Genomic DNA, 144,179 nt, shown 5'->3' with positions numbered 1-144,179 from the left:
ATGTGGGATTATTTTATTTTTTGTCTGTATAAGCGTATACTAATAGTACCTACGATTATTACCACAATTATTATAGTATATAGAGGAACGATAAAATGATTTATGTTCTTATACTTGAGCTTGACTAATGTAGACTGATGTATATGATACATATATCATAAAAGTGTGAATTTCTCAATTGTTTAGTGCATATAACCGAATGAAAATTCCATCGTTTTTAGCCCCGCTTATACAATATTGTTATTTATTAATCCTTTGCCCAATTTCGAAATCACCAATTTATAACCCCTTATAGAACCACACGACGCTGTTGTGACTGGTTCGGTTCCTATGTATTGTGTAATGTACATTGTTCGTAATATGATATAATATCATCGCCGTTGTCATGGCCACATTTAGGGGGGGGGGGGAGCAATAGTGACAGTTGCCCCGGGTGCCAACACTTTGAGCAAGGCTCCAGTGGCATCATACACTTAATTTTATCTTCGGAAAGGAGGAGATAAAATAATATTTTAAAAAATGGTTCTTGTAAAACCAATAGATTCTTTTCTTTGCTTAAGATCTAAAAAGTTCATGAGGATCTCCCCGTGGGTTGGTCCCTCTTTGGGGGGCCAATTTTTTTTAACACCGGCGTGCAAAATGTCTAAACGTGGCACTGACCATCGCTATAATAAAACGAGACTTATCCTTATTACAAATCGCATACTATAACAGTAGGACGGTAGGTATCTGGTATACGCACAGAATAATTATTTAATAATAATAAATAGTTATTCTGTGGTAGGTATACGCCTAAAATAATATTATCTAGAATAATTTGTTTTCATATATTTTCAGATTTCCGATAATTTAGGAAATGTTATGCTTATGATAAACTGATAACTATTTTCAACTTAACCTGATAATATAACATTACACAAAGGAGATTGTACAGTTGGTATTGACGCATTACTTAATATTATAAATAGATAGGATGTATATGTAATAATTATTAAATGAAACAATTCCGTTGTTAAATATATTGTGATTATACTAATGGAGAGATCATTTAAAAGCACATTCAAATCATTTAATATTAAAGGTGACAAAAATTGAGCTCAAATAAATACATTTTAAAAATATTTTAACATGTAATAATAGGTAGTAGGTAATAGGTAAACTAATAAATTTGTTTTATCAAGCATAGTTCGGTCTTTATAATAATCATTATATTATTAAGTTTTAATCTGATAAATAATTAGAAATTTTTTTACTATCTATAATATTCATAAAAAACAAATTAGTACTGGTAATTAAAATTAATAGTAGGTAATTAGTAACATAAAGTTAAAAAATTACAATTCTATGTACATTGTACCTATTATTATTTTTTTTTTTAATGTCAAGTTCATATAGGGTATTGTCAACACTCGAAATTCCGGAACACGTATAAAAATAAATTGATTAAATTCAATAAAAATAAAAAATAATAATTAAGGGTTCTTAAAAAATAAAAATATGATATTTTAGATCTAGGCCAAAATAGTGAAACTAATGTTAGCAAAGTCGTAATAATTGCAAGGTACAAAGAACAAATTCCAAAACAAAAAAAAACTGTCATATTAAAATACATATATTTATTAATATTATAATATCGAAAGAAGTAATGTATTATGACTAGAGTTATAATATTATTAATTTTAATATTTAAATTATGTTTTTAAAAATGAAATAATATAATAATATATTCTTCGAATACTATGGAGCCAACTTACAATTTTATTTTCAAACTTTCATTTATCCACTGTACCTAAGTTATATTTTCTTTGGATTTCACTACTATTACATTTCTATTGTTACTTTCGCTGTTTTTACTTTGATATTATTACTTTCGCTATTTTAGACGAATACCTGATATTTTAAAGGATTATCTAAGGCATAATTTAATATTATACGACTTTCGATTTTATAGTGCTAAGCCAATCATTAAATGTATATTTTTTAATTATTATATAGTAGCGTTCAACGGAAAAGCTCAACATTTTGTTATTTATATTTGGGAGCTTATATACATAATAGTTGGACGAATAAATTCTACCATAATTTATCAAGTAAAAATAAATAATTTAATCTCTTACACAGCGAGAGATGTGGAGCCAAATTAAAAATCATATACAAACAAATAAACATAAACAGGCAATACAAAAAAAAAAAATAATAATAACTACTTAGCTACCGTTTCAAAGTTAAATACTCCATAAATTTAATCTAAATAAAAAAATAGTGCAAAATAATTAAGCCTGAAAAAGTTTTCATATAAAATAACTTAAGTTGTTTATGTCACGATTAGAATAGAATCTACACAAAACCATCTGACAGCTTAAATAATATACTCTTTATTAAATTATTTCAGTTTTACTTTTAACTGTTTAATATTACCAGAATAATAAGTCCACCGAAAAAACTAAAAAATAAAATTTTTTCTACAAACAATAAATTTAATTTCTAAATGTCTATTTACATAAAAAAAGATCTTATATTATATTAATGTTTCTAAATCATTCATTATTCTCATTAAAATGTGTTATACACGAGTACCATTTATTATTCCTACGCCAACATTAATTTCTTAATGTTTGATAAAAAAAATATATATTTTTTAAATGATAATCATAGTATAATATTTGTTAATAGGTATAACGTTATTACGATAAAATATATGAATACTCAAAGTCATTTCAAGGTCCACACGAATAGTGTTCAATATTTTAGACTTGATTAGGTATGTCTTTTAGTTTTTTTTTTTTTTTTAATTGATCATTAAGCCCGGCAACTATTGGCTATTAGCTGTTTGTTTGTTTGTTTGTAGGGGAGGATACTGTTGGTTGGTAAACACGTGTGTGTAGTTTTTGGCAGATTTTCAAGTGGGCACCCGTAGGTATCTGCCATGCCCGGGTGGGGGATGGCGGCACTTGTTCTCCGGACACCGTGACTTGCCCGTGAACCGAGGTTTGAACCAGCGACGGTGTGCGTCACAACCGACGCCTTAGTCCGCTCGGCCACCCCGTCCCCCTCTTTTAGTTTTTATATCGTGTGCAAGTAGTGATTACTCAAGTCGTACATGGTACCCACATAGGTACTGAATGGTTATATTATTTTAAATATCACACTTGCATTTTAAAAAATAATAACAACAACCCTTATAAATTATTATACCTAAGTCAATAAACATTATCGACTAGGACCATTCCACGCGTGGGTAAAACATAAAACGAAATACATAATACATAATAATAAAAATATAAGTTTATTACTTAAATATTATGTACCTATAAATCTATAATATATAGTGTTCACTGTTCGTGCGTGAAAATTAAACACAAACAACAAACTATCAATTTATTATCAACTACAAATATCTTACTTTTGAATAATTTAATACAATATAGGTTCCTATACTGTCATGGTAGGTACAATACATATACATGCTATGCTTAAAATCTGTTCGCAAAACTCATAGATAATGGCGGGACGCAGTTTGAAGACTCCTGCTCTAACACACTGTACACTACTGCAGCTAGGGATATTACAAATCAGAATTCAATTAAATATTCAAACCACGTGGTATAAATGTTATAATTAAAATTATATTCATACAAATATACGAGTATAATAAATTGAAATATTAAATGACCTATATTGTAATAATATTATTTATATTTTTCAATGTTTTATTACTTTTAGATAATTATAACAACGTTATGTTTACGGGCTATAATAATATTGGTATCACTATTTTTTAATGATGCCGTGTTGAGTCAAAATTTTTTATCATCTAATTGCAGATTATCGTAGTTGTAATAATCGATTAATTAATTTACAAAAAAGAAAAACACGTAAATACGAATATAATAATATTATACTGCAGCAATAGCCGAGGACGTATAATAGTATTCAGTGTTCATAATTATTAAAGGGACGGGACATCATTTCTCTTTAAAAACGACACGACCTCACACTTACCTCGCGTAAGAGTATTACCACACTGTAAAAGAATAATGAAAAATATAACCCCTCCAATATAATAATAATAATATACACAACGTTTTGTGACTTTGTGAGGACATAGTAGGTATGCCACAAAAAAGAGTTGGTTGAATGTTGCACCATAATATTATACGATACCTTAATGTCCTGAGTATCCTGTTTTGTATAATAATATATATATTATATATAATGTATGGCTGAATAGCTGACCATTGTGCTCCTTCAGTGTGCAAGGCTGTGGAATAAAGATCATATTGCTAGGTGAGGTCGTGCTGCAAGTTATTTAATATACGCATTTACATTACGAATTTTCAAAGTGTCAATTCAATTTGTAAAAATATATTATCATATATGTAATATTATGTTCTACTGTAATCACGCTGGTTCTTTAATGCCTGCATATTACTTAATTGCATATATATTTATGTACTGTTAAGTACTATTATAGTGTATACTTCTACCTACCGTCCGAAGTTCCGTGAATCGTGTAAATCGTTGGTACACAATTTTTTTTTTACACAGAAGAAAACTGTTTTGAAGCTGTGGCTGTAATGAAAGTTAAGAATAGTCATCCATTTCATTATATCACGATTCCTTAATGTCGTCTTTAATGTTATGTATACAGTAGATAATATTATATTATATATATATAACAGGGCTGAATGGCTGGCCGTTGTTTTGTTTCTGTCATGGCAAGCTTGGATAAATGAGAGCTGCTATTGGTGGACTAGTTCAATCAATTGTCAATTTAAATTTTAAAAACTTATTCAATTTCACTGTACCGTGTTAGTCGTAGGCGATATTATAATGCTAAACAAAATATAGGTACCTACCTATATATTATAATATATATGCATGCGTACTGTTATAGTTCTAGGAATCGTATAAACCATACATATTAATATATTATATGTAAGTTATATAACCTTATATATTTTTTTACAGAAAAATATATTCTATAGATGTGATTGAAATATTTAAGTACATGTGGATATGAATAAAAACGTATATTGAAAAGGCTTAGGTACACCTATTATAATTGCATACAAGGCGGAACTCGTTCTATGAGAATTAATTTCTATGAGAAAATAAAAATATTCACATACGACCTAACACTATAACATTATAGAAAAGTGATGATGAGAAACGTTATTCATAATTTTATATTGTATGGGCCATGGGGTAATAAAAAGTTAGTACTTATTCATAAAAGCTTATTGCTTATACCTATGATATTCCATGTAACTCTTCAACCCGTCACCGTATATTATACCATGATTCATGATACCCTACATTCTATTATATTAGGCAGTGTCTCAAAGCATAAAGTATTAATCAAGTAATAGTACCTACCTTTTAGGTAAACTATTTTACAGGTAGCTACTATATATTTCTATCGCGTCAAATATTCCGATAAAACATTTATTTCTCAACTGTTGCTTACAAAAAATTACGTTCTTATATTATATAATGAAATAATGAATTACTGCAGAAAATAGCGTGATCAAAATTTAAGGTTAATTTTTGACAGTTGTATTAACTTTACGACGATATTGTAAATCGTATGTATAATAATATGCCCTTTCAGTTTTCTCGGCTAATATGTTTAGTCAATATTATTATTAATTATGTAAAATTGTACAACAATTTAAAAAAACATTTTAAATTGTATTATTTCATAGGGTGTGACCACTGAGTATCATCTCTAATCTCATGATTTCATGTTAACCTTTTTTATTTGTCACTTATCAAACCTACTCATTGTACAAAAAAAAATGTATAGATTGTAGATTTATTTCAATATAATAAAAATAGAAAAAAAAATTGTATTATTTAAGATTATCAATATGACCAACAAAAAGTAAACAACTAAAGCAAACAACACATTGTAGTAATGTAGTTATACTACCTACTTGGTACAACATTAATAGCTTACCTTTACTGAATTTAAAATAATATTTTTATTTAATATATTGTATTATATTATACTGGATACTGATTAATAGTAGATATTATTGGATAGTATTCTTCTATTAAATACAGTAATTTATCGATTAGTCAATCTTTCCGATAGACTATCGGAATAAATGTGTTATAATACGTTTAAAGGTACCTACTTTTATAATAATTAACTTAGACGATTGTATTAAAAATGTGTATTAGATATATGTATCTATTTAATTTTGGATATTTTCTAGCTTCTATCTATTTTAGACAAACATCTGGTTGAAAAATTGTATATAAAGATAATAGGTATAAGAACATTTATGGTAGGCATAGTAAATATTATAGTATATTCTATAAATTGTAATAATAAATATAAAATTGTATAAAAATCCAAGCTCCACTTTTAAGTTTGTTTGAATAAAATTGTAATTATTGATGATAATATGTTATGCCTATATATAACACCAGTTAAAAAAGTTAAATCGTAGACTTTAACGTCTTACTTTTCAATATATATTTCATAACAAATTTATAATATTCATAATATTGTAACCATAAGTAAAACAATGTTTTATAAATAAAGGAAGGGTGCAGTTTGTAGCCTTAGTCTCCCAATGCCCATGGACTCACACGTCTAAAGTGCTATTCTTCAGTTGTACATACTCCGCCAACATCATCGATCGATTTCGTCAGCACGTGTCTCCTGCTCTCGTGGTCATTAAATTACTGTCTTTTTTTATTATTTAATATTTTTTTTATTTCTTTAATCCATTTCTTAATATATAAAAAATATAGTCTTGTGCTCTAGCTTTTAACAAGGTGGTATGAATACCTAGTCTGCAACGACGGAGGGCATAAAGACTATATAACGCTCTCACAGACGTGTGAAGGAAAGTTACAATATTATAGACGCAATATTGTATACATTTAGGTATAGATATCGTTAGTTTTTGAATAATTTAATTGGAATAGGGTGTCTGATTCGTCGATTAATAAAAAAAACATGTATATAATATATTACCTATATGAGATATATTTTAAATTTTTATAGTAGGTATATTATGCAATTAAGTTTTGTATTAACATACAATAATTATACAATTATAGACGAAATATTATGTCTTCGTTTATAATATAATTAGGTAGGTACCTAACTACCTAAGTATATCATTCGATTTTAAATAACCGTGATGAAATATGTATCCGATTCAGTGACTGATAAGAAAAACATATACTTAGGTACCTATATATATATTGTGTTATGACTTATGATATCAGTTAGGTACCTAATTAATCAATAAAAAGAAAATAAGGCATGTGCTCGAGCTTTTAACGAGGTAGTGAATACCAAGTCAACGTCGGAGGGCATCTGGGCATATAGATACTAACGCTCTCACATACATGGGAAGATAAGTTGTAATTATAAACGAAGTATTATATTCGTTTATACCATTTGATATTGAATAGCCGAATTGAAATACGTTATCGAATTCGATGACTGATAAAAAACATAAATATTATATAAACGTGATATGTATTATTACCTATATAAATTAATTATTTTCTTAGTTTTATTATATAGGTAGGTATTAATTAATGTAATGATATGAGACGGTCCCTATAAATTTCTAGATCTACGATCCAGAAACTTCTTTGACAAAGTTAAGGATAAGATAATATCGTAGAAAACCACCCCTACCTACAGATTTCCTCAACAACCTCGAGTCCTCAAATTTACCATAATCCTATAATTTTACTTTTATTTTAACTATTGATTTTTATATTTCTTACTTTTTTATGGTTTTATAAAATTAAAAAAAAAGTTTATCTTAAAAACAAACATTTTTTATGAATTTCAAATTTTGAAAATTGAATATTTAAATAAAAAAATAACGATTTTAGTTATTTTGTCATAATTCAAAAATATTCTTAGTGACTTGAAACTTTTACGTACTTACCTTTATGACTATATATTATTTTCAGTGGCGTATTTTTCAATTTTTTGTGGGGGGGGAGGAGGTCTAAAAAATAAGTAAGTGTATAACATTATTATAATAATTATATTATTCCATAATATAATTCTATTCTTGGAGGGTCAAGACCCAGGCCACCCCCCTCCAAAAATATGTCACTGATAATTATATTTTACTTTACGAGCAATAGCCAATAACATAGGAAGATGGGTTAAACGAACGAAGAAGTACGAACCTATTATTAAACGGTAAGTCGGTATTGACTCAAAGCCTTTGATAATATATTATCGTTATTAACTTTTGAGTCAAAAGGTCACAAGGTAAAATTAATATATACTTTTATAATAATATTGTTATAGTTATTAATCATGTAATAAATGAGATATTTTAGGTAAACATTAATTCAACCTACAGTATTTCTAATAATATGTAGTAAAATAAATTACTATGCCTACCCAATAGGTAGGTAGCAAATAAATATGTAGGTATATATATAATAATACTTTATACTTATATTATATTTGTGACGGGATGAGTGAGCAATCACTTTTAAAAGTTTAACGAATCATTAGAAAGCTTAAGGTCCCTTGAACATGATTGTGTGGACGGTGATTGGTCCATTACATTTTATTGAACCATTGTCCATTAATAATTAGTACATAATTTATGCAACCCGACATTAGTAATATAGGCTGAATGCTGACTACCGTCTCAGAATTATTTTTCACATGATTCATCATTAAATTCAAGTATAACACACCCATTATACAGTCTCCTATCACCTACTCGACACCTATACTGTATATAAAATGTTTATTTTTCATTTTCTGTGACCTCTGTGGAATTGCAAAGAGGAACGAAAGAAGAAGAGGGATTTACATAATGTACAGAGAAATGTGAACAGTGCACTGGCGTAATTTCGGAATGGGATAATAGGGTGTCGTCTCCACCTCTTGTAACCTTTTTTTATGTTGTAATTTTGTAAAATGAATAATGCAAATGTACAACTATATTATTGTTGTGTACTCACTGAAATGTATATATTCTGTTGAATGAAGGTTATACTCATAAAACGTCATACGTTTGGAATCGAAAAACGATATTATATGACGTATACCTAACCTATACGAGTTGTTATACCTACCTATGTAACTAAAAAAACTTTTTCCATTTTCATGAATTTTGTGTGACAAATATACGTCATAATGTGCGTACATAACGTATGCCTACTAATATCATGTATAAGAATACTATAAAAGTGTCAATGCTGTAGAAGCGATAACTTTTTATGTTAACCTATGTTTGTTGTTTATATACACAATACACGCTTATATATTATATATTTTAGGTATATGTATATACCTAGTTATATAATATAATATATTATACACTATAGGTGGGTTTATTATTAAAATCTCGATAACGATGGAAATTAAATTATTATATTAACCAATGGACTTAACAAAGTAGGTACCTACTTAAATTTTTTTGATTCAACTCCGAATATAACATTCCAAATTTTAATTTCTAAATTGTAACACTAAAAATTCCAAAATACAATTTCAAATACGTAGGTATTTATTAAAATATTCGAGTAACAAATTAATATAAAATGTATTTTAAATGTCCATTAGTTGATTGGTTAATTATAATTTATAACTTATAAATAATACTCAAATGTGAAACACTCCTTTTATACAATTTATTAACGGTTTACTTAGCAATATGGTTTTAATAATAAAATATACCTACCTATTTCGATTTAATTACTTATCATATTTTGTATAACATTGTATTTAATAACTTTCTAGTTAGTATACTAGTTAGTAACTACCTATAGGTAGTGTCTACTTAATTTTTTCATGCATTTACCTACTTTTACATATTCACACATAATTTGAAATGGTAAAAAATACAAGTTTAAAAAATAGTATATATTATTACGATATTAATTACAAAACTAAACTACTAAGCATAGCTAAGTACCTACCTACTCAATTTCAACTTTAGGTACCTAATATTAATTTTATACGCAAGTATTTACAATATAAACATTTTTGTTTAAAAATTGGTTGCAATATCAGTACCTATATTCTAGAGTGTTTTCCATATTATTTCAACGTAGAAAATAGTTAGCCAGTTGTGTATAAAAATCGTAAAAATAAATAGGTATCGAACCGGTAGAAAAATATAAACATACCTAATCATCAAAGTCATCTAAAACTGATTGCAAGCTATTGGGAAAAACGAATTGATCGATGGTCGATGTATTATTGTTGGGCATTTTAGTTCTAAATAATAATTTACAATAAGTTCCTACAATCGATTGTATTGCCAAAAGAACGGGGCACATTCAGTATATTCTGTCTGGGATAGTGGGATCGAATGCGACTATACTACTATTATAGGAAGGAGTTTTTAAAATAATAACACCATTCGAATTTTAATCTACGCGATGGTTCTCGAAATTCGAATTTATATTAATATCATTTTTTATTTATCTAAATATCTTTGATTACAATGATTTGGTTATTTAATTTTTTTTTTATGCTCTAGACAAGTGAGAGTTATTCGCACCACTAAATAGTCAGATTTTTTTAATGAAAAATGGACACAGGACCGAAATGAAATAAAATAATATTCTGATCCACAGTAATAAATTGTCAATTAGGTACTGCAGAGTGCAGAGCAACTAAAAATAATTAACTATAATATTTTGGAAACTCCTTTGCACATTACAGGCCTCCTCTCCTAATTCCGTTCATTAATTCCATCACTCGTATTATTCGACGTTTATTCGTCGGCGTTTGTTATTTTACACAACACTCAAGTACTCAACTACAGTCTATGCGACTATGCCCACTAGGCAAAAAATATTATCATTTTGACGAAGTAGCTGTTCGGTCACTGGCTAGTCGCTACGCATTATTAATTATTATACAGTGGTTGTAGCAGTAGGTAATGTATATAGTACCAAATACCAATAATAATTACAATATATACACGCATACGCACTCAAACGTCGTCGACGTTCGGCCCGACCCGGTTGTCCGACTGCCAGTGCCTACCACCTGTTGCTCGTCCCACCACCTCCCGTAAACGAAACCCATCACGCAGACGCGCAGTGTGCACCGCATGCACTTTGGAGTTTGTTCCTGAACGAATGTGAAGACAGATAACTATTCAAATATTATAATAAAAAAAATATATTTAATAATAATATATCATGTGGTATTGCAATCGTTGACCGCTGTTATCGAATACCTACATAATAAATTATTATTTGTTATCGACGAAATCGTGTTTCACCGGCTTTCCATCACCCAAAAGCCGAGAACGGTTTTACGGCATTAATTTGATATTTTTTTGTTCCTTATCGTTCACGTTCTCCGGACGCGTTTCCGCCGCCGCTGCGCCGCCGTCACTGCACTCTCAGATAACCTTAATAACTCCGTCCGCTGCCGTTCGATCGCACCGGTTTCATTTTCGTCACGTCCGTTCTCCTGGCCGGTCGTTCTAATCGTTCACCACCGCCTCCGTCGCACGACAAAAACACGTGTAACGTACGTAATATTATTCGTCACTGAACAGAAAAACCTCATCGAAAAATGGCAAACTACCACAAAATGGAAGCGTCATCCGTGCAAACGCTCAAGGATTTGGCCAACAAGCTAAGGATCGACTCGATCGTGGCGACTAATGCTTCGAAATCCGGGTAAGACGCCGACGGCTGTTTTTTTAATTCTTATTACCAATTCCGATGGCGATCCGTCGAACTTATTGCCAATAGTATTTTCCAATCTCGAAATTATGAATTTAATTTTCGCGGGTTTCGTATTATTATAAATTATAATATCTTTACTAGTCGAAGATCGCGTTTTCCTTTCACTTCCCCGCCGCCTGTTGTCGTGATCTCCTACGGGAGGCCGCAGGTGTTCTATAATATATAACTATGGCTCACCTAGGCCGCGTCGACGGTGAAAGTGAAACATTGTGTTTATAGCCTTCACTTTTCTGGTCAACAGCTTTTTTCGTCGTCTTACATCACGAGCTTGTTATTGTATAGACTATACAGCCAAAGATAAACGAACAATTATTTTGTGTTCTTATGCCCAAACAAATAGTGTTCTCACTATTTATATTGATGTTTTTCAAACTAGAAAAACCACTCGAGTTGCATAATCAACCTTAATTATGTATCACTAGAAAATTATTTATTTTTTTAATAAAAACACTTACCTGAGCATACCTATACCAAGATACCCAGTATTCAATTAAAATTTATCTGGAAATTTACTTTTAATAAATAATAATCACTAAAACTTTCCAGCCATGTGAGATAATATATTTATTGAAGACTCCGGGCTGTTATACTTTAATACCTAACTAGTTTATACAGAGGGGTCTGTTTATTTATTTGGGAATACATGTATATTAATAACTCATAAGTATATAATATAGGTCCTATATATCTGTCCTACCTATCCCTACTTGATGGTTTTAAATGTATCTAGTTTTTAAATTACTTAAAGTAGGTATTATTTTTACAGTATTTTTGTTATTTTTTGAATTATTTACTTCATAATAATTGTATATAATATTATGTACAAAAAACAAAAATAGTACCTACCTATTGGTACTGTAGGTCAGTAATAAGCCATATTAGAATATATTAAGTAGTTTAACAGTTATTTTAAATATTCCTTACAATTGAAGAATAGATAAGTACTCAATTTTGAGAAATTTTGCTAAAAATAATTAATAAGGAAATAATCTTTCCTGAATAAAATTATGTTAGTTAATTATGAATATGTTTACCAATTACCTATAGTACAAGTGTCTTATGCTATCTACCAAAAAAAAAAAGTACCTACAAAGAATGACTATACTACTTGTAGCATATCATTATCTATGCACCATGGTTGACGGGCCCCTTTTTTGATATCCTAAGTATTTAGTTTGATTAAATTAATTGGTTAATTTTGCTACCACCCATTTCATCCACAGCGTTTATTTTGTAAATCGTTTAAATTTGGTAATAATTCACAAGGTTTTTAAAAACTTGGATACAACAAGGTTAATTATTTAAAAAAAAAATGATCTACATAATTCTTAATTCACTTAAATTAGATAAGTACTCATTTTCAAATCCAAAAAAATTAATAAAATAACACTCATTTGTTGAATTCTCACACTTAGTCTAGCATGAAACAAATAGGTACCTACTAATTTAAAATACAATCATTGCATATTGTCAGTGTTAAAATAGTATGGGGAAATATGTAAATATCTTTATCAAACGTACCTAAATGATAACATATTAAGAAGACGCTACCTAGATATTTGTTGTCTCCGCCTAACAAGCGCGTAGTATAGCAAATTTTGCTCAGCAGTTTAACTCCATTAGTTTAAAAACTAGAGTGAATCGACCTATTATGAAACTTGACGGTAAGAACATTATCTTTGGTTTTTTTTTACGAAAACTCAGTTTTTAAGTGAGTTATGAGCATTTTAAATTTACACTATATTATATACAAACAATTTGTTAAAAAATTGAACTATCGTACAAAAAACCCACATACAAACACAAATAATGTTCTTAACATCAAGATTCATAATAGGTTGATTCACTCTAATTTTTAAACTAACAGAGCTAAATGTAATCTGCTGAGTGTAAATTTGCTATGTTATGCATTTCTAAGACAGAGACAACAAATGGCTTTGTAGACACAGATAAATCTTCTGTAAACATAAACCATACGACACATCTACCTTCTATTTTCTAATACCTTCTTTTTCTTGTGTTTTCTAAGACCTCAGGAGGTATTGCATTATTTCTTCTAAACTTACCTTTTTATACCTAAATAAGTATAAATTAATTATATATCTACATACAATGAATTTAATTTTGAAAAAACAATGTAATACCCATATTATATCTATTTTGTTCTTTCTTGGATAGAGGTACAAAATAACTTAGTTAAAAGTGTAACTATGTAAGTAGATTATCTATCTACTTATTTTAAACACCATTTTTAACTTTTACATTTTAATGGAGTAATAAATATTATTTATAATATTATGTACTACAGTATAAAGTTGAACTTTAACAACAATTTGAAAAATTTAAAACTAAGTAACTATCTAAACAATTCAATTTTGTTTCAACTTTCAAATTATTGAAGCTCAACTGTATTTACATAATTTGTAATAATCAACATAATATTATGATATTATACGAGTTATAAATAAAACAGATTATTAATTTTTTTAAATCTTTACAGCCATCCTACATCATGTGCTTCAATGGCAGAAATCATGTCCGTACTATTTTTCCATACAATGCGTTACAAAGTGTCATCACCAAAAGATGCCGCTAATGACAGATTTATATTGTCTAAAGGACATGCTGCTCCTATTTTGTATGCAGGTAATAATATTCATCAAATAACCATAAATGCCATTAAAAAATATGATTTACTAATGTAATATTCTTACCTTTCTTTTTAGCTTGGGCTGAAGCCGGTTTATTCCCAGTTTCTGATTTAACAAACTTAAGGAAAATTGATAGTGATTTGGAAGGACACCCTACACCACGTTTGAATTTTATTGATGTTGGTACTGGCTCTCTTGGACAAGGTCTTTCAGTTGCCTGTGGAATGGCCTATGTAGGAAAATATTTTGACAAATCGTCATACCGGTAATATTTTTACTATCCTCAATAACATGGATATTTTTACCTAACCCTTTCGAAGAGTAAACACGTCAATTAATGTTTTTCCTGTTTTTTCTTATTCTTAATAATTGCTGTCGGTAAATCGGTAGACATTTGATAATTTTAAATTTTTTAACAAATATGTCCAATGGTATATTGTTATGTAATTGTATTATATTTAAACATTTTAATAAGACTACGTGACGTTAAAAATATATTATCATATTATAATATGAGGCCGCTCCCATATGGGTTTGTGTATAAGACGAAAAATTACAACAAAAAATTTCCCATTAAAATAGAAGTAATGTTCAGCCATCCCAGTGCAATATCATATAATTATAGGAGCCGATGCCCGATAATATACATCAGGATAATATCGCATTACTCTAGTGTGCACTTTATGTTGCCTATATCAAACTCCTTAAAAGCGGACCATTTTGCAATCCATCTTACGCATCGATATGCCAAATAATAATAATTAAGGCGCCCGGTGCCACTGTAATTTTATCCACAAAAATACGCTCTACGAGAATAGTGATCCTGTTATGTAGAATCGACCAAATTTGATAAATTATTTTCTAAACAATAGAGGGTACTATTCTACAGGTCGAATTTATTCAACGTCTTTTTCTTTCAGAAGAGTAAACACGTCAACTAATGTTTTTCCTGTTTTTTCTTATGTCCTATAGCAGGGGTCACCAATTGGTAACCTGCTGAGAAATGGTATCTGGCCCACAGATAAGACATTTTTTTATGGTGAATTAAATGAGGTTTCATTAGTTTTCATTACATTTTTATTTTGCCTCTAATTTTTTTAGGTAATCATGTACATTTATTTTTCAAGGCTCTGAAAACTTACGAGATTCTTAATGTGTCCCTACAAAAATATGAATTAGTAACCCCTGTCTTATAGAGTTAACATAATTTACTATAACTATGTGTAAATGGGAATAAAATATGTCCTGCCATCTATTGGCTTCTTTCCATAAGAAAAATAAATAACTAATACCATTGCACTATAAAACATAAATTGTAATTAATAATGCTTATCTATACTGGTTGTGTTAACTGCCAAAAAGGGTTAAGGTTAAAATTTACAATTTACAAACTATGCCTATTTACTTATAAATGTACTTTAAAAACTTACATTATTGATTTTCAACAGGACTTTTTGTTTGTTGGGTGATGGTGAGAGTGCAGAAGGTTCAGTTTGGGAAGCTTTGAACTTTGCATCAGTTTACAACTTAGATAACTTAGTGGTAATATTCGACATCAATCGCCTGGGTCAATCAGGACCAACGCCTTTACAGCATGACATGGAAGTCTATAGACAAAGATTGACAGCTTTTGGTCTTAATGCTATTGTTGTTGACGGACATGACATTGAAGAACTAACCAAAGTAATTTAATTATATTTATTGTTGTAATTTTTTTTATCTTCTTTTTTTACATAGGCTTTCCATGAAGCTTCAATAACAAAAGGAAAACCTACAGCTATTTTGGCAAAAACATACAAAGGCAAAGGTTTTGTCAATATTGAAGATGCTGAAAAATGGCATGGCACTCCATTGAATGACAAAACTGTTAAAGTTCTAGAAGTATGTATTTATAAATTTTTATTTTTATGTGCTATAAAGTACTTAACATTTTTCATGAACAAATATTTATAAATTTCATGATAAATATAAGTATTTTAAAGTTGAACAATCTTTCAAAATATATATTTTTTGTTCTTTGGCAAGATTAAAAATAATTTATTATAATAAATCACTTATGATAAATTATTATTATTATATTTTTAAGTACAGTATTCTATAAGACTTATCTTTGTTTATAGGAAATCAATGGCCAGATCAGAAACAAAAAAATGCCAGTTAATATACCAAAGCCTATTGCTGATGTGCCTGCCATAAATATTACCAATGTTCAGTTATCAACTCCACCCAACTACACCCTTGGTGAAAAGATTGCAACACGTGTATCATATGGTACAGCTTTGGCCAAAATCGCTGAAAACAACGATAGAGTTGTTGCATTAGATGCAGACACAAAAAACTCAACATACTCTGACAAAATCAAAGTGGTATGTTTTTGAAAATAAACAATTTGATCGAAACTCTATTAAAATTTTTCTTTTTATATTTGTACAGAAATACCCAGAGAGACATATTGAATGTTTTATTGCTGAACAAAACATGGTTGGAATTGCCATTGGAACTGCATGCAGAGACCGAACAATTGCATTTGTTTCTACATTCGCTACATTCTTCACCAGAGCTTTTGATCAAGTGTGTATTTACTTTTTTACATTAAGAAATAATGAACTGACAAATAAAATTTTTATTCGATTAATCATAGATTCGTATGGGTGCAATTTCTCAGACCAATGTTAACTTTGTTGGTTCACATTGTGGAATTAGTATTGGTGAAGATGGACCAAGTCAAATGGGTCTTGAAGATATTGCGTTGTTCAGAAGTGTCCCAGGTAAAATAACAAATAAATTAAAAAAATTATCTATACTCTATTCAGGTTAAGATTGAACCACTAGTCCAACCAAAACTCATCTTGTTAGCGCATCCCTACCACTAAACGCCTGTACACGGCAGCACCGAAGATGGCAAGTTCCAATGATAAAGCACGTGGTGATCTCCTGGAGGTCAGAATGTGGTTGACGGCAGAGTCTACTTACGCCTAAGAGGTTCAATCTTAACATGAATAGATTATACAAATAGAAATTTACAATACACCGTGTATGGATAGTTCTGTGCTCCGGGCATGCTCAAATAATTTTGGTATAAAGGGTTGATTGAAAATATTTTTTCATTATTAAAGAATTCATATTTAAATATTTAATATTTATATGAGGGCCATGTGTTAACGGTGAGGTAAACAAACAAATTATAAAATGTGAGTTTTAAAAGTTTTCTTTATTATCCTATGCATATACCTACCAAACCAAATGAAAAATATGGAACTTACACATTTTAACAAGTGTCATGTATAACATAACTGAATTGTCTATTTTCACATAATTGTGGTTACTGATGCTTATTTAGTGTTATTCTCTATGGTTATAAAAAAAAACCTCACTTAAATTATTTTTGTGTTCCTACTGTTCCTAGTGATAAAACTGAGGATAAAACGTTCCTTAGCGTAAAATAAGCTCTTCTGAAGCATATAAAAAATCTATTTAAAAAAATGCATAATATTAAAAAATGTAATTGGTATATTTTTTCAGGCACTACCGTGTTTTATCCTGCTGATGCCGTAAGCTGCGAACGTTCCATTGAATTAGCAGCAAATACAAAAGGCATTTGTTTCATCCGAACATCCAGACCAGCCACAGCTGTTATTTACAAAAATGATGAAGTTTTTGAAGTAATTATAATTATATATCTTTATAATATTTTTAATATATTTTTAGTTGTATACTACATTTAATGTTGATGAATTTATTAACTATAAAATTATTAATTTCAGATTGGAAAAGCTAAAGTTGTCAAGAGTTCCCCTTCAGACAAAGTATTAGTAATTGGCGCTGGTGTAACACTCTATGAAGCATTAAGCGCTGCTGAAGATTTGGAAAAATCTGGCATTAGTGTCCGTGTTCTTGATCCATTCACTATTAAACCAATTGATGGTGCTACAATCATAAAGAACGCTAAAGAATGTGGTGGAAGAATTGTCACTGTAGAAGATCATTACGCAGAAGGTATGTATTTAATTCATAGATAATAAATAATGGATGGGCGATAGTCCTTATCGAGTGTTCCCAAATTGTTTGTCTCACTCAGATAGTATTTTTATACTTCTTGATATTAACAACAATAAAATAATGGAAGAAAAATTATTTTTTTGCCGAGTAGAATGAAATTTTGCATTTTATGCTGCTATCTCTTTTCTTTGTTTGGGAACGCTACCAGTTATGTTATTGATATACTCATGGCCTACACATTATATTATCTATGATTTAAATTATATATAGATATTTGGCTTACTGATTATTTTAATAACTATTATTTATGTAACTGTATTATTATTATTTTGTATGTGCCATCTAGGTGGTTTGGGTGAAGCAGTTTTGTCTGCTGTTGCTGAAGAAAGAGACATTGTTGTCAGAAAACTTGCAGTTACTGCCATTCCTCGCTCTGGCCCATCTAATGTTTTGTTGGACCTGTTTGGCATTAGTGCCAAAAATATTGTTGCGGCAGTCAAGAAATTCGTCAACTGATTTTATAACTGCAAAATTAATTTATAATTTTAAAATTATTTTAATTTTGGCCAATTGGGTACTTTTTGTTTTAAATTTTAGTAAGATAAAAATAATTTTTCTACAAGAAGCAATTTCTATACATTTATGTGTTTATACAAATAAGTAAATTATTATATTTTTTGAGATGCACCTTGGAAATATTTTATAAATCATTTGTTAAAAAAAAAGAAAAATTAAAAGATGAATTATTTATATTAGTGTTTTTGTGTTCATAAAATAAATATTAGGTTATCATAAGCATGTGATGTAAATTATGATGGAAAATAACTAGTACAATTTAGTGTTGATTAAATAACATTTAATGTTTATTTTCTGGAAATACTAAACATTTTTATATTAGAATAGATAGATTTTACTGCATTTTTTTAGAACGTATTTTTGGAAATCACTAATCAATACATGAAAAAAATCAAAACATTCGGGTTTATTTAACAATATAAGACATATTTATTCAAAATACCTACTGAAAATATTGTGATTCTGAACTTAAACTATCAAATGGTTGTAGTAGTCAAGGTTTCAACAGCATTGCAATAATATTGAACTCTTTTTAAAAAATCCTGTATTGTATTGTGCTACCTCAATACCTTGTGTATTCTAATTTAAAATTTACTCCCTTATACATACAATAGTTAATATTAAAAAAAAAATATAGGGATGTACGAATTTTATTATAATTGATATCTATATTATGAAGAATATCTCAATTCTATCTCAGTTTAATTTATACTATATAAGTATTAATAAATTTAATATTATTATTATTAATTACGTTTATTTAGAATATTGTTATATTTTTTTTAACAATATTTTCAAAAAGTATATTGAGTATAATAATGATTATTATATATTATTATAAATAATAACTTTTTTCGTATTGTCGATATTCAAAAAACATCATTGCATCGTCAAAGATCTTCTCTTTAATATTTCATAGTGAAAATTTGGTTTTTTGAAAAAATTCTAACCCAAATGATTCTTGGCCGCGTGAGGTGATTTAAAAAAATAATTTTCAGGTATGAAAGAATATTTTAATTATCTAACTACCAAGTAAAAAGTTATTCCATAAAACTTTGAATTCAACTATTTTTAATTTTAAGATGTGAACAAATATGCTAATTACCTAAATGTTATTGTATGGTCAAATTTATTGTAGATAAAATATTTATATAGCAAACTGCTTAGCTGCAAGCATTATTTTTGTGTGTAATAGGTACATTTTTTATGGGTTGTAAGAAACTATAATATTAGTGTGTTACAATTAAAACTTTAAATCTAAGTTTTTTTTAACTTGCATTACCTATTTTAATTAATAACAAATTATAATATGTAAATATTATTTTTTAATCCGATATCAAATAATATTTTTTAAGTTTTTTCAATGGCAGAGAAAATAATTTATCTATTGTTGACCTATGGCCGTCTGTAGATCGGTAGATATTTGATAATTTTTAATTTTGAACAAATATGTCTAATGGCATATTGTTATATAACATTGTATTATATTTAAACATTTTAACAAGACTACGTGAGGTACAAATATATTATATAATATGAGGCTGCTCCCATATGGGTTTGTGTATAAGACGAAAAATTACACCAACAATTATCCCTCTTAAAATAGAAGTAATGTTCCGTTTAATTTTTGCATCATTTAATCCCAGTGCAATATTATAATATAATAATTATATTATCCTATAATTATTATAGGAGCCGATGCCCGATAATATACATCACGATAATCGGATAATATCGCATTACTCTAGTGTGCACTTTATGTTGCCTATATCAAACTCCTTAAAAGCGGACCATTTTGCAATCCATCTTACGCATCGATATGCCAAATAATAATAATTAAGGCGCCCGGTGCCACTGTAATTTTGTCCACAAAAATACGCTCTACGAGAATAGTGATCCTGTTATGTAGAATCGACCAAATTTGATAAATTATTTTCTAAACAATAGAGGGTACTATTCTACAGGTCGAATTTATTTCAAACTTTATAACATGCTTTCAAATTTTTTTTACAAATTATACTACACCATTGTTTGAAATAAAATTAATAATCGAAGTTCAATGTGGTCTGTAGGAAGTCTTATTCTTTCAGATAAAAAAATAGTTATCGATATCCGACAATGCTACAAAGCCTGAGAATTATTCCTGTGAAGTCATTTTTTCTCTCGATATAATACACCATTTCACCCCTCCCCCTCATAAATAGATACATATCGGGCCGTAGATTAGTGGAAAAGTATTATAATTTAGGTGGCCACTGAAATATAAATAAAAGTTGAAAATTTGATAGAATGGTGGAAAATTTGAAAAACCGTCATCCAGCCCCTTAATATTATAGTCGCATGGGTTTTTCCGTCCGTCCGTATAATATAGTTACGGAGTTACGAAAGTTAGTTTTGTTTACATAATAATATAAAATAAATACTGTTATATTATGATAATAGGAAGCTGTGAGGTTATGTTAAAAAAAAATGTGCAACAAACATGATTGATTTCAATTAAGTAACATTTAATATTAATTGAAAGAAATTATATTATAGGTAAATGCAGTAAAACCATTATGCACGCCGTTGCCAAGTTCGTCCATTATTTAATAATATTAATAATTAATTAATCATATTTTACTTAATTATGTAAAATTTTTTAGTGTTCATTTAAACACATTTTAACACATTCGCATAACACATAAAAACAGAAAAACTAAAATAATTTTGACTATGAGTGCATGTAAAAAATATGTTTGAACAATTCATCAGTATTCAGGTCAGTACTGTTATTTTAACTTATCGCTGCTTATTTTTGAACTTTAGTGTAATTAATTCGGACACGTTTAGGTATTGTTTTTTTATTATTATTATTATTTACTTAATATTTTTGATTAATAACAAATTAAACTAAACGAATTGTTTTTTTTTTGTTTTCTCATAAAATGTGGGTATTGTTATAATATTATATACGACTATACTCAATAGTCTACCTATCTAAATAATTATTATTGTCTGTATTAGAAATGATAAATAAATGGCATCTGTAGTATATATAAAAATATATATTATTATTTTTAAAAAATGCAATCATTAGTCATTACTATTATTCTGATATGAAAAAATTGTTCGTTAAAAAAATGGTCAAAATGGTTAACATTTTGTTCACACATTCTTTGAGATGCCCAAATTAAAAAAATTAACCAATATGGACGTTTCTTTTAACCCAAGTATTGCATACAGGTATAATTTACCAGTAAAAATGTTTCAAGACTTGTTTGTGTAATCGCCGACTACAAATGTGTGCACTATGCAGTGCGTTTCTAATTTCTTATTATACACTTTGATAATTGGTTCGTATCAATATCGTATGCTATTGTAATAATTACTACCTAGTACCTACTTTAACATTATAAAGTACTTGAAACGTTGAAAAAATAATAAACAGGAATAGGTACTCATGAGAATGTTGAGTACCTAGGAATCGAATACTGACACTGTAATGTATAATATATACCTAAGTACCCGGGTACTTAGAATATATTATAATAATATAAGGCTGACGGCTGTTTCTAAAATGAAAGGAACATTTTTAAATGCAAAATGCAAAATCGTACGCGCTGTCTACGAATGTGTTAAATTACAAAATATTTACTATATTATTATAATATTATTATACTTAATAGTGTCTCACTATGTTTGACCCTTTTTTTGGGTAGGTAATGTCTTTTTGGTTATTGTGGTCTTGAAATTGTCTTGGCGTATTTGAGACCTATGTATAATGTATACAGGTATTCTATAAAACTCTTTATAATAATTTTCAGGACTCAGAAGTGTATGAATTTATATATTATTTGAAATATCTTTAGGTATATTTAGTTTGATACGAAATATGTGTCTTATGATATTTATTGATACAATGACCTATTTCCTAACATTTCAATATTAACGTTTTCAATATTGTATATTTTTTAAACTTGTATTCGAATCATAAAAACTATGAACTATGAAGATAAAATTAATTTTTTCGTTGTATTCACTTAATTGTTGTAAAATAAAATATGGGTACCTACGTAATGCGTATATGTACTATGTATAATAAGTATATAGGTACATGGAGTCCAGTGTTTGGAAGGAACGAATTCTAAAAGGAACGGATTCCTGGAACGGATTCCTGGAACGAATTCCTTTTGAAAAAAAAAGAACGAGAAAATGAACGAGTCCTTTTTTTCAAGGAAAATTAACAACATTTTTCGATCCTTTCTAGTTCCAATAATTTACACTGATATGTAAATAATTGAAATTAAGATAAATATTTTTTAATGCGTACAACGTATATTGCCAATTAGTGATCGTTATCGAGTATCGTTAATCGTTACTCATTAGTCATTAGTCACTTTATTAATATTTCTCATAAGTTATAAGTTTTAATTTATATAGAAATGACTAATGAGTACCTATATTAAATATAATTATAACAATAAACGATAAGACAGTCGACATACGTCTGTCAACAATTTAATTTTGAAGAAAATCTCAAAATAGAATTATAAAATATGTACCTATACCTACTTGTAGTTATATATTATAATTTATAATTAAAAATTAAAGAAGCATGCATATGAAAAAAAAACATTAATGATTAAATAAGAAATTTTTATTTTATTTGGAACTAAAAGAGGAACTTGTCCATTTTCCAAAGGACTGACAGAGGAACGAATTCCTTTTTTTAAAAAAAAGAACGAGGAACGGAACGAATTCCTTTTTTTTTAAAAAAGAACGAGGAACGGAACGAATTCCTTTTTATAAGGAACTTGCCAAACACTGACACGGACGCACAGCGGAGGCAAGCCTCCGCTGTGCGTTTGTCATTATTAATAATACCAGAAATGGCAATATTATATTACATCCATTTTTGGTACTCACCTACTTACGACCTACACCTACCTAAATTACAGTTTCGTGTATTTGTTTAACTACATTATTTTTAATTTTTGATTTTTTTTTCTTTGGTTTTGACGTTATTCATATTATTTTATTGTGTTATATTTGAATTTGTACCTATTTATGAGCAGGTACCTATATTTTACTACATAAATTTACCAACACTGTTTTAATTTTTTTTTAACGTAATCTCAAAAATAAAACCATTAGAGTTATCTTGATCCTTAAAATGTATTACTATCATTTATTTAAATATTTTCAACGTTTAATATTTATTGTAGGTTTTCATCAGGTGTTCTAATAATGCCGAATATGCCTATGCAGGTGTATGACGCACTCAAGCAGCTTTATTATTAGTGAATACGGGTAAGCATGAGGGTAAACGCAAAGCGAGACACTTTATAATTATATATAACTATTAACTACCTTATCTCTAAACTATAATATACCTAATACTATAAGTACTATTTTTTAAATACTAAACTAGTCTACTGCTAAAGGTACTTTTCGGTGACATAAGTACTAACTATACGGGGCCATAAGCCACCAAGTCGAATGTTAGAAAAAATATCTATTTATCTATCTAGGGTATAATGAGACAAGTCATGTGGGATTCTGTTAAAGTATTACCAAAGTCTGGGTATAAAATAAAATATGTTTGTTTAGAATTTGTGCTTTTTTTAAATTCTTAAAAATAAGTTCCCGTGTTGATATATTTGAAAAATATATCTATTTGGCATTTATATGTCTCATCTTACCCCATGGTGTGAGTAAGATTGTACAAATTCCATTTTTTTTTTTATATTATAATATGTTTGATTTTAATAATATTTTAAAATATTTTTAAGTGAACAATTTTAGAACTAGGGAAAATTGACTTGTAAATGATACATAAATTCAGAATTTTTCTGAAAAATGTAATATATTACAACGAGTTAAACATTTAGTGTCTCGTCTTGTCCCGTGTTCCCTCTATTATTATCCACCTAATCTGCCGAGAGAGACTTTCTGTCCATAGTTATACGTCACCAAATAAGTACCATACAATATTAATTATACTACTAACTTCTTACACTCCTAAATAATAATTATTACCAATTTTACAATAATTAATATAGCTACTACCTACAACAACTGTCTCTATACTACTATTTCCTAAAACAATTATGCGTTTTGATTATTATTAACTATATGGGCAGGTACTATACTATTATATAAGAGTAAATTGTTTAGCTATTTAATGAAAAATGTAGACATGCTTGGCTTGTTGACTGGGTTACAAGTCACAAGAACCAGAACGAGTACCGTTTGAGTAGAATATAATATGTGACTGGAGTATAATATTATTGTTATACTGTAGGCTGCAGCAGTCGCTACAGCTCCTACAATGTTGAAAATTCGTTTCTGCGTCGTCCATGCGGTATTCCATAGTATAAAATATCTGGATCATCATTTAGTAACCTAAAATACAATAATAGTAATATGTCATTAAAAGGTTACGAACATAATACTCGGTAGTCAGCTAAGAGTACACCATTTTCTATTTTTTACTTAAAATAAACAGGTAACCTACCTAGTATAATACAGATATTATAGGTTTATTTTTGTACTAATTACGTGAAGATGGAACGAAAAAGAAAATACTTTTTTCACCTTTTGATGATATTTAAATTTCAAAAGTATAGGTATCTACATTCATTAGTTTAGATAGTTAATTTCCGAGCCCTGACTTCAAATAATTACCTATCATATTTTATTAATTATTACCTACTAGATTTTACTACCTATTTAATATTTTCTTGTATTGGAGAATTATTCTTATTTTTATTTTCAAATTTATATCCTAAAATAGAATATTGTTTTTAAAATCAAATTATATACATAAGTTATTAATTAGTTAAATATGAAAATGACTGTAATTTAAAAATAGTAAGATCGTCATAAAACTGTTATAACAACTAAAAAGTAATACTATTTTATACTTTATTGGAGTGGTTTCAATGGGTATAAACGACTTTGGCACCGGATACAGACGATGACTTTTCTTGAATTCGATTATATCCTTAATTTTCTGGACCTGGAAGAAGATTATTAACGTTAGTTCCCCATCAAATATCAAAACGATTTTATGACGGGAAAATAAAAATGTATTATACAATACAACATTGCTTACGTTCATAATCGCTAGTGAGTATTTGTCCGCTGGCAAATTGCTGGTGGATTTAAGTTTATCGATCGCGTCATTCATTGATGATTTGATGTGTACAGCCAACTTGCGCCTTTTCGACCCGGTGCGACTGATTTTTTCCTATAATCAAATTTACATACATAGTCACACGCAGCTGCAAGTAGAATAGCCCAAATAGGCATTATGAAATTAAATTATTGCGCTGCAGGCACGCCTCACGTTGTAAAAGTCGATAATATCGCTTTTGGTAATCGATCTTAACTCTTCTACTTCGATTTTCGCTCGATTGAAATTGTAGTAATGATTTTTGATTTCCGACCTGAAGATGGCCGCCTGCTCGCTCTGGCTCTTCGGCTTCTCTGCCAGTTTTATGGATAGCGAGTCTTTGTTCTTGGAAAAATCGTCTTCGGAAAGATCGTTCAATAATTCCTGTACAGAACCACGGACGCATTTTAAGATTAGTAGTTACTCATCAGAAAATAAATTGATATTTAGGTAAAATCAGTCTGGTCAGCTTACCTCGACGGTGCTCAAATAATTCTCTATCCGGGTGTGAACGAATGTAGGGCTGTGGCTCGACTGTACAAGGATACCCACATACAGTACCCCGTTCGATTTTCCACTAAGGCTCATGACCACATATCCAAGTTGTTCCTATAAATGATTAATAGAAATATAATATCAAACAGACATCACACGTCCATAAATGATTGTTTGATAAAAACAGTTTCTCGCGGGCAGGAACCAATATAATGATCCTAGCTGAGAAACCAATTTGTCGCCATAAAAAGAGAATAACTCCAATATTGTTTGGATTTGACCATTATATTATGAACAAATAAAAATTATAATTTTTTTAAATTTGTAATGTTTATGCTTTTCCAACTTGAATAACTTTTTTTGTTATCGAAGTTATATCGATCACGTTAAATAATTTATACTAAGTCAAACTTTTCCTCATGTCACAGTATAATAAATAGTACTAATTAGTATTTAAAACTATTTTCTATATAAAATTGTAATAATAAGGTACACAACGAATAACAGTGGCACTGATGTGAACACTTGTAAGTTACTTGAAATATTCACATACATAGATACATTTGTTAAATTATATATTAAATGTATTATATAACATTATTTAAATTTTGATTATTCAATCAAATTGTTTATATAGTGTGGCATCCTATGATCTTCTTATAGATTCTTACTGTACCAGTGCATTGCGCATCCATTGATTAAAATAGGTAGGTATATATTTTAATTTGTTTTATTGTATACGTTGTATATCGCTATAAATCAAAATCTCTTTTTTACCTGTGTACGCAAAATGTTATAGCACGACTCTTCGATAATTTGCTTAAACAGGCTGACTACCATGTTATCTTTCGTACTCTGAATACCGCATTGCAGATTAACATAAACACACGAGCTGCTGTGAAAATAGCTCACACGTTCGTACAACTTGCTCTCACCTGAAATATTATTGTAAGAAATCAAAATACACAGCATACCATAATAGTATTAAAGAGATGTAATGTTAGGTCTTGGTTTTATATAGGTACCTACAGTAAAATCTATGAAATGTGTTCGTAACATACATTTATAATTTAAGTAAGCAAAACCAAAATTAATCAAAAATTCTAAAAAGATTTCGTAAAAACCACATATTTTATTAGAAAAAAAATATCATTAAAATGCAGAAAAATACTGATACGCTAATTCAAAAGAATAATCACTAATCAGCATTCATCACTAACGACAAACTTTCTTCTTTAAATACCTATTTTATTTTAAAAGTTTAAAATAAAAAGTTTAAATATATAGGGCAGTTGCTAGTCACATAATATAGGTGCGTTCACCGTGTTTAAAATTTAAAGGTAAGAAATTGTTATCGTATAGATTTTTGTTAATCTATTATTTATCGAAGTATTGACTCTCAGGTCAAAGTTTTATATTGTTCTAATCGAATTTCGTCATAACGCATTTATTAAAATACACAGGTACACGATTAAACCCAAATAAAGTATAGTATAATATATGTTTAGAGTTTAGACACCCAAACAGATTACTGGTAATATTACATAACTTATTTATCTCCACGATTAGGTTAGAAACTGTAATATTACCTATAGTTATAATAATTATAACTTTTATCATAATTATTATGAACGAATAATAAAAATAATGACTAGTCATTTAGACATCAAAGATGAAAATAAACCATTGTTATGAAATGTGCTAAAAACGACATTGGAAAAAATATTTACCTCAACATAAATATTAATCATTAGCACTTCGAGTTAGGTATTAAAGAATAAAGAATACATATATTTGTATATGGCTAAGTTAGGAATTGATAAAAACTGTTATTAACCATCGTCCATTTCGACTTCTCTTGATCTGATCATTTCTTGTGGCAATAATGGGCGAAATCCTACACATGTCAAACATGCTCTCTTCAATTCATAGATAAGGATTGATGCCATCTAAAATAAATAAATCGTAATAAATTAATACATTAACTAATAAAATAGTAGGTATGATATAAATTTTAATTAGTAAATCATAATATTGTAAATTATAAGAGGTATGTGCTTACTTGCTTGTCTACGTTACCGTACAACATTGCTTCAATAAACATGTGCGATAAAAACTTATCGATAAAGTGTCGAACGTCGTTGGCATTAATATCTACATTAATTAAGTTTCATAAATTATTCTACTACTCCAATTTAGCAAATAATGTTGGTATGTACTTACTGTCAATAAATCTTAATAATTCAAAAGGACTCCATGCGACTTCTGACAGAATCAGAGAACTGTACCGCATTGCACTAAGGTACGGCTGTTCCATCTTGATATTATTCAATTCTCGTATTTTCTATAAACCAATAATTTTTAATCAAAGTATTTAAAACACAGGTTATTTCAAATGGATTAATTTACTTCTTCTTTAATAATTTCAAGACGTTTTGGATCAATCTTGAACGCCAACAGTTTTGCAATTGTTCTTCTCACTAAATGATGCATCTTGTGATTGAAACCGTCAAATTTAATCTAAAAATGTATTGTTTGAAAATTATAAAATTAATACATTTTTACTTCTCTAGTTTTCTATAATATTACGTTAAATCCGAAAATTCTTGATTTAATTTTTGAATGAAGTATAGCTCTATTTGCAACGCACGTGTGTTGAGAAAAATCTTCATTAAATAGTCTCACAAAAATATCCATAATATTACAATTTAATGGATCAATCGCAACGATAGGACTACATGAAAAATCCAATAATTTATCAATAAGTTAAAATTATTCAAAGAAATGTATACAGTAATAAGCATCGAAAACCAAAAGTAAAACGCCAATAAATGAAATAAAAATAAAAATAGTATAATTGTATGGAAAACAAATGTTATAGATTTTGTTTTTTTTTTTGTATGGAGGGAGGACTTTTTAAATTTTGTATTTATGTGATTAACGAGTTTCTAAAATTACATATTTTATAAAAAATTGTTAATTATTTTTTGTCAGATTTAAAGAAAAAAAGGTGAGAAAGTGGGTCACTGTAATGAATGTGTCAAATTTGGATGATCCCCTTTTCAGCCAAAATGTACCCTTCCCTTATCAGCCAGTATCACTTTTCGGCCCACACTTACCGTTTCTTATTTTACCGGTATAGTTTTCTTTCAAATGAACAATTACAAAACAAATTAACCTAACATTTTTTGTGTTTAATAAAATATGATTGTATTCAAAAATTTAACTTTTTGATAAAAATTAGTATCCACGACTGCGTGAAAAAATAATGGGCAGTAAAATGATTAATTTTTGTTTGACAAATTTTACTATTTTTATAGTGTTCAATTAAAGTTTAATTTCGATCATAATATTGGTTCATTGGAAAAAAATATAAACGAGTGTTGTTCCTTGTTTGACATAATATAATGTAGGTAAAATATCTTAATTTTCGACATATTATTATTTTATTATTTATTATTATATATAATATAGTGTACTAGTATAGCTATTATAAGACTATATTAATTTTTATTTAACTAATGTAATATTATGTTCTTTACAGGCTAGATGTTGGTGAGCCACTCCTATCGTAAATGAGTTTCTATCTTAGTGAGACTTGCCACTAAGTCTTTTCGGCAAGTCATCCGATATTTTCAGAGTATAATCTGGAGTCCCACTTAGGACCCTTATTTTTGAATATTTTTAAACGAATATTTTTTATCCATATTATAGGAAAAAAAACTAAAAAAAATGGAAAATTACTATAAATAGGTAGGTAGGTACCTCAAAAAATGTCAATATATTTTTTAAATTATAATATGTATGGATAATTTTAATATTAACATTTGGTAAAAATGTAAAGTATTTACAGTTATTTATACTTTAGTTGCTGCAAAAAACATACATATTTTGCATATAAATGTGTTTTTTCTTAATGGTTTTTTCTTGTTTTTCCAGACGCGTTTTAAAACTACTGAGAATTTTCAATGTTAACCTCTTAGAAGTACCTAGTATTTTCTACCAGAACTCAACCACAAAGTTGAAAATTGTAGCATTTTTTTTATTGCTTTTTGTGTAAATACACAAAATATAAAACAAAAACACACAATGTAAAATCAATTCATTCATCGCTCTGCTCAGACTCTAAAAGTTAGAAAGTAGAAGTAGTTAGAAGTATTTTTTGAATTGCAGGAATTGTATGATTATAATACGACTTTACTTAGATTTATTGATAAACTGTGTGAGTTTGTGTGTGTGTGTGTGTGTGTGTGTGTGTGTGTGTGTGTGTGTGTGTGTGTGTGTGTGTGTGTGTGTGTGTAAATATCTTATCAGTTTTAATATTATTCAGAACATTTATATAGCTGGAGTTCTTTACCTGTAAAATTCTACTGAAATATATGCTTTGGGAAGTCTGAAAACTGTATCTGTGTTTAACCAACATCTTATAATCGAAGAACTATAAAATATTTGTGGGATTTTTGATTTCTGTAATATAAAAGAAAAACGTTATAATAAAAAGAAAAAATTATAGTTAATAATACATTGCATAATATTATAAATAATATAGCATTACGTTATATCCAATTGGCACTATCGAAAACTTATTAGCTATGTATTCGTTCCTTGATGGTATTTTAAAATCTTCGCTAACTTTAGCATTACGCCAATTCTGAAAAAATAGAGTATTGAGTATTAATATTGTATCTAAATAAATTCTAAATGTAAATTCTAAGTTGAATAATTTGTTACAATAAATAAATTTACATTTAGAGTTTTCTCTGGTATTTTAAGTACAGAGTACCGTGTCCCGTAATATGGGTCTACTGCATAAGTCTGGTTTTGATATGTTTTGGAAACAACTGTGATTCTGAAAAAGTATGACTATATTTAAATACAAAATTATCAATAATTATTTTATTGGAACGTGTGCGAATTTGGAGATCACACAATTCTAGGTAGTATTGTGAATTAAATCATTTCTCCCACACTAATATAGTGCCAACTGTCAATTAAATTGTTCTATTTATGTTTTTCTCTCTGTTATTGTAATAGGAAGTTATACAAAATTATAGCTGGGTATAATAACAGTTCTAATTTTATATGAAACAATTATAATTTGCCAATTTTGTGGGAACCATTCTACTATGAAAATACCCTTCATACAATTATACCTATCAATTAAGTATCAATTATATAATTCTCATTCATACCTCATATTGTCTGGTGTAAAATAAGTCATAAGTTCTGTTATTAATTCTGGTTTCCATTCTTCGATCAAATGTTCAGCTATCAAACAATCTCTTATTTTATATCTCTAAACATGACGAATAAAGGATTAAATAATAGGTATTTGGATCACATTATATTGAATTAAAACCATGACTCACTATCATCCGAGGAGTAATTGTACATACATAAGGTAATGGTGATTCTTTATCTTTAAAATAGAATTCTATTGCTTTAATAACTTTAGTTTCTTCGTGGAACCAGGGTTCAGGGCCATTTCGTTTTAACATAATCACATACTACATCGCATTAATTATGCAAAATATACAAATTTAAACTTGAATCAATTTAAATAAATTTATCGAAATATTAATTAACTGATTAAAGTTAACATTACCTGAAATATTAACTTGACTATATCATCGACATGATCCAATCCAACTTCTGTTAACTCAACGTAAATCTCATAATACTCAATACCTCTAGCTTCGACTATGTTATTGGCCAACACTCCGGTAGACCATCCCTTTTTCATTAAAATAGCCGAAATACTAGTTGGACCCTTGTCACCGAATAGCGCGTTCAAATAATCAATAGGCTAATATTATCATTAAAACAAAATATGTTAAGCTCCACACTGTTTTTATAGTTTAACAAAAATATGTTTACCATGGCCTTATAGAATGGTTGCTGATCTTTAAGAAGAAAGTTAACAATTAGTTGTCTGATATCTTTTATTGGAACTACAATGGTTTTAGTTGCAAGCTGTTCTTTTTTATAAATTGGGTCAGTCCATGTCGGCAAATTTATATTTTTCTTTTTGATATGTTTAAATAATGATACAACCATATCTTCTAACGTGGTTAAATCCTCTATAAAAGTAATTTTAAAAAAAAATACAAATTTAAATCTCATGACGTTAAAAAAATCATTTAATTAATGACATTAGGTAGTACCTTTTCCGAGTACAGCTAGATTCATTAAATGTGAAGAATACCATTTTGAATAAAACTTCAATAGTTTACGACAAATTTTTATTTTCTTTTTCTTTGGAATATCCCACAATGTCTGCTTTGTACCTAAACACACACATAGTATGTATTTCTTTCCTATTATAATAAATTGGTAGGTTGGTACTACCAATAATATTTTATTTAATACCCATACCTAATAAATTTGATAAAATAATCAATTATCTCATGTTATTTATTTATTTTACCTAACAACTTGTTTATAACATATACAATCAATTGAACTATATTAACATTTTGTTAAAAACTAATTTAAATGAAAATAAAGAATAAATAAAGCCTAATAGAAATATTATGTCTCATTAAATTATATAGTATGGGTAGGTTATTAGTAGTATTACTAATTAGATATATAAGTATATTTCACGTGTTTTGTTTTCTGTAAATGTACCTATAAACCATGAACTAATAAATAAATCTTATTCTATTGTATATACTTTATGATACATTTTGAGCCTCTCAAATCACATTAAAATTGTCACTTGGGGAAGTATTACATCCTAATACCCTAATTCATCACCAGATAATGTAAGTACTAAAGGAGTAATGTAATACTTTCTGACCGAATGATACGACTTCGTATCCAGTCCTGTATATCTTAGTTAATGGTATAAACTATAAATTTAATTTTTGTTAACAAATAAGAACGCTGAAAAAGTTTTTGGAGACAAATACCCCTGGAAAAATAACTTAACATATCTAGGTAGGTATAATAATAAAATATAATAAGTTCATAAAAATAATACTATTTTCATAATAGACATTTTTTCAATTAGGGTTTTATATTTCAAAACAAAACTAGTGATAAAAATATTGTTAAAATAAAAAAATAATATAGGTACAAAATATATTATTATACAGTTTAAAAATGAACAACAGCTAAACGCGTTACACTTATGAGTCATTAGTAATTACAATACCTACCACGTAAGTACGTAAGACGTAACTGAGTAACTGATATTTTGTAAAAAAATAAGTATTGTACATAATAAAATTGTTGTCTCCTAATGCACATATTTTATTAATAACTTTTATCATATACCTACCAACGTAATCATGCAATGATTATTTACCTCCAAAATAACGTTTACTAACTCGTAACTGCACAATATTTACCAATTACCATTGTGTTTTCATCCGTCAGCATCAAGAATATTAACAAAAACGTCAAAAACAATATTACATAAACTCGGGTAAGTAATTAATTATTTTTTAACTAAAAAATCTTGTGTGTATATTAAGTGCAAAGTATTTTTAAAAAAAAACAAATAAATACTGGGGTCTATAGTCGTTAACATAAAGATACTAATTGATAATAATTCAGATAGGTACGCATATTAATTCCAATTAGCAATTTATGTGCAGTAGTAAAACACTTGTAGATGAAGATTTACGTCGATTTACGATATTTACTCACAATGATTTATAATATTATTTTATACTTTTATAGTAATCAAAATTACATCAAAAACTAGAATGAAACAAATGTTTATAGTCTAGTATAACTGTTAACAATAAAACAAATTAAAGCAAAGTGACTGGTTAGGTATAAAATATATTCATTGTAACATTGGATTATTGTAATGTGTTTATGTAATTATTTGTATTTGATTCAGAGTGGAGCGATGTATTGATTTTACAATGATGTGTGTTTTTTTATTTCTTGTATCTGTGTACACTGTACATAAGACCGGCTCAAGCAAAAATAGTGAACTAGGCAAAATCAAATTTTGCCGCTCTAATAATATAATATTATCAGTATTTTGAAAATGCCACCATCTTACTAAATAAGTGCCGCCCTAGGTGTGAGCTTATGTCGCCTACCTCTAGAGCCGGGCCTGACTGTACACGATAAGTAGTCGAAATAATCCTTCAATTTTCCACTTCAGTATCTTGTCTGTTGGAAAGTGAATCTAACTAGAGCAACTGCTGCATTCGAGAGTTCAAAATGTAATATTCCTTATAGTTTTTATTAGCGCCGGTAAAAACAAATAAAAAATAAAGGAAAAATGGGAATTTCTACGTAAAATCTGTTTTTGAAAAAATCAATTTTGGTTTTTTGCGTACCTAATTCAAAAACAAATAACAAATGATAGCATGACATTTTCACTCAATTTTTATATTAGAATTTGCTATACACCATAAAAATATCAAAATATTTTGACTTGTTTTGAACTGTTTACGGACATTTTAAGTTAAATTAAAGTTAAGTTAAAATTTTTTTAGTTTTTTTCGATAGTTGTTAATAATATTTTATTCTTGCGTCAAAAAGCTTGAAAATTTAATACAAGACTGTCGTATTTCGGTGATAAACCTTTATCGACACTTGAGTTAGGTACCAAAAGACCATAAATTAACCGGTTACAGACCACAGTTTGGCTCTCTAGAAGTCGATATCGCTACCTTACTGTTTAGACCTTCAATATTCAACGACCATAAGTTAACCGATTACAGATCAGATTCAAGGAGTAGGTAGGTACGGTAGAATTGTGTGACCACTCTAACAAAACATATAATTTTACAGGTCGGACACCTTTTATTAAAATGTAAAACAAACATAAATAAATCACTTATTTCGACACACTTAGCCAGTCCTCGCCGTATCACTCAGCGACAACGGCACTGCACGTGCCTGCGCGTACGGCGGTGTTATAAAGAAAAATATTATTACTGCCTCAGCACATCTTGCTTCACTGGCCGGGCCTATGTAAATAATTTACAGTTTAAAATATTCCCACCTATATTACATTATATATATTAAATAATATTAGATTGACGACTGTCTACAATATACGGCAACTCCAAATATATTGTTACAATGGCAGTTGAAAAATATTAAAAATACTAAGTCACAATTTTTTTATAAACATTTAAAGTTAGAATTTTGAAAAGGTCACGAAAATTGTGCAAATTATTTTGTGTTAGATTATCATAAAATGTCAAACAAATAAATACGGCCAATTTTAATGATGGAAAAATAAATAGTACCTACACAATTTTCTGAACCCACTTTTAATACTAAACTTGCAAGACAAGATAATATTATTTTTTATCATTGTAATTTTTAAGTTTTTTAATTTTTTAAAACAACACATTTTCAATTTTATATTTCAAAGCTGAATATTTTTTGAGAATTTCTATGCATTATAAAAATAAAATATCAAACCAGTATAATTAATGTCAAATTATGTGATTGAAAAATGTTTTTAACACACATAATATGTATTATACCGAGAAAATTACTGTTAAGTAAGAGATAAGAAATCCCCCTGTATTTATATAAATATTTACTGAACCAATCAGGCAGCGGATTTCCACACAAGCTAATCGTTTTTATATATTATGAAAATAATTTTGGATGAGACATATATTGGAACTTATTCAATAAAACGAAAGACCGTTTCACGCCTTGGTGAAACGAATCGGGTAGTCGTGCCTAATTGGGTATTAACAAATTAGGATTGACTATCAACCCTACTATATTAAATATTTATACCTGAACTAAGTAATTGTATTGATGAATTACCTGTGCCGAACATATTAAAGGGATGATTTGGAACGGATAAACTTCTTTTTAGTTGTTCCAAACGCCAATTGTCGTCAGCTTTATTTTTTTCATGTTCAGAGTTAATAGCATTAATTTCTTTTTCAGCCGAACTTGCAGTGAACAATGGTTCGAAGAAAAATCTAGAAAATCTAAACACAAATTTATTACTATATATTTGAAGTGTATAGTTATTGCCAAACTAGTTTTGACAAACTATTTACCAACCTGTCCAATAGTGGTCTGAGTTCATCTGTCTTAGAGGAACAATAATAGTTTGTATGATCGATTGCTGTGTACGCACTATAATATCCACCATTTTTTGCTATGAACTGTGAAAATTCATTTTCTCCCGGATATTTTTTTGTGCCCATGATAAGCATGTGCTCACATAAATGTGCTAAACCTGGAAGATCTTTCGGATCGTTTAGACTACCTATATTAATATAAGGAATATATTATTTTGATAATGTTATAGGCACGTATTTCACAAATGAATAATGTAAAAATAGGTACTGTTATAAATAAACAATTGGTTTAAATGGTATAGTCATACCAAATATTATGACTCTATAATATACTATAATATTATATTATAATTACCTATTATTAATAATATATTATTTAAAGTAACTTGCCAACTGCGACAGCTAAAGACGCGGCCGACTTGTCGGTGTCAGGATCGCTGATCAACAGAACTTTGAGACCGTTCTTCAACTTTAAGGCACGGTAGTCTCGCAAATCCTTCACCGACTTTCTGACGACATTGGTACGCAAGATTATATCTGAATCCGGCATGATGGTAAAGATTTTTCAGAGCTGAAAACACAAGCTGCACGTATTCATCGAACGTATTCTAAATAACATAGGCAGGCCCGGATTGAGCAAACGAGCTGCCGAGAAAATCTCGGTGTCTAACTTGAAATATGTGCCAGTTATATGTTGGGTTTTAATTTTATTTTTATATGAAGACAATGCGATATTAGAAGAAAATATAATTGAATCGGAATGAATAAACCTTGCAGTAGCTGCAAACGTATAGTCAAATGTTAGTCAAACGTTAGAAATCCTAAAACTCGGTGGCCCGATACCTTACTTAACCAGCCCGGCGCTGTGAAGAGGAACAGTACCTATTTCGTCTATAGGTACATAGTTTTAGCGTTGAATCTACAGTCATGATCGGGCCGGTGTAAAATACATTGCTTCACAACGCAGCACGTGTCGACACGCGGTCGTTGGTTGGTATACCACAATAGTATTTACAAAACAAAATATTTATTTGTTACTTGGTCTAAGGCTGTAAAAAGTGGTGATTTGAAAGTTTTTTGGCTATACGAACATAAAATTATAGCTGTAAGAATATGCTTTATGTTTATAAACCATTTTCGTGTACGGTATTTAATGGTAAACATTAAAAAATGTTTGATACCAGTTTTCGGTCCTGTCGTTAGTGGTAGACTTGTCGTAGCTTATTACTGTTACTATGAGGAAATTCTTTAGCGGAAAATGTTTTGCAATAGATACGTCTGAAACGTTGAAAAAGTTGAAATTCGTAAGCGCTTGGTGTGGTATGTAAATTAACCATGGTACCAATAATTTATAAATAATTATATCATTACAAGACGTACTCCGTGATATAAGTCCATGATAACACAGATTATATAGTAAATAATTGTGATAGTAACACATAATAGACCTTATACTGATAGACGGAGCAAGAGTGTATTACGCGTGGTCTTTCCAGGCTGCGCTGATCAACAGAACCCAGTGTACTACGCACATGCGCAGAAAATGATACAATAAACCATGTATAACTGTATGTATTATATCTATCTATCTAACTATCTATATATATAAAATGACTTGTCCTTAGTGATTCATCGTCGCCTAGCCGAGACCGCTGAAGCTATGAGTATGCCATTTGGACAGTGGTTTTGTTTTGTGATGTAGACACCTACTAAGAAAGTATTTTTCAAAATTCAACCCATACAGGCGTTAAAAGGGTTGAACGTAATAAAAATAAAATAATCATCTAGCCAGAACCACTGAAGCTATGAGTATGAAATTTAGTCAGTAGTTTTATTTTACGATGCAAAAAACCCCTAAGAAAGGATCCCTAAGAATAATCAATTTAATTTTGCCCTCTTGACATAATATGGCTGCCAGACTTCAGGTATTATGATGTATGAGGTTGTATCACTAGTCGGCTATCTAGTTGTTTTATAAATCTATGGTACTTGGTATCTATAAATATCGATATTTTTTAACCAGTTAAAAAAGCCTCACGGTAATCGGTAACTAATAGGTTTAATATAAGAGGTTCACAATTGCTTGTGTCGTGTCATGTTATGTATTCAATTCGTTCTTCGGGTACGTTCCGAATCAAGACGTTACCAATTTAGCAATCATAAATTCTACCATGTTTATCTTAATTTCACATAGTTCATGTTGTAGACACGTTTATACTATGATAATGAATATTAATATAATGATATTGCAATAATTTACCAACAGATCAAAATTACTTATACCACTTATATAATTTGAAACCAAAAATTACATAGAAAATTACATTTAAAATGTTGCCATATTTAAATAGCAATTTCACAGGATTTATAATATCTCAACAGACAACATACAATAATATTATATTCGTCAGACTATCGGATGTCTTTACTTCGTTCACAGAATGATTAAGTATACAATATTATTATAATTTTATAAAAACATACATCTACATTAACGAAATGAATTTATAATTTTACAATAATTTACATAATATTATAATGAATTTTATTAGATGAATATGAATATAACATTTTGTAGTTAAGCACTTACCTAAAAGTTTGACCCTCGTTACGAATTTTGTAGACGCTCTTTGTAGCCGCAAGACGACAATCTATTAAGCTTCAGAGTTGGGACACAAATCAATAAACTGTTGCCCGGAGTCATTGGGTTAGCAGCAACACGGTCGGTGGGTGGTTGCCGCGTTCCCAGTGTTGTGCAGCTGCGTAAACCATAAACCCCAAATTCCCGGTCGAGCTCGAGAAATCAACTTTCACGGGGGTCGTAATTTTACGGTTGTCAATTATTGATCGTGGGTGAAGGGAACTTCTATTTGTTGAATTTATTTTACTTAGTTAAAATAAATGCCCATTCTGTTGAAAATATTGTATACAAACTAAAATAATCTAATATTAATGCTTGACTATCTGGCACATATACAATTTATTTGAACGGTTTTTCTTAATCTAATAAATTAAAATAACGAATATTAGTTGGTTTTAAAAAATTATTATTTATATTCATATTATGCTAACCCTACCCACTAATCTAGTAATCGGACACAGCTTTTTAAAACATATTTGAATTCGTCATGAAGTTTACTTGGAAATTACTATTCCACTATTTTGAAATTCTACCCTAAAATCCATCAAAAACAGTTTTAAAATGTTGAATAGGTAATAAATTGTCAAAAATATATTGATATTTTTAGATAAGAATAAATAATTAAGGTTAGTGTACTGTATTATTGAAATGAGCGTGTACCTGTAGGAGCGCATCCGCTACTTCTTTTACACTACTACAGTCGTACCCAGTTTTGTATTTAATGGTAACGATTAGAAAAGGTAGGTACTTATTATTATTATGAAGCGTATTCTGAACAATATCAAATTGGCCAATAATTACCAATAATTGTAACAAACACAAGTAGGTATTTACTAATAATATTAATATCATCCACCAATAAAAAACTGAACACTTAACAAGAATTTCCGATATTAAACTTTTTAAAAAGAGTGCGTGTTCTCTTAAAAAAACGAATAAGTTTAACAGAGTTAAATAGTGGACGCTGCTTACAAGATTCATGAATATAATGTTCAGTCAGTCGCTTATTAGACTCAAAACACTCATAACGAACCAGATGTATCCAAATATATTAAACACGCAAAGTCTGTTATAACTAGGGAACGGATTTAAATGCTCTAAAAAACAAGAAAAATGCCCTAAAAACTTTAAAAATGGGTTTATATTCAATAAAAACAAAATTTTAAATTTAAAACTTATAAAAATCACATTATTATGAAAAATCTAATAAAAAATATTTAAATACAATACAACCTTAATTAATTAATTTTCAATTATCTTCTGTCCATCTTCTTTTTACCCTAAAAAATAAAAAATTTAATATGTATACCATTTAGATAGGTATATTCGTTATACTTTTACCTTTTGTTTCATAGCATTGTATTATACACGTGTCAACAATAATTTCGTAATTTCGTAACATAATACATATTTAGGTATTTTAATTTTTTTTAGAATGAATGTGGAAAAAATGTTGAAAAAATGATTTAAAAACCACAAATTGCACTAAAAATTTCAAAAAATGCTCTAAAAATGCATTAAAGTCTTAAAAATTCAAAAAAATGCAAAATAAAAGTTACATTTTTTAATTCTTTGATGTATGAAATGAACTTCTTGTTGGAAACCAATGTTTTCGGTTATTCAGAAAAAAATGCATTTTGCATTCAAATCCGTTCCCTAGTTATAACTTATAAGACTCAAGTTTCGGTAAGAGACCATACCAATTTTGAAAAAAAAAAAATTGGTTGAAAATGTAGGTAGGTACATTTTTGGTAAAATTTCGAAATAAATTAGTTTTTAGTTTATGCCTAGTATGCATACGAAAATCGTCATCGCTTTCGCATCATCGAGGTGCCGCGGCAATTATTTTAATAAGCAATATGAGACACAATTACGAGCAATATATTTCTAAAATGGTCGAAAGTAACAAAACTAACACATTTTTTTAATAAAATACGAATAAATAAGTAGGTAATAATATGTAAAAGTAAAATTGCAAAATAAAGTTAATAGGTAATTAATATTATCTAAAGGTACTTAATAATTTAAAATGTTTTTTTTTTGTTTTTTCCAACTCCGCCTATCGCCCGGTCCATTTGGTTATATGACTCAGTTTGCGCTGATCCCAAAATGAGCCTTATAAATGTTGTTCACTCTATTTTGGCTGAAACCAAGAACCATATAATTATTAAACAATTAATATTTTTTGTTGCCATCCTGTTTTACTTTGAAACGGTATTCTAATAGATTGGTATTCCAGTAATCGCTGATAAAGTGGTACCACCGTACACGCCGATCGTTAACATCGCGACGTAGTCTCGCCCGCGGCGGCCACCACGCTTTGGTTCGGTCGTGCCCGATGGTGGTGAGGGTGTCTGTGGTGCGGTGGTGGGAGTGGAGAGGATGATGCAGCGTTCCTGAACGATGTTCTCTCCCCCCTCCCACCCAAAGAGACACCATACCCTTCACCCCTCCTCAATGTGAAAACTTGCTCACCATCATCCGAATAGGGTGGAAAATGCGCGGCAGCAGAACAAGGCACGAAAGGCCTTTATTGCGTCGGCGCCGCGCACTTGACGTTCACAAACGGCCGACAACTTTCGTAAAACCACCATTTGTGAGGACGCCCGATTCGCTGATTGCTCCTTCTTACAATCGTACAACCAAATCAATAGTGTTTTGTTACTTTTAATATTACAGTAAATAATAAATTAAATACATATCATCAAATTTCAAGGTATTTAAACTTATATAATATTTTCATGTTTTATATTATTTTAATTTTAATTGTTCTATAGCTAGTATAATATAAGATGAAACTTAGGTATTAACATCTTTGCGTCTTAATGCACTGCTCCTCTTTAGCATCCTTACATAAGATATTACAAATTTATAACTGAAGTGTGGAGTAGGAAGAAAGAAAAGCTTTCAAGTTATATTTCCAATATAGATGTATATATTTTGATAAATTTACGTACATTTATGGTGTTAAATAGGGACGTTAAAAAATTATATTTTTCTATATGCATTTTGTTTTGCAAATATGAATTGTTGCATTAGCTATAGGTACCTATACTAGTGTAAGACGTAAGTGCAGTACAATATAATAAGGAAGCTTGGTGGTTTACAATACTGTTTATTATTTTTATTTATTTTTATCCTGCATACAAAATTTTTACCAGAAGAAAAGCTTTGATTTCAACGTAATATTATAGTATCTTATTTTTTAGAAAATTTTATCAGGATGGTACTTAAGAGACGTTTTTTTTTTGATTTTATCAATAGTTATTTAATCTTATGGGAAAAACCACTGACATATTACGAAAAACCGCTAAAAACGAGATTTTGATTTCTAACGCTTTGTTTATCACCATAGAAACAAATAAAAATTAATAATGCTTACAGGCTATAATTAAGAATAACAATATAATATATCCAGACTGACAAACCGTCTCCGCTCAGAATCGTTTTTCTTTTACAATGATATTATATCATTGAATTCAAGTTTAATACAATACATCATACATTGACCCACTTGTAACCTACTGTACAACAGAGCGACATCCACTTACTCACTTTTTTTATATTTATTTTTTTTCGTTTCTAGCTTTGATGATAAGGCGTTAGAAATTAAAATCCCAGTTATAGCACTTTTTGGTAATTTGCCGGTGGTTTTTCCCATGAGATTAAATAACTATTGAGAAAATCGAAAAATTACCTGTATAAAATACCATCTTGAGCCAATTTGGTAGAAGATAAGATACTATACGTTAAAATCGAAGCACTCCTTCAGGTAAAAATTTTGTATAAAGGATAAAAAAAAATAAAAAAATAAACATCAATGTAGAAACCACTAGCTTTCTTGCTCCACCCAGAATCTAAAATACTTATTTTATAATACATGTATACAATATTATCAAACTTACGAGGAATCTTGTATTACGGAATATTTTTATGAATTTCGATCTCTTAGTAATTTGCACAGTTTCGTGATTTTTACGTATTTTGTAAAGATTTGAACTTAAATAATTTTATAAAAACTTATGATTGGATTTATAATAAAACATATAATGTTATAAAACATATTATGTAACAATATATTATGAGCTTTGTATTACACTTTTAAGCTATTTGACCCACAGAATACAATTTTATGGACGTTCATAGAAAAAAAAACTAAAAAAATCGTATGGTGTATAAGAAATGCTAATATAATTCAGTGAAAATGTCATGTGTCACGGTAATTTGTTTTAGAGTTACACCAATAACCAAAATTGATTTTGTCAAAAACTGGTTATGCGTAAAAATGGCCATTTTTCTTAAATTTATTTATTGTTTTCCCCGACGCTTTTGAAAACTACTTGGAATTCAAAAAAAATAACCTGTCGTAAAACCAATACATTCATCGCTCTGCTTAGAATCTAAAATATAATTATCTCATTTGCTGCAGATATTTATATGTGACATGAAGTGAAATGTTTAGATTATTCAATTATCAATAATGGAAGGAATAATCAAATTTACTTTTATGACACAAATAGATAATTATAAATTATAATAGATATTTATGAAGCGTATTTTATATTATTATATTAGCTGTTACCCGGGCTAAATATTTGTATTTTTAATAAACATATTTAATATTTGTAAAAATATGTTTACGCTTATTTTTTTTTGTAATCTGAAAAAAAGCGCTGTCCACCCTTTAGCTACCCTACCTATACGAGTTGAAAACATCATATATAAACCCCCCTCGCAACAAATCGATTGAAATAACTTTTATTAAGAACGGTCCAGTAGTTTTTGAGTCTATTATCATAGAATCAACCAACATCCATTTTTAATTGTATAAACCTACATGGCCCGTGAAAAAATTAAAAACTTAAAATATAGTGCTATATAGGTGTAGGTACCCATCTTGGTTTTGATGTACCTCAGTGCACGGGAAAATTTGCGTCAGTGTACCTCATTTTGTTAACTAATTTGACCGAGATTGACAATGCGGTGGGTTGGTTATAACACTTGATATAAATCGAAAGTGTTCAAACTACTCTCTAAATTTCCCTGATACTTCCAAGAACGATAATAGTTAAGTTAAAATTAAGTTAATTAAAACACCTAACTAGTAAGTTAAGTTAATACGTTAACTTAACTTCTAACTTATTAACTCGTTAATGCTCAGCTTTGGGTAACTATACTTACGTATTAATGTATCGAATGTTTGTGGTGGTGGAGGTCGATGCGCATTATCCATTTAACAAACGATCCTTCAGCGTCGAGATTCGTATTAGACTGCCACGATAAAAAACTGCGGGAGAAAATAAATATCAATAAAATAGACGTTCACTCGGAAGCATACCTAAAAACCACATGAGTGGGCAGCGCTCCGTTATTGTATACATTTATTGTATAAGTTGTTATAGGTAAGTATTAACAGTGTTAGACACTGCAGCTCACACATTTGCTATACAGGGTGTCCCACGAGGATTTACCCATTGCAATATCTCCTGAGATAATAAATAAATCATATATATTTTTTATTAGAATCACAGAGACAAGGGCTACACATCTTTTATTTTTTAATTTAATTAAATTTGTTGGTAACATTTAAAGGTAGCCATTTTATAAATTTTATTTTTGTGAAAATTTTTACTCTTCAAGGGTAGACGATTATTTTAAAAGGCATATAAATAGTCTGAGACAACACTGGACTTTCAGTTCCTAAATTCGACTGGTGGTAAATGATATAGCGATATGGACTTTTTTTTTAAATTTACTGTGAGCAGTTCTCAATATTTGAAGGCCTTTTAATAATGCCACGTGACCTTTGTAGTTGGAAACAGATAGCTATAATAGTTTGGGATACCCATATATTTATAGGTCATTCGTGCTTCGTAGACCATTGATATACACGGGCAGCATAGCGGCATAGAACCAACCTGAGTAGATAACCGTGGTTAACAGTGATCAATTTATAAAAAATATCTTTATCCTATTCTGCGTAAATGAAAATAAATCCAGCATAATATTATATATTTATATACTATGGTCATAGGGTCAATGACTCAAACTTATACAGTGAAAAAAAAATAAGATAAATTAATTATAGTTATACTACACATTATTAAAATACCGAAAGTATAAATTCCAATTTCTACTTCAAGTTATAACACGGGTCTAATTAATCTCAATCTGCACTATACATTTATATCCACGTCTAATATTTTTAAAAAAATCTAATTATAATTATAAAATGTTATTAGGGAATTTTCGTTACAACAATTTTTTTTTTTTTAAAGCATTTTTAGGATAATTAAATAAAAAACTATTACCTACTAATAAACAACGTCTTGTCCAAAAATTTATTTTACAAGAATGTGTTTTATTTCGTGTATTCTAACACCTTTTGAAGAAGTAAAAATGATTCAAGTTTCATACTTAAGCATCTTTTTTGGTAGGAAAGTGAATCTAGTTGATATTTTTGAGGGTGAAAACTAAAAAATGTCCAGTAATTTTCAAAAACGTAGGTAAAACCAAAATAAAAAACATTAATAAACGGACATTTTTGCGATATACAAGATATCGACCAAATATAACTAATAATAATTATAGGTACATTACATTACATTCAATTGTGATAAAATGTTTATATTACCATTTTCTATACAATATGATAACATTTTAAAAATATTTTGACTCTTTTTTTAATTTATAGGCATGAACTATTTTCGATTTTTTTTTTAGTTTTTTTCAATTACCTACTATCTGTAAATTATTTTTTGCTCGATCAAAAACTCAAAAATGTATTCAAGATTTTTCATACGTTTATTGTTATTAGTATAAATAAAAAAAAAATAACCATAAATTCACAATAAGTTTTTATGAGCGCAAAAATTCGTCAAAATCACAAAACATTTTAAATTTTATTATTTTGCGTTAGATGTTAATCAACATTTTTTTTACATCTAAAATTTAAAAATGTAATACAAGATTCCTTATACATTTTTCTACCTTAAATGAAAGAAAGGTGGGCAAGTGGGTGTCTCTCTGCTGTACAGTAGGTTACAAGTGGGTCACTGTAATGGATTGTGTTAAATTTGAATTCAATGACATGATAATATAAAGTATAAGAAAAACCGATTCTGAGTAAAGACGGTCAGTCTATGATATTACTAAGTATATTTGAGGATATTATTGTGAATAAAGTAATTTATATATTATAAGCTATTTACGTGGAACCTTGTTTTAAATTTTCAATCCTTAGCTATAAAAGTTGAACATTTTATAAAGTTTCGACTACAAAATAATTTTTAAAGTTTAAATTTTATAAATTTTGTCAAAATTTGAACTTTAAATGCTTATAAATCAAAAATGTGACAATGTATTTTTAATATTGTAACAAAATATTACATGTTTGCATTAAATTTTCAAGTTTTTTACCCAACCAAAATGTTTTTTTATCATGAGTAGAAATAAAAACTAAAAAAAATTGAAACAGAAAATGTCCGTAGACAGTTCAAAACAAATCAAAATTTTTTTAAAACTGTATCGTGTATAGAGAATATTTTATACTAATAAAAACAACTAGTGTTGTAGTTGAACCAAAATATAAAATCGATTTTGTTGAAAACCGATTTTGCGTAAAAATGACTGTTTTTACTTAATTTTTAATTTGTTTTTCCTGGCTTTTTTGGAACCTATTGGGAATTGGACCCCCTTAAAGTACCAACTAGATTCACTTTCCTATTAGAACTTATACTGTTGAAGAAAATCTAAGCACTTTTACTGTCCTAAAAGGTAATGGCAGACATAAATTTTTTTTTAAAAAAACCACACATCATTGTAAAATCAATACATTCATTGCTCCGTTCAAAATCTAAAAAAGTTTGCCGGAAAGTCAGATTTTTTTATGAGTGTTTGTAGTTTTTTATGACATTGGATATTCAACCGTAAAATAACGATTTCTCCTCGAACGATTTTCTTATTTTGTTACAGATTTTGCAGCTACTAATGTTTATTTTTTTATTTTATATATAGGATAACATTTTCAAAATATTTTGTCTCTTTTTTAGTTATTTATAGACTATAGTCATAAACAACTCTTCCATCTATAAAGGTGTAAATTCTGCTTTTGAATAGGAAATTAAAAATGTATGTTGTCTTTCAAAAGATTAATAACTGTAAAAAATATAACGAAAAAAATAGTAAAATATATAATTTTGTTATGACTTGAAATTATGTTAAATAATTGTTTTCAAAAAAGTTATTATTTTCTGAAATAATATGAGGTTCTTAAGTTAAATGGTTCATCCTGTATGTCATAGTCGTTTAGGTATATATCATAGGTATAGGTGTTAACGGAAAAATAATAAAATCATCAACAGCAAACATCCATTTATTTATAGATTCTACATTCGTTCTGATATTATAACTGTATATTATAATATTGATTATTAATATTATTAGCAATCTTTTTTTATGTTAATTTATGTTACAGACATTAATAATATAACTTTTTGAAAGTTATTTAAATTACTTTATTAATTATATTTATACGTTTATACGCCAGAAAATTAAACTCAAAATAAGATTTTAAAATGATGTTAAGAAATTTGTTAACATAGTTAGTGAAATTTAATAGTGCCAACAAATAAAAATAAATTATCGATTGGGTGGAGGCAAATCGGTTAGGAAGTACTAATAGGTACACTAATTTAGTAACAAAGTATAATATATACACTGTATTTATTACAAGTTGTAAAATTATAAGTTATAACGCTCATAATATAAAACATAATATCGATGTATATGAATTATAAGTATATTATAATATTACCTATGAATATTGATTATGATATATTATTATCTCTCGATTCAATTGAAATTGACTGAGTCAATTTTCATATATATATTCTAATATAAGTTAACGACTATATCATGACAACAAGTATTCAATAGTGAATAAACTCAATTCTATTTTGCCATGGTCTATAAATATAAATGTTAAGTTTTGTGTTGATGTTTCAAATTTAAACCTGACCAAATAATTCTCCTCTTAGATAAGTAATATCAGTTTTAATATCTATTATTTTGTTATAGAAACAGAGTCAGCTATCAAGTCAACGAATTCAGCCTTCATATTCTACTGCGTGGTTGTAGTGCTTGTTTGCAATTCAAACGAGCTTGTTTTCTTCGTCGATACAATATAATATTCGACTAAATATAATATAGCAATCGACTAGTTATCAAACTTCCAATACACCAGCACTACAATACTAATATTGTTCACACCATAATATAACTCTTTCGTAACAATCAGAAAAAGTATTTTGATTGCAGGAATGGAGCCCTCGTTGTGTAACGCCATCATAGAGGACTCTGAAACCAGCGAAAGGCTGTGCCCATCGCTCTCCTCAATTGTCTCTATCACCGTCACACCTGAAGATAACAGCTTGCTAATCGCGCGTGGGAGGTCCATCCAAACAGAGTACAAGCTGGAAGAACTCGTCGGGCTCTACACGGACGATGCATACCCAGACCGGGTGGCGCTGAAATTCAGATCGCACAAGCACAACGTGGTACTGCTGTGCAGTGTTCACACTCACATTCAGAACATTTTGTCTTTCATCCACGAGTACATAGCCTTGAACGATCAAGACCATATTATTAACAACGGGTACAAGCTAGACATGGGCTCGTTCTCGTGTATGAAACGCTATACGTTAGAATTCGACTTTGAAATTTTGTCAAACCTCGTATTAGAAAATGTCGGTGTGCGATGCTTAGTAGGGCTGGAGAACATGCCACACCTCCGGAGTATCAGCTTGTCGGGCAGCGAACTAGGGAAGACACGGCGTGAAAAGGATACATTCTGGAACTGGATGTCGTTGAAGAACATCGGAAAATCATTGACTGTTCTGTTGATAGATAATGTTGATCTGAGGGTGGTACCGTTTGAAATGCAGAACCTGACCAAACTAGAAACTTTGTCTATGGCACATAATAAACTGGTGAGTTTAATTTATTTTAATCTATTAATACTTAATTGTTAGTTGTCATTTGTCAAATTCGTGTAGAGTGATTGGGGTTAAGTAAATGAGTAATTCATTACCGTTAAACTGATGATATTTTATATGGTTTCTGAACAAATACGAAGCATCCACTAACTATTATCACTATAATACAACAATAAAATATTTAGGTTTTGTAATAATTGTCTTATTCCAATCTCAATTTATGATACATTTTCTTTCTCTATACTGATCAAATAACCTTATTTAAATTTTAAGTAACTATTTCTTATTGAACTTAATGAGGTACAGTAATCTATTCAATAGTAAGGTATCCATTGACCAGGGCCCCACACGAACCTGTTCAGTGGGTCCCATCATATTTTTGAATAAATATAACAATAATTATAATAATACACAACAGAATGCATGTCCAACCATGCTGCAGAGCGACTTTCCCGGTTTTTTAATTTTTTTAATCTGTATGAAGTATACATATGGAACAGCACTGATAACTATGTAACTTTTAGATAAAAGAGCATCGCACAAGAAAAGTATCTAAGAGATAGAAATAAATGTTTTAAATTGGGTCTAAGGGATGAAAGAGCAGAGTAAAATTGATAAATAAATTATGGAAGTCACATGGTTTTCCCATCTAAGCTTCCAACGTTTATGGATGAATTTGCAGTGTGGCAGAAATAATAGCACATAGATGCAGTAGTTAGTATGCTCTTATCAAATAATATCAATATGCTCAGGAACCGGTAGTATAGAGATGAAAATAGTTAAGAGACAAAAGTTAAAAGTGGCTTTTTAATATGATGAGGAACACTTGGGAAAGAAAGCGTTACTGACTTATCTAAATACTATCTTGTGAATTAGACGTTTTATGGTTGTTCCAAGACAACTAATACCTACTGATGAAAGCTTCCAATATACCACTGCACTCAGCAGTGAAAGAAGATTTATAATAAGAAAGATTGGAAGCAGCTTGAATTTGATGTTCAGGAATAAAATAAGTTGGTGGTGAAATAGAATCGTTAGTAAAAACCAAAATAATTGAGGGAAAATTATAACCAACGTGTTAACTGTTGATTAAAGAGATTGTTAGTTATATATAGAGACAATGAATGTAACTCCATTGGAATGTAGGTATCCAAGGAAGGTTGGAGCCACCAGCATTAAAGATATTAACGCAAGTGTATTTTAAGGACTTTAAGAGTGTCATAAAGGGAAAAGACAGCTTTAAATATAAATATAATTTTAAATTTACTATAGTTACTTTAATATTATTTAATTTATATCAAAGCCAAAATAATTAGCATTTCTATGTTAAAATATAATTGTTTTTGTTCGTGTCAGGCGAATAGTATAACAGTGATAATTATACAATTAACAATACATAATAAGATAAAATAAAGTAAAATACACTAAGTAACATGTAATATAAATTATAAAAATTTTAAACAAAATATAGGATAATACTTAGTAACATGGATAGGTGTTTTCATAACGTTATCTATGGATTTATGGATTTGAATTGTTTCGGCCCAAAAGCGGGCCACGTTAATTCCTCGGCTTGTTCCTTTTTGGATGTCTCCTAGAGTGCAGGTGTAAAGGCAAGCTGTGCATGAGATTATGTGTTGGATTGTCTGTTCTTCACCACAGAGGCACAAGGTATCTGTACTATCTAGAAGTCCCCATTTTATTAGGTTATCTATCGTTCGTCCTATTCCTGTCCTGAGACGGTTTAGTGTGCGCCAAACTAGCCATGCTTCATTTTGATCCGGTGGAAGCGACTAGTCTGGCACCCAGCCAGAGGTACTGCTTATCTGATATATCCATCTGGTTGTGCTTTCTGCTTCAGGATGTGTCGATGAGATGACTTTCATATGGTTCACGAAACTTTTCCTGGACTTGAGACGGGATAGTTGTGGAGTTTCTCTATACATAGGGTGTCGTGGGTCTGATGTTATATTCGTTATTTCCCAGTTCACGTGTGTAGATCTTCTTATTGGTGGGGGAGCTATTTCTGAAAATATGTATAGTTGTTCAACCAGTGAATTTTTTAGGCAACCAGTTATAAGACGACAAGACTCGTTTTAGTGCAACATCGAAATTTTTAGTGTGTGAAGACCTACCCCATACTAGTATAGCATATTCTCCTGATGAAAAACATAATGCTAGTGCCGAAGCTCTTAAGACGTGAGGATGACAACCCCATGTCGAGCCGCTGAGTTTTCGCACTATACCATTTCTTGTCATTATTTTATTCTTGATATTTTCGCAGTGGAATTTGTAGTCGAGGGATCTGTCTAGCGTTATTTTGAGATATTTTGGATGTTGTATGTTGGTTCGTTTTACCCGTCCTTAGGACGTTTAGAGTGCGGATGGCACATTCGATTCCTCAGGTGAAAAGCACAGACTTGTGTTTTACCTGGATTAGGTTTTAGGTTATCGTGCCTATTATATTTCCCAAGGACGTCCAAAGTAGCCGCTAGTTTTTCCTCTTAATTTTCAAAATGTTCATGTGCTACTATTGCTGTTTCATCTGCGTAAATGCAGTGTTTTACATCGCTATCTGTGGATATTGGTTGGTCGTTTATGTAAATGTTAAACATAGTGGGGGCTAGCACACTTCCTTGATGGAGACCGTTTTTTGAGATTCTCCAACTACTATTTTTACCCTGATGATTTACGGAGAATCTTCTGTTACTAAGAAGGTCTTCGAAAATTCTTACAAACTCGTAATCCATACTGGTATCATATAGTTTCTTTAGCATTAGTCTGTGGTTTACCGTGTCGTATGCTGCCGTTAGATCTACGAGCGCCACACCTGTGACTTTCTTGTTTTCGAAACCATTCTCGATTGTTTAGGTCAAATTAAGTACCAGTTTGGTGCATGATTTTCCTAGGTGGAAACCAGCTTGTTCTTTGATTAGTGTACTGTCCACAAAGGGTACTAGGTGATTAAGCAGCATTCTTTCAAAAAGTTTGTATGTGTGGCACAGAAGGGATACTGGCCATATATATAAGGCAAGTATCCAATGTTTGGCTTTCGGCCCAAAATGGCGGATCTGTTTGACGAAAATATTATCTAGTCCAGCTGCTTCCTAATTGTCATTGTATCTATAGCTGTGTTCATTTCATCCTCGTCGAAAGCCCGGCTGAGGTGGTTCTCTTCCTTTTCTATGTTTCGTGTTATTCATTTATCGGGTTAATCTTCCTGTTTGGATTTTTGAGTTTTTGTCGTTCGATAATAGTTGGTGAGCGAATTGACAGGGAGTGACGTTCGACAGTCCTTTCACATTAGCAGGGTCACTATTTAGTTAAAGTTCTACTGTACTTTCATGAAATTGTATCTCCTTTGGAATGGGACAATATTGGGTTTTACCACAGTCTCAATCCGGCAAATTATAGGTCAGTGGTGTGTGCTTGGAATGGGGTCTCCCATCTTTTTTGTACAGAGTTGACTGATGGATGCATTGCCAAATATAAGGTCAGGGTTGTATCCTTTCTTCCAATGACCGCTATTGGAGGAATAGGGTAGTTTGTTATCGTGGATCAGTACCATGTCTTCGCTTTGTGCCCAGATTTCTGCTGCTTCACCATCATCGTTTGTCTCCAACTTGAACTATGGCTATATTACGATTGTGTTGAAGGCCGCATTTGGATTTGAGAATGGGAGATATGAAAGGGGAATTTAGTGGTTTATAAATCGATAAGACTGAGATATTCGGTAGATGCACTGTGATGAATTCAATGTCGTGTTGTTCATATATCTTGACTGACTGCATAATCTATTAGGTTTTGCAAAAATAGAACTACCATATGGTGCCTTATCGCTACTAGCTTCATTCCGCATAGACTTGGCGTATTAATAGTCTGGTCTCGATGGGTCTCTTGGACACATATCATATCGCATGCAGTAGATTTTCAGATGGCAGATAAAATTTCTTCATTGACTCCTGTGATACTTTCAATATTTATTTATACGGTTGTTAATACTGGCCGTGAAAAGGTCCGTTTCAGACGCCGCGTTTTAGACCCACCAGATATTATAATTATACTGAGAGATATATAGTTGCACCTGGAGCGTAAGAATTAGCCGGTGTTTGAGGACACCGTTACTAGGAGACACCGCGTAGAGGTTTTTCCTTGTCCCCCATTGAAATATAATCAAAAATTTCAGTTACTAGTTGATGGTATTTATTAAAAAACGATGTGAAAATATAATAATTTATTTTAATTTGTTAAATACATAATAATAATATTGTTATATTTTTAACTAAGTACCTAATTTATTTTGTGTACCTTAATATTGTTTTAATAAGAAATACTTAATGATTTAACTTACATACTTAGTTATATAAACTGATCAGTATAATCTCTTTAAATGTTAACCAAAAATCAATATTCAGTTTTTAATAGTTAATATTAATCAATGAATCAGTATAAATTATATTTTAGCATAGATATTTCTTAAAAAAAATTTTTAGAGCATATTTAGTGCACATTTTAATGTATTTTTTTAATGTATCTACGTTATTTTAAGATGTTATAGTGAATATAAATCCAGAAATTTATATTACTTTGAAGTAAACAAAAAATGGGTTTTATCATAGAAGTATTATTTCATTATAACTTATTTTTTCAGAAATGTTTACCTCATTACTTTGGTGATCTGACTGCTATGAGCCGATTATTTATTAACAACAACAGTATATCATACTTTCCATTTGTGCTACAGGATAGGACATTTATAGATATAAATATTGAAGATAATTTGTTGAGATTACCGCGAGAGGGTGAGACACCGCCAGCTTATAGACAAAAACCCCCCGTAGAAAAAAGAGCTCCAGAAAAATTAGCACATTTAGCTCTGTTTTCGATACTCAATAATAAAGTTCAATTTGAAAGAAAAGATATAAATCGTCCACTATGGAAGTACTTTAATAATATCAGTCGTTGTAGAGAATGTAATAAATGGATAGTAGTTTATTTAAAAAATGCATTTTATGAAATTGGTTTCTTGAGTACAGCGAATTATCAATGTGTTGCAAATATTATATTATGGCAGTATGCTGAGTGTCTTTATCCTTGCAAGAAGGAGTCACACAGATAAATGTTCATATAAAATTATGAAATTTAAGTATTTATGTTTATATGTAAGATTATGATATAACTTATATTACAAAATTAATTGTACCTATATATAGAATTTATATAACTTCGTTGTAAACAAAAACAAAGTATAACAAATAATTTAATTTATATATTTATTAAGTACCTAAGCTAATCTTTGTAATTTAACAATGTAAAATTAAGCTCTAAAATTAAACACAATAGTCAATATTTAATAATTATTATTAAATCATAAAGCAATTTTTTTTAACTTTTTTAAAAACGTATAATTTTGGTGAATCAAATGTTATATGTATTCTTATAACAAATAAGGTGTTAGTATCTTAACATTATTATTTTTTTTATTACATTGTAAAATAAGTTATTTTAATTTCCCTTTAATTTATATTAAAACTATACTTTACATCAAGGGGCTTCAAATGTTTTAAGCGGCGGGTCACTTATTTTTTGTAAGCGGGTTGAAGACCTCTACTTTATATTACCTAAGTACCTATATAAAAAAAATTATATTTCAACAAAATGTGTATACCATTTTTACACAAGTCAAACCTAAATGTATATTTTAATATGTTTTTTGTTTTCAATGTCTCAATGTCTGTATGTTATAATTTTAAGGAATCATAATATATTGTCCTAGTTATTGTATTATGTTAAGACAAGGTACATTATCTTATATTTTATACATAACAAACATTTCTAATTATGTCCAATATTTTATTAAATGAAAAACTACAAACTCAATAGTAACCAACAGGAAGTGGACAAAACTTATCACTTGTAAAATATTTCTTGTCATTTTTGTATGTAGGTACCTATTTTTATAAGGGGCTCACTAATATTTATGAATATTAAAATGAATTTAACCAAGTAGGTACTACAACAAATTAGTTTTCTCTCATTAATATTATATTATATAATTTAATATAATGTGTATAATACATATATTCTTATTAAAACTACAAAATGTTTAATATCTAGATATTTAAATACACGGCAATTACACAAAAAGGTGACAATCTCATAAACATTAAAAAAAATCACAATGTGTTATTGAGAAACTACTAAGCAAAAAGATGAAAACTTATTTTTAATAATTTAACTAACTTAACGTCTGTGAATTCAGCCTTTGGATCATGTACCAATCTAAGATCCTGTATGTATCTATATTATAGTATCTACGATTCATCGTATGCACGTCGTTTTACTGTATTTTGCCCACACACGTCCTTTGGCTACAAGTGAGATCATTATAATACTTTTAATATCAAATTCTGAAACATCTCTGTTGTCACGAGTATTTTCTCTGGTACTGCTCAATAATAGTTACATTGATGACTGATTAAAGGTTAACAATGTCCCATTAATTGATTCATGTATATAGTTAGGTAAGTAACTCGTATTTGTTTTATGTAAAATTATGAGAATACCAGACTCTTTTTGTTTTTGGCCGATTAAAATCAAATAGGTAGGTACTTCATGTCACATATATTTCTGGGGCTTGGGTCAAAAAGGGCCAATCTCAGTTTTTGGCAAAAATGAGTTATATGGCCAATCTTATAAAACTTTATACGCTTTTTCCAGTGGTAAAAGGGCGTATCTCAATAATCATTAGTGCGAGATATGAGAAGACCGATGTCATAAAAATTGCAAAATCTTTGGGGCATATGTGAACATTGTCCCTTTTACAAATTAAATAAAATTATGACTTTATAGTTCCAATGTAAATAGAAAACCTTCAATATTTAACTAAAAAATTCACACCATATTCTAAAATGTAGGATAAACTATATTTACATCAATCATAAAAACAAAAACATGAACATAAAAAAAAAATTGCTATGAATTTTCAAAAAAAAAGATGTTTTATTCTTGATTACTACAAAGTGATTAAAAGTGAGATTGGCCCAAGCCCCAGATTTAGTTGACAAGGACCTATAATCAAAAACAATTTATATGATTTCTTACTTTTATGTCTTAAAAACAACGTAAACAAATAACAATTCAACGAAATATTTTCAAATGCTAGAGTATAGGTATTTTATAATTCAAAATTTAAAAATGAATACAACTGTACCACAATTCGTGCTTGAATGTTTACGTTTAATTTTAACATTGTATATTTACTACATAAATTAGGTAATTAAGTGTAGTTATTATAGACTAGATTTATGACATAATAAATTGATTGATGTTTGATTTTCTAACGATATCTCATTAGGGGTAGAAAAATTTCAAAGCGTTTATTATTATTATTATAAGTGAAAATTAAGATACAACTGATACATTAAGACATTAAGTGTTTAATCTTCTATTTAAATATGATATATCAGTGCCTGAGCAGTAGCACACCTATTGATTACTATTTATTTGGTAAAAAGACATCTATCTATTTTAAATTTTAAAATATATAAGTAGTACCTAAGTTATGAACTATTTTTAAATTATATGGAACTTTATATGTACATAATTAATTTTGATTTTCTTCAGTGCTTTTTAATAAATAATAATAATATTATAGTTCATCCACACAATATGATTAATTAATAGATAATAATTAACAAAATAACAGTACAAAATGAACGTTATATTTACGTATATAATTGAAATAAACTAATTATAAGGTACCTGAAATAATGAATAATATAGGGAATAAACTATGTAGGTTGATTGTCCTTATTAAAATATACGTGGGTAACTTCTACCTATACTTTCCCGGTATGGCGCTAAAAAACATTCTGTTTGAAAAGATAAAAGCTCACGCCAAATTCAAATCTTATCCAAGTTGTACCAATTATAAAAAATTCACGTTTCTCTGTGCTCGTTTTGAATTCGAATCAAAAAATATTACTGCTCATATGTTTAACGGTCTGAACTGTCATTCATGACTAACACCCGTGGTTTCTGAATATTTGTAAATAATAAAAAAAAAAAGCTAATAACAACATCCCTAAGGAATTATCCTTTAACAATTCGGTATCAACCAATGAACAAGAAGCGCAGACATGTTTTCCAACTATTTTTTTTTGTGTATTCAAATATTAAAACTTTTTTTTTTTTTTTATTTAAAAATATAATTACAATCTATACAACAATTTGGTACAATAAGTAATTTAGATAAAGTATTTACATGTCGAGAATAACAGATAGGGGAGGGCACTCAGTAGTGCCACCCGACAAATATTAAAACTTCATCAGATAACTTCAAGGAATCTCTATGTTTAACCTACCAAATAACATTGACTTCAATAATATGCAAGATGTTTTCCAAGGACTGACTGCTCCATAGGCATAACTAGAGTACTAGACCTTAAAGTTAGGGGGGCTTAAGCCCTAGCATATTTAAATTAGGTAAAAATAAGGGGGGCTATGCCCCCAACTCGTCCCTCAAATAACATTCATTACTAAATTATAATATTATTTTATTTTTATTCACTGAGTGTAACATGTGTATAACAAATAATAAAAAAAAAGTAATAACGACGTTGACCCGATTACAAACTACCAGACGCAAACACACAACCATTATATTTAGAAGGACGAAGATATAATATAAAATCTGATTCTATTTTGAGCAAAAAGCCCCTATATGCGGTCAGCAAGGACAAGCACAGCGATTGTCGTCCGGTCATCGTTACTCGTTAATCATTATCACTTATCAGTTATCACCATTTATTAGTAATCGTAAGTCTTTTATGACTATCTTTGTGTTTAGTTTGTTGACTATGTAGTTATATGCAGGGTCATTAAATACAAAAATATAGTTTGATAACCAAAATAAATAAAACATTTTTCCAAGATATTAATAAAAAAAATAAAACGATATACTTTAGTTTAAAAAAATAGCTACCGTTAGCGAGACTAGGAATTATGACAGGGGTGGGAGCTAAGATTAATGTTGGTGGGCTTAGCCCCCCCAAAGTCCCCCTCTAGTTACGCCTATGGATTGCTCTTCATGGAGTACACTATGTAGGTCCTGGTGGCCTCTCTGGGGATTTCCTCTACCAACTACAGTGTTTTATTCCTTATCCACTATGGACCCTGTTTAGGCATTTCTTAGATAATATATTTTTCCTTCTATGTTTAAGTTCAGTTGCGTCACACCAATTCAAAAAAATGGCAACCCCTCCTACATCCCTAACTATAGGCCAATATCAATTCAATCTCATATTTCTAAACTATTTAAATCTCTTGTACTAAAAAGAGCAGCACGGATTTCGCCCTAGTCTCTTTACCACGTTGTGCAATGTATTATTCACAAATTTTGTTCTTAATGCATTTCAAAGCCACTTTTGACGTGATATATACGGACTTAAAAAAGGCTTTTGATACAGTTGATCACGCAATGCTTATAAAAATTCTCAAAGCGTCTGGTTTGGGTATGTCACTAATTTCTTGGTTTGAATTCTATCTTTTGGACAGATATCAATGGTTCAATGTATTTGATACTAAATCAACAGTTTTGCATGCGTCTTCAGGAGTTCCACTTGTCACCTATTCTATTCTCGTTATTCGTTGCTGGTCTTTCCTATCAGCGCTTTGGAATCTAGTCGCCGTATATGTTTCGCTGATGACATGAAACTATTCATGCGCATCGAGTCTCAGGAAGATTGTATTAAATTACAAAACGACCTCAAACGTTTTGTTGACTGAGCTAAGTGTATAGGGCTTGAATTAAATATAAACAAATGTAGTATGATGTATTTCATGAGAAGACACACTCAAATTGTATTCTCTTATAATATTAATGGTACCACTCTGTAAAGGCTTTGTACTTGACCTAGGTTTCAAACTAACAAGTTGTCTGGATTTTAGGCATTGAAATCACTTGGATTTATTATGCAAACTGCTAATTCCTTCAGTAATGGTTTATCTCTTAAGATACTCTACTGCACTTTGGTACATACTTGAGTATAGCAGTGTAACCTGGGATCCAGGTTATCTACAACTTGAACGAGTACAGAGACGATTTCTTAGGTTCGCTGGTTCCTTGCTAAAAGTCCCACACATGATTATACACCTGTAGCTTCAAGACTCATTTTAGATTCTTTAGATGATCGCTGACATTCACTATATCTCCAGTTCTTAAATAATATTCTTTCTGGTAAAATTGATTCACCTACCCTCCTATCTCTGATTAGTTTTAAGGTACCTCAACAATCTGCCAGGCATTCTGTCCCTTTTTCCATTCCACTTCTTCTTCTTCTTGCGTCCAGTTAAAATTGCTAATAATTACAATTAGTTATAAAGTAGGTAACATATATATATATATATATAAATTAGTACTATTCCACTATCTTCTACAAACTATATGTTGAAAGAACCTATTAGGCGTATAATGACCATTGCTAATGGGGACCCCTACTTCTCGTTTTGAAATTGTTAATTAATATTGTTGTATATATCACCTAAGATATTGTATTATATTTTAACTTTACTATTTTATTTTATTTTTATGTTCTATTCTAATTCTAATTAAGTTTATTTGTTAATCATTTTTATTGAGTTGTAGTGCTTGTTGAATACCATACTATAATAATAATAGTATATTGTAAATTTAGAATTGTTTTTGTATATTATATATCTGCTATGCACCATTGTAAATGGATTCAGCATGTATTTATCATTATTATGTGAAATGTGTCATATTCATCACTCAATCACTTCTGTATTATGGTAATATAATATAGATATCAAAAATTATATCAATTTGAAAAAACCAATACTTTATACATACCTACTATGCTTTATGTTTTATATTTAAAATATGTGTTGTATAATTTGTTAATTTATTTAATTTTATAAGTTGTTAATTATACATAAGTATTTATTTAATATAATTTATATTTGTATATCAGATTGATGAGTTATAACTTGTAAATCACAAAATAAATATTTAATACATAGTGTATCTTAATATTAAATATATAATAATCTATTATATTGAACACATAACATTCATGCATTTTAAAACAAAATAAATTAACAATTTCTATGTATTTAAAAAATAATTCATAAATATACAGATACATAATATGTACTTAGATTCTGGACTTAAAGCTAAGTGTACGGGCCGGGAACGGATAATAAAAGGCCGTGATGCCCAGTCACCAAAATACTTCGTACGCCAGTACACACCGACCGACCTGTGTAATATGTGTATTATGAAAATAGGTATTAGCAAGTCGATAGAAGTGAACGGGTTCGCCGAGCAAGACTATAGAATGCTAGTGTGTGTGTGTGTGTGTAATAATAATGACAGAAAGGTAACTCAAAAAAGGGTAACCAAATTATAATGGTAATTAAATTGCTATATTACTGGTAAGACGATAAATAGGTATATATAATGCACAGCAACACAAAAATATAAAATATAATAATCAACACACAGCCCTTAGAGCCAAACAGAACAGAATAATAATATTTGTCTTTCCTGGCCCAACAGAATAAAAATATATAGCTACCGCTACTTGAGCAGAAAACTCGTATAAGAACTATAATAATAAAAATATGCAACTAGAAATAATAATACAATTAAAACAAATAGTTATAATTCCGATATTTAGGGAATGGTCAACGGCTCTCTTGACTTCAAACAAATAATTATTTACTTAGCTACGACCCTTCTGGTCCAACAGATAAAAATAAATAATAATAATATATTATAATAACTGGTTCAAAAACTCACAATTTTGTCGGTGCATGACTGGTCAGCTCTGACCTATACCTATATAACACAGTTATAACATACAACACAACCGTTGAATGATACAATTTAAAAACACGGTCAATATACGCCTGCCAATAATAATAACTCTAGCGATTCGCGCCTTACGAATTAAAATACGGTAAGTGGCATATCGAGCCTTACACTTTCAGCCTTCTCTGTTTCTAATCAATCAGGTCCATTCCACCAAAGTTTGATCTCAGTTACATTAGTACCATGAGATATCATATCATCAGGGTTTTTATCTATTCTACATAATTCCATTACGATGCATTTGTAAGCTCTGAGATCTGATTGACGCGAATACTGACGTACACCTGTATTTGATTAGATTGTGCTTTTAACCAACTAAGAACCACAGTGGAATCTGTCCACAAATGACAAATATAACGATCAATTTCCCAAGACTTCGTTAGCCTTTGGAGTAACTGTGCTAAGACCAAGGCTCTATTCAGTTCAAGACGAGGAATCGTTGAACCATTTATTGGCGCTTCACAACTCCTAGCGCCCAGCAATCGAACCTGCCACGTATTTTCAGAACAGCGCGATCATACATATATGCCCCATACGCTTCTTGTGATGCATCACAGAATCCGTGTATCTGGAATTCATTTGATTTGTCTGTTGTTCAATTCCAACGATCCTTCTACATAAAAACATTACAGAGCGTATGCCGAATACCTATGCTATGTAGGTACCTAATATTTTGTAAAATAGTACGCTTCACAACAATTGGTTTCTTTATATATTTATTCACTAAAAGTAGTTGGGTACGTGGAACTCCGCAACAGGCGCACAATACCTTGCTATAATAAAAATTATTGTTTTGTTTTCATTATTTTTTACGATAGGTACGAGAAATTTAAAACTGCCATGTGGTGCGTTATTAACAAATGGGTCGCCTCGTGCTGATTTTGACTTTTAAGCTAGTAAAAAACATGTAAGTGCAACACAGTAGGAACACTAGGAACCATTGATTATTTTTTTTTTACTTGATAAAAAATACTTGGTTTTGTGTGAATATTAGGTAGATATACACCTATTATCCGACATGGTTTTAAGAATGTTGGAACACGTACAACAGGTAAATCTGTTAATCGGTTAAAAAACCGTAAATATTATATTGTTTTAAGCCATGTTAAATTCATCGTGTAAAGAGATAGTAAAATTATATTATTATAAAAGTCAACGTTCGTATAGAAGTGGACTGCAGGCGGCGGGCGGTTGATTACGTCACTCGCCGCTATATTGTAAACGACAGTAGTTGTAGCGAGCGAATTAAAATTTATATAACTATGCTTACCTATATAATAAAAGGGACGTCACGCTGTGTCAGTTTGTCGTTCACCTGTTTCATATGTGGTGTGTGTGTGTGTGTGTTTGTATGTGCCTTTGAGTTTAGACTCATTGACTCGTATTTCACAGTGGGAATGGCTATATATAATATATATATATATATAATATAAATGGTGAAAATGTGTGACCTGCAGTATTAATGCCTACCTACTACAACTTGTACACAGGTATACGATTACGGAGCCCCGCCCATTTATGTGGTGTTTGGTTGGGGCGCAGAGTCTAATATCTGTTATTTATTTTCTTCCATAATAATTTATTGCGGCAGTCTAACATGAATCTCGAAAGCTGAAGGATCGACTGCGGATTTTCATCGTACGCGTCGTCTTCATAAGCCTACGTTTGATTAGTGGTCCGTCCGCGAATCGACCTCCACCGCCCCAAACATTTGATACGTAAGTATAGGTACCTATTGTACGTAATAATTTGTATTGTTGTATTTGCAGAGCAGGTTTGAGGCAATTCAGGCCTAACTGATAAACACAATCGATAATATATAGTATATTTGTACCGTCTTTAATCTCTATATAAATATGATTTACATATTAAATACTAACCGCAAATGAACTGCAAAAATAAACTATACACAATTATGTAAATAATGTTGACTGATATGGTATTTGTCAATAAATTTAGATTTTGTAGTGAAACACTTAAATGCATACAAATTAAGTGCAATGACTGTGGACATTTTCGTAAAAAACTGATCATTGCTAAAAATTAGCTTGAATTTAATAGTACAAATTACAATATTTTACCTATAATAAACGTTGGGCTGATTTACTGGACTAATGACGAACTTGCTGCAGGTAATAATCAAGTAAATCGTTGATTTAAAATAATAATTATTCAATAAATAGTTTGTATTTCATTAGTTTTATTCAATAAATTATTTACTATAAATTCAATTTTTAAATTTCTTTTATATTACATTGTTGCGTAAACTGACTATATCGGCCGGACTTAATTTTCAAGTACCTAATAAAGATTTAATAGTATTAGATAAGTATTCGATTTGGATGGTCTATCCATCTAGTAATGAAATTAAACATTGTAACAATGATTTATTCGCAGTGTATATTGAACTCATATACCTGTATATAATTAATATTTTAATAATGCTTAGATTTTGTAGCAAATGCATTTGTTTCATGGGGGGGGGGGGGGGGGGGAGATGAGCAAAAGTACCTAATTAGTGTATTTATTATTTCTATATAAATGTGTTTTTCCCATAAATGTACTTTTTAATCATTTTTACAAAATTATCATATATTTCTATTTTATTTAATTATATTATATTAGCCAGGTTACCTATTACATTTCGCCAGAAACAACTTATGAAATGTTCGTATTTCGTCGTCGAAATTATAATGTTAGGTATCGAGGTAATATAAATGTTAATGACTGATAACATAATAACAGGAATGCCGATTATTGTCATTTTATCAATGTGACCGTTTTTGCTTTTGGAAATGGAAAAAATAGTTTATTAGACAATAGACAGCGATCCTGCAGTTATTAAGTATATTTATTATTGACTAAAAAAAAAAGAAAAAACATTTTTCACCGGTGCGTTTTTTAGTACAAACACATGTCTTACAGGAAAAATTCTCACTTCCTATACTTATAGAATAGTCGGCTTTCGTTATTTTTTTTTTTTTATTTAAAAGAAGAGAATATTTTGTAGGTTGGAACATAGCCTGGTTTTCAAAATTATAATTATAGAAACCAAAATATGAATTAGAATAATACTCAATATTTGTTCTTTTTCAAACGTATTTTTCTACCACTGTTTAAAGTAAAATGAAAATTCGACCTCCAATCCAACCTGAAAAATTTTCTCTTCTATTAAATAAAAAAAAATAATGAAAGTCGACTATTCTACAGGACTTGAGAGTTTTTCCTGTGAAGTAATTTTCGTTGATATAATACACCTCCCCCCCCCCCCTAAATAGTTATCGATCTGTAGATTAGCGGAAAAGTATTATAATTAAAGTAAAAACTAAAATATAAAATATAATTTTCAAATTTTATAGAATTTCGGGAAATTGGAAAAACCGGTACCAACGCCCTTAATGTTATTTTTATAGAAAGAGAAAATGTTGGAGAATTCCACACACTTTTACGAAAACTTTGGCTCGCCCGATTATATTTTGTACTACTTATATTCCTTTGTTAATTATGTAAGTGTCATCTTTTTTTTGCAAGCAGCACATCAAACTATTCATGTATCGAATTTACAGTGAGTATAATATTATGTCATAGCTGAAACTGAAATGTTTAAATTTCTGACATAGCCCTAAGAGGTCACTACCCACGCGAATTGTGTCTCCGGTCTTACGTACGACTAACGTACGACATACCAAATTGTCGTTCAATAGGTTCAATGGTGTGTTATTAGTTTTGATATTAGAATGAATTTACCTATTATGTAACAAACTTTTAGGTAAGAACATAATCTGTGCTTTAGCGAATTTTTCGATATTTTAACTTTTAATCAAAGTATGTGTATAATTGTATAAATGTAAAATATCACAAATTAAAAATGATCATATTTTTAAAATTAAAATTAAAACTTTGAATAGAAAGTCACTTTTTACTTACCTATCTATTTCCATAGATAACATAAGCTTGGTAAACGAAACACATTTACTACCGTTCAAACTTATATTAGGTAAATATTGATTTGCTGTGATATAGTAAATTTAATTAAAATAATTGGGTAACATTATATTGGGTATGTGGAAATAATTTTGACGTTTCACCATCATATTTTTAATATCTACAATATTGTTATTATAAAATCAACTATATTCTGTTCATATATTTAGTTCTAATGTTTGATACGTGTCATATTTCCGAGGGGGGGAATAAGAAAAAATCATTTATAGGTGTAGCATGGTATATATATTATATAGTATATAGGTAATTTTTATATTTTTATATAAAACAATGATTAACTAATAACGTTTTCCTGTACAATAGCCTCTGGGCAAACGTTTTAAACGAAACGCAGTATTGAACATAGTGTGCTATATTTATAGTTTCACAATATTGTTAATACAAAATAATTATTCCTATTTCGTAGGTAGGTATACCTTTAATTCTATATAATTCATAATAATATTATGTAGTTATTAGTTAATACTAATTATGCCCACTTACCTATTTCGTTTGGTATTCAGTGGCTGAAGTTCGGTTCTTATACCTTAATCCTTAACATATTGCATACTTATATTTATGTACCTGGTATTGTCCTATAATATATTATTTTAGGCTTGTACATAATACATGTCTACATGCGTCCTAAAAAATGGTATATTTTACAGGTAGTAAATTCACCGGATAACTTGTGTCCCAGTTTCGGGGACTGAAGTCGGCTATATCATTATGGGTAGGTAGTATGGAATTGGTCCCAGGTAAAATAAATTGTACGAATTGGTTCCTGATAAAAATTACTTATCATTACTTATACAGCTGTTCTAATAGGTTCCCACATTAATAATTATATACCTATTAACGAGGTTATCTTATATTCTTATGATATTTTATTAGGTGTTATACCTACAATGTATACGAAGTTTGTATTATATATTATATAGCGTATATAATTTATGTATATAGATTCTGGACTGACTATAGCAACACTTTTAAACATACCTAGGTGGCTATACACTATATCTAGTCACAGTCCTAAGTCTGTGTAAAATGGGAAGGACATTATTGTTAGTTAAATATATTATTATAATAATTTCAAAAGTTAATTTAACATAGTTGTATTATAATTAGGTAGGTATATGAAAGCTAATCAAAACCAATTCGTGTGTTACCTGTAGATAGTCCAGGAATCAATTCGTATGTTACCTGTAGACGACCCGGGAACCAACTCGTAATCGTCCATTATTATTATTGATGTTATTCTATCACTAAAATTAATATTCAGTTATATAAATTAATAGTTATTATTGATTTATTATTAAACACCAATGTATTTCATTTATTATGTTTTGAATTTCATATTTGATTTCTTAATATTCAGGTATTTACTATTAATTGTTTCATAATTAACACTAACATAATATAAACAACGTCATAAAAATATTGACTAATTTACAAAATAAGCATTTTTTTTTTTTTTGTATATTGTATTGTACCTACTAATTATGAGTATACATATAGGTACTTATTAGTTATTACTTACATACAAATGTTACAGTAAAATTCTTGATTAACGATATTCTATGGAAAAAAGTGAGACGGTACGGGAGCACCGGCAGATGTGAAACATCTAATTTATTTTGTATATAAAATAGGTATGCATGGAAATTGAAAGGATGGTTTATTAGAAGAAATGAACATGGCATTATCAAAAACAAAAATCAGTTTTTAAGAAAAGTTATTCTTTATCTTAAAGGTGCATTATGGATGTTTCATACCACGCAAAAATTGGTTTTACTACACGTAGATGTTTCACATAAATAACAAGTTAATTTATAAATTAATCAAAACAGTAAATATAGGTAGAGTATAAAATATATACGTTACAATGAGGTAGCTAGTTTATACATCCTTAGCGTTCACTGCGTGAATTATCAATATTATCAACCATCATTATCAATTGTACAAATTAATTTTTGTTAATTAACTGTAACTACAATATAAATACTTATGCCATTAGATAGATTGACATTGATATCGTCAGTTGTCCTGCACGTCAGTCATAATATTATGCTGTATAAAATTATAAATTGTTAGTTCTGGTACTTATGTGTTAAATATACATAATATTGTATAGGTAGTAGGTACCTACTTTAATGAGAAATGGGAATCAAAATTAAATTGATTGTAATTAATAGATAGTCTGAAATATTTAGTTTAAGTAGAACAATTAGCATTTGTCTATATTTCTCTTCTCAACTGCCGTTATACCGACATACCTATCGTATATTCGCATATTAACGTAGTGAAATAGATTGTTAGTACTGATTTTTGGATGTAACTAGGTTATTTAAAAAAAAAGGTATACCGAGACACAAATATAGATTATAACCTGTTTTTGATCCAGACACAACTTTCCTAAATAAATTCTGGAACGCAAGTAATAACCTATGCATCAATCACTTTACAGTTCTCAAGGCACTTTTCTATTTGGTTAGGTAAAATGAGTTTAAGTACTACCTGCATAGTTAGTAACATTATACCAGTGTTAGTGTTGGATGATAACTAGGGCTAGGCTTTTATTAATATGTGGTATTTTTTTACTTTTTTCTAGTATTAACTTTTAAAAACAATATATCCACAGCCACATCAATGGCTATGGTACTTTATATCTTAATAATTGTATAACCCCCATAGATTAATAACTTTTTACTTTTACGTAATATTTTAATATTTCTATGCTCAAAATAGTATTTTTCATAATTTATGATAGATATGAAATACAATGAAACGACTAGCTGAATCGTTAATGGAATGCGAATCAGACGAACAACGACGCGAACGTCTGATTAAATCGCTCAATGACCTATCATTTGACTATCCCGATGTTTACTCTATGCTGTTTGTGGAGATGAAAATAAGAGAACTTGATGCTAACGATCCGAAAAAAATGTCTGAATGGCTAAGCACTTCTGATACGTCAAACTCAATCGTAAAAATTCATGAAGCATTGATTTTGGTTAAAAGTGACGACATGATGGTCAAAGAAGAATACCTAGACAATTTGAAACATATGCTGTGCCGCACAATAGAAAATAGAACTCACGTGGAGGAAGTAGTAAAAATATGCTATTTGATTGAGAAATCTCCATCCTTAAAAACCATACATGAGTAAGTAGATATTTTCTTTCTAACGATAAAGTATGCTATTTCAAATAATATATGAAAGTATATTGCAATCAATTTTAGACTTTTGAAACATCTTGTTGAACGAGTAAAACAGCTGCCCGATGACGATGAATGCTCCACGGACACAGATCATTTTTGGAAAGATTATTTCAAACAGACTCAAGTCGATCTTTCCATATCGCTGGATAACCAAAGTGTTAAACAACAACAACAAATTAAAAACGACACACGTGTATGGGAAAAAATCAAACACTTGCATTTCAACCCTCTGCGAGATCTTCCTAACTTCGACCGTGAGAACTAATATACCTACACACATGTAGACATTTTTGAGTACTTTTCATTGGAAATATTTTAAATTATGTAATTTTTTATTTCAGTGAAATGTTTTGGTGATAACCATCTCGAAATGGTTGCAATCGCTCACAGGCGTAGTACTATAATCGACCAGACTATCGTTGATCAGGACATGGACGGAGCATTCAACAAGTGGCTTAATTTCTGTAAGCTAAAAAGATACCAATGGTTTTTCAATAACCTAAACTATCTTGAAATTGTACTTATTGACGAGGAAAATATCGAAAATCTTATAGCCAAGGTGAACAGAAACACTACGAAGGAAAATTGCATTAAATATTGTGTTCAGAAGAAAATATGTGCCGAGACTAAAGTTATGAGACACAGACCAATAAAATTGAACAACTTAATAACGGTAATCACGCAGCTAACTGTTTTTAATTGAAATATTTTTAATGTACCTAGGTACAGCGTAAAGATAATTGATCTATAGCTGATTCTAAATGAATTGCAGGCCTTAGATTTAGACGTAGATTTGGATAATATGAGCAAATATATGCAATACATGCGGATGATACTTCATTATCCTATCCCGAATAAGAATTGTGTCATCGACGAGCAATTACAAAAAGACATAATCACCATCATGGACAAATATTTGAATCAGCTAATGAAAATACTTGGCACAGTTGGATTCCTAACCGCTGAAAGCCAGCTCGGAAATATTATTAACAAATACCTAGAGTGCATATTATTAATTAACGGAAACCAAACATTTAAAGATCACCAAATCGACTTACTATGTTTTTTTGAGGATGTACTAAAGAACAAAGTCCTTCACATGCGCAGAGACTTCGACTAAAATTAACATTCTATTTAGTATTCTGTGTGTTTTTTAAAATTGTTGTAATTTAACATTTACCTTACTATTTTGTAAATAAGAAGTCATTATTATCCATTTATTCGCGAGTCAATTGGGCGTTCTACTGTGGGTCAATAACTATTTATCTGCTAAATATTTAGTTCTAGCCAAATGTTTGTAAAACCACATTACCTATTGTAGATTATTAATTGACCGGTAGACACTTTTTAGATTTTTTTTTATCGTTTCATCATTTGTCAACAGACAGTTGAAATTATTTTGGAAAAAATTAGAAATTTACCTATTTATTATAATATAATAAAGTTTTCAATATTAGGTATCATGTACGTAGTTACACAAGACAGTGTCATGTTAAATATCTATTATTTTCACACCAATCATTTATTTTAAAATATTGTTCAAATGAATAAGTTATTCGTCGTAATAATTAATTCTGGCCTTAAAAACAAAAACATATTATACAAATTAAATACGTGACAACGGTGCAGAAAGACTATTAAAATATGATCTTAAGGTAACTGTCATATTTTTTTTATAGTTGTGAACTATTAACTATTAACTGTTTAACAATTCATTTTAAAGAGTGTGTACCTATTATTATTTATTATTATTTACATTTATTTAAAAGTTGTGGATACAAATAATTTCTTAGTGGTTGGGTAATACATAATATTTTATACGGATTGGAAACAGTGTAATTTCATTTATTTTTACCGGAATACTGTTTGTACAATATTGTAGTAATAATATGTCCAATTCATATGTTCGTCTAATAGGTGTATTATTATATATATAATCGTGTAATAACGTGCCCGTATGCACAGTCAATTTATGGGATGCATAGTAGGTATAACCGGTATAGGAGGTTTTTGTGTGATTGTTGAGAAGTTGTCGTTACATATTATATTCATTCATACGGGTAGGTTGGTTTGTTAAAAAACACAAACTTTAAGGTCGATTTCCACTACATAAATATTATGTTTTTATGTGGTACCTTAACCTAGTTACACTTAACTATATGTATTTTTTTACAACGCATGATAGATATACGATGCAACATAGCGACAAAATCAATAATTTGTGATCATATTAAATCACGGACTAAGATATACCTATATACCTGTATATGTTAGTCCGTTTAATACATTATATTTTAATTATTAATTTGATATATATTTTTCCTTTTTAGTATAGGTACCTTACCTTACCAGACGTATATACATTTTTTTTAATATTAAATTAAGCAGCTGATTTTGATAACGATGTTGAAAATAATGTAGGTACAAAGTAGATATAAATATATAATAGATAATAGATAACGAGTTTAAACTTACGTATAACGATAACCAAACTTATAAACGTTATTGTTTTCTTTAAAGACTCGTTCTTAAAACTTTTCTGGAAAAGATTAAACGTGGATTACCTATTTTCCACACACAGAAATTATTGACTAAACTTTGTTTCTATGCTACGCCTACGTCAAATTTTCAGGAAGTTTATTATGAAAAATATAACAATACCTTTTTTTTTATTTAAATATATTCAATCTGTTTACAAAATAAAAACAAAAAGTAATAAGGATTATATAGAAAAGTATATACAAACATGAATCACGTGAAGAGGAGACCATATTCATTAGCAGTACCTCAGACATTTTTTTTCCTATTTTAAGAGGTCTCTAGACCAGTTTTATTTTTAAAAATGATATAATATGTGTACTTGATAACTTAATTAAAAAAAAAGTTTATTCATTTCTAAAAAGTTAAGGTCAGATATGTAAAAATATTTCATGATGGTCGCGTGAGAATAGAAAGAAGTAAAAATTCAGTAAACATTTTAATATTTTGGCTTAATATAAACTGATACAAAAAATATTGTTGAAGATTGTAAGACATGCATGAAATACAAAATTAACAATTCAAAAGAACCTTTGATATCACATGATGTTCTTCTTCCATATAACAAAATATGAATTAACAGACTTAAATCACTTAAAATAGGCAAGGGTGGGCAAAATACTCTTGAAATTATGTTTAAATACTAAATACTAAAAACATACATTTTCATCGAATAAACAAAAGATATAAAATACAATAGATTTCAATAAGTTAATACAAAATACATTAATTGTCTTCAAATAAATACAAAGTACAAAATAAAAATACTAAATACAAAATACATTTGAAAAAAAAATGTATTATATTTTTATTATAAACTATTATTTATTAGTTAAAATCAATTGACGGTTACCCTTCAAAAATACAAATTTTTCAAAATTATAGTCTAAACATTTTGACCTAGTCGGAGCATGAATAAAGCTGGCTGTTAAAAACATTCTTTCAACCGGGGTAAAAGTATTTCGTCTGTGAACACAAATCGGTGGAAGCCATGGGCTTTGTACAGTTTTAATTTAAGAAAATAATATAAATGTAGAATATGTAGAATAAAAGTGAAACTTTCAATAATAATAATTTAATAATAGGATTGAGCTTAAGGTAATCATTGGTTTTGTATTTTACATGATGCTGTTATAAATTAAGTTTGAAAAAATAATAATTTTATTGAGAATAATAATAAGGCATTACAATTTTGAATAATAATAATTTGGCTTCACGAAATGAATAGTTTTTATAAATTTGTTGATAGAATGATAATATGGCAAGTACAATCTATATAACAATTTTGTTGGTACATGGCAAGGTGCACAAGTAAATAATAATGAGTTTTAGAGTTCCCTATGGTAAAACGGGACCCTATTACTAAGGCTCCGCTCGTCCGTCCGTCTGTCATCAGGCCTGTATCTCATGAACCATGAAAGTTAAAAAGTTGAAATTTTCACAGATTATGTATTTCTCTGTTGCCACTATAACAACAAATACTAAAAATCCTAGAATATATAATATAAGCAGTGTTGCCAACATGTTTATAGAACCCTTCGTGCGCGAGTCCGACTCGCGCTTGGCCGGTTTTTTTTACGTCGCAAGACAGTGTATACAAAAAATAATAATTTAAGACTTATAGTTTTGTGGGGACCACAGCGTGGTATAGGGTAATTTAATGGGCAGCAATGCAAGTATAATTGAAATTAAAGGAAATAATATAATACCTAATTTGAATCTTCGCAAGACATAATTTTTTCTGTGGGGAATATAATAATTTAAACTCGTACTATTAACGGCCCGCGGGGCTCCGGGTGATACATAAACTTCGCAGCACCTGAACCAAAGGGTCACCGCGTGGGTGTGCAAAATGCATATTTTTTATTATCGCAGCACAGCGGCTCGCACCTTGCGAATGAAAAAACATGGTTTTATGAAAAGGGGATTTCTGGGGGACTCGTGGCTTACACCACGAAGGCTAACATTTTTATAACGTGGGGGGTTGGGGTAAAAGAGAGAGATTGGGGGCTTGCGGCAACACCATGGAGAGTTACGTTTTGTGTAAAGACAGGGGGATAATAAGAAAATAATAGGGGGTCTCAGCTTGCACCACGTGGGTTAACAGTTGTATATGGGAGGGGGGGGTGATAAAAGAGCGGAAAACAATACGTTACGACAAACGATGGTTGAAGTCTTGAGGTGTGGAGAAAAATGGTCGTTGAGTTGGCTTCGCCCATCATCGGGCCCATGACGGTCTACCTACTCGCCCATCATGGCTGGTGTCGACACAGCGCGGTGGTGAAAAATGACGGCAGCACATATGGCTCATATGACACGAGGTCATGGAATTGTTGAAAGATGACGGAGTCCCGGAGACGTGACAGAATGTACGTTGTTGTAGTCAGAGGTCAGAAAAAGCAGTGAGAATACGAGAAGTCGCCGGCGGCGGCGTCCAGCTGTCGATGACTTGGCGTCAACGAATTGAAATGTAGTAGAATGGACGCAGTGTCGTCGTACGGGGAACTTTTTACAATAATTAATAGTAAGCATAGGATATTTATACCTCCAGTAAATTTATCCTAGGATAATTTCATCCCCGGGGGTAAAAACATTTGAGGGTATTAGAAATCTGCGACACTATTATGGTTGATAATGATATTAAATAGTTACCTAATAAAATAATTTAAAAGATTTTTTTTTATTATTATAAAACAAATATTAGTTATTGGTAAACATATATTATGATAATTTAGATGATTTGAATGCGATTGATGCTAAAGTTCTTCAACAGTCATGGGTCATTTCTGGACACAGAGAAAATTCAAACATTTATATTTGGGGGTTATTTTTACCCCCCCCCCCCCTCTAAATCACCTGGTAAAATTGTTCATCAGAGGGGGGTAAAAATATTCTATAAGTTATTTCCCCCCTCCCACCGGTAAAATTATTTGTCAGGGGTAAAAATATACTAGCATATAATAATGTATTTGATTATTATTTATTACAATTTAGAGGGTATTACCAAAGAAAAATTTAAAATGATTATTGGAAAATATTGCGGGTAGCCGGGTAATATTATTTTTACTAAAATCATTTAAGTATGTAAGTACCTACCTATAGAAATTAACTTCACAACATCCATTTTTGAAATTACAAGACTTAAAATATGTTATGACTTTTTTGTTAAGTTTTAACAAAAAGTATAATTATTAATTCTATAAGAGTAAACAGTAAGTAACATATTTTTAACTATTTAGAAAACTAAACAATCTTAAATGTTTAATATTTATACCTAAGGTTTGAAAATTCAATAAAAGGTTCTATATAAGTTTTACTATTTGTTTGTAGTTCAAAAATAGTTTTCCATAATATAATAGGTTATTTATATCCCCCCTCCTGTAAGATTATTCGTCAAGGAGATAAAAATATAACATGGTACTTGAAATTAAAAAAGTATAATATATGTAGATTCATAACTAATCATAACTGTGCCCTCAACTCCGCAAACATTCCTGGAAATCCACCGAGAAAATTAAAGAGGATGTCAGGATTTAGCTAGCTAAATTCGTTACTTAAACAATTATATAATGATAAAAAATTTAAAAAAAAAAATCATTAACATAAATATGTATAATGTATATATGTAAAATAACCTAATAAATTCCGTGAGTGTTACTGCTGGGTAGTGTTACTCCCCTCACGCCGTCAAAGCCAATTGTATTCCATCCCATATGCTCATTGTAAATTATAACAGATTGTATATATTCAAATAAATGTTTAAAAAAAAAATCACAACTGTAAAATATAATAGTAATATTATCATAATTTAGTATAAAAATATTATATAAAATGGATTGCAATAGTGATATCTAGGGCTAGGATTTTAATGACCCAAAAAACCTAAAAAAATGACATTAAAATAACCAAAAAATGACCTAAAAAAATGACCTTAATAACCTAAAATAACCTAAAAATTACCTTAAAAATGCCCAAAAAATAAAAAATGATTTTAATATGTTATAAAAATGCATTATAATTATTAATTATTATTTATTGATTAATATTTCGGTACAAAATTATTTAAATTATAATATTATAAAAAAATATCAAAAAAAAATGTTAATTTAGGATTTTTAAGTGGATTTATTATCGATAACGAGTATTAACACATTACTACACACTGCATGTACTCTCCACATCACTGTCATTTAATTTGACGATTAAGATAACTCGCGGTATCGAAGATTATTCTCTATACTATCTCTATAATTGAAATATTGAATATGATATTATTTCTGTTACAAATTCAAAACTTTTATCGAGAACATCTAGTGTAAATGAAAAAATATAAAAATATTACCTAGATTTCAAAAAAGTATAAAAAATGCCCGTAAAATTGAAAAAATGACCCTAAACCCATAAAAGTACAAAAAATGCAAAAAAAAGCAAAATAAAAACTATATATTTGGACTCGTATATGACCAAATCACATTGTGTGCTTGAAAAGCTATGTCCTGTAAATCCTAAAAAAAAATGGATGACCCTAAACCCATAAAAGTACAAAAAATGCAAAAAAAAGCAAAATAAAAACTATATATTTGGACTCGTATATGACCAAATCACATTGTGTGCTTGAAAAGCTATGTCCTGTAAATCCTAAAAAAAAATGCAAAATCCTATACCATCCTAGCCCTAGTAATATCTTACGTTTAATATAATTTTCATAGTAATATTACTGATGATAAATTATTGTTTATTTAGGTATAATAGGTAATATTAATATAAATTTATCAAATTTAAAATTTAAAAATGATTTTGTATTTAAAAATGTACAGCTTTTATAGCTAAAGATTTAAAATTACTTAAGAGGACGGAGTGCGGCTGAGCGGACTAATAAGGCGTCGGTTGCGATGCACACCGTCTCCTATTCGAGTCTCGGTCATGGGCGGTACTTCTCTCCGGGCAGACATCTGTCTGGAGAGAGAGGCCGCCATCCCTCGACCGGGCGCATGGCAAAAACCTATGGGAGCCCAATCGAAATTCTGCCAAAAAAACACACATGTGTTAAAAAAAACTTACTGTTCCAACCCCTACTACATAACCCCCTACAAACAAGCTAATGGTCTTAGTCACCTGGCTTTAAAAGATCAATAAGAAAAAAAAAATTGTAACTATGGTGAAGTTGGTAATGACCACAGATTTTCCAACGTCCCCCGTTATCAAGAGACGTGTGATGAGCATTCACCACAATGCTCCCTCTCTAAACTCTCTCTCCCTCTTATAAACTAATGGACAGCGCATTCTACTCCGCCCTGCCATCAATGGCTAGGCAATCATATAACCATATAACTGAGAGAAAAAAAAACATAAAGTAGTGAAGGAGCCCTTATAAATTACGCATAAACGCCATAAGGAATTGTATAAATTTTACTACTTTGTTTCTTCTCTTGCTCAATCTATATCATACCCTTGACTTCTTTCTTTAAGCGCTGCCTATTAGCACAGAACAATATAGAATAGACACTCAATCAGCTGGTCGGGTTTGTGTATCCCTACGGTATGAAGTATTGGACTCAAAAAATTGTACTGTACCCATAATCTGATTAGATATTGGTAACGTGTATCCCTATTTGTTACGATATTATATAAAACGGAAACTATCCATTGACCACGGACGACGACCGTTTTAATTTATTCAAAGTTTTTTTATGGATGGTATTGTCAGTTTCAGTATAACGCCATACATTTTGCTATGAAATATGAATTAAATATTATAATATTGTTATTTGACATTTTTCAAATAATTTATAATATTGATATGAAATATTTAATTGATAAAGGATACCACGCCCCCCCCCGGAAACCGTCTTCAAGGCCACAATCACCCGATTTGGCCATAACCCCTGCTATTAGTTTCTATAAAAGATAAATCCATCTAGGTCTATGCTCCCTCTCGTCGGTCTCACTGCCGTGGTTGGCAACACCGCCTAGTATAGCGGCGTCTGTTGCGACGGCCGGCATGCCAAGCGGTAGCGACTAGCTCGCTCTGTTTTCTATCGATCGCCGAATCGTCAAGTACCCTCTATGCGCGACCGATCTCGAACGTCTCCGCCATCTTGTCACACACCGAACTCGACGCGTGTGATTGCTGCCGGCTACAACGCCAACGCGAGGAAGTGTCCCAACCACCGGTTCGGTAAGACATCACGACGTGAGACGTGCCGCTTGGTCTGACGCGACTGGCACTCATCACGAGTACGCGCGAATTCCCCCCCCCCCCCCCCCCGACGAAACCACTTTCAGTGACCGACGACTACGAATTATTACCGTGTATTTATCATCTGTGAAATAAACTTTTGTGATATACTGATATTTAACCTTCTATTGTTATTTCATATCACCCAGACTGGTGCCCAACCCGAGTATTCGAGTTGCACCACACCCGCAAACGGTATCGTGATAACGACAAGCCAAGTGTCCCGGTCCTCGGACTCGAGACTCGATTCGACTTGATTCTTGAACCCTGGAGGTTGATTTTGGAAGTGTTTATAGTTTATAATTAATTTTGCATGCTATCAGACTTTCAGAGACTAATTATAGAAGATGGGTTTTTTTATAAGTTTTTGCTTAAAATGCGCGTACAATGATTAAGTAATAGGAAATTATATATTTTGTTACGTTAATTGTTTTTTTTTGCACAGTTCACGATTGACTGTCTCAAAATGGTCAACCCAATCGAAATACCGTTAAAGGACTCAGACGAGGTATGTAATGTTGTTACCTTACCTTTAAGACTTTATGTACCTACCTATTGCTTGGATGTACAAATCCCAATAGAATTTAAAACTTTATGAATTTTGTGTCCATAGTTCTGTGCTAAAATTTACTTTTTATTGGATTATTTAATAAATATTCTTGTTTGTCATATTTAAAATTTTAAAAAAGAACACCTTATGTCTTAATTTAATATGGTAGATTATTGTGATCAGTGTCTTCACATATAAAAGTAATGATAGGTAAATCATTTCATTTGAAATTAATGATAATCATCAGATATAAAGACTAGTACCTATTAAATTGTCAATATTTGGTTAAAACCGCCCTTTTTTGTTTAAATTACTAAATATTTTCTACCTTTTTTTTACAAGCTATAGGAGTTTTGAAAATAACTTTTTAAATCTTTTTTTTTTAGATTTGATGAATAAAATGTATAAGGGTTTCTTTTATTATGAAAAAAAACATAAACGTTAGGTTGCAATGATTACTTTGTGCTAATCTGAACCTTATATTATTCAGAAATTATATAATTAGTTAGATTATTTGATGTTATTTTGAACTTTTTGTGTTTTCAATTTATACTTTTGATTGAAAAAATAATGATTTGTGTAACACATGTTGTTTTTTATGTGCATACACGATTTAAAGAAAAGTTTGATGGAAAAATTATATTGATAAATGTATGTTATTTAATTATTTTAGGGACAATATGAATTATTAGAATTATGAACCGCAAATAAAAAGTATTTTAAGTTTGTAAAAGTAAGGAACGCATCTTGCAAAAAGCCTGTTTAAAATTATTATAGTTTTGATAATATTAATTTATAAATAAATTATTACCTGAGAATATTTCACCAAGAACACTTTGTACTTATTTATTGGTTTTCAGACATTTCCAATATTTTTGTTGCTTATCCTAGACAACATTTTGTAATGATATTATTAAAATAATGTTATACTAATATTATTCGTGATTATAATGTTATAATAATATTTTTAAACAAAAAATTGCTCTTTTGCTAGTTATACAATATAGTAGGTAAAATATAAAACAATTAATATTCCATCAATATTATGTGTATGAAGCAGTTGGTATAATAAAGACCACAACATCCTAACTGACCAAAGTTATTGAAATATTGCTTGATTAATGATTGGTTTCTACTTTGATCATTTTGATATGGGACAAAACAACCTACATACAACTTCCATGTTATTGGTGTTATATTTTATTTTACATTATTAAGGTCCTTACATACTGCAGCGGTGGTGGGGGGTAGCAGTAAAATAAATCTGGACACAATTTACCACCACCGCTGTAGTGTGTGAGGACCTTTAATAACATTTTTGAATATAAATGTATGTTTTTCAAAAATTATAAAATGTATAGATGTAACACATAATAAAATATGATGTATTACCTATCATGTATTATTATTATATATAACTATATAAAATAAAGAATTGTTAAGTAATAAAATAACTGCATAAATTGTAAAAATAATCGTTATATTTGCTGTTTGCATGATCCATATATTATTGCCTGTAAAATTTTGATTAAATATCTAATTCAAAATTCAATTTTTTTCAGGTTATTGAAATACAACTTGACAAATTGCCAGAGTATGATGAAGTACTTGGCATTTTAAAGTCTGAACATTCAAATTTACATATATGGGTCAATTTAGCTGTATGTCTTATTTAATAACTTAATTGATTTGAACATGAATATAGAATTATTTTATTTTTTTAACTAACTTTAGTTGGAGTATTACAAAAGAGGCAATTCAGCTGCATTGGTTAGGTTGCTGGAGTCATCACGTAGTAATGCCAGTTTAGAATATAAGGATAGTGATAAGGATCAAATGAGAGCTCTAGATATGTTAGCAGCATACTATGTGCAATCAGCTAATCGAGAAAAAAGTAAAGATAAACGCCGTGAACTTTTTGCCAAGGCTACACAACTTTATACAACGGCAGATAAAATTATTATGTACGATACGGTAAGAATGTGGTTAAAATTTGTATTTTGTATCTTATTGTTTTCAACATTTAATTGAATGTTTTCCAAATTTATAGAATCATTTGTTGGGTCGTGCTTTTTTTTGCTTATTAGAAGGTGATAAAATTGATCAAGCAGATGCTCAGTTCAATTTTGTATTGAATCAATCATCTAATAATATACCTGCTCAATTAGGCAAAGCTTGTATTGCGTTCAACAGAAAGGACTACAGAGGAGCTCTAGCCTATTATAAAAAAGCATTGCGCTCTAACCCTCATTGTCCTGCTGACGTTCGACTGGGCATGGCACATTGTTTTTTGAAACTAGGAAACATAGAAAAAGCTCGATTAGCATTTGAACGTGCCATACAGTTAGACTCCAAGTGTGTTGGTGCATTAGTGGGTCTTGCCATCATGAAGTTGAATGGTGAAAATCCTGGTGACATTAAGTTAGGTGTAAATATGTTGTCCAAAGCATATACTATTGATACAACCAACCCAATGGTGTTAAATCATTTGTCCAATCACTTTTTCTTTAAAAAAGATTATATCAAGTCTGAATTACTCGCTAGACATGCCTTACAAAACACAGAGAATGAAGCTATGAGAGCTGAAAGTTGTTATCAGATGGCTAGAGCTTTTCATGTGCAGGTAATACGGTTATTTTTGGTAATGCTGTTTTATATAATTTTAATATGATACAATTTTTAGAATAATTATGACCAAGCATTTCAATATTATTATCAAGCAACCCAGTTTGCACCAGTTACATTTGTACTCCCACATTATGGCCTTGGTCAAATGTATATTTATGGAGGCGATATGGAAAATGTAATACTTATCATAACATTTTTTCTTTACATCAATATTTATTCGAATGCATTTTTTTTAAAATTCATTTAGGCGGCTCAGTGCTTTGAAAAAGTGCTTAAAGCTCGTCCAGGAAATTATGAGGCAATGAAAATTCTTGGTTCATTGTATGCTAATTCAAAAAATCAACAGAAACGAGATATTGCAAAAAGTCATTTAAAAAAAGTAGGTACTTAAAAATTTAAAATTAAATGTTAAACTTTAATTACTATATAAATAATGACCTTAGGTAACAGAACATTTCCCAGATGATGTAGAAGCTTGGATAGAATTAGCTCAAATATTAGAGCAATCAGATTTACAAGGATCATTATCTGCATATGGTAAAGCTATGGTTTTAATGCGCAACAGTGTTAATAATTACATTCCACCTGAAATACTGAATAATGTGGCTGCTTTAAATTTTAGGTATAAATTTATGTCAAAGTAACACAAATTATTAACATGAAAATGTAACTAATTATTTATATTTAGACTTCAAAATATGGACGACGCTCGTTCTAATCTTGAAGAATCTTTGAGTTTGTCAAAGAAAATGGTTGAAGCTGATCCACAGTATTATAACTCTATTGCTGTTACAACTACGTTCAATTTGGCAAGGATTTTTGAAGCCCAATGCCAGTTTCAGAAGGCAGAAACATTTTACAAAGACATTCTCAAGGAGCATCCTAATTATATTGATTGTATACAAACTATTTGATTTACTTTTATGCTATGATTGGTATTATAGTCTATTACCTTACAGGTTATTTACGCTTGGGTTGTATGGCTAGAGATCGTAACCAAATTTATGAAGCTTCCGATTGGTTTAAAGAAGCATTGCGTATAGACAATGAACATCCTGATGCCTGGTCACTACTTGGAAACTTGCATTTAGCCAAAATGGAATGGGGTCCTGGGCAAAAAAAATTTGAACGTGTGCTGAAGGTAAATCAAAATAAAGCTTGTATATTATAATCCAAATATAATATTTTTGATTGTCTTAAGAATCCATCAACATTAAACGATTCATACTCATTAATTGCTCTGGGAAATGTTTGGTTGCAAACTCTACATCAACCAACTAGAAATAAGGAACAGGAAAAACGTCATCAAGATTTGGCATTACAGTTTTTTACAAAAGTAATGAAAAATGATCCAAAGAACATCTGGGCAGCTAATGGAATTGGTTAGTGATTATATGTGTAATTAGATTAGAAACTAGGATCTTATTGAGTTTTATTTAGGCTATGGTGTAATGAGACATAGAAATATTGGTACTTATGGGTTATTGTGACTATCTTGGTGTCAATTGTAAACTGCAATGCAAGTCTTTATAATACATTTATAATAATACAAAACTACCCATTATCATTAGGGTAGGTACACACTATGATCATGTCATGTGAGCTCACGTCTTATTTTGCTAACTCATGTCACGTCACGTCACACAATTAGGTAATATGTAAAACCTATTAATGCATACTATTGTAATATGTTAGAAACATATTACCCCACTCACGTGGTATTGTAATATTTCATTGCGCCTCACGTGATATCACGTTTCTATTTTTCTATCGTTTCACATATTTTATGTTACGTGATATCACATTTAATTTCGATTTTGAATTTTGACTTGTTGAAAGTTGAAGCTTGTTTTATATCAATTTAGTTTTCATTAAATATGGAAAAAAAATTAGTAAAACAAGTGAGATATCACAAAGTTTTATACAGTATTATAAATTGGCTAGCTATAGGGACCAACATATCCAACAGGAATCATGGGAAGAAATCAGGAGGGAATTACAAATGCAAGATTAGTTATAATTTATAAATAGGTACATGATATACAATATTTTGGGCTTATCTTTTTGTTGTTGTATTATTTTTAAATCATAATTGGCCAATAATAACCTATGTTTACAATAATTCATACTTACTGAAATATTTTATATAAATAATAATTAATTCAAATATAAATAAAATTATTTAATCATATGGTTTAAAATGTTGTATAAATGTTAAATGTATTTTATTACAAAATAATAATGACACTGTGTAATGTGTATGATAATAATAATAATAATAATAATAATAATAATAATAATAATCATAATATGAATAGTAATAGATATTATTCTTAAATTAATTATTAAAAAATATGAAATAATTAATTATTAAATTAAGTATTTAAATTATAAAAAAGGAAAAAAGTAAATAATAAATTGTACTATTCATTATCAGTTAGAAATCTTCCACTACGTACATAATTAAGTTGGCAAGGTACACTACCAGCAGTGGAGCGATTCTTCATTTTGTGATATATCTGTATCAGGGTTTATATTATCTGTACATAATTATGGGGACAACAGGTTGCTAGTACGATTTTTTCAGCCAATTCTGGTTGGATCTCTATAGATTTCCGAAAACATCAACAATGAGCTGCCAGTATCCCAAACGCATTTTCCACCAATCTTCTACCTCTAAAAAGCCTATAATTGAAAATTTTGTTTGGTTCATTTTCTCCTAAATGGCACCTACTATAGGGACGAATCAAATATCTTTTGAGATGAAATGCTTCATCGCTGAGTATGACGTATGGCTGTGTCACTCCATTCGTAACTAAAGGAACGTCTTCTGGCTCATTCAATGTTTTATTTTCCAACAATTTTCCAATGGTTAATTTTGAAAAAATGTCATCATCACTGTTCCTCCCATAAGAACCTACGTCAATAGCTGTAAATTTTTAATCAGCATCAACAAGTGCTAATAGCACTATGGAATGGCAGCCTTTATAGTTATAAAAAGTAGACCCAGCATTAATTGGGCACTGAATATTAATATGTTTCCCGTCCAGTGCTCGAAATGGACCGGACGCACCGGAACGGTGTTTCGATTCGTAATATAAACTTAGCGTCCGTTCCAGTTGGTTAAAATTAAAATTTTAGAGTTACAATCAAAAGTATCTGCATAGCGATACCAACGACGGGTTAATGATCGAAAAGTACCCACAGGTTTATAAACAATTTAAGCCGTGACCGCAATAAAACGTAAAAATATCTGTCTTTGGTTTTACCATACTTAGAAAATAGAAAGTTCATATCTTTTTCTTAAAGATTTTTAATATAATTTTTTAATAATTACTTATTTAGAACTACAAGTAATTTGAATAATTTAATTGTAAATGATGAACATGGTATAATATAAACATCAATTCAAATGATAAAACATAGGATATAAATTTAAATAATGATGAAACTGAAGAAATCTTAACAGAAGAGGGAACTGTAGATGGCATAGAGAATCAGGTCTAGGATATACTATCATTTGAAAACTAAACAGGCCAAATAAAACACCCAGAAAAAGTTGGAGTAAGCTTTTTAAGCAACATTAGAAAAATTTAAAAAGTCAACAGCAATAATAATAATCCGACACTTCAATTATTGGATAATATAATGAAAGAAAATGCAGCTTCAACAAAAATGAAACGGGAAGAGAAAATTATAAAACCAAAACTTCTTACTGTATTTGAAAACATGAACGAAGCTGATATATTTTTTTAAGTATGTCTAAAATGACAAAACTATTAACACTAGTAGAAGATGATAAAATGTAATTATTATTAAGTAGTTCTATTCTCCAAGCAGAAATTAGAAATACAAGTAACCAAACAGCTTCTCTATCTATGTCTTTTCCTTTTCCATCTGAAGCAACTACGTAATCATCTCAGTATGCAACATCTGAAGAATCTCAATTTCACTACAAGCCCACACTATGGGAAATGTTAAACATGAGTCATGACATAGAATTTTCTAATTATGAATAAAATAATTTTCTTTCATCAATATAATAATATATAAATAAAAATATTATATATAATAAACATTAATTAATAACAATAATATTAAATAAGCTATATTAAAAAATATGAACATGTATTTTATATTATTTTCTTATAAATTTAAATGCGAACCTTTACTATCTTAGACAAAATACCTTTAACGATTAGTCGTGATAACCCATAAGTACCATTATTTAATTTCATACACAGAGTTATTTTTAAAATTATTAGTATTTTATGTCACAAATTAGTAAAATTAAAAATTATTATTCAAAGATGATTTGGCTAAATGTAAATTTGTAATAAAAAAATCTCACAAACTTCCATTGGCGTGTCCTGTGGTCAGGAGGTTAGGGGTTATATCCTCCTCCTCCACTATTGTCGGTAAATCCCCTTAATGTGTCTTTAGTATTAGCACCACAATTATTCATTTAAATATATTATTATCTATAACATTTCCCCTCCAAATTGAAAATTATGGGCATGCCAGTGCAAGCATGCAGTATTTTATTCAAAAAAGCCAAAAGATATCATTTCAAATTTGTCCTTGTCTATAAATGTATTGCCAAATTAAACTAAATCAATTTTTAATGTAGAAATTTCTCTAAGGAGATTCCTCTTTATAGATTTTATGCTAAAGGCTCAATGGTGAGAATGTACTGTGTTATAATTCTACCAAAAATAAATTTGTTATTTTAAATTTGTGTATTAAGGTTGTGTTATGGCACATAAGCATTGTATAAATGAGGCAAGAGATATATTTGCTCAAGTAAGAGAAGCTACTGCTGATTTTTGTGACGTCTGGTTAAATATTGCACATATATACATCGAACAAAAACAGTATATTAGTGCTATTCAAATGGTATGTTGGAATTTTCCAGATTAAAAGTTAAATATTAAATGTGACTTCATATTTATGTTATAGTATGAAAATTGTATAAAGAAGTTTTTCAAACATGATAGTGTTGAAGTACTTCAATATCTTGGGCGTGCATACTTCAAAGCAGGAAAGTTGAAAGAAGCAAAAACAGTGTTTTTGAAAGTGGGTAAACATAATTATTTGTTATATTATTATAAACTAATGCAGTCACATACAATTTTTATTTGGTGTTAGGCTCGAAGGGTTGCTCCTCAGGATTCAGTTATAATTTACAATATTGCTTTTGTCCTACAAAAACTATCAGCTCAAATACTGAAAGATGGAAAATCAAACTTAAAAGATGTACTGAAAGCTGTACATGAACTTGGATTATCACATAAGTATAAATACTGGTTTCATAAATATTATCATGAAGTGTTATAATATGTACCTATTGTTTTTCAGATATTTTCAATATTTAGCAGTTAATGGTGACCGTATGAGATATGATGTTAATTTGGCTGATGTTGAAGCTAAACAGTGTCAAGATTTACTGTCTCAAGCCCAGTACCATGTAGCACGGGCACGTAAGATGGATAATGATGAGCGTGAAATGCGTCGTAAACAGGAAGAGGAACGACAATCATTGCGTGTCAAACAGATTGAAGAGCAGACTAAAGCATTACAAAAACAAGAAGAACAAAGAAAAGAAATGTTGTTAAAACGCCAAGAATATAGAGAAAAAACAAAGAATGCACTAGTGTTTGATTCCATTATAGAAAAACCCAAGGGTAAAGGAAAACGTCGTGAAAACTATGGTTCAGATTCTGGTGGAAGTATTGCATCTGAACCAGGTGGTAATAAAAGTCCTAAGCCTTCCAAGTCTAACAAATCAAGAAAAAGGTAATACCATTTTATGCATTGGTTTTTATTCCATTCATTATTTATGTATGATCAATGATTATAATTATATTATATTATAATCTTAATCTTCTGTCCATCTCTAATTCAACCATTAGGTTATACATTTAAACATACACTCATCAGAATTAAATAAAACTCAAATCCTACTATATATTTACTTTATTTAAAAAATACTAAGTTTATATTGTTGTTACTGGTGCCAAATACAGAGTTAAATAAAGTAAACATTTAGTAGATTTTGGGTTCATAATAAAAAATATCTACAAGCACTCAATTAAAAAATATGTTTATAATAATTGAATAAATTAAAATTGTATTATTTATTATTTTAATGCAGTGGTGGTACTGGTGGTGAAAAAAAAAAGAAAAAAAGAGGAGGATCTAAACGGACGAGAGATAGTGTTGCATCAGAAGGATCTGGTGCAAGTGATAAAATTAAAGGGCGTTCAGTAAGTTTTTAATTTAAATTTGTACACAAACAAAACAGTTTAATAGCTAAAAGATTTTGTGTTTAGTCTACAAGTAATAAGAAGGGACCGATGTTATCATCTAAACAGAAACTTAGAGTTGTGTCCAAAGCAACTATATCTACTAGTGAAGATGATAGTAGTGACGGTGAAGCAAAAAAACGAATTTCTGGACTGTTAGTATAATACTTTCTTATTATTATAAATTATTTAAGTTGTAACTTATTTGTTATACATAATATTTAAATATATTTTTTCAGTAGTTCAAAAAATGCTGGATCACGTTCAAGGTAAGTACTATTAGTTTGTTACATGATACATTAGTATCATTTGTACATATCACATACCATGTTATTTTGATTTTCTACATCGCCACAATAATTAATTTTATTGATTCATAGTTCCGAGTCTAGTTCACGTTCCGGTAGCCATAAATCCAGAAGGTCATCAAGATCTCGGTCTGGTTCACGTAGGTCTAGATCAAAATCTACAAGTGTTTCACGCAGTTATTCAAGATCTAGATCACATTCGGATAGTAAATCTCGATCTCGAAGCTATTCACATTCTGGCAGTCGATCTCGTTCAGGAAGTTGTTCAAGTAGTCATTCAAGATCTAATAGCCGATCTAGGTCTCGCTCATCATCTGATACCAAATCACGCTCACAATCTCGTAGTCAATCTAAGTCAGTATCAAGATCACCAGCCCGATCAAAATCTGGTAGTCGTTCTGCTTCTAATTCACCAGCTCGTTCAGAAAGTAGATCTGCATCTAATTCACACTCCAAATCTGGCAGCAGATCTAGATCTAGGTAAATATAGATTTTTATGGTTCACAAATTCAGTGATTAAAGCGTGAACCATGTTTTAGCACAATATTATTTTATATTTTCATATTTTATTTTGTACAAAATCAATACAACTATACCAGTGTACATTAATTTTTGGTTAAATTTCTCAATGTATTATAAAATAATATAAATTCATGTGAAACCTTTATCAATGTAAATTAAATTATTTTTTCCTTACTTCTCAATAATTTAAATTTTTTGTAGGTCCTTAGGTTGACCCCTATTAGGTGGTTTCAGTATTAATTAGTTTATAAAATTTAAAAGGCTGTATTTCTTTTACTGAATGTTCAAATACTTCAAGTTTGATCATATTTTTAGATAGATAATTATTTAATATTTAACATCTTGATTGTGTAATTTTATAGTATAATGTTGAATAACATAAAAACATATTTAATTTACTGATTTTGTAACAATAATTTTTTTTATTTCAGAAGCAGATCAGGGTCTAGATCCGGCTCAGCTACATAAATAACCTGTACAATTGAAAATTACAAAGCTGGGCATTAACGAGTTAAAAGTTAAGACGTTAATTAACTCGTTACTTTTTTTTCAAATTAACTTTTAACTTAATAAGTTACTTTTTTTTCAAGATTAAGGCCTCTGCAAATGTGTCATTTTTAAGGAGTTGTGTTTAGGCAGTTATTTCGTTCCTGCGATTACCGGTCGTCTTTCTGTGTGTAGTAAATGATGATTAGTGTGTGTATACTCTCCTACCATCACCCGCGACCCGCATCAATTTACAATTCATTGTTATTCTTATCTGGTTTTTGATCGCACGCACATGCACAAGTCATTAAAAGTCATTAGATCAAAATATTCAAAACCAATTTATGGACGTGAAATAGCATTCACACTGACAAAACTTAAGGTACTTCTAGTGGTTTGATTTAAAAAATGTTAAGATGTTTGTGTTGGTAAACAAGTTAACTTTGCTTCGGTCGGAGCACTTTTCAATTTTAGTAAGTTCTCGACAAGAATAAATATTTTACATTTTATAAATGTATACGTTTTTAATATTGAATATATTCAAAAATATCTAAAATATAAAAAATACGCTCCAACCGATGCAAAGTAGACTTGTTGACTAATTAAAACATCTTTACATTTTTTAAATCGAACCACTAGAAGTACTTTAATTTTTGTCAGTCAATAAGGTTTTGATGATAAATTAATAGGGTTTGCATGGGCCTTAACGTGTTAACTTCAAGTTAATTTTATTTCAAAAGTATCTAAATTAAGTTAATTTTTATTCAAAGAATAATGCAAATTTTTTAATGGGTTTTTACATTGATGTATCATTTTAAATTTCCCCAGTAATTTTCTTGAGTGTAAAGAAGAACTATTTAATAAACCATATTATGTCTGGAATTTTTATTTTTTCAAATTACCAAATTTTAACTTTACACTAAGTTAAGTTACTTTTTTTTTAAAGTTAACGAAAAAAAATACGAGTAACTTTTAACTAAACTTAATTATTTTAAAATAACTTAACTTAACGAGTTAAAAAATTCTTGCCCAGCCTTGGAAAATGATTTAATATTATAAATAATTTTTAAAATAATAGGTGTTATATTATTTTGATTTTTTGTTCATAACCAGGGCTCGTAAGTTCATGCCCTAACAAATGCCTAAATAAGCATACATTTACGCACTCAAAATTGGCGAAATATGCCTTAAAATTTAAAAAATAAGCATTTATATGCACTAAACATCTAAAATTATGCACTTAAAATATATTTACTTAAAAACATCATACATAATTTTTGAAATAACATGAATTATCCATTCGTTTTTTTAGTTATATTTTATTTTTTGTCATAATTAAAAAAAATAGATTATAAGCGATCGCGTTTTTTTGTGTCAAATATTGATTCTTTTATAGAATTTCCATAAAAAAATGCATATTGATATAATAATATAAATAGAAATATCAAAATCATGTATAATATGCCAGATAAAATAGAAATATGCAAAATAAGACTTCACATATGTCACTGTAATACCTTGAAATAGATTTCTATGCCATCTAACATTAAATACAACTTAGCAAGATTTATATGCAAATGCATGAACTTATAAGCCCTGTTCATAACAAACAACAATGAAAATGCGATTTGATCATAAAATAGTTCATATTTTTAAAGTAAATCTTTAGTTGATTTTAACAATGTAAGGATTAAATTAGGAATCAAGTTTCTGTAGTTTTAAGATTAAGTTTTACAGCAGATTTATTATTTTGCCTATTCATCATTAATAATAAAAAAAAAATTAATTTTTTATGTTATTAACAACTATCAAGTAATGGTTATCCCATTTTTTTATTTAGATTAATTTTATTTTTTGTGTGATTTAATTACTCAAGTTGTCTTTAATATAATATGTAAGGTAATTTTTAATACGGTTTATTTTAATTATTCTTTTTTGTCACTAATAACAATTTTCTGTTACAGAATTCACTCCTTGTTGATAATGTATTTGACAATGATTAAGTGGATAATAACAGACTGTATAGTCCTGTAATAATGTAATAAATAATATTACTTTATTTTTTTTTTTTATTGAATATTTTATATTGGTATTATTTATACTCTAGTCTCTGGTAATACTTCTCTATATCCTCAATACTCTGTGGTTCATATTTCTGGATATGTCTTGATTTCATTCCCATACCTAAGCCAATAAAAAGTGTCCACAGTCTATAGTACTTTCCTCCATAGTTTGTGAAATACTGGAATCCACCTTTAAAAATTGCCTCAATTGGTGTCTACCCCCAAATTACATCTTTCCGCACTACATTTTTTAATTTTCGGTGAGGTTTAAATACATATTAGTGTTTCTCCTCCCTTATTTATGACAATCTACTGATTTTTTTGCAAAAAAGATTTTCTAAAAAGAGGCCATTGGTTAAGTTTATTTGGCTTCTCGTTGGTCAAAATGTAAAATCGATAGGTATTTTAAATCAAAAAAAAAAAGAAAATTATATTAAAAATATAATTACGCAAATCATAAAACAATTATTTCAATATTTTGTAACATTATACAAATCATAAAGTTATAAAATCAATAGGTATATTATTTTAAATTTAAGTCAATAAAAACTAAATATATTGATAAGTATGTAAACCTGAAATTAAAATAGAAAATTTTCATTTTGATTTCAATCCCTATGATCTTGTATATTATATTATGCAGTAGGTAAAGCCCTAAATCATAAAGGCTAAAGAAATATTAACCACGGGAAACCGGTTACCCACATTAAACTAGGTTATAAGTATATGGTAATAATATAATAATATAGAAAATTCATAATATTGTAATAGTAATAATTGTTAGAATTTAAATTTTCAATGAAATAAAAATAAAATGTCAACCATAATAAATAATGTGTAATAAATAAATAATTACATAATAGCTGGTAGTATACAAACAATTTTTTAACAACATGCTATTTGAATGAATTATAATATCTAATATATATTATAAAAATGTGGGTAAGTGGATGTCACTCTGCTGTACAGTAGCCAGTAGGTTACAAGTGGGTCACTGTATAATGGATATCATTGTACACGAAAAACGATTCTGAGCGGTGACGGATTGTCAGGGTGGAAGTTTATATTATAGTTATTGGTATTACTATTCTTAATACGGTAACCGGTAAATTGAATTAATATTATAAAACTACAACAAAATAACTAAAATCATTATTATTGGTTATTTTATATGTAAGTACCTAATTCCCTCCAAATTTAAACATAAAATAACTATAAAAAAAACTGTGTTTTTATATTTTGTTGGTTACAGAATAACCTACCTACTTACCTTGTTGTAAGTTTTAACCAATACGTTCATCGTTTCGTTCAGAATCTAAAATTCAAACTCAACATAATACGGTTTTTAGTTTTTATAGTGCATATAATATATAATATAATTGTACCAATAGCTACTGCACGTTATAATAATAACAATAAAATAAAAAAATACACACCACGCAACGTGTTTAAACTTTGAATCTGCCAAACACTCCATCGCGTAGGTATATCTCGTTAATAATGAACGGTACGAATTATTAGGTATTATAATAATTTGTATTACTGTTTTGGGCGCCATAATATTACAATTATGATTCTTTAATGATATTATATTGAATCATATTACGTATATTACAACTTTCATATATATATATATATGTAGATACTCTGGGTATCCTCCCGTCCCTAACATCGCGCAAGTCGATACAGTTAACCGCACAAATAGTAGAAGCTGCTTCGGCGCAAAAACACTTGTAATATACGTAGGTACTATGACACATAGATATGTAAAGCGCATATAAATCTGGTTTCAAGTATAAGAATCTTATAGGATGTACTGCTGTATAAGATGTAAGTAGGTAACCAAATAAACTATAGCTAATATCAAGTGCTTCTTCAAGGAGGTCAACTGGTAAAGTATAGAGACAGTTGTCCCCTCTGACTTTTATTCAGAGTTACATCACTCATTAGTGATTCAGGTTAATGATCATAATAAAAGAGTATAATATTATTACGATTTACGATATAATATAATATCAAAAATCCAAATCCATAGTTAAGTTAGGCAAGATATGTATTATAGTGAGAAACTGACAACTGCAGTGAGGTAGGTAGTTAATAATTCATAAGCAAGCCAAGTAAATTTTGAATAAAATAGATACTTAAGTTATCAACTATCCGGGAGAAGTAATGCTAGCGCGGGTACTCTGGCCATAGAACAAGGTGGATTGTCTACTTGATATACCTTTGAAAATTTTCCGCGATCCGACGTAGTCGGATTATCTACCAGGGTGGCTGAATTGCACTTCCTGTTGTGAGTTACATCCAAATAAGAATTTGAAGAATTACAATTGTTTAAAGAGTTGTCATTTTTTAAGGACAACAAAGTGCACGAGATCAGCAAGAGTATTATTTAAAAATGAGTAAGGTACCTGACACTGACTTATTAGTTATTTAATAGATTTACAACAATTGTATTTAATTTATTGTATATAATATTATATACCATGATTTAAAATAGGAATAAATTATTGTTATATAGGTCAATAATAGTGGATGTTATGGTAAATAATAAATAAATATGGTGATAATGAACATGGTAAAAATGAAATACTAACTGTAAATTATTTAATTATTTAGTATTTGTTTAAGCTAGGTAAGAGCATTTTGCCAAGACAGTAGGTAACCTACACTTTTCATTACATACCTACAAGCATTAATTATAAATATTAAATACTATATAGTAGTATTTATAATCAATGCTACAAGATATGTATATTGGGAATGTTTATGTTAAAATAATTTTGTACGAATATACAAGATAGGTACGATGTAGATTGTAGGTATGGTTTTGGTTTCGATAATTTTTTTCTTATTCAAATCAATACTTAGTAAACACTAAACAATTAAATTTGAAGATAACATAGATAAGTATACATATATACTGATACAATATACCTTTTTTTTTTAAATTGGAAATCAGTGCGATTATAGGTACCAGTATTTATAAAATAATTAATAATGAATAACTAAGAATATTTTGATAGATTTATTGGGCATAAAAACATCTTATCCTTAGTATTTTAAGTGTATAACATCTTTGTATAATATAATATAATATAATGTACTATATACCTAGGTACCCATGTAACTATTCTATAGTTCAATACAACGTTATTTGTACCAAATTTTTGTATAAAAGTATTTGTCAACAGTTGGTTTTGTACAAAGTATATAGCTTATATTATAATATTAATAGGTCGCTACACAGAAATTTGTTGTCTCTGTCTTATACAAGTGCGTAACGTAGCAAATGTTAGGCTCAGCAGATCATGTTTAGCTCAGTTAGTTTAAAAATTAGAGTGAATTTACCACTTATAGAATTTTAAGGTAAAATTATTAGGTATCTCGGGCATCTCATAGACTTTTTATTATGTTATAGAATTAAAGCGCGTTATGAGTATTTTAAAATTGTAAATGGTTTGTACATCTTAAAATACTTATAATTCGCTTTAAAATTAAAATATTATAAAAAGCATATTTGATACCCTAGATAAAAATCTTACCTTTAAATGTTATAAGAGGTCAATTAACTTAAAACTTTAAACAAAAGGAGCTAAATTTGAAATATGCTATGTTACGCACATGTAATTCAGAGACAACAAATGTCTGTGTAGCACTGTGTAGTGCCCTTTAAAATAAGTAATAATAATAATAATAATAATACTGTGAAAACTCTCTATAACAAATCTTAAGGGACCTGGAGATTATTCTTTCACTGTAAAGTTTCGTAATAGAGAGGGTTTAAAAAAAAATTATTAAGTATTATGTAATGTTTATGTTGTAGAGAGTTTTCAATGAAAAAATGGACCCCTGCTTAAAACGGTTGAAACCCTTTTAGCCTTTTTACACCCTTATGTAGTATTCCATTATTTATAAGTAAATTTCATAAAGTATTATAGAAATAGACAGTATACAATTATTTTATTATAATTTATAAATTATTTATACCTACAAATTACAATATAAAAACTAATATAATTATTACATATAAGTTATTTAACCTATACTTAGGTAGTAATTAGTATAGTAGTATATTATAAAATCAAGGTTTGAAATATTTATAATTAAATAATAAATTGAAATTTTCATTCTTCTTTATGGGGATCTTTTTTGGTGTCCCTCATTCTCTCTGCAGCTTTCCGCAGTGGTAAATATATTCCATGACTCTGATCTATAACATACAAACAATAATCATATACTAGTAGACACACACATAAGCAATTTAACAAAATTCATATGGTAATTCAATAACAAATAATCTTTAGCCAGTCTAGTTTTCAAGCAAAATAGTGTTGAAACTAGTATTTTACCAAAATTAAATTCCAAAAATACTATTAGGTACACCTAGGACTAGAAACTAGAAAGTGAAATACATTTGAATTTTGTCGGTTTAAATTTAAATAGATATTTCATTTAAATATTTGTAGTTATTATAATTGCTTTAACGATAAATCACAATAGACGAATGTTAAATTTTTAATTTCTCAACACAATTGTCATTAATAATTATCATCAGCCATGTTGTAGATAAACAACTACAGTGGGGGTCTTATTCTTCATATTCTTGAAATGCTACGGATCTGATTTGTACACAATGTCCCACATGGTTGGTTACTGTTATCCTTTTATGTATATAGATGAGATTAGGATAGTAACACTGCTAAAATGTACAATTAGGTATTGTAAACTTAATTGCAAAAACAGAAAACGCGGGCATCGGATGTTAATTAAATATTTTGTGTATTCTTTCCTTTTAAAAATAATTATTTGTAGTTTTCAGACATCTAATAAATTTAAAAATCTACTAGGAATAATGACAATTAAAGATAATATATTAATATATAATGGTATAATATCTGTGGGTGTATTGCAGATAATTTGACAACACCAACGTACTACTACTAACATAGTATGTATAAAAAATCTACCTGAAGATAATTGCTTCATAACAACGTTGTTTAATTCCAAGGTGGTTTTACACAACAAATCGGGGGATATTTTCGATTTTTTTTTGAACGAGTGCAGCGCAGTGAGCAAGTGGGAACGCTAACAGATTTTTTGCTTTTTAACAACAATGTTTAAACCTGAGGTCTACCCAGTGTCGGATCTAATAGTCTCAGGAGGCTGGGGTGCAACTACCAACTAGAGGCCCTTAAAAAACAAATTTTCTCGACATTACACTTATCTATTTATTTGATACGTTTTGTCGTGTTGATATATTAAACAAACTAAAAAACACAAAATTAAAATTCCATAATTTAATAGGTAAATTATGATACTATACATTCACTCACTGTTCTATTATACTACGCTTAGATATGATGTATTAATCATTAATGTATGCTTCTATGCTAGTATATATAAATTAAGGCCAGTGCCAATGCCATTTTGTCCTCAAAAATACACTCTGCGGAAATAAAGATACAGCCTTGTAGAAACAACCAAATTTCAATTTTTTTTTTTATTGCTAGAGGGAAATATTCTACAGCTCGCATCGATCTCTGTTTTTCAATATTTAATCCTCAAACTTTCTAATATGTCAAAAAAAATACAAGATAAAAACCAATTTTTTTACAAATTTTTGAATACAGTTATTTAAAATAAAATACAAAATCAGAGATCGATGCGGGTTGTAGGAATTCTTCTTTTTTCAGATAAAAAAAATAGTCATCAAAATCCGACATTTCTACAAAGCTTGTGAGCTATTCCCGTTAAGTTATTTTTTTTCGATATAATACACCTTATCAACCAATCCCCCCCCCCTAAATTGGTATCGGGTAGTAGATTAGTAGTATAATTGAGGTGGCAACTAAAATATAAAATTTAACTTTCAAATTTTATAGAATTGTGGAAAATTTGAAAAACTGGCAACGGGACCCTTAAGAATAAATATCATTAATATGATAATGGCTGTATATTCTCTATATTGTCCTAAAATGAAAGGACACAAAATATATGAATCAGATACCTCAGTTACCTGAATTGAATACAAAATTATTCATCAATTGCTCGTTATATTTTTTTAATTTATTGTTTTCAACATTTTTCTCTGTCTTTTAGATGCACCACTTTCAAATTGTCTGTTAGACATGTTTTTTTTTCAAAAGTCAATAAAAGATAGTGTAGGTAGGTATCTATTTATATTTTTAATAATCAAATGAAAAATTAATATAATAAAGTAGGTACCCAAAAAATAAAACTGACAAAAGTACAAAATAACATATCCGAAACCAAGAACATTGCACCAAGGCATGTCCGTAAATCATAATCCGTTTATATATAATAAATATATACGATAAATAACGGTTATATTATTAGTTTGTCCAGCAAGATACTGTACTTCGCGAGCACCCGAGATAAAGTAAATAGTACCATTATACAAAAATAGTATACGATGCATACTATATATAATTAATGTGTATACAAATAAATATGTAAAACAAACAATAACAATGATAAATCGTATAATCTAAAATTCAAACCGTCCAAAATAAATGATTGTCACTTGTCAGTAGCATCTTAAAATAATAAAGTTTGTTCATTTTATAATAAAAAGTTATAGAAAGTTAGAAAATTTAGGACTTCAACCTGAGGCCCCGGTACAATATACCCCCTGCACCGCTGCTAAATCCGGCATTAGGTCTACCCAAGTTGGTTTTACACAACAAATCAGGGAATGTTTTCGATTTTTTTGTCCGAGCGCAGAACAGCGAGCGAGGGCAACGCAGACATCACTTTTTTGACAATAGTTCAGCCAATGAAAACTATAGCATTATGATTATTTATGGGTTTTAATAATATAAACTAAAAACTTTGATTAGCTATACCTTCAACACTAAATTTGTGCACCAAATTCTGATTTCACCAACATTTTTTTCACACAACAAATTACCATGTCCCACAACTTGTTAAAAAACGTAAAAAAAAAATTTTAATTTGTTATAGGCGCGTGGCAGTCAAGTAAGCGTTATAAGCGTTACGAGCAAGCACATAAACGTAAATTCGCAAACTTTGGAAGGTTATAACTTCTAAATAATAGTAAAGTTTGCGATAAAAAATTTACAACTATTGTTTTAAGCATAAAAAACAAGTCGTTTGAAAAAAAAATAGAAAATCGTGAGGAGGTTGGTAAAGTGCATTTGTTCCATAAATTGAGTGAATCTCAAACGCGATATGCTAAACTTCCCGAACGCATTGAATTTTTTACTAATTCGCCCAAGTGTAACCCGTCAGTAAATATAAACCATTGAACATACTCACTGTTTTCCAGACGGTTTTGCAAATAATGGTTGTGAAGCTGCTGAATCACCTGAATCTTGTCATTAGTATCTGGATGTAAAGATGTTAAACTTTTCCTCTCTTGTTGGGCGCAATTATATTTGGTTATTATTTTTACTTGTTTTTCATCAACTATAGTTGGCGGGGTGGCTTTATGTCTCTAAAAAATAAAAATAGCATTTCATATAGGCAGGTAATCGGAAAGAAAATACTCGATTATAAAAATTCCGAATAAAAAATCTTTGGTGAAAAAGTCACTCGGAATCTCCGGTTAATTTTGTGTATATTAAAATTGATACAAGGAAAAAAATGTATTTTACAATAAATTGGTAGGTACAAGAAAAAAATTCCTAATTTGTTAAACATAAGAAAAGATTTTTTTTTGAATTGGTTCATTATCATTTACCATTAGTTAATATATTTAAGTCGAAATGTTTGTAAAATTATTATTATTTTTTATTTTGTTTTTTTACAAATATCAATACGCTACGCCTAATCAATTATTAATAATAACTGATCGAAAACCGGCCACGGGCGGCACTTCTCTTCGGGCAGTCACGGAGTCTGGAGAGAGAGGTCGCCATCTCCCACCAGGGCATGGGTGCCCACTAGAAAATTCTGTCAAACTAACAAACACACGTGTTTAAACCTACAGTACCCTCCCTAACAGTTAAAAACTACCCAATAGCCTAAGTTGCAGCGGGTTCATTAATACAAATAAAAATATATATATCATTGTTTTTATTGCCTAACAATAATTAAATAATTTTGGTTCATAATTAAAATTATCTCGCTGGACAGGGTTAGCTCGCATTTTGTTAAAATTAACATGTTTTTTCTGCCTACAGTTGGAAACTGAAGCTGATGAAAAAAACTGATTTATTTTATTTATTTATTTAAATATTAGACAAATATTATTTCCAATACAATACGGTAAGTTACGACTAAGCGTTATAAATAATAATATATAGGTACTTTGAAAGTTTGAAATAAATTATTAAAACTATTAATGTAATTTAAATAGAAAAATCAGTTCGGCCGCAACGTTCAACATGAACACACACACGTCTTACTTATTATACAATTATTGTTAACACTATTAAAATTGTACAAACACTTGTAATAGCATTCGGTGTATTGAAACATTATAATTTGTAATTAATAAATAAAAATAATATGTTTTACATAATAATATCTGAATATATTGTACCCATACCAAGAATAAATAGATATACCTGACGGTATAATATTATCACACAATTTGTTATGCCCAACCTAGTATAGGTTTTATTTTAAAAAAATCCTGCTGAACGTTTAATTATTCACATCCATACGATTTAGTGGAACCATGGAAGTGTTCAATACGATTATTTGTAGTATTTTGTACTTGTACAGTTTTAAATCTTACCATAGTGGCATCGAGGTATCCTGGACATGATGTAATACTCATGGTCTTGCAAATTTCATTAATTTTTTCTTCATATTTGTGTAGATCATCAACTATAATGTTTGTGATGGCTACAAAACATATAATATTATAAACTAACTGATTCACACTGACAGCATTAGTCCATTCGTTTTTGACAAACGGATATAATTAATATATTATATTATTATACTCACATTTTTTTAACTTATGCAGTGTATCGTCTAACTTGCCTTTTAAATCAATATTTGGAATAGTTGAATCCAATTCATTAATTTCATCTATAAAACTGTTTCTTAAATTCTCCAGTTGTTTGTTGACCAAACTATAATAAATTGTATGTGTATTATAAACCCGTAAAATATGTAAATTATTATTATAAGCCAAGAGAACGTATCGTATAGCAGACAAATTTTCTTGGTAAAAGTGCCAATATACCTATAGGTAGATATCGATTACTTGCGAAAAATTAAAATGTAACATTTAAAATATAATTAAATACATCAATAGACAAATAATTTATATTTGACCACTTGTCTGTATAACATTATTATTGCTTATAATAATTAATTACGAAATCATGTAAATAAAATTTATCTCACGCGAATCAACCTGTCAAATTAATGTAATATTGATATTAAAATCACCAAAATAGTATACATAATTTGTACATTAACAGTTTTTTCACTACGGTAATTACGCCATGTCCAAGCTGGAATGTCCTAAAACGATTACTGTATTACACATCGCGGGGAGATGACACAGTTATTGTCCACTGTTTTTGGGTTTGAAAAACGAACCTATGGACCAATATTGTATGAAAGTGATGAAACCCAGTGGTTGGAAAAAGCTACGCATTTAAACACAGTTTATTCTTTAAAAATTAACACGTAATATAGCACATAATATTGGTCGTTCAGCAACTATCGTCAAAGTCATTCGATTAATGAGTTTTTCCCAAGTGAGAGTTCTGCATATTAAACGTCACAGATTTCAAAATTAAATTTATATTTTAGATATTACATTGTACGAGTCTATTACTTTAAGTTCAACTGGGAATACAACCATATTATTATTTACGAATTATTTTTTGTCTAACACAACGATTTATCATAATTGGATTATAAAAAGGAAGTAAAAAGTTAGGAATAGTTTATACATAGTATATTTATTATTTTATCATTGCAATTTAACAAACGTTTAAGTACTTCAAACTCTATAACTTATCCGTATGGTAGTTTAAATTTAGATTTTGCAAAAAATTATTTTACCTTATTAAATGATATGTATATATCGTTTCAAGAACCGTAGGTACTATGAAAATAATATTTGGAGCCCGATATTGAGTCCTACTTTTTTATCGAACACTCCAATTATTATACTATTATATGCATAGTTATCTAAAATCGATAATTCAAAACAGAACGATTCAGCCACAGCCTCAGAATTGGATGTTGAATTGGAAATTGAAACATCTAAATATTGCTTACATGTGTAACTTCTTATTATTTATTAATTCATAAGCGTATTGCAGAATACCTATGTGTGTAAGCGACTAATTCGTTGACAAGAATTGTGAAATTTCCCTATAAAATGCTAAATATTTTTCTGTGTTATTTCCTTGTAATAATGTGTAATACGATAAAATCGGTATCATCAATTGGTGTGCGGGACATTCCCACTTGAACATGGTGTCATTACCACGGTGAAAAAAAAGAATAGACTGAGAACATATAATTAATGTATACTACTCACCAAATCGTAACATATTAAACGTTGAAAATGTTGCAGTCTGAGTAGTGCGTTTTATTTTTTTGTTACCATGATTTCACATACCTAAATACTTAATGTACAATTGTGTATTACTAATCTAATAATTCAATAACATCTTTCAATACGTATTTTAATCATAGTCAAGAAGCTTATTTTAAATTACTTTCTTACATGTTACATGTGTTAACTAATTAGTTTAAATCAATATTATTGTTATTTTAAAATTTAATTTTAAAGTGTTTAAATGATAAATTACAATAAAGTGAAAAATTAATTTTTAGTTAACTTTATGATGAATTTAAGTATGTTCTCAGAATTTTTATCCAATAACTAGTACAGTCGGAACTATTTGCATAACATGGGTCTATTTTTGTAGAAACTACAGGCGGGATTGAATTCCTTTAATATCTGTACCAAGATTGCTACCTAATATATTATAATATAATATTTAAATGATAATATATGTCACGTACTGTGTGATATCTAGATCTGCATTGTTCTGTTTCTTTAAGACAGACTCAGAAAAATCCAGATAAAAATCATATTTTTCTGTTAATTTGTCTATTGCCGAACAAATTTTAATAATCTTCTCCAATTTTTCTTTGTAAAACGTATTTACATCATTTTTCATTTTTATTTCGATCATCAACAATTCGGCACGAATCCTGTAAAAGTGTAAAGCATATAATATTATTTTGTTATTTAGAAGTTAAATATTCATGACACGAAAATTGAGTCATGACACATAATATTATAATTATATTATAATAATAAGTTATTAATTATTAAATATAAATATTTGTTATTGTACAACAAACTCGTGTATTTTCAACATGATACATGCTTTCGTGCTTGTAAATGTTAATATATTATAACGTTTGTCTTGATATAGGTACTGTATATAATGTTAATACAAGTCAATGAAATAAAATATTTAATTGTAAGAATTTTACAAAAATGGGTGACTTTAGATGCGCTTGAGTACGATATCTCTACTTTGTCCAGCATGGACCGCACTGCACACCGATGAAAACTGGTTCCCCAACACAAAACCTTGCCTTTGGGGAACCGGTTACGATAGCATGGTGACACGGAGGAATGCACAGAATCGGTGTGCTCTCTCGCTGAACTGTATAATGAATAATGATAGGTAGGGCTCGGATGTTTATGCAGTTAAAACTACTGTAATATGCATGCATTTATGCACAACAAAATTATGAAATATGCAATCAATATATGTGCTAAAAATGATATTTATGCATTTATAGCCAATAAAAACACTAAAAAATGCACAAAAAAATTTGTTATAATTCATAAAACAACAATATAACAATAATATAATATTTTTATTACCTAGTAGTTATTTTTATTTATTATTTTTTTTACTACAATTTAAAATACATTTTTTAAATTCACATAGCGTTTTATTTACTTTAATTTACATTATTATTTATTATTTATTAATTATTACATTATTAGCTTTACACTTTGCTATTACGGTTTTTATAATTTGATTGTACCTGCGTCTGTTATCAGTAAGTACATTTTTGTAGTGTGAACAACTTTGTTCTACATCAACTGATGTTATAAGAACATATTTGAAGAATGCAAGATCCTCAACCTTCTAATCTTTTTCTATTCCTTCCATAGTATCAACTTCACCGGAATGTATTTTTGAATTTTGTACCAAAGTTAATAGACCAAAGATAGTCGATAATAAATATTTATATTTCACGTCAATGCGTGGTAGATTGTACTTACCACCTATAAAACTTATACATACAAATTGTAGAATTAATTGTGTAATTCATTAATTTAAATTTGTTTTTTTTAAAAATGTACTGAAAAAAGCATTTTTATTTTTAAAATCCCAAAATATGCAATTAAAATATATAACCATTAAATTTGCAAAAATATGCAAAATACAAATAGTATTATTTGTTTCAGTAGAACATGAATTAAATTTGTATCCATGTTAGCGTTAAATTGGACAAATAGAAAAAAATATGCAATTTCCTAAACATCCGAGCCTTAATGATAGGTAATGATATTCAAAAGGTAACAAGTAAAGACAATAATTAGATTTTATTATTATTATTATTATTATTATTATCATGATTGTTAGGAATTATTCTGTGGTAGGTACTATAGATTTGAGGAAAATCAATTATAATTTTTAGGAAATAACTATATTGTGTACCATCACGCATTGGTAAGTGAACCTTATGGCTTATTGAGTGCAGAATATAAATCTTAATTTGCACAAGACATATGACATCGTTAAAATTCAAAATTGCTTAGAGCTGAAACAGGTAGAAATTTTTTCAATACTATTTTGTGATAATATAGGTTAGGTATGTGCCGTATGGTATGTCTATTTGAGTACTTATATGATGTAGATGTGTAATCTAAATGTAGATGCGAATATGTTAAATTTAAAATTTTATACTTAAATAATATATAAATTGTAGCATGTTTAAATTTTACCGAATCAGGTAATACTTACTCCTCAAATTGTCTATCTATTTTTTTTTTTATTTCATCCATCTGTGTGTTTAGTATATTTATATCTTTCAATAAACATAATTTTGCTTCATTTACAAAATCGGATTTTCCACTGTTTAAAAAAATATATATTATTCTTAAGAAATTCAAACAATAGAGTATTTTTAGAATCAATTAAAAAAAATTAAATATATTGAAATTATAAACATTTTAACCATACCATAAGTCAACTTTATTTTTAAATAAATTTGACCGGGTCTCCTCCATAACTGTGTTTATAGTTTTAAATTTGTGGCTACTATGATGCATCAAATGGCATAGTCCACAATGAAATTTTTTGCATGTTATGCAATATAGCTCCATGAATTTCTGTAATGTAAATTACAAAACTGAATTATGTGACAATGTAAGATTCATTATAGGATTCAGTTTTAAAATATTTAAAATAAATACAAATTTGTATACAACAAAATATACATTCAACGTGAAATATTTTTAACATATTTTCAATTGGTTATAATAGATATTTTTTACATTAAAATTTTTTAAAATTGAATTAATTCTTAATACAATTAATGCATTTTTATAAAATAAAAAAAACTGTTACATATTTTGATTTAGACATTTGCGTCAAAGATAATAGTGGTTGATTAGTATTTTCTTAAAAACAAAGATATATTTTGATTTATTCCGAATTCATATATATAGGTACATGTACTTACATCAGCGCAATTTGGACACGGGGCATTCGTCTTATATTTCTCATACTCTTTTTTTTGGTATTTCTGGTCCATATAATTATTTCTTAAAGTACTCTAAAAATAACATACAAATGAAAAATAAAAATAAAATAATTATTTATAAAATATTTAGATAATATTGTATACAAGCGCAATTTATGAGTAGGAGAGGGCTGTGGCTTAATGGTGTATGGTCTTGCCAAGAGATACTGAATAGATTTCAATAAATAATTAATCATCGAACGTAGTTAATAACGTGTGTTAAAACTTAATCAACTTAAGTATAGGTAAAATAAGCCACCTTCTCTACTACAAACCATAGTTTTCAATTAAACTGCACCCATACAATAAAAGCTGATATATAATGTTATATAATTGTGATTACTTCATCAAACTTTTCACAAGCAATAGAATAATTTATGAGGCCGGTTGAAAGTTCAGTTTCATTTCCACATTTGCATACAAAATGACCTACATAAAAATAAAAAGCATTATGATAAACAAACATATGTAGCGGCGTTCTAAAGTAAATCAAATAGAAGTATAACAAAACTTTTTTTTTACTCGAATACAATTATAATTGCATTGAAGTATTATAATATACCTTATACATATTCTGAATATGTGTTTTAGCTTTTTATTCATATAAATAATAATTATAATTTGTAACAAAAAAAAGTTTGTATTTGAAATGAATCCATTCCTGATTCCCAGAAAATTATGTTTTTAATATTTTACAAGCAAATTAAATTATTTAATTTAATTTAATTACGACAAAGTAATCTATAAACATAAATAAGTTTTATATAGAATTATATACCTACTCACTAAATAATAACTATTATTTTATAACATTTTATTATCGATAATAAGTAGGTGTAGGTGTATAATATATATAGATTTAAATGAATATCCCGGTTAGGTTAGGATCCTAATAGTATCTTATGTACACAGCGTACCTAACCTATACTGGCTGTATCTCAGTTTAAGTGTTTCTCAATTTTAGTGTATGGCAGTGTATATTAGTTCATGAAAAAATTGTCATCAGTGTATCTAGCTTCGTGAATTAAGTCGACCTAGATGGGCAACCGCAAGTCGCGGATAGGATTTTGCACTTGGCAAATTTTTAACGTGGTTAAACTACTTACTCTCTAAACTTTTCTGACATCTCAAAAAACAATTTTTGAGATTTTCGTCAAATTCAATTGAGTTGTTTTTGAATGAATAAATTACATTCATACATTTGGTTTTAAGATATAGTTTTATTTATTCAAGGCCATACACGCGACAACTTGATGGATTCTTGTATCTAATCTACCCGAGTAACAAATGTATGGCAGCAATTTATACATAAAAAAAAAATAATGCTAATTTCTACTATTACTATTATAATCTGCAAGCAATGGCTACCATTTGTAAACAAAATAAAAAACTTTATTTTTCACCGTGGATCAAATTTACTCTGTTTTACCACTCCTTTAAAATGCAAATAATCAGAAAATTCTTTCTTTATGCACATCTAGATTATTAGAGGAACTACTATTCCAAATTTCAGGTTTGTCCTTTTTGTAGTTGTTAAGATACAGCAATGAATGAGTGGTATTTAGATTTTATATAGGTACATAATATTGTATAGATACATAAAATATAAAATACTATAATTTTATAGAATAATTGTTTTTTAAATATAAAAAAATATTCCACCCAATCTAACAAAAAGGTGGATGTCGAATGTCAAGTATGTCATTGTAATGGATATGTTCTATATTAGATGTGTATTGAAATAAATAAAAAAAGCGGATACTTGGATATTACTCTGCTGTACAGTAGGTTACAAGTGAGTCACTGTAATTGATGGTATTAAATTTGAATTCAATGATAATATAATATCATTGTACACGAAAAACGATTCCGAGCGGTAGCAGTTTGTCAGTCTAGGATATTTTATATTATATTTATATTGTTATTACTTATTAATAATAAGACGTAATACCTAACAATAGTTATTATTAATATACAGTAGCCGGTAAGTTGAATAAATATTATATGATTACAAAAAAATAAACTAAAATTATTATTCCTGGTTATTAAATATTAAATTTCGTTCAAATTTTAATAATTATGAAAAAATCTGTTTATGCATATTATTTAGGTATTAAGGTTACAGAATTAACTTCTTACATGCAACCTTGTTTTAAATTTTCAGTCTTTCTGAAAAATTGAAAAAAAATTTACAGAAGTCTAAAATATTTCATTGCTATAGCGTTACTTTTTTTTAACTTTTTTTTCGTTTAAAGTAAGAAAACATGAGGAATCTAATAAATTTTCAAATGTTGGTTATTAAAAGTAAATTTTTATGAACTCTAACTGAAAAATAATATGCACATTTTCGGGATTTTGATGAATTTTGATTCAAACTTTAATTTTAAATTCATATAAAAAATAATCATGCCTATGTTTTTTTAATCATTGATTTTCACTCTTTATTCTGCTTTGTCAGCATGGAAACCAGTGCTACATGAATTAAAATAATTGTAATTACATATTAATATAGTTGACCAAATTTTACACATAATATAAAATTGTCATATTTGATGAATATTATCTCGTCTTTGGTGATTAAAACTATATTATTTAGATAAGCAAAATATTAAGAACACCTCACCTGGTACTTTAGAATTCAATATAAAACATGGTTGGCACAAGCCATGAAGACATTCCAATATCTTAGAAGTAGAGTTCAAAGGATTTTTGCAAGCCACGCATACATTCAATGCCCAAAGTCCTTGATGACCTGCGGTGATCTTGATCTTCTTTTTGGGGGGCGCCATCACAGAAGTAACAGATACCTACTGTAATTAAAAAATTATTTGATTATTGACTGTAGTACATATATGTAGGTACGTAGCATAATATTAATATTTATTACAAAAAACTATGTTAACAAAGTGGGCATCGTTAGTCATTAAGCGTAATTAATAAATAATAATAGAGATTGATAGAAACTCTGCTCCCCAGTCCATACACAACTTAGTTGTATTTTATAAATTCATTAGTACCTATAAAAGAACTATTTATGAATTAAATTATGATAGTCTGTTTTGAAGTGGGTTTAAAAAAATGTATGTATCTTAGCTCCTAGTATGATGTATTTAAAAAGGTACACCTATGGTAAGACTATTAAAATATACAATCAGGATTTTGGTGTCGACTTGGAGACATTGAATAATTAGTTGTATAGCCCTCTAGAGCCATGCATAAAGACTCCATCAATTACAAACAATTATAAATACTTCTATACTACTGAATTTATGAAATAATAAAGCTCCTTTTTGATATCACAATCTGTGACTTTTATTTTACTTGGCGATGTTTTACACGAAGTTAACAGTCATTGATATTAAATTAATAACTATTAACTATAAAGTCCTATGAAATAGGTTCCTAAGGTAAACTGTTAAAAAGGGGAAGTATTATTTTAATACAGGCAAATTCTGAAAGAAGGGATAATTTATAAATAAAAATAATCAACATTTGCATATTGTCCAAAAGTGATTTGAGTTATAAGCTTCCAAACACCGGTATTGGGGAGGAGACAGAGGTTTTTTTATCATGATGTATATATTATAAATTTAATTTAGGTAGTGATTTTAATTCATCATTTAATAAATAGAAATAATTTATTTAAATTCCAGAAATCAAGCATCAAGCATTTTGTAAAAGTAACATTGAACTGATATACAAATAATATATAGAATTCACATCAAGACAAACATTTTGGTACCAAACTAAACGTGATACGATCGTTTATCCCAGAAAATTTTTAAATTATAAGCTAAATAATGTAATCGTTGAATATTAATCTCATAAATGTACGAGATAATTATACGAGAACATAGCAAGTCTGTGCCTCCATTATAACGTTATAAATCTCAGAGTATGAACATAACTAACACACATATCACACCCGCACACAAACACACTACTTACTCATAAACATCAAATAAGTTACATACATGCCAACTTGTCTATTATTAATAATCATTGTGCCAATAATTTCCCAGTATACAATATTATTTTTCCCTAAAATTTTAAAAACAAGGCTTCACCGCCAACCATATACTGCTTTTAAAATCAGTCCGGTGAAAATAACATCAAAATTGTACCACTCAATGACGATTAATGATCAAAAAATCGAACGGAATCGGTTTTTTTTTTATGATTTTTGCTCGTCGTTCAATTACAATAACCTCTACAGTTGGGTTAGCACCGATAATTCACACTGACCATTTATTATATAGGTAGACTCATTTCCGCACATATTGAAATATTTCTAAAATTTACAACAACTCGTATGTGCACAAAATTGTGAATAATGAAAACCAATTTGTAGGTAGAGTTTAGGGCAGGGTTCTTAACCGGTGGTCCATAATCTCTAGATGATTACTCATGGTAGAGAAACATTTATTATTTAAATTATATTTATGCGAAGACCAAAAAAAGTAATGAATTGTGTGTGGCGGGTTTTGGTTAAAACATATTAATTTGATGAAGCTAACATGTGTTAACTTCTCCAGGGGAAATAACGTCAAAAATCTATCTGCTGGACCAGGAATCGAACCCGATAGCCGAACTAGCCAAAAGAATGAATACAATTGATTTGTAATTAAATTATGTATCTGAAAATGTCGATGACAGTGAATGTGCGCTACAGACACTAATAGTGATAGTGAGTCAATATCAAATAATTATAATGATAAAATTAAAATGGTTCAAGATGTAGTTGAATACTTGGCATGTTGAGTAGCTAAGACATTCAGTATAAAATTTCCCGAGCTTGGTTCTACAACAACAAAACAAAATTCACAAAAAACCTCCCACGGACATGATTATGAGATGCCACCTTGGATAAATAACTTATCTTATGGTGGATTAATAGTTCCCAGTGATAAATTCAAAAATAATATTACTAGAATAGAAAGACTTTAATAAAATAACTAAACATAAAATTCCTGAAGTTGTCAAAAATTTGACCAAAAAAATGTTCAATAAAATGGAAATATTATCCTGTAGTGCAAAAGTATGTTAAACAAAGGGTTCTTATATGAATAAAGCATTTAATCCACCACAGTGTCTTACTTAATAAAAAAAGAAAAGCTAAATCAAATCTACAACGACTGCAAAAACTTAAAAGACTTATGACATAATTTATTGATATTTTTATAATGTGGCAATAATGTAATTAATAAACCATAGTTTAATAATTTTTATTTTTGTTATTGATTCTTCTGTAATGTAATTACTTATGTACTTACTAATGTACTTACTCAAAATAACAGCATAAAATGGTTATACACATAATAGATATAGGTATAAGCTATATAGCAGTGTATTAAAGTAGGTACTCATAGCAATATTTAATAATAATTTTACATTTATACTTAATAATATTCCAACTTTTTAGTTCAGTTCAGTAGATGCTTAAAATACCACGTAACTACAATTAGATACAATTTGTAAAATTTAAAAAAAATATTTAAGTATAATATGATGACTGTGGGTGTTATTAAAACCTGTCTAAAATAATATTTTAAAAAAATAATTAATAACACTACACATAACATATCCTCAAGTAATAAAATACAATATTCAATTATAATATATCGAAATTAATAATTAGCAGTAAATCAATGAAGTATAATAAAACATTATTGCATAAACCAAAAAAATATATTATGCTTAACAGCATTTCGGTATGCGCCGCCATGAATTTTGTACTTCGTGTGACGTCAGAGATAAGAAATGGTTCAGGGGTTCGATTTATTTACACGACAATGAGGCAACCTTTATTATATATAAACCTTGAGTCTTACCCACAGATATATATTATAACAGATATATATTACATATTATTATATAATTATATTTGTGGTCTTACCGTAGTTACAGCGGTTGGCGATCAGCGGTTGACTCGGGCGTGAATCGGCCGGCGATACTGATGATTTCCCTACATATAAAATCTACTATAGTATCTACAGTTCCCTAACTTCCCTCGGGATATAATGTATATTATTATCTAATATCTATGATTATAATTTATAACTTACTCGGTGCAGTCGGAAGTCGGTGGTTAGCGACAGTGATTTGAAGTACCGATGCAAACAAAGAATCACGGTAAAAACGTTGGAATTCAAAATACAACTGAACGGGAGCGGCGAGAGCGAACTACCTACCGTACAGTGCACACTCGTTCGGCAATCGGCGATACAGATGGCACCTCGGCGCTGCGTAGCATTGTATTCGACGCAGGCATTCCGATGATAGTTTCAACGTTACAGGTAGAGTGCGTATTCTTATCAGTACCGGTTTTGGTGGCGAGACACCACCTCAATATTGTAGTCTCAGAAATTATAATAAATATTTGTTTACGGTATATTGATACTATTTTGAATTTTATTCGTTTACTTTAATTTAAAATAGGTATTTAATATATACAATATAATATATATAATATTGGATGCATTATATAGATTATAGATAAACAACATTTTGGAATATTATTTTTTTTTTTGTACAGAATTTGTACGAAACGCGAGAACGGCTGCGTATCAGTGCATCACTGTAACGCCGTTATAATAGCCGTTGTCGTTTTTAATACTGTGCTCTACGCCGCCAAGGCTAGGGGCACGAGATTCGAGAGGGGCGTTAATCGCCGCCGCCTAAGTTAATGCATGCGAGATGCGTTTGTGCACACACACACGCAAACACGTAAAATAGTGTAAATGGCACATGCGTAAAACACCGAACGAAACGATCAAAATCTGCCGCCTCTAAACGCTGTCCACCTGGTACGATGAATACATCATCCGAGCTAGCTGGGCGCCGTTGTCACTGCTATGCGAGCACGGACATCGAGCACGAGCACGAGCTCGGCTTTAAATTTAATTATAACTGGGCACTGGCGACTGGCTAATATTCCATCGATAATCCATTAATCATTAGCCATAAATTTTAATTTTAAAGAATACTTCAATGAATTATACAATATGTGTTCCTGTAATAGACAATAGTGTATTTAATATTTGTAAAAATAAGATACATATCAAAACCACCACTGATTTTTATGCACTAAAAAGTGTCAAAATATGTTATAATATAACATGCTGTGAAAATAAGGATGGTCAGAGGGGGCCAGGGAGAGCAAGATGTGTATAGAGAATAAGACGTAAATAATATGTTTATTTTATCCAATTCTATACTTTTAGTAGGTACTTCTATTTTTTTAGATTTTTTTATATAAACGTCAATAAAATGTTATTTGTTGGGTCAATAAGCTTGAAACTTTAATACAAGGTTCCTGTATTTTGTACAATAGCAGATGAAAAATATAACTTTTATATGACAATTTTTTTTATTTGAATTCAAAGTTCAGATTTTGACAAAATGTATCAAATTTAAAATTAAAAAATAATTTTGTAGTTAAAAATATATAAGATGTTCAATTTTTATAGCTAAGTATTGAAAATTTAAAACAAAGTTCCACATAAGTAGGTAGTTAATTCTGTAACCAAAAAATCTAAAAATATACATAAACACAGTTCTTTTTATAGTTATTTTAAGTTCAAATTTCGATGAAATAACATATTAAATTACCAAGAATAACGACTTTATTAATTATTTTGTAATTTTATAATAATAATTCAAATTATCAGTTGTCCGACTATTGTACAAATAATAAGTAATAACAATATAAATCTAATATACAATTATATGTTTCATTTACATTATAACTTATAGAGGTGACCTAAAATATATTTCACGCTAGTTTTTATTTTACTAAGTAAAGTAAAGTTTTTAATAGTTTTGATTAGTAAATATTAATAAAGATATTTATTTAATTAAAAAAAAAAAATTAATATCTCGTATAATATGATGTAGTTTATTATTATACATATAATATCTATAAAATTAATACTATTGACTATTATTAATATTATTTTAACATTAAAATTTATTATTCAAAGATTATTTGGCTAAATATAAATTTGTAATAAAAAAATCTGACAAACTTCCATTGGCGTGTCCTGTGGTCAGGAGGTTAGGGGTTATATCCTCATCCTCCACTATTGTCGGTAAATACCCTTAATGTGTCTTTAGTATTAGCACCACAATTCATTTAAATATATTATTATTTATAACATTTCCCCTCCAAATTCAAAATTATGGGCACGCATGCAGTATTTTATTCAAAAAAAGCCAAAAGATATCATTTCAAATTTGTCCTTGTCTATAAATGTATTGCCAAATTAAACTAAATCAATTTTTAATGTAGAAATTTCTTTAAGGAGATTCCTCTTTATAGATTTTATGCTAAAGGCTCATTGGTGAGAATGTACTGTGTTATAATTCTACCAAAATTAAATTTGTTATTTTAAATTTGTGTATTAAGGTTGTGTTATGGCACATAAGCATTGTATAAATGAGGCAAGAGATATATTTGCTCAAGTAAGAGAAGCTACTGCTGATTTTTGTGACGTCTGGTTAAATATTGCACATATATACATCGAACAAAAACAGTATATTAGTGCTATTCAAATGGTATGTTGGAATTTTCCAGATTAAAAGTTAAATATTAAATGTGACTTCATATTTATGTTATAGTATGAAAATTGTATAAAGAAGTTTTTCAAACATGATAGTGTTGAAGTACTTCAATATCTTGGGCGTGCATACTTCAAAGCAGGAAAGTTAAAAGAAGCAAAAACAGTGTGATACTGTATAATGGATATCATTGTATACGAAAAACGATTCTGAGCGGTGACGGATTGACAGGGTGGAAGTTTATATTATAGTTATTGGTATTACTATTCTTCATACGGTAACCGGTAAGTTGAATTAATATTATACAACTACAACAAAATAACTAAAATCATTATTATTGGTTATTTGATATGTAAGTACCTAATTCCCTCCAAATTTGAACATAAAATAACTATAAAAAAAACTGTTTTTATATTTTTTGGTTACAGAATAACCTACTTACCTTGTTGTAAGTTTTAACCAATACGTTCATCGTTTCGCTCAACATAATAGGGTTTTTAGTTTTTACAGTGCATATAATATATAATATAATTGTACCAATAGCTACTGCACGTTATAATAATATCAATAAAATAAAAAAAATACACACCACGCAACGTGTTTAAACTTTGAATCTGCCAAACACTCCATCGCGTAGGTATATCTCGTTAATAATGAACTGTATGAATTATTAGGTATTATAATAATTTGTATTACTGTTTTGGGCGCCATAATATTACAATTATGATTCTTTAATGATATTATATTGAATCATAGTACGTATATTACAACTTTCATATATATATATGTAGATACTCTGGGTATCCTCCCGTCCCTAACAGTTAACCGCACAAATAGTAGAAGCTGCTTCGGCGCAAAAACACTTGTAATATACGTAGGTACTATGACACATAGATATGTAAAGCGCATATAAATCTGGTTTCAAGTATAAGAATCTTATAGGATGTACTGCTGTATAAGATGTAAGTAGGTAACCAAATAAACTATAGCTAATATCAAGTGCTTCTTCAAGGAGGTCAACTGGTAAAGTATAGAGACAGTTGTCCCCTCTGACTTTTATTCAGAGTTACATCACTCATTAGTGATTCAGGTTAATGATCATAATAAAAGAGTATAATATTATTACGATTTACGATATAATATAATATCAAAAATCCAAATCCATAGTTAAGTTAGGCAAGATATGTATTATAGTGAGAAACTGACAACTGCAGTGAGGTAGGTAGTTAATAATTCATAAGCAAGCCAAGTAAATTTTGAATAAAATAGATACTTTAGTTATCAACTATCCGGGAGAAGTAATGCTAGCGCGGGTACTCTGGCCATAGAACAAGGTGGATTGTCTACTTGATATACCTTTGAAAATTGTCCGCGATCCGACGTAGTCGGATTATCTACCAGGGTGGCTGAATTGCACTTCCTGTTGTGAGTTACATCCAAATAAGAATTTGAAGAATTACAATTGTTTAAAGAGTTGTCATTTTTTAAGGACAACAAAGTGCACGAGATCAGCAAGAGTATTATTTAAAAATGAGTAAGGTACCTGACACTGACTTATTAGTTATTTAATAGATTTACAACAATTGTATTTAATTTATTGTATATAATATTATATACCATGATTTAAAATAGGAATAAATTATTGTTATGTAGGTCAATAATAGTGGATGTTATGGTAAATAATAAATAAATATGGTGATAATGAACATGGTAAAAATGAAATACTAACTGTAAATTATTTAATTATTTAGTATTTGTTTAAGCTAGGTAAGAGCATTTTGCCAAGACAGTAGGTAACCTACACTTTTCATTACATACCTACAAGCATTAATTATAAATATTAAATACTATATAGTAGTATTTATAATCAATGCTACAAGATATGTATATTGGGAATGTTTATGTTAAAATAATTTTGTACGAATATACAAGATAGGTACGATGTAGATTGTAGGTATGGTTTTGGTTTCGATAATTTTTTTCTTATTCAAATCAATACTTAGTAAACACTAAACAATTAAATTTGAAGATAACATAGATAAGTATACATATATACTGATACAATATACCTTTTTTTTTTAAATTGGAAATCAGTGCGATTATAGGTACCAGTATTTATAAAATAATTAATAATGAATAACTAAGAATATTTTGATAGATTTATTGGGCATAAAAACATCTTATCCTTAGTATTTTAAGTGTATAACATCTTTGTATAATATAATATAATATAATGTACTATATACCTAGGTACCCATGTAACTATTCTATAGTTCAATACAACGTTATTTGTACCAAATTTTTGTATAAAAGTATTTGTCAACAGTTGGTTTTGTACAAAGTATATAGCTTATATTATAATATTAATAGGTCGCTACACAGAAATTTGTTGTCTCTGTCTTATACAAGTGCGTAACGTAGCAAATGTTAGGCTCAGCAGATCATGTTTAGCTCAGTTAGTTTAAAAATTAGAGTGAATTTACCACTTATAGAATTTTAAGGTAAAATTATTAGGTATCTCGGGCATCTCATAGACTTTTTATTATGTTATAGAATTAAAGCGCGTTATGAGTATTTTAAAATTGTAAATGGTTTGTACATCTTAAAATACTTATAATTCGCTTTAAAATTAAAATATTATAAAAAGCATATTTGATACCCTAGATAAAAATCTTACCTTTAAATGTTATAAGAGGTCAATTAACTTAAAATTTTAAACAAAAGGAGCTAAATTTGAAATATGCTATGTTACGCACATGTAATTCAGAGACAACAAATGTCTGTGTAGCACTGTGTAGTGCCCTTTAAAATAAGTAATAATAATAATAATAATAATAATACTGTGAAAACTCTCTATAACAAATCTTAAGGGACCTGGAGATTATTCTTTCACTGTAAAGTTTTGTAATAGAGAGGGTTTAAAAAAAAATTATTAAGTATTATGTAATGTTTATGTTGTAGAGAGTTTTCAATGAAAAAATGGACCCCTGCTTAAAACGGTTGAAACCCTTTTAGCCTTTTTACACCCTTATGTAGTATTCCATTATTTATAAGTAAATTTCATAAAGTATTATAGAAATAGACAGTATACAATTATTTTATTATAATTTATAAATTATTTATACCTACAAATTACAATATAAAAACTAATATAATTATTACATATAAGTTATTTAACCTATACTTAGGTAGTAATTAGTATAGTAGTATATTATAAAATCAAGGTTTGAAATATTTATAATTAAATAATAAATTGAAATTTTCATTCTTCTTTATGGGGATCTTTTTTGGTGTCCCTCATTCTCTCTGCAGCTTTCCGCAGTGGTAAATATATTCCATGACTCTGATCTATAACATACAAACAATAATCATATACTAGTAGACACACACATAAGCAATTTAACAAAATTCATATGGTAATTCAATAACAAATAATCTTTAGCCAGTCTAGTTTTCAAGCAAAATAGTGTTGAAACTAGTATTTTACCAAAATTAAATTCCAAAAATACTATTAGGTACACCTAGGACTAGAAACTAGAAAGTGAAATACATTTGAATTTTGTCGGTTTAAATTTAAATAGATATTTCATTTAAATATTTGTAGTTATTATAATTGCTTTAACGATAAATCACAATAGACGAATGTTAAATTTTTAATTTCTCAACACAATTGTCATTAATAATTATCATCAGCCATGTTGTAGATAAACAACTACAGTGGGGGTCTTATTCTTCATATTCTTGAAATGCTACGGATCTGATTTGTACACAATGTCCCACATGGTTGGTTACTGTTATCCTTTTATGTATATAGATGAGATTAGGATAGTAACACTGCTAAAATGTACAATTAGGTATTGTAAACTTAATTGCAAAAACAGAAAACGCGGGCATCGGATGTTAATTAAATATTTTGTGTATTCTTTCCTTTTAAAAATAATTATTTGTAGTTTTCAGACATCTAATAAATTTAAAAATCTACTAGGAATAATGACAATTAAAGATAATATATTAATATATAATGGTATAATATCTGTGGGTGTATTGCAGATAATTTGACAACACCAACGTACTACTACTAACATAGTATGTATAAAAAATCTACCTGAAGATAATTGCTTCATAACAACGTTGTTTAATTCCAAGGTGGTTTTACACAACAAATCGGGGGATATTTTCGATTTTTTTTTGAACGAGTGCAGCGCAGTGAGCAAGTGGGAACGCTAACAGATTTTTTGCTTTTTAACAACAATGTTTAAACCTGAGGTCTACCCAGTGTCGGATCTAATAGTCTCAGGAGGCTGGGGTGCAACTACCAACTAGAGGCCCTTAAAAAACAAATTTTCTCGACATTACACTTATCTATTTATTTGATACGTTTTGTCGTGTTGATATATTAAACAAACTAAAAAACACAAAATTAAAATTCCATAATTTAATAGGTAAATTATGATACTATACATTCACTCACTGTTCTATTATACTACGCTTAGATATGATGTATTAATCATTAATGTATGCTTCTATGCTAGTATATATAAATTAAGGCCAGTGCCAATGCCATTTTGTCCTCAAAAATACACTCTGCGGAAATAAAGATACAGCCTTGTAGAAACAACCAAATTTCAATTTTTTTTTTTATTGCTAGAGGGAAATATTCTACAGCTCGCATCGATCTCTGTTTTTCAATATTTAATCCTCAAACTTTTTAATATGTCAAAAAAAATACAAGATAAAAACCAATTTTTTTACAAATTTTTGAATACAGTTATTTAAAATAAAATACAAAATCAGAGATCGATGCGGGTTGTAGGAATTCTTCTTTTTTCAGATAAAAAAAATAGTCATCAAAATCCGACATTTCTACAAAGCTTGTGAGCTATTCCCGTTAAGTTATTTTTTTTCGATATAATACACCTTATCAACCAACCCCCCCCCCCCCTAAATTGGTATCGCGTAGTAGATTAGTAGTATAATTGAGGTGGCAACTAAAATATAAAATTTAACTTTCAAATTTTATAGAATTGTGGAAAATTTGAAAAACTGGCAACGAGACCCTTAAGAATAAATATCATTAATATGATAATGGCTGTATATTCTCTATATTGTCCTAAAATGAAAGGACACAAAATATATGAATCAGATACCTCAGTTACCTGATTTGAATACAAAATTATTCATCAATTGTTCGTTATATTTTTTTAATTTATTGTTTTCAACATTTTTCTCTGTCTTTTAGATGCACCACTTTCAAATTGTCTGTTAGACATGTTTTTTTTCAAAAGTCAATAAAAGATAGTGTAGGTAGGTATCTATTTATATTTTTAATAATCAAATGAAAAATTAATATAATAAAGTAGGTACCCAAAAAATAAAACTGACAAAAGTACAAAATAACATATCCGAAACCAAGAACATTGCACCAAGGCATGTCCGTAAATCATAATCCGTTTATATATAATAAATATATACGATAAATAACGGTTATATTATTAGTTTGTCCAGCAAGATACTGTACTTCGCGAGCACCCGAGATAAAGTAAATAGTACCATTATACAAAAATAGTATACGATGCATACTATATATAATTAATGTGTATACAAATAAATATGTAAAACAAACAATAACAATGATAAATCGTATAATCTAAAATTCAAACCGTCCAAAATAAATGATTGTCACTTGTCAGTAGCATCTTAAAATAATAAAGTTTGTTCATTTTATAATAAAAAGTTATAGAAAGTTAGAAAATTTAGGACTTCAACCTGAGGCCCCGGTACAATATACCCCCTGCACCGCCGCTAAATCCGGCATTAGGTCTACCCAAGTTGGTTTTACACAACAAATCAGGGAATGTTTTCGATTTTTTTGTCCGAGCGCAGAACAGCGAGCGAGGGCAACGCAGACATCACTTTTTTGACAATAGTTCAACCAATGAAAACTATAGCATTATGATTATTTATGGGTTTTAATAATATAAACTGAAAACTTTGATTAGCTATACCTTCGACACTAAATTTGTGCACCAAATTCTGATTTCACCAACATTTTTTTCACACAAAAAATTACCATGTCCCACGATTTGTTAAAAAACGTAAAAAAAAATTAAAATTTGTTATAGGCGCGTGGCAGTCAAGTAAGCGTTATAAGCGTTACGAGCATGCATATAAACGTAAATTCGCAAACTTTGGAAGGTTATAACTTCTAAATAATAGTAAAGTTTGCGATAAAAAATTTACAACTATTGTTTTAAGCATAAAAAACTAGTCGTTTGAAAAAAAAATAGAAAATCGTGAGGAGGTTGGTAAAGTGCATTTGTTCCAAAAATCATTCACTCAAACGCGATATGCTAAACTTCCCGAACGCATTGACTTTTTTACTAATTCGCCCAAGTGTAACCCGTCAGTAAATATAAACCACGGAACATACTCGCTGTTTTCCAGACGGTGTTGCAAATAATGGTTGTGAAGCTGCTGAATCACCTGAATCTTGTCATTAGTATCTGGATGTAAAGATGTTAAACTTTTCCTCTCTTGTCGGGCGCAATTATATTTGGTTATTATTTTTACTTGTTTTTCATCAACTATAGTTGGCGGGGTGGCTTTATGTCTCTAAAAAATAAAAATAGCATTTCATATAGGCAGGTAATCGGAAAGAAAATACTCGATTATAAAAATTCCGAATAAAAAATCTTTGGTGAAAAAGTCACTCGGAATCTCCGGTTAATTTTGTGTATATTAAAATTGATACAAGAAAAAAAATGTATTTTACAATTGGTACAAGAAAAAAATTCCTAATTTGTTAAACATAAGAAAAGAATTTTTTTTGAATTGGTTCATTATCATTTACCATTAGTTAATATATTTAAGTCGAAATGTTTGTAAAATTATTATTATTTTTTATTTTGTTTTTTTACAAATATCAATACGCTACGCCTAATCAATTATTAATAATAACTGATCGAAAACCGGCCACGGGCGGCACTTCTCTTCGGGCTGTCACGGAGTCTGGAGAGAGAGGTCGCCATCTCCCACCAGGGCATGGGTGCCCACTAGAAAATTCTGTCAAACTAACAAACACACGTGTTTAAACCTACAGTACCCTCCCTCACAGTTAAAAACCACCCAATGGCCTAAGTTGCAGCTGGTTCATTAATACAAATAAAAATATATATATCATTGTTTTTATTGCCTAACAATAATTAATTAATTTTGGTTCATAATTAAAATTATCTCGCTGGACAGGGTTAGCTCGCATTTTGTTAAAATTAACATGTTTTTTCTGCCTACAGTTGGAAACTGAAGCTGATGAAAAAAACTGATTTATTTTATTTATTTATTTAAATATTAGACAAATATTATTTCCAATACAATACGGTAAGTTACGATTAAGCGTTATAAATAATAATATATAGGTACTTTGAAAGTTTGAAATAAATTATTAAAACTATTAATGTAATTTAAATAGAAAAATCAGTTCGGCCGCAACGTTCAACATGAACACACACACGTCGTAATCGTCCGCACTCCGTTATCATATCGCTATTATATAATTGGTCACAATAACATTACGTCATTATCATGCCGCGTACACCTAAAACAACGAAGCGAAACTTATCGAACGGTTCGCCCAGTCAAATCGACAAAAACACTAAAGTTTTTATCACCCTGAACCGTTACGCCGTACTCAACACTGATAAAGACAATATACTCACCACACCTACAACTAGCACCACGGAAGATCCGGACAGACCACCTCACAAAGTTTTTTGTTCATTCGTTTACCCCCCCCCCCCCCCCAAGCCATCCCACATACAAAGTCGTCATCAAAAATGTACATCATTCCACCTTACACACCGATATTACTTCTGTTCTTACTGACCTGGGACATTCAGTCAGGAGTATTTACAATGCCAAAAGTAGGAACAACTGCCCACTCCCAGTATTCTTCGTGGATATCCGCCATCAAGAAAATAACAATGATATCCATGATATTACATCTCTTCTCAACACAATAGTGAAAATCGAAAAAACAATCAAAAAAGACGTGGCCCACCGCAATGCCATATTGCCAAGACTATGGACATACAAAGAATTATTGTAGCCATAAAGCTCGATGCGTCAAATGTGTTTTAAACCACCTGACAATCGAGTGCACCAAGGACCAAAATAGTCTAGCCAAATGCGCCCTATGTGCTAAAGACCACACCGCAAACTTTAAAGGATGCCCAGTCTACAAAGCTGCCTTCAAAAAAACCGTCAATCCAGCCAAATGACCTGATTCCAACACCTATCAAGAAACCAAATCTTACGCTGAAGCCACCAAAAATCATTAAAATTTACACGCGGAACTCAAAATCACCGACATCTCTCAAGACTTATTTCAAATTTAAACTCACTAATAACTCCCCTTATCTCCCTTAAAATTTATATTTATATAATATCTTATCTCCCATTATTTTTCATTCCACAATAACATCATTATAATTTTCTGTTAACCGAATCATTATTATATAAATAATACCTTGTAATAACATGTAATATGTTGACACATTGTAAGTTTAAATAAATAAAAAAAAGAAAAGAAAAATGGGTTGTTATGATTTTAGATATTGGCAGTTTATTTAATTAAGTATATAATACTGTGAATAGTGGATATAATATCCAACCATTTATTAGGGACTAAGGCCGCCCCCCCCCCCCCTTGAACATCCTCTATAGTATAACAATATACTTCAATGCCTATTGAGTTTTATTGTAATTATTCAAATTAATATTTGTTGTACAATATAATCAAGAATTATTTTACTCATTATCAATGCCATTATATCGTAATCATCAAAATATTACTTATACTTATTATACAATTATTATTAACACTATTAAAATTGTACAAACACTTGTAATAGCATTCGGTGTACTGAAACATTATAATTTGTAATTAATAAATAAAAATAATATGTTTTACATAATAATATCTGAATATATTGTACCCATACCAAGAATAAATAGATATACCTGACGGTATAATATTATCACACAATTTGTTATGCCCAACCTAGTATAGGTTTTATTTTAAAAAAATCCTGCTGAACGTTTAATTATTCTCATCCATACGATTTAGTGGAACCACGGAAGTGTCAAGTTCAATAGGATTATTTGTAGTATTTTGTACTTGTACAGTTTTAAATCTTACCATAGTGGCATCGAGGTATCCTGGACATGATGTAATACTCATGGTCTTGCAAATTTCATTAATTTTTTCTTCATATTTGTGTAGATCATCAACTATAATGTTTGTGATGGCTACAAAACATATAATATTATAAACTAACTGATTCACACTGACAGCATTAGTCCATTCGTTTTTGACAAACGGATATAATTAATATATTATATTATTATACTCACATTTTTTTAACTTATGCAGTGTATCGTCTAACTTGCCTTTTAAATCAATATTTGGAATAGTTGAATCCAATTCATTAATTTCATCTATAAAACTGTTTCTTAAATTCTCCAGTTGTTTGTTGACCAAACTATAATAAATTGTATGTGTATTATAAACCCGTAAAATATGTAAATTATTATTATAAGCCAAGAGAACGGATCGTATAGCAGACAAATTTTCTTGGTAAAAGTGCTAATATACCTATAGGTAGATATCGATTACTTGCGAAAAATTAAAATGTAACATTTAAAATATAATTAAATACATCAATAGACAAATAATTTATATTTGACCACTTGTCTGTATAACATTATTATTGCTTATAATAATTAATTACGAAATCATGTAAATAAAATTTATCTCACGCGAATCAACCTGTCAAATTAATGTAATATTGATATTAAAATCACCGAAATAGTATACATAATTTGTACATTAACAGTTTTTTCACTACGGTAATTACGCCATGTCCAACCTAGAATGTCCTAAAACGATTACTGTATTACACATCGCGGGGAGATGACACAGTTATTGTCCACTGTTTTTGGGTTTGAAAAACGAACCTATGGACCAATATTGTATGAAAGTGATGAAACCCAGTAGTTGGAAAAAGCTACGCATTTAAACACAGTTTATTCTTTAAAAATTAACACATAATATAGCACATAATATTGGTCGTTCAGCAACTATCGTCAAAGTCATTCGATTTATGAGTTTTTCCCAAGTGAGAGTTCAGGAACAAAGGTTATTCAATGTCCGTAGTCCGTTAAACCTTATATATTTCAGATCAAACAAAACCAATAATAATTCAATAACTATTCAATAACAGATTAAAACAATAAACCAATTGATGACTTCAATGAAACATTAACAGTCGTTCTGCATATTAAACGTCATGGATCTCAAAATTAAATTTATATTTTAGATATTTCATTGCACGAGTCTATTACTTTAAGTTTAACTGGGAATACAACCATATTATTATTTACGAATTATTTTTTGTCTAACACAACAATTTATCATAATTAGATTATAAAAAGGAAGTAAAAAGTTAGGAAAAGATTATACATAGTATATTTATTATTTTATCATTGCAATTTAACAAACGTTTAAGTACTTCAAACTCTATTAAACTCCGATATTGAGTCCTACTTTTTTATCGAACACTCCAATTATTATACTATTATATGTATAGTTATCTAAAATCGATAATTCAAAACAGAACGATTCAGCCACAGCCTCAGAAGAGGATGTCGAATTGGAAATTGAAACATCTAAAAATTGCTTACAGGTGTAAATTCTTATTATTTATTAATTCATAAGCGTATTGCAGAATACCTATGTGTGTAAGCGACTAATTCGTTGACAAGAATTGTGAAATTTCCCTGTAAAATGCAATGCGGTAAATATTTTTCTGTGTTATTTCCTCGTGATAGTGTGTAATACGCTAAAACTAATTAGTTTAGATCAATATTATTGATATTTTAAAATTTAATTTTAAAGTGTTTAAACGATAAATTACAATAAACTGAAAAATTAATTTTTAGTTAACGTCATGATGAATTTAAGTATGTTCTCAGAATTTTTATCCGATAACTAGTACAGTCGGAACTATTTGCATAACATGGTTCTATTTTTGTAGAAACTACAGGCGGGATTGAATTCCTTTAACATCTGTACCAAGATTACTACCTAATATATTATAATATAATATTTAAATGATAATATATGTCACGTACTGTGTGATATCTAGATCTGCATTGTTCTGTTTCTTTAAGACAGACTCAGAAAAATCCAGATAAAAATCATATTTTTCTGTTAATTTGTCTATTGCCGAACAAATTTTAGTCATCTTCTCCAATTTTTCTTTGTAAAACGTATTTACATCATATTCCATTTGTATTTCGATCATCAACAATTCGGCACGAATCCTGTAAAAGTGTAAAGCATATAATATTATTTTGTTATTTAAAAGTTAAATACTCATGACACGAAAATTGAGTCATGACACATAATATTATAATTATATTATAATAATAAGTTATTAATTATTAAATATAAATATTTGTTATTGTACAACAAACTCATGTATTTTCAACATGATACATGCTTTCGTGCTAGTAAATGTTAATATATTATAACGTTTGTCTTGATATAGGTACTGTGTATAATGTTAATACAAGTCAATGAAATAAAATATTTAATTGTAAGAATTTTACAAAAATGGGTGATTTTAGATGCGCTTGAGTACGATATCTATACTCTGTCCAGCGTGGACCGCACTGCACACCGATGAAAACTGGTTCCCCAACACAAAACCCTGCCGTTGGGGAACCAGTTTCGAGAGCATGGTGACGCGGAGGAATGCACAGAATCGGTGTGCTCTCTCGCTGAACAGTATAATGAATAATGATAGGTAATGATATTCAATAGGTAACCGATATAGCCATATCGGTAACGAGTAAAGATAATAATTAGATTTTATTAATATTATTATTATTATTATTATCATGATTGTTAGGAATTATTCTGTGGTAGGTACTATAGATTTGAGGAAAATCAATTATAATTTTTAGGAAATAACTATATTGTGTACCATCACGCATTGGTAAGTGAACCTTATGGCTTATTGAGTGCAGAATATAAATCTTAATTTGCACAAGACATATGACATCGTTAAAATTCAAAATTGCTTAGAGCTGAAACAGGTAGAAATTTTTTCAATACTATTTTGTGATAATATAGGTTAGGTATGTGCCGTATGGTATGTCTATTTGAGTACTTATATGATGTAGATGTGTAATCTAAATGTAGATGCGAATATGTTAAATTTAAAATTTTATACTTAAATAATATATAAATTGTAGCATGTTTAAAGTTTACCGAATCAGGTAATACTTACTCCTCAAATTGTCTATCTATTTTTTTTTTTATTTCATCCATCTGTGTGTTTAGTATATTTATATCTTTCAATAAACATAATTTTGCTTCATTTACAAAATTGGATTTTCTACTGTTTAAAAAAATATATATTATTCTTAAGAAATTCAAACAATAGAGTTTTTTTTAGAATCAATTAAAAAAAATTAAATATATTGAAATTATAAACATTTTAACCATACCATAAGTCAACTTTATTTTTAAATAAACTTGACCGGGTCTCCTCCATAACTGTGTTTATAGTTTTAAATTCGTGGCTACTATGATGCATCAAATGGCATAGTCCACAATGAAATTTTTTGCATGTAATGCAATATAGCTCCATGAATTTCTGTAATGTAAATTACAAAACTGAATTATGTGACAATGTAAGATTCATTATAGGATTCAGTTTTAAAATATTTAAAATAAACACAAATTTGTATACAACAAAATATACATTCAACGTGAAATATTTTTAACATATTTTCAATTGGTTATAATAGATATTTTTTACATTAAAATTTTTTAAAATTGAATTAATTCTTAATACAATTAATGCATTTTTATAAAATAAAAAAAACTGTTACATATTTCGATTTAGATATTTACGTCAAAGATAATAGTGGTTGATTAGTATTCTATTAAAAACAAAGATATATTTTGATTTATTCCGGATTCATATATATAGGTACATGTACTTACATCAGCGCAATTTGGACACGGGGCTTTCGTCTTATATTTCTCATACTCTTTTTTTTGGTTTTTCTGGTCCATATAATTATTTCTTAAAGTACTCTAAAAACAACATACAAATGAAAAATAAAAATAAAATAATTATTTATAAAATATTTAGATAATATTGTATACAAGCGCAATTTATGAGTAGGAGAGGGCTGTGGCTTAATGGTGTATGGTCTTGCCAAGAGATACTGAATAGATTTCAATAAATAATTAATCATCAAACGTAGTTAATAACGTGTGTTAAAACTTAATCAACTTAAGTATAGGTACAATAAGCCACCTTCTCTACTACAAACCATAGTTTTCAATTAAACTGCACCCATACAATAAAAGCTGATATATAATGTTATATAATTGTGATTACTTCATCAAACTTTTCACAAGCAATAGAATAATTTATGAGGCCGGTTGAAAGTTCAGTTTCATTTCCACATTTGCATACAAAATGACCTACATAAAAATAAAAAGCATTATGATAAACAAACATATGTAGCGGCGTTCTAAAGTAAATCAAATAGAAGTATAACAAAACTTTTTTTTTACTCGAATACAATTATAATTGCATTGAAGTATTATAATATACCTTATACATATTCTGAATATGTGTTTTAGCTTTTTATTCATATAAATAATAATTATAATTTGTAACAAAAAAAAGTTTGTATTTGAAATGAATCCATTCCTGATTCCCAGAAAATTATGTTTTTAATATTTTACAAGCAAATTAAATTATTTAATTTAATTTAATTACGACAAAGTAATCTATAAACATAAATAAGTTTTATATAGAATTATATACCTACTCACTAAATAATAACTATTATTTTATAACATTTTATTATCGATAATAAGTAGGTGTAGGTGTATAATATATATAGATTTAAATGAATATCCCGGTTAGGTTAGGATCCTAATAGTATCTTATGTACACAGCGTACCTAACCTATACTGGCTGTATCTCAGTTTAAGTGTTTCTCAATTTTAGTGTATGGCAGTGTATATTAGTTCATGAAAAAATTGTCATCAGTGTATCTAGCTTCGTGAATTAAGTCGACCTAGATGGGCAACCGCAAGTCGCGGATAGGATTTTGCACTTGGCAAATTTTTAACGTGGTTAAACTACTTACTCTCTAAACTTTTCTGACATCTCAAAAAACAATTTTTGAGATTTTCGTCAAATTCAATTGAGTTGTTTTTGAATGAATAAATTACATTCATACATTTGGTTTTAAGATATAGTTTTATTTATTCAAGGCCATACACGCGACAACTTGATGGATTCTTGTATCTAATCTACCCGAGTAACAAATGTATGGCAGCAATTTATACATAAAAAAAAAATAATGCTAATTTCTACTATTACTATTATAATCTGCAAGCAATGGCTACCATTTGTAAACAAAATAAAAAACTTTATTTTTCACCGTGGATCAAATTTACTCTGTTTTACCACTCCTTTAAAATGCAAATAATCAGAAAATTCTTTCTTTATGCACATCTAGATTATTAGAGGAACTACTATTCCAAATTTCAGGTTTGTCCTTTTTGTAGTTGTTAAGATACAGCAATGAATGAGTGGTATTTAGATTTTATATAGGTACATAATATTGTATAGATACATAAAATATAAAATACTATAATTTTATAGAATAATTGTTTTTTAAATATAAAAAAATATTCCACCCAATCTAACAAAAAGGTGGATGTCGAATGTCAAGTATGTCATTGTAATGGATATGTTCTATATTAGATGTGTATTGAAATAAATAAAAAAAGCGGATACTTGGATATTACTCTGCTGTACAGTAGGTTACAAGTGAGTCACTGTAATTGATGGTATTAAATTTGAATTCAATGATAATATAATATCATTGTACACGAAAAACGATTCCGAGCGGTAGCAGTTTGTCAGTCTAGGATATTTTATATTATATTTATATTGTTATTACTTATTAATAATAAGACGTAATACCTAACAATAGTTATTATTAATATACAGTAGCCGGTAAGTTGAATAAATATTATATGATTACAAAAAAATAAACTAAAATTATTATTCCTGGTTATTAAATATTAAATTTCGTTCAAATTTTAATAATTATGAAAAAATCTGTTTATGCATATTATTTAGGTATTAAGGTTACAGAATTAACTTCTTACATGCAACCTTGTTTTAAATTTTCAGTCTTTCTGAAAAATTGAAAAAAAATTTACAGAAGTCTAAAATATTTCATTGCTATAGCGTTACTTTTTTTTAACTTTTTTTTCGTTTAAAGTAAGAAAACATGAGGAATCTAATAAATTTTCAAATGTTGGTTATTAAAAGTAAATTTTTATGAACTCTAACTGAAAAATAATATGCACATTTTCGGGATTTTGATGAATTTTGATTCAAACTTTAATTTTAAATTCATATAAAAAATAATCATGCCTATGTTTTTTTAATCATTGATTTTCACTCTTTATTCTGCTTTGTCAGCATGGAAACCAGTGCTACATGAATTAAAATAATTGTAATTACATATTAATATAGTTGACCAAATTTTACACATAATATAAAATTGTCATATTTGATGAATATTATCTCGTCTTTGGTGATTAAAACTATATTATTTAGATAAGCAAAATATTAAGAACACCTCACCTGGTACTTTAGAATTCAATATAAAACATGGTTGGCACAAGCCATGAAGACATTCCAATATCTTAGAAGTAGAGTTCAAAGGATTTTTGCAAGCCACGCATACATTCAATGCCCAAAGTCCTTGATGACCTGCGGTGATCTTGATCTTCTTTTTGGGGGGCGCCATCACAGAAGTAACAGATACCTACTGTAATTAAAAAATTATTTGATTATTGACTGTAGTACATATATGTAGGTACGTAGCATAATATTAATATTTATTACAAAAAACTATGTTAACAAAGTGGGCATCGTTAGTCATTAAGCGTAATTAATAAATAATAATAGAGATTGATAGAAACTCTGCTCCCCAGTCCATACACAACTTAGTTGTATTTTATAAATTCATTAGTACCTATAAAAGAACTATTTATGAATTAAATTATGATAGTCTGTTTTGAAGTGGGTTTAAAAAAATGTATGTATCTTAGCTCCTAGTATGATGTATTTAAAAAGGTACACCTATGGTAAGACTATTAAAATATACAATCAGGATTTTGGTGTCGACTTGGAGACATTGAATAATTAGTTGTATAGCCCTCTAGAGCCATGCATAAAGACTCCATCAATTACAAACAATTATAAATACTTCTATACTACTGAATTTATGAAATAATAAAGCTCCTTTTTGATATCACAATCTGTGACTTTTATTTTACTTGGCGATGTTTTACACGAAGTTAACAGTCATTGATATTAAATTAATAACTATTAACTATAAAGTCCTATGAAATAGGTTCCTAAGGTAAACTGTTAAAAAGGGGAAGTATTATTTTAATACAGGCAAATTCTGAAAGAAGGGATAATTTATAAATAAAAATAATCAACATTTGCATATTGTCCAAAAGTGATTTGAGTTATAAGCTTCCAAACACCGGTATTGGGGAGGAGACAGAGGTTTTTTTATCATGATGTATATATTATAAATTTAATTTAGGTAGTGATTTTAATTCATCATTTAATAAATAGAAATAATTTATTTAAATTCCAGAAATCAAGCATCAAGCATTTTGTAAAAGTAACATTGAACTGATATACAAATAATATATAGAATTCACATCAAGACAAACATTTTGGTACCAAACTAAACGTGATACGATCGTTTATCCCAGAAAATTTTTAAATTATAAGCTAAATAATGTAATCGTTGAATATTAATCTCATAAATGTACGAGATAATTATACGAGAACATAGCAAGTCTGTGCCTCCATTATAACGTTATAAATCTCAGAGTATGAACATAACTAACACACATATCACACCCGCACACAAACACACTACTTACTCATAAACATCAAATAAGTTACATACATGCCAACTTGTCTATTATTAATAATCATTGTGCCAATAATTTCCCAGTATACAATATTATTTTTCCCTAAAATTTTAAAAACAAGGCTTCACCGCCAACCATATACTGCTTTTAAAATCAGTCCGGTGAAAATAACATCAAAATTGTACCACTCAATGACGATTAATGATCAAAAAATCGAACGGAATCGGTTTTTTTTTTATGATTTTTGCTCGTCGTTCAATTACAATAACCTCTACAGTTGGGTTAGCACCGATAATTCACACTGACCATTTATTATATAGGTAGACTCATTTCCGCACATATTGAAATATTTCTAAAATTTACAACAACTCGTATGTGCACAAAATTGTGAATAATGAAAACCAATTTGTAGGTAGAGTTTAGGGCAGGGTTCTTAACCGGTGGTCCATAATCTCTAGATGATTACTCATGGTAGAGAAACATTTATTATTTAAATTATATTTATGCGAAGACCAAAAAAAGTAATGAATTGTGTGTGGCGGGTTTTGGTTAAAACATATTAATTTGATGAAGCTAACATGTGTTAACTTCTCCAGGGGAAATAACGTCAAAAATCTATCTGCTGGACCAGGAATCGAACCCGATAGCCGAACTAGCCAAAAGAATGAATACAATTGATTTGTAATTAAATTATGTATCTGAAAATGTCGATGACAGTGAATGTGCGCTACAGACACTAATAGTGATAGTGAGTCAATATCAAATAATTATAATGATAAAATTAAAATGGTTCAAGATGTAGTTGAATACTTGGCATGTTGAGTAGCTAAGACATTCAGTATAAAATTTCCCGAGCTTGGTTCTACAACAACAAAACAAAATTCACAAAAAACCTCCCACGGACATGATTATGAGATGCCACCTTGGATAAATAACTTATCTTATGGTGGATTAATAGTTCCCAGTGATAAATTCAAAAATAATATTACTAGAATAGAAAGACTTTAATAAAATAACTAAACATAAAATTCCTGAAGTTGTCAAAAATTTGACCAAAAAAATGTTCAATAAAATGGAAATATTATCCTGTAGTGCAAAAGTATGTTAAACAAAGGGTTCTTATATGAATAAAGCATTTAATCCACCACAGTGTCTTACTTAATAAAAAAAGAAAAGCTAAATCAAATCTACAACGACTGCAAAAACTTAAAAGACTTATGACATAATTTATTGATATTTTTATAATGTGGCAATAATGTAATTAATAAACCATAGTTTAATAATTTTTATTTTTGTTATTGATTCTTCTGTAATGTAATTACTTATGTACTTACTAATGTACTTACTCAAAATAACAGCATAAAATGGTTATACACATAATAGATATAGGTATAAGCTATATAGCAGTGTATTAAAGTAGGTACTCATAGCAATATTTAATAATAATTTTACATTTATACTTAATAATATTCCAACTTTTTAGTTCAGTTCAGTAGATGCTTAAAATACCACGTAACTACAATTAGATACAATTTGTAAAATTTAAAAAAAATATTTAAGTATAATATGATGACTGTGGGTGTTATTAAAACCTGTCTAAAATAATATTTTAAAAAAATAATTAATAACACTACACATAACATATCCTCAAGTAATAAAATACAATATTCAATTATAATATATCGAAATTAATAATTAGCAGTAAATCAATGAAGTATAATAAAACATTATTGCATAAACCAAAAAAATATATTATGCTTAACAGCATTTCGGTATGCGCCGCCATGAATTTTGTACTTCGTGTGACGTCAGAGATAAGAAATGGTTCAGGGGTTCGATTTATTTACACGACAATGAGGCAACCTTTATTATATATAAACCTTGAGTCTTACCCACAGATATATATTATAACAGATATATATTACATATTATTATATAATTATATTTGTGGTCTTACCGTAGTTACAGCGGTTGGCGATCAGCGGTTGACTCGGGCGTGAATCGGCCGGCGATACTGATGATTTCCCTACATATAAAATCTACTATAGTATCTACAGTTCCCTAACTTCCCTCGGGATATAATGTATATTATTATCTAATATCTATGATTATAATTTATAACTTACTCGGTGCAGTCGGAAGTCGGTGGTTAGCGACAGTGATTTGAAGTACCGATGCAAACAAAGAATCACGGTAAAAACGTTGGAATTCAAAATACAACTGAACGGGAGCGGCGAGAGCGAACTACCTACCGTACAGTGCACACTCGTTCGGCAATCGGCGATACAGATGGCACCTCGGCGCTGCGTAGCATTGTATTCGACGCAGGCATTCCGATGATAGTTTCAACGTTACAGGTAGAGTGCGTATTCTTATCAGTACCGGTTTTGGTGGCGAGACACCACCTCAATATTGTAGTCTCAGAAATTATAATAAATATTTGTTTACGGTATATTGATACTATTTTGAATTTTATTCGTTTACTTTAATTTAAAATAGGTATTTAATATATACAATATAATATATATAATATTGGATGCATTATATAGATTATAGATAAACAACATTTTGGAATATTATTTTTTTTTTTGTACAGAATTTGTACGAAACGCGAGAACGGCTGCGTATCAGTGCATCACTGTAACGCCGTTATAATAGCCGTTGTCGTTTTTAATACTGTGCTCTACGCCGCCAAGGCTAGGGGCACGAGATTCGAGAGGGGCGTTAATCGCCGCCGCCTAAGTTAATGCATGCGAGATGCGTTTGTGCACACACACACGCAAACACGTAAAATAGTGTAAATGGCACATGCGTAAAACACCGAACGAAACGATCAAAATCTGCCGCCTCTAAACGCTGTCCACCTGGTACGATGAATACATCATCCGAGCTAGCTGGGCGCCGTTGTCACTGCTATGCGAGCACGGACATCGAGCACGAGCACGAGCTCGGCTTTAAATTTAATTATAACTGGGCACTGGCGACTGGCTAATATTCCATCGATAATCCATTAATCATTAGCCATAAATTTTAATTTTAAAGAATACTTCAATGAATTATACAATATGTGTTCCTGTAATAGACAATAGTGTATTTAATATTTGTAAAAATAAGATACATATCAAAACCACCACTGATTTTTATGCACTAAAAAGTGTCAAAATATGTTATAATATAACATGCTGTGAAAATAAGGATGGTCAGAGGGGGCCAGGGAGAGCAAGATGTGTATAGAGAATAAGACGTAAATAATATGTTTATTTTATCCAATTCTATACTTTTAGTAGGTACTTCTATTTTTTTAGATTTTTTTATATAAACGTCAATAAAATGTTATTTGTTGGGTCAATAAGCTTGAAACTTTAATACAAGGTTCCTGTATTTTGTACAATAGCAGATGAAAAATATAACTTTTATATGACAATTTTTTTTATTTGAATTCAAAGTTCAGATTTTGACAAAATGTATCAAATTTAAAATTAAAAAATAATTTTGTAGTTAAAAATATATAAGATGTTCAATTTTTATAGCTAAGTATTGAAAATTTAAAACAAAGTTCCACATAAGTAGGTAGTTAATTCTGTAACCAAAAAATCTAAAAATATACATAAACACAGTTCTTTTTATAGTTATTTTAAGTTCAAATTTCGATGAAATAGCATATTAAATTACCAAGAATAACGACTTTATTAATTATTTTGTAATTTTATAATAATAATTCAAATTATCAGTTGTCCGACTATTGTACAAATAATAAGTAATAACAATATAAATCTAATGTACAATTATATGTTTCATTTACATTATAACTTATAGAGGTGACCTAAAATATATTTCACGCTAGTTTTTATTTTACTAAGTAAAGTAAAGTTTTTAATAGTTTTGATTAGTAAATAATTAATAAAGATATTTATTTAATTAAAAAAAAAAATTAATATCACGTATAATATGATGTAGTTTATTATTATACATATAATATCTATAAAATTAATACTATTGGCTATTATTAATATTATTTTAACATTATTGATCAAAATTATTAGGTACTGCATTTCATTGTTCATGCTGCTCATTGCTATTTTGTACAATATCACATATTCTCGTATACTTATTGTAAACATTATTATAGATTGTATATTTCATAATAAAATAAAAAACATTATTTCAATTTTCAGTAGGTACATAAGTTAAACAATAATCTGTACAAACCAAACGTCATGTTGACATAATGTTATATGAATATAATACAATTTATGGTGTCTACCTATATCAATATTAACAACATAGGTATTATCTATAATAAAAACACAGCTACTAGGTACAAATGTACAATGAACCATTCGATACCTATACTATACAGAAGATTGGTATCCATGCCCACATTTTTTAGATTCTGATTTTTATTTTACAATGATGATTTTATTTTGTCCTAGGTACACAGATTATAGTAATTAAAATGCTTCAATTTTCAATTTCAATATATTTTTAATTAAAAATGTCCAGTTTTTTTATAATAATTGAGTACAACAAAACACGGGAAAAACGGGAATATTTGTGCAAAGCTAGTTTTCGACAAAATCGATTTTGTTGTAGTTAAAAAACGAACCGTTAAGAGGTACTTAAATCCGGTTTAAAAGAAATTCTGATTTAGGTACCAAAATCATGTTTTACCAACAAAAGAATCCTGAGAACCATTGGAAATACGATATTTTATGAAAACATGTTTTTACAGTAAACCTTTTTTGCTGTGTCGCCTTTTATTACGAATGCGCCAATATATAGGTCATAAATACTTGAGTTTGTGACGAACACACGCGCGGGTAGAGGGGTGGAGATTTGGTGTGACAAGGGTAGATGTATTGTTATTTGTTACAAAAAAAATATATATATGTAGTATTTGAACCTGGGCGCGTTAGAAGAATGTGGCCTTCAGAATGAGTATAATAGGACGCCGAGTTGAAATGTGGTCTGAAGGTTATGTGTTCGACTTTAAACTGGCTATAATAATATATCCGGTGATATCGGGTCATTCTGGCGTTCTGTCGCCGTCATTGTTGTATATTGGTTACAGAAAATAATAGTTATTATGATTGTATGTAGTTTCAGGCCTGTATTTTATATTTAGTAAAAATGACACAAAATAACTGTACAATTTACATTTTACGGAGTTAAAGAAGGGCTGATCATTTAATTTTTCATGGGTGACACCATGTAGGATACTAGGATCAGCTAGTATACAATATAGGTACGAGACACAAGAAAAAATACATTGATTATTATTTTATCTCACTGATGACGAAAATGAATAAGAAATGGTAGGTGAATGAAGAAAAGTACCCAAATACAATTAGGAGCGGCTAAATTAGTGAATGTCCGAAAGCACACATTTACATTTTTAAACTATATCTGACAAACGAGGCCTTTTGTAGGTTATGTCTCAAAAAAAAAAATAAGGAACATACAATGGTTATTTAGTTCCCGACACTTTGGTCCTCTAGGCCACTCCATTCCTCAAAAATATATATTTACTATTAGTAGGTATATAATATATTAATAAATGTATTAAGTTTAATTAAATAAGATGTATTAATCAATACGACCATTTTATATTTTTATTTTTGATTCATTACATACCGTGTATTATCATGGTTTTGTAAAAATGTTGGTACCCGTATAGTGGCTTATTATATTACTATATTATCCTCCTCAGTCCAGCACCGATAACGTGTACCAGCTGTTTTGCATGTACAAGGCAATGTTCAAAATATCATGTTACTAGATATTTTTTCTCTGCAATGAAAATTGAGAAATCATAGATATTTTTTAGGGTATAGTCAGGCGCGTATCGGTCCACCGGGTTATCTGGAAAATCAGGGTAGGCCCTCTTAAATATTATAAGACCTTGGCACCTTATCAATTAAGTACTAGTCTAAGTTTAATTATGTAATTTTGTTGTTTTCAGTCAATTTGAATTGAATAATATATTTTATTATATTTATTATTTACTTAAAAAGAAAATCACTTGCAGTTGACCGTTTTTACAGATAAACAGTGTTTTTACTTGCAAAAAACGGTAATTTTATAGTTTTATCCGTAGTAAGAAATTGGTAAATAACTTGACTGATGTTATAGGTATACATGAGACCCATTTATATCAGTAATTAAGTAGGCCCTTATAATTTCCAATTATCTAATTTCTCGGTAGGGAAATGGGCCCGCAGTAAGTCCCTAGGTATAGTGCAATCGAAAAATATCTAGGAACTAGTAACTAATATTTGGCATGCCACATTTTGTTAAGATTTTATTGAATTAGGAATTATAGATTGATTTTTATTATATACATATTTTTATATTGATTAATTTGTGTTTCGATGGTGATAACTTACTAAAGCGTAACAAATAGTTATTTAATATATAGTTAATATAATATAATAGTTATTTACGTAGATGACGTCACTGGTGTATTATTATCTTCGTAATTTATTTATATTTAATTAATTGATTATTTGAACGTTTATCATTAAATGAATCATCCACTCGCCAAACACAATAGAAATCCGTCTAATCAGTTCGGTAGAACTTCAGATATAACTGTCCAAATATATGACCTTAGATTATTTACACATTCAGGAATTTCAGACGTTCGAAGCATTATTTCGACTACTTATCGTGTACAGAAACATAAAGAATAAAAAAAAATTAGTGTAAAATAAAATACTAGGTTCAGGCGCCATTTCAGTTTTTATTAGATTAGTGCAGCTTTCCACTGCTTTTCCGCCTCAAAATTGTTTCACTCAGATTCTCATAGCATAGTGCCATAATGGTGGTGGGGGGAGGGGTGGTAAACGTGCTAACCTAAGGGTGATGTAAATACTAGACTGGGGCAAATGCCCCAGCTGCCCTCCTCCCAAATGACGAAACTGACTAGGTTCCAGTGTCTAGCAAGACACCTATTATAGTCACCTCAAATTAAAATCTATTTACGTGCAATTTAGTCATTTAAGTAGGCAATCCGTGGACCATATGCAAGCAGTATAAAAATTAAATTTTTACTTATTTTCATTATAATATAAATGTTTTTAAATTGTGAATTCTCATTTTTTTTTCAGTAAATTATTTAGGAGATATTTTTTTTAAAAATGTTGATGTATACCAATTTTAAAATTCGAAGAAGTAATTTTTCAGTTAACATTTTTATATTAGTGATATATGATAATAGTTCTTAAAAATGGTTTTACGAAAATATAAAATAGTTGTAATAGTAGGTAGGCTAACCTAACGTATCAGATTTATTATTCAATATTCATGGACCATTTTTATGAATTATAAATATTGATCTACGGTTATTCATTATTTAAATACAACAAAATAAAAAAAATAGTTCGATGAGAAATAGGTTAATTCATTTGTAAGTATGAACTTCAAATGTTCATAAAACATTCTCCACAATGGATATCAAACAATAGTGGACTCTTGGTGGGTAGTACGTTTAATACATGGAAATACATGGACAATGGATATAGGATATATTATTATTATTTGGCTCTGGCCGCTCCGTGTCCGAAATTACCTTAATCCGGGTGTGCTCAATTCCTGGTAAATGTTAGTGTAGGGATGAACTCCATATAGATCTAATTTATAAGAAAGAACACCCACCTGCAGTGACGAATATACACACACAAACGATTTAAGATATTTGATACATTTCATACGAAATGTGCTGTGGCGATGTGTTGTCAAGTCATGTTAAAATAACAATATAATTTTAACGGCAACACGCGACGATGCGATAATATTATTATTGCCTTCTGCCGATGATCCCAAGTAAGCAGTTATTATAAAAAAAATGGAAAGCAGTTTAAAATGTAATATAGTACGTTATACTACGTACAGTAATAATATTAATCATAAAATAGTGAATATAATAAATGTTAGCGTCACATAAATTAGTCTAAATAATATATGAAAAAGTCAGTGGGTTTTTAGATCATTATTGCGTACTTATATAAATTAGGTACAGTTTTTTATGGTTATTAATATGTAGAGACACGTATATGGCAAAACAATTAAAATTGTTATTCTACATCTTATGTATATAAAAATCTCGTTTCACAATGTTTGTCCGGGATGAACTATGAAACTACTGTACCTACCGATCTTGATGAAATTTTTTACACTGTGTGTAATTTGGTCCAACTTAAAGATAGGCTAACTTAAAAGGGAGAGGACCAACCCCGGGAGGTGCTCAAGCGGGAATTTTGAGATTTCCAATGGAATTTTTTGTTTATAAATGGTTGTCATGGGTTTTTAAGCTATTATAAAAATAATAATAAAAAAACTATTTGCTTTACTTTTTAAATATAAATTATAATATAATATCTAACTATAAAAAGGTGGATAAGTGGATGTCGCTCTGCTGTACAGTAGGTTAAAAGTGGGTCACTGTAATGGATGGTGTTAAATTTGAATTCAATGATATAATATCATTGTATAAGAAAAACGATTCTGAGCGAAAACGGTCATGTCAGCCTATGATATTACCAAGTATATTTGATGATATTATTGTGAATAAAGTAATTTATATATAACCTATTTACGTGAATCCTTGTTTTAAATTTTCAATCCTTAGCCATAAAAGTTAAACATTTTATACATTTTTAACCACAAAATAATTAATAAATTATAAATTTGATAAATGTTGTCAAAATTTGAACTTTAAATGCTTATAAAAAAAAATTGTGCCTATGTATTTTTAATATTTTTCAACTGCTATTAGAACGATATATCAGGAGCCTTATATTAAATTTTCACGCTTTTTTACCCAACAGATAAAATTTTATTGATATTTATAGAAAAAAAACTAAAAAAAATGGAAACTGAAAATGTCCGTGAACAGCTCAAAAAGAGGCAAAATATTTTCAAAATTGTATGGTGTATAGAAAATGCTAATATAAACATTCAGTGAAATTTTCAAGTATCTACAGTCATTCGATTTTTAATTACAATAAAATAAGAAAATTGTTACATGAGAAATCGAGTGAATATCAAATGTTGTAAAAATATAAATTTCAGACGCTCATAAAAATTTAATTTAAGTTTCTTGTAGACATTTTTTTTTTGATAAAGGTAGACAAACTTATGAGTAATCTTATATTACATTTTAAAATCTTAGATTTAAAAAGAAAAATTTTTATGAATTCTCAACTCAAAATAATTTGCTAATTTTCGTTATTTTTCCGTATTTTGTCAAAATTTGAACTTTAAATGCTTATAAATAAAAACTGTGACTAAGGATTTTTAATTTTATTCATCTGCCTTTGAAACAATAACTTAGGAGCCTTTTATTAAATTTTCAAGCTTTTTACTCAACAGATAAAATTTTATTGAGATTTATTAAAAAAAAACTAAAAAAAAATGGAAAATTACAATGTCCGTAAACAGCTCAAAAAGAGATAAATATTTTCATTAAAATTTTATGGTGTATAGAAAATGCTAATATAAACATTCAGTCAAAATTTCATGTCCCTACGGTCATTCGTTTTAGAGTTACACCAAAAACCAAATTCGATTTTCTCGAAAACAGATTTTGCGTAAAAAATCCCGTTTTTCCTTAATTTTTCTTTTGTTTTTCACGTTGCTTTTGAAAACTACTGGGAAATTTTTACTTTTGACTCCCCAAAGTACCAACTAGATTCACTTTCCTATCAGAAAAGTTACTGTTGAAGAAAATCCAAGCACTTTTACTGTCCTAAAAGGTGATGACAGACACAAAAATAAAAAAAAAAAATAAAAAAAAATAAAAAAAAAAACACACATCATTGTAAAATCAATACATTCATCGCTTCGCTCAGAATCTAAAATGTGAAATAAATTAAAAGATGTAGTATTTCGCCGGGTACCGAGTAAAGGCCGGGTAAAAATGTAGGTATTACGCCGGGTACCGAGTAGGTACCGAGTAGAGCCTTAAATATGATATCGAGTAATTGCCGGGTACCCGGAACATCTCTATGTTAGACCTCTGGGAAGAAGATATTAATATTTACAAAGGATTGAATTTGTTTTTTTATTCATCGGATTTTAGTACGGTTAGGTTAGGATAGGATTTTGTATCAATTGATTATATTAATCCACCATACGTACAATACGACAAACTTGGTATAACTTTGATACTTTAGAGTTAAATCATACACTTACGTACAAACAGCACGGGGTACGCGATTTTCTACCTGATAATGTACACATTTCTTTTTGCAACTCGTCCTCTATATAAGGATATTAAAAGGAGTAAGTTAGGATATGTCGAAGAGCGGCATATGGTTTACATTGTGTATAACGAATAAATACAATTATATAATTAATTATCTATGTTTTTATTTTGTGTAAATAATTTTATATTTTTTCTTTAAAAATGTTTATCTATTCATCTGTATAAGTGCCTATTAATAATATAAAGTATATTATTATGATCTAAGTAATTGTTTATAGATCGCACTAGTAATGCTTTACATTTTGTTGTAACTTAATTGTAACTATTTTAGTATTTTATAAAATATTCAATTATTGAAAATAAAAAATATTATATATTTAGGTAGTATCAGAACCATAGACAAATAAATTTAAAATTACAAAACTTCATTGCCCATTGGCCATTATTATTGTTTAAACGTGTATAAAACCATTTAGATAAAGATAACTACAAAAATGTGTAGACAATTATAATATACATTCGTAATTATTATACTGTCGTTAAGCGCGTCGTTAAGGTGCGTTTATAAGTACGAAAACATGTCTTTCAGGAAAAACTCTCACGCTCTATAGAATAGTCTGATTTCGTTAACTTTTTTTTTTATTTAAAATAATAGAACATTTTGCAGGTCAGATCAAAGCCTGATTTTCAAAATTATAATTGTAGAAGCTAAAATAATGCACAATATTTGTTCTTTTTCAAACCTATTTTTCTACCACTATAAATAAAATAAATAAAAAAATAAACGAAATCCGACTACTCTACAGCTTACAGGGCCCAGGCCCAAGATTTTCTCTAGAAAAAACCCATAATATTAAAAATAATAATACTCAGACACTTATACACGTTTTTACAACAGTATAATATTATTATAACACTATAATAATTTGGCTACATCACGACGGCGACGTCATTAAAATATCATTAAGACTATCGCACTAGTCGATAATATACTAGAAATAATATTGAAAAATAGGTTAAAATCGATAAAATCTGTTGCTTACAAAATTCTTGTAAATTCTATAAAGTGTTATAAAGAAAATGAAAATTTAAAATTATTAACAAAAAATAGTAAATATACGTCACCTGATATACAAAATGATTTAATTAAAGCTGCATCGAATCTTACTTTACATAAAATAGCAAAAGAAGTTAATCTTGGGAGCGACATTTTTAGTTTAATTGTTGATGAGGCTAATTTAACAATACGTATATTATTAGTTAATTAATATTTATAATTGTATTTTGTAAAACTCTCGTATTTAGGTGCTTAAATAAAAATTCCTCTTTTGAAACTATCTAATTATTTTTTGGTTAAATTTGTTTTGTTTTAAGTTATTAATTATTCAATATTGATAAGAATAATCATTGACAAATTTGAAATTATGGTAGGCTTATAAAAAAATTGGAAAAAGCCCCCATTTCTGTCGATGAGTAAAAGTTTTATAGTAGGCCTACCCAAAAAAAAAATCCTAGCTACGCCCCTGTTTGCGTGTGGAGTAATTTTCGTTTCCATATCAACCTCCCTAAATAAATATCGAGTTGTAGATTAGTGGAAAAGTATTATAATTAAGGTAGTAACTAAAATATAAAATATAATTTTAAAATTTTTTAGAATTTCAGAAATTTGGAAAAACTGATTCATTTTTCAGCTAAACTAATACTTTAATATTTAATATAATTATACATTTAGAATTTAGATATGTATTAAAACCTATATTATTGTTCTCATTTATTATGTGGTTATTTGATTATTATTACATGTAATGTATTTTCGATTAAATCTGGGCCACATTTAATTTAAAACTCTTATCGGCGTTCATTACCCGAATGACGTGTGATTTACGAACTTGAATTATAAATTATAATAAAACAATAAATAAACTATGATCGGTTTTCAAAACATTATTGATTTTTATATGCTACGCCTACCTCCCATCTCATTCTTTATAGTTTATATTATAATATAATATAATCTTCTTATCTGTATATATAAAAAGACTTGTCCTGGGTGATTCATCATCGCCTAGCCGGAACTGCTGAAGCTATGGATATGAAATTTTCAGTAAATGTACTTATTACTATGTATAGGAGCACTAAGAAAGGATTTTTCGAAATTCGCATTTTAAAGGGTAAAAAGAGCATAAAATAGTTAATTTTTAATTAACGGTGGGTGAGGTTGCAGTACGGCAGCCGTCGACGCGCGGTGGCTAGACGTGGCCTCCCAAATTTCCCCTTCCGTGTCACCGCCGCTGACACCGCGCCACTGACCAGCTTAATACCGAACCGAAAATAAACCGAACGACGAGCAGATATATAGTTATGATCTCGGATACTCAATACTTTATCGATAACAAATGATATTATTAATTTCGATTTTAAAATAACACGGTGGCATGTGTCATTTATGATTCTATTACAACGCTTGCCATAATCGACGACGCACACAGGCTTTTCCAACAGGAGTAGTAGTGCCTACCCCAGGCATGCTGAGAGTTGTTAGTATAGATAAAAATGAACGGTTGTGTGTAGATTAGACCTATGGGAAGAAGATAGGCTAATTTAAAGTGTTAAATTTGTTTTTTTTTTTATTCATCGGATTTTAGTACGGTTGCGTTAGGCTTTTGTATTAATTGATTATATTAATCCTCCGTGGGTGGAATTAAGTAAAAATGACAAACTTGGTACAATTTTTATACTTTAGAGTTAAATCATACACTTACGTACAAACAGCACGGGGTCCGCGATCTACCTCATGTAGATTGGCTACCTGATAAAATACTGCTGTGAATCATAATTTTTATTCCGGTCAACAGAAAAGTTACTACTAGCTTAGCTATTTAAATAACGTTTCAATGCATTAAAAAATATATTAACGGCTCCCATATGACAAGGTCAGGTGGTTAGCATTTAGGGGTCAATACAAATAATCAATTGGCAAAATATATTCCATAAGTACTTCTTAGTTCTTAGTTTTTAATTCATCATTATTTATACCTATATAATTATTAATTAATATCTGATATCAGTGCTATCAACTATCAAACATGAAGCATATTGTATTAGTTCGTCTTTGTTTAATAAAATGATATTTAATGGTACAAGATTAAGATAACACTGAATCGCTGACATTCTACAAATAGCAGTCGGGTACGCACTGACTATTTAAGGACTTATAACTGCGGCTAGTATATTAATGTTTTTAAAACGGGTATCAAGACCCTATTATATTGTATTTTTTTCAGATAAAGTTATCCACGGTCCCGCGTATATAAAAATTAAATTATTACAATAATAATTGTATTACCAAGTAGTAATCACAATAGATTTTTCTCAATGTGCATAATCACATTTTTGATAATTGGTAAAAATAATTATATTTTCAATTTGGGGGGGCCGGCCCTGGGCCAGAGTATATTAAGGGTGGGCCCGGCCCACCCAGCCCCCCCCCTGGCTACGTGCCTGCGGCCGTACGACCTTCCGTCCTACAACAAACCAACTGCATACCTCGCAAAAAGTAGCCAAATCGTTTTTTTTTATTTCGATTTCTTCAGTTTATTACTATCATTGCAATAGTCGTTACACTTTTCATATTATTTTATTTTGTGTATTGTGTATTTTTTTAAATTTTGGATTAGGTATTTCGGCGTAGGTATTGAGTTCAAACTACGTGCCTTCCGGTATTTTTGAAAGATAAAATATTTTAGTGCCACTATGGCCATGGGTAGGATTGTAGGAAAAAGAAATAATACAGTACAGATCTATTGTTAATATAATACTATGGGTTGAGCTGAATTCGTAGTAATTTACAAACTATACCGACATATTGGCGCCGAAGCGAGTATATACCCCGTCGTGATAATATTAATGGTTCGAATTGGTATAATAAAATTGTCAAACCATCACTATTGGTATTTATTTTATTTTGAAATAACTGTGGACATTGTTCTCCCTTTGAATTGTTATTAGTTATTTTTAAACTCGCTAATAAATTAGTGAAAGTGATTGTTCTAAGTCTATTAAAAGATTTTTTAGTTGTTTGACCACGTCTTCAGTTTCAACTGTATCGGTATCTTTATTTTATAATTATAATTGTGAGTCTGGTTCACTAATATTTTTAAATATTAATGTTCATTTTTTTGTTCATAATTTAATTTAGTTATAATTGCTGTACTCGTAAACATAAAGAATAAAATTGAAAAATTTGTACAAAATATTTATTTTTTCGCTAAATTTTTATGTGCGGCCCAAATAGTAAACTATTCAATATATTTGGCCCACTTGATACTTTGAGTTCGATTGCCTACTTTATGTGAAGCAACGTTCTCAATGTATATATCTGTTATTAAATAATAATGTATTATTATTACTACAACATCGAATCTTATATTATATTATCGAACATCAAATAATCTGTATTAGGTACCTATACTTATAAATTATAATTGAGGGTTACCGATCCGGCCATGGTGTG

The 144,179-nt window shown here is 29.1% G+C and overlaps 7 protein-coding genes and 1 pseudogene across 12 annotated transcripts; 5 read left to right on the top strand and 3 right to left on the bottom strand.

Moving 5' to 3' along the window:
* The first annotated feature begins 11,186 nt into the window (after positions 1 to 11,186).
* Positions 11,187 to 19,130, top strand: LOC132935112 (transketolase-like protein 2). Its single transcript, XM_061001571.1, has 11 exons — positions 11,187 to 11,661; positions 14,231 to 14,376; positions 14,457 to 14,646; positions 15,830 to 16,064; positions 16,119 to 16,262; positions 16,502 to 16,747; positions 16,815 to 16,952; positions 17,023 to 17,149; positions 17,904 to 18,043; positions 18,146 to 18,377; positions 18,727 to 19,130. Exons 1-11 carry the CDS (start codon positions 11,555 to 11,557, stop codon positions 18,894 to 18,896), a joined length of 1,875 nt encoding a protein of 624 aa, XP_060857554.1. The 5' UTR covers positions 11,187 to 11,554; the 3' UTR covers positions 18,897 to 19,130.
* Positions 19,131 to 25,264: 6,134 nt separating this feature from the next.
* LOC132937260 (insulin-degrading enzyme-like) lies at positions 25,265 to 36,776 on the bottom strand. Its single transcript, XM_061004092.1, has 21 exons — positions 36,622 to 36,776; positions 36,376 to 36,545; positions 32,775 to 32,897; positions 32,488 to 32,690; positions 32,216 to 32,416; positions 31,980 to 32,117; positions 31,803 to 31,906; positions 31,357 to 31,459; positions 31,166 to 31,261; positions 30,968 to 31,077; positions 29,200 to 29,344; positions 29,020 to 29,130; positions 28,834 to 28,954; positions 28,673 to 28,764; positions 28,448 to 28,559; positions 27,388 to 27,545; positions 26,590 to 26,724; positions 26,290 to 26,499; positions 26,056 to 26,190; positions 25,865 to 25,959; positions 25,265 to 25,343 (listed from the first exon to the last, which is right to left on the bottom strand). The coding sequence occupies exons 1-21, from the start codon at positions 36,774 to 36,776 to the stop codon at positions 25,265 to 25,267; spliced, it is 2,796 nt and encodes a 931-aa protein (XP_060860075.1).
* An 11,826-nt stretch (positions 36,777 to 48,602) lies between these two features.
* Positions 48,603 to 54,396, top strand: LOC132934284 (uncharacterized). Its single transcript, XM_061000569.1, has 2 exons — positions 48,603 to 49,271; positions 53,929 to 54,396. Exons 1-2 carry the CDS (start codon positions 48,603 to 48,605, stop codon positions 54,394 to 54,396), a joined length of 1,137 nt encoding a protein of 378 aa, XP_060856552.1.
* An 8,380-nt stretch (positions 54,397 to 62,776) lies between these two features.
* On the top strand, positions 62,777 to 69,556 carry LOC132937426 (uncharacterized). The gene is made up of 5 exons (XM_061004243.1): positions 62,777 to 62,891; positions 67,928 to 68,325; positions 68,404 to 68,636; positions 68,724 to 69,055; positions 69,155 to 69,556. Exons 2-5 carry the CDS (start codon positions 67,940 to 67,942, stop codon positions 69,500 to 69,502), a joined length of 1,299 nt encoding a protein of 432 aa, XP_060860226.1. The 5' UTR covers positions 62,777 to 62,891; positions 67,928 to 67,939; the 3' UTR covers positions 69,503 to 69,556.
* Positions 69,557 to 76,964: 7,408 nt separating this feature from the next.
* Positions 76,965 to 88,374, top strand: LOC132934952 (RNA polymerase-associated protein CTR9 homolog). Of its 3 annotated transcripts, none has more exons than XM_061001389.1 (20): positions 76,965 to 77,098; positions 77,604 to 77,666; positions 79,271 to 79,369; positions 79,443 to 79,682; positions 79,759 to 80,331; positions 80,392 to 80,511; positions 80,584 to 80,715; positions 80,780 to 80,958; positions 81,025 to 81,233; positions 81,296 to 81,477; positions 81,538 to 81,718; positions 85,084 to 85,232; positions 85,296 to 85,412; positions 85,485 to 85,630; positions 85,695 to 86,132; positions 86,491 to 86,602; positions 86,669 to 86,796; positions 86,884 to 86,910; positions 87,022 to 87,429; positions 87,903 to 88,374. In XM_061001389.1, the coding sequence occupies exons 2-20, from the start codon at positions 77,625 to 77,627 to the stop codon at positions 87,937 to 87,939; spliced, it is 3,519 nt and encodes a 1,172-aa protein (XP_060857372.1). In that variant the 5' UTR covers positions 76,965 to 77,098; positions 77,604 to 77,624; the 3' UTR covers positions 87,940 to 88,374. The 3 variants fall into 3 exon arrangements, with proteins under 3 accessions (XP_060857372.1, XP_060857371.1, XP_060857373.1); XM_061001388.1 differs by having other exon boundaries at positions 86,881 to 86,910; XM_061001390.1 differs by lacking the exons at positions 79,759 to 80,331; positions 80,392 to 80,511 and having other exon boundaries at positions 86,881 to 86,910.
* Positions 88,375 to 93,263: 4,889 nt separating this feature from the next.
* Positions 93,264 to 110,104, bottom strand: LOC132935785 (uncharacterized). Of its 3 annotated transcripts, none has more exons than XM_061002405.1 (12): positions 109,892 to 110,104; positions 109,723 to 109,791; positions 106,450 to 106,636; positions 104,170 to 104,255; positions 103,767 to 103,859; positions 103,265 to 103,413; positions 103,046 to 103,156; positions 101,013 to 101,204; positions 98,964 to 99,091; positions 98,749 to 98,858; positions 97,319 to 97,500; positions 93,264 to 94,233 (listed from the first exon to the last, which is right to left on the bottom strand). In XM_061002405.1, exons 3-12 carry the CDS (start codon positions 106,613 to 106,615, stop codon positions 94,158 to 94,160), a joined length of 1,293 nt encoding a protein of 430 aa, XP_060858388.1. In that variant the 5' UTR covers positions 106,616 to 106,636; positions 109,723 to 109,791; positions 109,892 to 110,104; the 3' UTR covers positions 93,264 to 94,157. The 3 variants fall into 3 exon arrangements, with proteins under 3 accessions (XP_060858388.1, XP_060858386.1, XP_060858387.1); XM_061002403.1 differs by having other exon boundaries at positions 97,323 to 97,500; XM_061002404.1 differs by lacking the exon at positions 109,723 to 109,791 and having other exon boundaries at positions 97,323 to 97,500.
* Positions 110,105 to 115,295: 5,191 nt separating this feature from the next.
* LOC132935990 (E3 ubiquitin-protein ligase TRIM33-like) lies at positions 115,296 to 131,818 on the bottom strand. Of its 2 annotated transcripts, XM_061002638.1 has the most exons (12): positions 131,586 to 131,818; positions 131,417 to 131,485; positions 128,144 to 128,330; positions 125,864 to 125,949; positions 125,461 to 125,553; positions 124,959 to 125,107; positions 124,739 to 124,849; positions 123,576 to 123,767; positions 121,797 to 121,924; positions 121,582 to 121,691; positions 118,816 to 118,997; positions 115,296 to 115,733 (listed from the first exon to the last, which is right to left on the bottom strand). In XM_061002638.1, the coding sequence occupies exons 3-12, from the start codon at positions 128,307 to 128,309 to the stop codon at positions 115,658 to 115,660; spliced, it is 1,293 nt and encodes a 430-aa protein (XP_060858621.1). In that variant the 5' UTR covers positions 128,310 to 128,330; positions 131,417 to 131,485; positions 131,586 to 131,818; the 3' UTR covers positions 115,296 to 115,657. The 2 variants fall into 2 exon arrangements, with proteins under 2 accessions (XP_060858621.1, XP_060858622.1); XM_061002639.1 differs by lacking the exon at positions 131,417 to 131,485.
* Positions 131,819 to 143,419: 11,601 nt separating this feature from the next.
* The window catches only part of LOC132942278 (uncharacterized), a 3,122-nt pseudogene continuing 2,362 nt past the window's right edge, over positions 143,420 to 144,179 (top strand).

The sequence above is a fragment of the Metopolophium dirhodum genome, chromosome 1 (assembly GCF_019925205.1).
Source record: "Metopolophium dirhodum isolate CAU chromosome 1, ASM1992520v1, whole genome shotgun sequence".
Classification (NCBI taxonomy): domain Eukaryota; kingdom Metazoa; phylum Arthropoda; class Insecta; order Hemiptera; family Aphididae; genus Metopolophium; species Metopolophium dirhodum.
Note: the sequence above shows the minus strand (reverse complement) of the source record. Positions and strands in the feature narration are given on the sequence as shown.

What these genes read in the sequence shown, in the direction of transcription:
- LOC132934284 (XM_061000569.1), top strand. Translation starts at nt 48,603, where the DNA reads ATGGAGCCCTCGTTGTGTAACGCCATCATAGAGGACTCTGAAACCAGC. An exon ending in CTATGGCACATAATAAACTG is followed by an intron (nt 49,272 to 53,928) that starts GTGAGTTTAATT and finishes TTATTTTTTCAG; the next exon opens with AAATGTTTACCTCATTACTT.
- LOC132937260 (XM_061004092.1), bottom strand. Translation starts at nt 36,776, where the DNA reads ATGCTTATCATGGGCACAAAAAAATATCCGGGAGAAAATGAATTTTCA. An exon ending in AACCATTCTATAAGGCCATG is followed by an intron (nt 32,417 to 32,487) that starts GTAAACATATTT and finishes TGATAATATTAG; the next exon opens with CCTATTGATTATTTGAACGC. An exon ending in ATTTCAGTAGAATTTTACAG is followed by an intron (nt 29,345 to 30,967) that starts GTAAAGAACTCC and finishes TTTTTCATGTAG; the next exon opens with TCCTATCGTTGCGATTGATC.
- LOC132937426 (XM_061004243.1), top strand. Translation starts at nt 67,940, where the DNA reads ATGAAACGACTAGCTGAATCGTTAATGGAATGCGAATCAGACGAACAA. An exon ending in AGATCTTCCTAACTTCGACC is followed by an intron (nt 68,637 to 68,723) that starts GTGAGAACTAAT and finishes TTTTTATTTCAG; the next exon opens with TGAAATGTTTTGGTGATAAC. An exon ending in AATTGAACAACTTAATAACG is followed by an intron (nt 69,056 to 69,154) that starts GTAATCACGCAG and finishes AATGAATTGCAG; the next exon opens with GCCTTAGATTTAGACGTAGA.
- LOC132935112 (XM_061001571.1), top strand. Translation starts at nt 11,555, where the DNA reads ATGGCAAACTACCACAAAATGGAAGCGTCATCCGTGCAAACGCTCAAG. An exon ending in TTTGACAAATCGTCATACCG is followed by an intron (nt 14,647 to 15,829) that starts GTAATATTTTTA and finishes GATTTTCAACAG; the next exon opens with GACTTTTTGTTTGTTGGGTG. An exon ending in GTTGTTCAGAAGTGTCCCAG is followed by an intron (nt 17,150 to 17,903) that starts GTAAAATAACAA and finishes ATATTTTTTCAG; the next exon opens with GCACTACCGTGTTTTATCCT.
- LOC132935990 (XM_061002638.1), bottom strand. Translation starts at nt 128,309, where the DNA reads ATGGCGCCCCCCAAAAAGAAGATCAAGATCACCGCAGGTCATCAAGGA. An exon ending in ATAGATAGACAATTTGAGGA is followed by an intron (nt 123,768 to 124,738) that starts GTAAGTATTACC and finishes ACACTTTTACAG; the next exon opens with GATTCGTGCCGAATTGTTGA. An exon ending in GATACCTCGATGCCACTATG is followed by an intron (nt 118,998 to 121,581) that starts GTAAGATTTAAA and finishes TTTATTTTTTAG; the next exon opens with AGACATAAAGCCACCCCGCC.
- LOC132934952 (XM_061001388.1), top strand. Translation starts at nt 77,625, where the DNA reads ATGGTCAACCCAATCGAAATACCGTTAAAGGACTCAGACGAG. An exon ending in GCATCCTAATTATATTGATT is followed by an intron (nt 81,234 to 81,295) that starts GTATACAAACTA and finishes ATTACCTTACAG; the next exon opens with GTTATTTACGCTTGGGTTGT. An exon ending in GGCAGCAGATCTAGATCTAG is followed by an intron (nt 87,430 to 87,902) that starts GTAAATATAGAT and finishes TTTTTATTTCAG; the next exon opens with AAGCAGATCAGGGTCTAGAT.
- LOC132935785 (XM_061002403.1), bottom strand. Translation starts at nt 106,615, where the DNA reads ATGGCGCCCCCCAAAAAGAAGATCAAGATCACCGCAGGTCATCAAGGA. An exon ending in ATAGATAGACAATTTGAGGA is followed by an intron (nt 101,205 to 103,045) that starts GTAAGTATTACC and finishes ACACTTTTACAG; the next exon opens with GATTCGTGCCGAATTGTTGA. An exon ending in GCAAAACCGTCTGGAAAACA is followed by an intron (nt 94,234 to 97,322) that starts GTGAGTATGTTC and finishes TGTATGTTATAG; the next exon opens with ATCAGAGTCATGGAATATAT.